Genomic DNA, 144,179 nt, shown 5'->3' with positions numbered 1-144,179 from the left:
GGACTGCATTGGGAGACAAGGCTTCACATCACTGCAAAAATGCACTGTTGCAATTCGGCAAATGGAGGTACGGCTGATTCGTAGGCCAAACACAAGTTTTCGAGAATTTCTAGGGAGCCTCGATTGCATGCACTGGACATGGAAGAATTGTCCGGTTGTGTGGCCAGGAACATACACTCGGGGTGATTAGGGAAAGCCAATGATCATCCTCGAAACCGTCGCATCCCAAGATTTGTGGATCTGGCATGCATTTTTTGGGGTACTCGGATCAAACAACAATATCAATGTGCTTAACGCATCATCGTTGTATAATGAAGTTTTTGAAAGAAGGGCTCCACCGGTGACATTCCAGGCCAACGGCTCGTACTACACAATGGGGTATTACTTAACTAACAGTATCTTACCCAAATTAGTCCACTTTTGTGAGAATCCTCCATCCCCGTCGGACGAGAAGAATAGGAGATTTAAGTTTATGCAAGAAGGGGCTCGGATGGACATAGAATGAGCTTTTGACATCCTTCAAGCTCGTTGGACTATTATGAAAGGACCAGCTCAACTTTGGAAGAAGGAGCAGTTGTGCACATCATGCTTGTGTACACCATTTTGCGAAACATGATAATCGAAGACAAATGCTACTACGCATCAGACTGGAAAGAGGAGGACAATGACGACGTGTCAAGTAGCTCGTTGCATCTCCTCCTTGCACCAGAGCTTTGTCGGAATTTTGACAGTATTTGACTCGACAATCCTCTATTTGCGACTGTCAAATTAAATTATTGAAATTTTATTTAAACAAATGTAGTTTTGTTTTAGTTATTTTATTTTAATTAAGGCAATGTGATAATTTTAGTTTTAATTAAATGTTGAATTTTAAAAGTGAAGAGATGAATAGGAATGAAATGAAAATGAAATAATTAGAGCCTCAATTATAGCCCCTTGTTGTGGAGTGTGGGCTTTTAACTGGGATCATCCGTTAGAGTCCTAAAAGGGTTCTACCATTGTGGATGCTCTAATGCTGAAATGAAATGTTTTCGTGCATACGACAATTTTATGTTAACTTTTTTATTATTTTTTTCATTGAGTTTCCTTTTCTTTGTTTGTTAAAGGTGATGAATAATAGTTGCTCATTATTTTTATGGTGATTCGAATATTTGATTTATTGATTGAAAGGAAAATGTCTTATTAATTGAATCGTGCTTTGTTATTAGTATCCATCGTGGAGAATTATAATGTGTTTATCTCTGACAATTTTAATTAGAGTAAGATAATTTTAATTAACTATTAAATGTAAAGTGAAGTACCATCTACTTTTAGGCCTTAGCTAATGTTCGTAGTACCATCAACGACAAGCAGAAAAGATGAAGCAATACCATCTAACTGCCAATCTAAATGCAAACTAATTAATTAATAGCTAACCTGTCGCATTTAAGTGATTTTACTGATTCTAAAATTGTATATTCATCAATGTATCCCAACTGCATTTTGATTTCTGTTAAAGCTCCACAATAATATACACGGCTGGAATTCATGGAAAGTTACACGCGGTGATTTAAATCGAAACTAAACTTTCAGTATAAAATCGAATAAAGAAATTTATTTTACTTTTTGTATAAATTCGTCTTTTAGTTGCGTAAGAGAGATCGCGTCGAATGAGTTTCTGTATATACATTTAAAATAATGTAAAACGCTAAAATAAACACCAAATTATATCAATACTACTGTATTTCTTTTGGATGACATATTAGAAAAGTGATCACTCGGAAATTGGAGGAATCAATCCTGATTTATTATCTATAAGCTATGTTCTGAATTTAATGCATAATGATTTCAATTCTGCTCATATATGATGATCTGGTTAATAGAGGGACGAAATTATTTACATGAATCAGCTAGTATATCATGAATTTTAATTTGGATTAAATTAACGATTGAACAATATATCTTGTATGTAGAAATTAATTCATTATGTTTACTTCGCATCCTGATGAGGGTACAAGTTCACCGTACACATAAATATCTAATCCAATTCTTAGTCGTGAATCGTGATTATAAATTTATTTATCTGGGTCAAAAAAATACAATAAATTTAATTATTTTATTATATTATCTATATTGTACTACCTATTTTGTTTCAATTTTTGCATCTTTTTAAAAATAAAAATTGCAAAAAGATTTACAACAATATGTATAATATAATAAAATAATTAAATCTTTTTACATTTTAATAAAAAAAATTAATTAATTTGTGAGGGGTCGCATTACTTCAAAAAATAACACTGGGGGGGGGGGGGGGGGGGTTTCGAGGGAATTTAAAACTCCAAAGTGCAGCAATATATTATGGTGGGAAAGGAAGAAAAATAGGGAGGGCGGGTTCGCAGTCGCACGCGCACCGCTTGAAAATATTTAATGGACAAATTAGATGAGTTGAGAAAATAATGTATGACGCGAGTTGTTATAAAGTTGTAACTGCAGCGATGCCATTTACGGCACACTGGTAAAAGGATGGCTATCATATTCCGGCCTTCGATACTCCAAATTTTACGTATTACGTGTTTGGCTGAGCTTATAAGCTCATCAAAACAGCTTATAAGCTGTTTAGGAGCTTATAAGCTCTTTCAAAGTGTTTGACAAAATAAATTCTCAAAAAGTTTATAAGTTCTAAAAATAAGTTCTAAGAGCTTATAAGCTCCCCAAAAAATAAGTTCCTCTACCCCAACTTATTTTTTTATAATCTCATGTGCAACAATCATTTTGTAAATATTTTTCAACTATAATTTATTATTTTCATTATATATTATTCAAGTTCATTTTTCTTCGATTTTCTCTCTCTAACTAAAATTTTTCTCTCTCTAACTAAAAATTCTCTCTCTAGCTTATAAGCTAAATTATCCAAATACTTTGACAACTTATAAGCTCTTAAAAATTACATCTTATAAGCTCTTTAAAATAAGCTTAGCCAAACACCCTCTAAGTACTCCTTCGGTGATTCCGTTTCATCTAACTTAATCAATTTTTTTAACATATAATTTAAAAGGTTAATATTTAATATTTTAATTATTTTAGTAATAAAGTGAATAGAGTAAATAAAGTGAAAAATTATAAAAATACTTTTAGTTTATTTTATATAAAAAAAATTAATCAAATTAGTTGGGACAAAGAGTAGTTACTAAACCCTTTCATACAATGTGCGGTCGGTCATAATGTAGTTTATAATTTTAAATTTTTAATTATCAGTTAAGTCAAAGACTTTAACTGATACACGTAAGGCTTCAGTCGAATTTGTTAAACAGAAAGATGTTATGAATCTTACTGACTATCTGAAAATAGATCAGTTAGATTAATAACACACGCAGCGGAAAACTTTTGTTTCGAAATAGCCTGTGATATTAATCACGTTGTCAGCAGTTAAGTTTCTCTTTGCAATTAATCAGTTTTCAGTTTAGGAAAGTAAGAGCACACGTAAGAAGGTAAATACTGAAAGCTGTAAATAACACAGAGATTTTTACATGGTTCGGAAAACACTTCCTACATCCACGGTCGGTTGATCAAACCAACAACTTCACTGGGTATGTGCTTGCGGGTGCACAACAAATCGATGCGTGTGCTTACGAGTGCACAGCAAACCTGAACGTGTGCTTGCGGGTGCACAACAAACCGAAACAACTGAAGAGCCTATCTTCAGTACCAACATGCTGGGTTGGATTTCTCACTCCTAATCACACTGGGCACTAAGATCTCACGGAGACAGAACACTGGTCTGAACTCCTTTTCGACACAAACTCTCAATTCGATCCGTTGAAATGAGGTTTGAAAACTTGCCAACTAAACCACAAAGAATAAGTTCTCTCAATAATCTCAATATTTGATACCATAATATCGAAAATATACTACAATGTTATATTAAGATAATATTGACTAAACAATAACATTATATATAATATTTATTAATAACATGCAATCATGCAATATATTCCTGTATAATAATATGTAACAAGAATATGTGCTATATATATATATATTATTTATAATACATAATATAGTACATAGTCTTTGTATTAAAAATGTATTTATCACAGTTTTTAGGCCAAATTTAATTTATCAAATAAAAATAAATATTATTTATTTGAAAATTCTTATTAATAATTGACCAAATTATAATTTTAAATAAAAATATAATTATTTATTTGGTCACATAATTAAATTGACGTTGCAGTTTGATTAATAATAATGTCAACTACTCCGAAAATTAATTATATAGTATGTATTTTGGATTAAAGAATAAAAGTTGAATTTCTGGTTGGAAGAATAGAAGTATTGCCATTTTGCATAAATATCGTAAAAAAAATAATTGATGTGAAATTAGAGATTTATTTGATATATTTGTAACACTATGATGAGAAGTAAAAATATGCATTCCTTAAAGACCGAAAGATCGAAGTCAAAGACAACAGAAATCAACTGTTAACAGCGTTGTCAGCTGGCCAACAACACTGTTAACTCGGAATTACAATCCTAATTTTATGATATTTGATATTATCTTGAACGGCTTGAGCATCCAACGAACACGGAGATCAAGTTAAAGTTAAAGATCAACTTAGAAGGCCAAAATGAAAAGTTACACTTTTACTTATTTACTAAAGAATAAGTATGAGCTCCATCTCCTGATCAAAAAAAAAAAGTATGAGCTCCATCTCCATGTACTCATTTTACTATATGGAAACGATACACAGAAGTGTGTATTATCAAATTTGTAAAGACATCAAGTACTATAATCGCTTTTATAATTTAGATTTGAGGTTAAGATTGTGCATATTGTTAAAACATAAAAGTTGTAATATATACATGCTAAAAGAAAATTATAACATAAAATCATATATTATTTGGACAATTGTCCTGATTATTCTTTCACAAAGTCCTAAAAGAATAGAATTCCATAAATCAAATAATGATATGTATATAAAATATTTTCAAGTGCAATAAAAACTAAATTATGTAAAATATGAGAGCTGAGAGAGAAAAATATTGTATTTTGGAACTTATAACTTGTAAAACTTTCTTATTTTAAATTTATTATTTACATATTATATATCAAATCAAAGTTCTTGTTACGATTTTTAATTTAATATATAAATTGAATATTTAATTATTACCTAAAATGCATAGTTTTTAGAAGAAAAAAAGAAAGATAAAAATGAGAATAAAAAAGGGAAAAAATAATTCTTTTTAATAATTATGGAAATTTTTTATGTTTGAGTTTGATATTTTCATGTTCAGAGATAGGTGAGACGCTCAAATAAGGAAAGTGTCTCAAAATAGGTAAGACAGAAGGAGTATTAAAATAATTAGATGTAGGACTTTTAGAAATATAAAAATAAAAATCTCACATAATTCTATGTAGGAGAGAAAATTAATGTGGGAGTAAGAATTCACAACCATATTACATAAATGATGATTACTAAGGGAGTATATATCTATAAATAAGACTATATCTAGAAGTCATGCATGCTATTCACCTACTTCTACTGTCAAACTATATTCTCCCTTCATGCCATAAAGAATATCCTTCGTCCTTTACAACATATGTCAAAATAATGTATTCAATATACACTAAAAGAGGAAAATTGACAATCAATTTTGCTATTATATCCTCATTACAATCGCTTCAAAGGAAATACATTATACATTCGATTCGATTATTAATTACTCTCTCTGTTTTTGCTTTTGCGTTTTCTGCTTTCTTTGTTCGGCAGTTCGGGTTGCATTTCTTCCAGCACCACCTGTCCTGCGGCTTCGTTTTGGGGTTATTTCTTCTCCCGGACTCGGCTTCTTGGGCTGGGTTTTTTGTTGGAAATATGGTTTTAATGCCATATCTGAAAATTATTATTTAATTAAATATTTATTATTTAATTAAAATAATAATTGTATGTTAATCTACATCTCGAGTAGATCAACGTGATATACTTGAAGTCTCAAAACCGATTTCCGATGAGTGAGATATTGTATGTCAAAGTTTGGATGTTGAAGAGGGAAAATAACATTTGTTATGTTATCCCACATTGGAAAACATAGAGATGTTTTTCATGTATAAGAATAGCAAAGCACATGGAGTTGATAAATTGACTTGTGGGCTTGCTAGTGGGCTTGATCTAAGTACTAGCCTCGCGCACACACACACGCGCGCCGCCGCCGATCGATCGGACGGACGACGACGCCGGCGGCGGCGGGCCGCGGCCAAGGACTTGGATCTTGGCAATTGGTGCTTTGGGGCCCAAACTATTTTTTGGACCAACTCCACTGGGCTTTTTATTTATTGGCCCAACTGATTGTTTTACCCAAGCCCAGCCCACAGCAACAGTTGGCAGCAGCAGCAGAAGAGGCAGTAGCAGAAACACGCCAGCTACGACTTCTGCATGGCAACTTCAATTTTGCAGCTAAGTTTCTTCAATGACTGCGCCCACCGGCCATCATCTTCAACATTTACGGCTTCCAGCCGTCGGAGTAGAATTCAAGGTCTTGAATTCATACTTACCACATGCCTATAAATAGGCCTCTGGAGAGCTTGCAGAAAGTGACGAAGAAATACTGCATTCTGCCATTTCTACACACACACTCTCTGCACAACACTTGTGCTCAGTTCTTGATCCTATTTAGTTCGCCGGAGCTCGCCGGATTGTGGTGCTACATCCGACGAGACGTAGTCGTTTTACCTTTGGGGAAGATACGCCAAACCGAAGAGCACTACCGGGGCGATAATCTTCTTGCGGGAAGAGATTCATCTCGACTCGACTTTGTTTATACGTATAATTTATTTATACAAGTGTATTTCAGTTGTATCAAATTATTTGAGTTGTAATTTCTCAAATTATTTATTTTGTAATATCTCGATCGTGTACCCGGTTCTAACAATCGCAAGAAGATTATTTCTCTGCCGTTGATACACGTTCGAGAAATGGCTCACACCGACGTCAATATGGACGGCTCCACCACCTCTGCAACCATCGGTTCAACCACGTCGTCAATATTTTCCTCGTTTGCATCAACGGGGGCTTCATCGTCAACATCTAGAACTGTTGGTCTTGCCGAGAAACCATCAACGTTCTCAGGCAAGAACTTCAAATATTGGCAATAGAAGATGCTATTCTACCTCACAACCGTGGGGTTTGCCGGATTCTTAATGGAGGATAAACCTCCAACCCCGAGTGAAGGGGAAGGGGAGACAAGCCAAGAAATTCGTGCCGGATATTTGAACTGGTGTCGCGGCCACTACTTGTGCCGTAACACCGTTCTCATGTCTCTGGACGAACGGCTCTACCGTGTTTTCAAGGTTCATGAAACCGCGAAACAATTGTGGGAGGCCCTTGATCTAAAGTATCAAGTGGACAAGGCGAATACTACCAAGTATGTCGTTGCCAAATGGTTGGAATATAAATGGTTGACTCCCGACCATTGATGGACCAAGTGGAAGAGTTCCAAAATCTTTCACATGAGGTTCAAGCCGAAGGGATGCCCTTGGCGGATGCATTGCTCGTTGCAATCATCATAGAGAAATTACCTCCTAGTTGGAGGAAATTTCAAAACCTTTTGAAGCATGAGCGCTCGGAGATGTCCGTGCCGATATTGTTATCCAAGCTTCAAATGGAGGATCACGTGAGAAGTCGTGATCAAAAGGGAAAAGCTCCGATGGAGGCAAAGGCCAATCTCGCCGAGAAAGGCGGTCCCTCCAACAAACGTGGTCGCCCTAACCCTAATAATAAGGGTAAAGGGAAGCAAAGCGGTAGTCAACCATCAAAGTTTGATGGTGTATGTTATAATTGTGACAAAAAAGGTCACATGGCTAAGGATTGCCGCAAGCCAAAGCGGAAGAAAGCAAATGGCAACGTGAACAACGTCGAGAAGGACTTCGACGATTGGAACCACGATGACTTTGCTGCCATGATCTCCGAGGTGAATCATGTGGACAACCCGAACGCTTGGTTCGTGGACACCGGCGCTACCGTCCATATATGCATAAATCATGAGTTGTTCCACAACTACAAAGAAGTGGAAAACAAAACGATAATGGAGGCTAGCGAACGGACATCCCAAGTCCTTGGCATGGGAGATGTGATTCTTCAACTCACGTCGGGCGTGGAGATCACATTAAAAGACGTATTACACGTTCCAACTGTCCGAAAGAATTTAATTTCGGGCTTTAGGCTTACGAATAAGGATTTTGAATTGTTTTTCAAATCTGACTATGTTGTAATACGCAAGTGGGGAAAGTTCCTAGGGAAAGGCTATGCCTCCGTAGGACTTTTCAAACTTGGTGTAAGAGCTTGTAAGCCTGCCAAGGCTAAAATCAATAAAGATGCATCAACTTCTTCTGCTTACTTGATTGAGTGTTCTGATTTATGGCATTGTAGATTTGGACATGTTAATCTAAATGCTATAAAGAGATTAGTAAAAATGAATTTACTAAAAGTTGATGAATACAACTCACAAGAAAAATGTGAAGTTTGTGTTGAAGCCAAAATGGCTAAGTTACCGTTTAAATCGGTAAAAGGAGCACTCAACCATTGGAACTTATTCACACCGATGTTTGTGATTTAAAGTTCGTGCAAACTAGAGGTGGCAAGAAGTACTTTATCACCTTTATAGACGATTGCACAAAGTATTGTTACCTTTACTTATTGAAAAGTAAAGATGAGGCTATTGAAGCTTTTAGAAACTTCAAAAATGAAGCCGAGAATCAACTTGGATGTCGAATTAAGATGGTTCGAAGTGATAGAGGTGGAGAATATGTAGCTCCGTTTGCTGAATTATGCAACGAAAGTGGTATAATCCATCAAACGACGGCTCCTTATTCACCACAATCTAACGGCGTTGCTGAACGCAAGAATCGAACTCTTAAGGAGATGATGAATGCCTTGTTGATTAGTTCAGGATTACCCCAGAACATGTAGGGGGAAGCTGTCTTAACGGCCAACTATATCTTGAACAAGATTCCACTCAAAGGGAAAGATGTAACTCCCTATGAGCTATGGAAAGGAAGGAAACCTTCGTATAAATACCTCAAAGTGTGGGGGTGTTTAGCCAAGGTAGAAGTGCCTTTACCAAAGCAAGTTACAATAGGACCTAAAACGGTGGATTGTATCTTCATTGGTCATGCACTTAATAGCAGTGCCTATCGTTTTATAGTGCACAGATCGGAGATACCTGATATACATGTTGGGACAACGATAGAATCAAGGAATGCTATATTCTTTGAAAATATCTATCCTAACAAGGATAAAGGTACATCGAACTCTAATGATGGAGTTGATGGTGATGCTACAGGTTCTAAACCTATGGAAGTAGCTAGTAATTCTACTCAAGTAGATGATGCCACGGGTTCTAATCATGTACCACCTAATAGGAAAAGACCAAGGTCTAAACCTATGGATGTAGAACCGAGACGTGGGGAACGAGTTAGAAAAGCTAATGTCTATGGACCGGATTATGTTGTCTTGATGCTAGATGGCGAACCGGTGACGATTAAAGAAGCTATGTCTGGCTCAGATGCAGCTCTCTGGAAAGAAGCCATCGATATTGAGATTGATTCCATTATGCAGAATCATACTTGGGTGTTAGTGGATCTACCACCTGGAAGTAAAGCTTTAGGATGCAAATGGATCCTAAAGAAGAAGTACAAATCTGATGGTACTATAGATAAGTACAAAGCCCGACTTGTCGTTCAAGGTTTCAGGCAGAAAGAAGGGTACGATTTCTTCGATACCTATTCACCTGTGACCAGACTAACATCTATTTGGATGCTTCTCGCTATTGCTGCCTTGCACAATCTCGAGATTCACCAAATGGATGTGAAAACTGCGTTCTTGTATGGCGAGTTGGAAGATGAAATATATATGAAGTAACCTAAAGGGTTTGTAGTACCTGGGCAAGAGCATAAAGTATGCAAACTTCAAAGGTCTTTATATGGGTTGAAGCAAGCACCGCTTCAATGGCATTTAAAATTTGACAGTGTAATGTTGTCAAATGGATTCAGAATCAATGAGTGCGATAAATGTGTCTACATTAAGAATTCTAATAACGGATATGTTATTATTTGTCTTTATGTAGATGACATGCTCATCATGGGAAGTAATTCCCGAGTGATTCAAGAAACCAAAGGCATGCTAAGTAAAAATTTTAGCATGAAAGATATGGGCTTAGCTGATGTTATCCTTGGAATTAAAATTCTAAGAAGACCTGATGGTATTACTATAACACAATCTCACTACGTTGAGAAAGTGTTAAAGAAATTCAACGCTTTTGACAAGCCAATAGCTAAGACACCATGGGAACCTAGTGTGCATTTGAGTGTACACAAGGGAGAACCTGTTGACGCGATAGAATATGCGAAGATTATTGGGAGCTTGTTGTATCTAACAAATTGCACTCGTCCCGATATAGCATGCTCGGTCAACAAGTTGGGCAGCTTTACAGCTAACCCTAGTAATGAACATTGGAAAGCTCTTGAAAGGGTTTTGAGATATTTGAAATATACTCAAAACTATGCGATTCATTATACTAGGGAACCCTCTGTACTTGAAGGGTACTGTGATGCAAATTGGATATCTGATGCCAAAGACTCGTTTTCAACGAGCGGTTATGTATTCACTGTGGGGGGTGGTGCTGTGTCTTGGAAATCCAAGAAGCAAACATGTATTGCTAGATCGACCATGGAATCAGAATTCATAGCTTTGGATAAAGCTGGTGAAGAAGCCGAGTGGCTTAAAAATTTCCTCGAGGATATTCCATGTTGGTCGAAACCTGTGTCGTCCGTAATAATTCATTGTGATAGTCAAGCTGCTATCGGACGAGCACAAAACCATTTGTATAACGGTAAGTCGAGACATATTCGTCGACGTCATAATACCGTGAGACATCTGATCACTAGTGGAGTTATCACAATTGATTATATAAGATCAATTGATAACATAGCGGATCCTTTGACAAAAAGTATCCATCGAGATTAGATGTATAAACTGTTAGGAGGAATGGGTTTGAAGTCCACAAATTAAGGATAATCATAGTGGAAACCCAACCATGATGACTGGAGGATCCCAAGAACTTGGTTCAATGGGACAACTAAGCTATGAAAATCCGTGTGTTGAACACTCGAATTGCCTATTCCTTGTAGAACAGTGAGTGTTCGGAAACCTGCACGTGGTGAGGTTAAGTCTTTGACTTTTAATGACTCTAGAACTCCTCGAAGAGGACAAGTATAGCAGGATACTTGAGTTAAGAGTCACCTATGTAAGTGTGAAGTGGGGCCGCTTCGATTGAAACACTTATGAATCCAAAGAGGTGTTCCAAGGCCTGTAATGGACACAAACGTGAGAACGAATAAGGATTGAAGCAATATTGTGTCAATATTGTTGACTTAGTATACACCGAGGAGGACTAGTTCAAGGAACCATATCCACTAGGCCGTCGGTATACTCGATAACATTGACTATGGCAGGTTCAAAGCCACAAGCTACCTTTCCAAATGCAATGTTGTTTCTTAAGAGAACTGAGCTAAGTGTCTGCATACTTTCGCATACTGTTTTCTCACTCATGTGGGGGATTGTTGGAAATATGGTTTTAATGCCATATCTGAAAATTATTATTTAATTAAATATTTATTATTTAATTAAAATAATAATTGTATGTTAATCTACATCTCGAGTAGATCAACGTGATATCCTTGAAGTCTCAAAACCGATTTCCGATGAGTGAGATATTGTATGTCAAAGTTTGGATGTTGAAGAGGGAAAATAACATTTGTTATGTTATCCCACATTGGAAAACATAGAGATGTTTTTCATGTATAAGAATAGCAAAGCACATGGAGTTGATAAATTGACTTGTGGGCTTGCTAGTGGGCTTGATCTAAGTACTAGCCTCGCGCGCACACACACACGCGCGCCGCCGCCGACGATCGATCGAACGGACGGACGGACGGACGACGACGTCGCCGCCGCCGCCGCCGGCGGGCCGCGGCCAAGGACTTGGACTTGGATCTTGGATCTTGGCAATTGGTGCTTTGGGGTGGTGTTTGGGGCCCAAACTATTTTTTGGACCAACTCCACTGGGCTTTTTATTTATTGGCCCAACTGATTGTTTTACCCAAGCCCAGCCCACAGCAACAGTTGGCAGCAGCAGCAGAAGAGGCAGTAGCAGAAACACGCCAGCTACGACTTCTGCATGGCAACTTCAATTTTGCAGCTAAGTTTCTTCAATGACTGCGCCCACCGGCCATTATCTTCAACATTTACGGCTTCCAGCCGTCGGAGTAGAATTCAAGGTCTTGAATTCATACTTACCACATGCCTATAAATAGGCCTCTGGAGAGCTTGCAGAAAGTGACGAAGAAATACTGCATTCTGCCATTTCTACACACACACTCTCTGCACAACACTTGTGCTCAGTTCTTGATCCTATTTAGTTCGCCGGAGCTCGCCGGATTGTGGTGCTACATCCGACGAGACGTAGTCGTTTTACCTTTGGGGAAGATACGCCAAACCGAAGAGCACTACCGGGGCGATAATCTTCTTGCGGGAAGAGATTCATCTCGACTCGACTTTGTTTATACGTATAATTTATTTATACAAGTGTATTTCAGTTGTATCAAATTATTTGAGTTGTAATTTCTCAAATTATTTATTTTGTAATATCTCGATCGTGTACCCGGTTTTTTCATTTCTTTTGTTTGTGAGACCCGGGGCTATTTGGGGGCGATAGTGAGACTGGACTTTTTGAAATAGCCTCCCTCCGCACTAGGGATGGCAATCTACCCGCGGGTAGTGGATATCCGCGAAAACCCGAACCCATTAGGGTGGGTTTGGATACCATTTGATATCCACGGATAGTTTCGTGGGTGCAATTCACTATCCATTTAGTTCGTGGGTATGGGTTTGGATACTTACTATCCATACCCACGAAACCCGTTTACCCGCGAAAAATACCCGTCAATTATCCGTCAAATATCCACAAAAAATTCTATAAAATATGGGCTTTAAATACATATTTTGAGATTATGGGCTAGTATTTTATATTTTAAAATAGGCCCAAACAATAAGGCCCAAAGTCTAATATTGAGCACCGCAGTCGTCTCAAACCAAAGCTATTAGAAGCATTAATGTGTACTCAAAATTGGCTACGAAATCAACTTGAAGGTATGTAAATTTATAATTATAATTAATCTTTTATTTCATATATCTAATGTAAATAATTGCTTATTTCATAGGTCAAGGAAAGAATGGAAGCTTTTGGACTTGTCTTGAATAGGGATGGCAACGGGCCGGATCTGGACCGGGTCTGGCCAATACCAGATCCAGATCCGTTTTCATATACTAGATCCAGATCCAAATCCAGATCCGTGGATCTAAAAATTTTGGATCCAGATCCGTCAGATCCGCGGGTCCACGGGTCCAGATCCATGGATCTACTATTTTTAAATTAAATAAAAAAAATCACAAAATCAACAACATCTAATTTCCATCATGAAAAATATAACACAAAATACTTTTATCTAATTACTTTTAGTTTTTATCCTTTTGAATATAATTTATTTATTATTTTTAATTTAGTTAATATTATTAGTAAACTAAACATAAAATATAAAATATATATATATATAATAAAACGGATCCACGGGTCGGATCCGGATCTAAAATTTCAAGATCCAAATCCAGATCCGTTTTCAAAACTGAGATCCAGATCCAGATCCAGATCCGTCGGGTCCAAAAAATTGAGATCCAGATCCGTAAAAACGGATCTGGATCCACGGATCTGGACCGGGTCCAAGATCCACTGCCATCCCTAGTCTTGAAGATGAAGAAGAAGAGTTCAATGAAGAGGGTTCTATTTCTATTGTCGAGCAATTATAGACATTGTTCTTTGTTGGATTTTATATTTTAGTTGATGAATTTAAACATTGTTCTTTGTGAATTTGAATTTAAACATTGTTCTTTGTGGATTTGAACTATGCTATTTGTGTTGATTTTTTTTTTCTATTAAATTTGTTGTAAATTTATATTTAAATTCTATTTCGTGGGTATCCGGCGGATAGTGGGTATCCGGCGGATAGCGGGTATCCGTCGGATAGTGGGTGACGGATACCCGTCGGATAGCGGGTTTCACGGATACCCGATGGGTAGCGGGTATCAGCGGATAGCGGGTTCGGATACCATTTGATATCCATGAATAGTTTCGTGGGTAGCAACCACTATCCATTTAGTTCGTGGGTATGGGTATGGATAGTCACTATCCGTACCCGTCGTACCCGATTGCCATCCCTACTCCGCACTCCTAACTTTTTTTTGTTTGACGAATATTTTTTTTCCTCTTTGAGGCTTTTCACATTGAATTTTATTTAAAGATGTTTTAATGAGACTTGACCGTTAGTGTGCTTTCTTGTGCTTTGAAAGGTTTCTTAGATCTTTATTGATTTTTTTCTTTTTTTCTTTTTAATAAAGCTGTTATTTAATTAAAAATAATAATTACTCTATGTCCATGATAAGTGTGGTGTAGATGGAAAGACACAAATTTTTATAAAATACTTGGTGATATATATATATATATATATATATATATATATATAAGGGCGCGCTCCAGTGAGATCCCATATTTTTCGTGAAACACTAGGACAATGAATAAGACATATAATACTAATGAACAAAACGTATATCTAATGAACAAGATGTATATACTGATGAAAAATAAAATTTAAAAAATTCGTAATGAATAAGACATATATACTAATGAATAGGGCCGTATATACTGATGAACAATGCAGTATATACTGATGAATAACAAAATTTAAAATATTCTGCTCCCTCCAGGATTCGAACCCTGCGAAAAAAAAATCACCCTCCAGATACAATATCAGTCATAAGATTGATAAAATAAACGCACCAGATCGTGCTCTAGATCTCACTAAAATTAGGGGGTCTCATTGGAGCGGCCCCCTATATATATATATATATATATATATATATATATATATAGAGAGAGAGAGAGAGAGAGAGAGAGAGAGAGAGAGAGAAATGATCCCACCGAATTGATTTATGAGATAAATAATAAATTATTTGTGGGATGAGTTTTTTATAAATATTGTATGTGAATGAAATAAAGTATAATATATATATATATATATATATAGAGAGAGAGAGAGAGAAATGATCCCACCAAATTGATTTATGAGATAAATAATACTCCCCCCGTCCCTGAAATAAGTTCTTCTTTTTCCTTTTTGGGACGTCCCCCAAATAAGTTCCTCTTTCTTTCTTTCAATTTTTGGACATTGACCCCACCACTAATAATACTTTATTTATTCTTACTTTTCACTTTTTCACCACTCCCAATACTAATTATAACAATTTTTCACATTTTCACCACTCTCAATACTAATTATAACATATTTTTCTCCACTATCAATACACTTTATCATTTTTCCTTAAAACCCGTGCCGTCCCCAAAGAGGAACTTATTTTGGGGACGGAGGGAGTAAATTATTTGTGGGATGAGTTTTTTATAAATATTGTATATGAATGAAGTAAAGTATAAATATATATATTCTAGAATGAAAATATCACATTTATAGTGAACGGATGTAAATAGAAAAAAGACCACAGCTATCGTGGATGGAGAAAATAATTTCGAAGTTCAATATAAAAATTTATGAGGCAAAATGAGATATACCATTTTTGAAAGATGAAACATAAAATATACCCACTTTTTTTAAAACAATAAAATCTACCCACTTAGGACATTTTTACCCTTATTTGTAATTCGCGCATTGCTCGACACTGAAGCGTCGAGCACTCAAGTGTCGAGCGTCAAGCATTGAACTATCGAGCATCGAGGTGTCGAGCAATAGTTTAAATTGAGACAGTCAAATTCAAAATTCGATTTTTTTTTAATGGCGCGTGTAAAACACGCGCCTATTTTTAACGGCCGAATGGGCTACACGTTAGAACGTGTAGCCCTCATATAAGGGAGGACTACATCGCCTTACACGATGCGAGCTTTACACGAGTAGGCTGCTATCGTGTAGGCGATGCAGATGCTCTTAGTCATTTCAATCCCAAAATGAGTACATTTTATACATTTCTTTTATAGTGGGTATATTTTTGTTTTTATCTTTCAAATAGGGTAAAAATTACCATTAACTCAAAATTTATTTACTTATTTATTTTTGTCAAAGGTAGAGTTTTAAACGAAAGAAAACACTTGCCTAATTTGAAGGGTACGGGAGAAAGTTATTAATGCGCATTGTGTTTTTTACACAAAAGATTTTGATTACAATGACTCTTCACATATTTTACGTGACCCAAAATATAACTGATTATTAAATTAGCGATTTTATATTTTTATTGCATTTTTCCTAGCTTTCAATAATTACTAAATGAAAAACAGTAAAAATAATTTACTGCCTACCTGCCCATTCTACCCCATGTATTGAAGGAAAGCGAAAAAAGGTTGATATGAGAGAGAGACTACTACAGCGACAATGTCCATTTTTATGTACTCACTGAGTTATTACATGCAAATTTTTCTTTTTCTTTTTTTAAAGGGAAGGAAAGTAAAATAGCCATGCTTAATAGTAAAAAGGAGTAACTAGTGCTAAATATAATCATTAAAGTTGATACCATAGAATTTATTAACTTTTTTCTTTAGTTACAAGTTACAACTCACACACACCTACACTCGTATAGGTTAGAAAACTCAAATATTTGACTTATTAGTTAAAAGAAATGCGTCTTATCAATTAATACATGAATCTTCTATTATGTTTTGTTTTATTAGCATTCTAGACTGCAAAGATGATGCGATATAAAATAATGACCCAAATAATTGCTAAGCAATTAATATCGATAATAAGGCGAAATTATTTAAACGCGTGTAAGTCATGAATTAAAGGCGTTGGTAGCTAAAACTATTCAATACAAAATATACTACAACTGTTAAAGGCGGTACTTGTGCAGTGATGTTTACTCATTTAGCTTCTGCTTTCATTTCTACTTTTGAAGCAAAAGTATTCACATTTTGGGATTTTTAATTTAACCGAAATGTTGAATTCCAGATCTTCCTTCTAATTTTGGTGTTTGGACAAACTCTATTATGAAATACTAAGATGCGGCAACACCAAATTATAATGAAAATAGAAAAGATCAAATGCCTTTAGTTCATTACAAAATATAGATGAATATCTAATTTCGAGAACACGTACGGTATAATTAACAAATCTTGTATAGAAGGTTATAATAGTTGTTGCGTTTAATCATATGCGTATATTAAACTGCGGACTAAATTTGTAACACATTTACACTTCAAATGTGTGTCAAAGTATTTTAAGAAAAGAATCCAAAATTATGTGGAAATTGTCTAATTATAATCCCGATAAGCTCGATATATATAATGTACAAGTAGAACCTAGCTATATATAGCTTGTCTACTTAATTAGTTTTGAAACAATGTACACGAAATCATTTATTAGAAGAGTGATGTTATTCGGCTATGATATGGCCAAACATTTTTTTATATATATCAGAAACAATATTTTATTGTGAAAGGTTTCATCTACATGTACTTTCTAAACATTTCATAACGGCTATCGATGCATTCATAAATACTAAGAGCATCTACATTGATTGAGTCAATTAGTGACTCATCTATGCAGAGAATCACTTATGACTCAATACTATGCATTGAGGAGGTTCATCCAACTGACTCATATCCATTAATTTTGATTTTTGTATTTTTCATTTAATTTAAATTGCACCAACTTAAATAACAAATTTACACAACACAATTTTTAAAATTAAAAGTTCATTAATTTAAAATCCTAAAAATTATCAATAAATAAATAAATAAATAAATATAGCAGTTTGATAAAATCGTGGGGGAAATAAATAGTAAGGATTAAAGACGTATTTATAGATGAAATAAACCAAATTTTTTTGGCATATAGCCGTTTGATACAAAAAAAGAAATTAAAAAGTTAATTAAAAACAATTATAGCCATTTGAAAACAAAAAAAAAATGTAAAAACCTTAAAAATCGGCAAAGAGCCATTACATTCAAATTTAATAATTTTTTTTAAAAAAATCAATATGTGCATTGCACGCGCCCGCTGATCACTAATTTATTAGCAACAAAATATTGCAACTAACATGGTGCAATTGTAGCATATATAACAATCGAGTATCGTATCCACAGAAACTGTTAAACGATAATGATCTAAGTAATCCTAATAATTCTATAGGCATATTCAGTCAGAAACACAAATAAGAGGTGAAAAAAAATAAAAATAATAGACTCAAATAAAATAAATAAATAAAAAGAATTAACTCAAATAAATAAAATACTAATCCTATGAATGTAAATTCATTAATCAAATTCACATAATCAACCTATTAATTACCATTTTAATCCAATTATGATGAGAGATCACACACACACGCGCGCACGCGCACACACACACACACACACACACACACATATATATATATATATATATAATTACTAATTACCAGTTTAATTCAATTATAATGAGAGATCACATATAAAATCAAGCACTCTCGCTATAGCAGCATATGACAGTAGATTAGTAAATTCTTTATCTCTGCTAGATCTCAAGAAAATCTATTAACTCCCAAATGTAAATAAGAATAGCTCAATATAATCCACCTATAGCTCTCAATGTTAAAATCATATCATACAATCCTGAATTCGTTAAACAGCTATCTCTGCTAGGTCTCAAACCGAATAACTAGATATGCAAATTATTGGTCAGATAATCGACAAGAAATAAGCAGGAGGAATTATGAATGAAAAAAAGGAAGGCAAAAAGGTATCAATAAATCAATCACATAAATCTAATCAACTATTTACACACCCTAAAATCAGATAAGAAAACTAGCTAGACATCAGGAAATAAATCAAAGACATAATAAACATGAAAGAAATAAAAATAATTGAAATTAATAAAAACTGGAACAAAGTATTGAAGTAACAGCTTGAATGTTGAAATCTTGAATCTTGCAGGAAAAATAAACCTAAGCTATGGAATTCTAAATGTAAGAGGGAGAAAAAAGGTGTAGAAATGTGTCTAATAGGTCAAGAAAAAGACCTATATATATGCACATGAGATAAATACAATGTAGAACTTGAAAATACTGATAAAATCACAAAATTTCGAAAATTCTTGAAAATTTCGAAAAAGACCAATATATAGGCACATGAGATTAATTGTTGCGCGCGACTTTCTTGTTTCGACCATATCTTCCTCGTTCGAACTCCGATTTGCGATCCGTTTGCGCGATCTCGTATCACGATGATCTACGATTTTCATGTATATTTCCAAATTCAGCTTCGAAATATCTGTAGAATTCATCAAAGTACGAGCAAAGATCATATTTCACAAGATAAAACAATTTAAGCACAAAACAATCATCAAACACTCTTTTTTTTTATAAAATTGACATCATATAAACATTAAAAACATATAAAAGTGAGTGTTACCACTCACCTTTTTCATGGATAAATTGAGCTCATCGAAATGTGCCAAACTCGAGTTATCGTCGATCTACATCGATCAATTCATCGAAAAAAACGACTCAAGTCACCCGAGTGAATAAGTCGATATGGATGCTATAATGAAAAACAATTAAAATGACTTTTCGTCTAAAACCAGTCAAACATTGCCGACCCATACAAAACTTTTCTAATTGTTTAACTTTAGAAAGTACATAATCATTTATAGCCTGAACTCGGAAAACAAGAAAAGGAGAAAGAACTTGGAAGAATCACCAAAACTATTTCTCCATTCTTGGACAAATATTTTATTTTTCTATTTTTAAAAAATAGTGTCTCTAAATAAATATTTTATTTTAAAATTCTATGCAGTTACTCCCTCTTTTTCTCAAACATAATTTTAAGAGAGCATGACATAAATTTTAATAAAAATGATTAACTGTATTATGAATGAAGATATTATCTCATTTTATATAAGGTTAACATTAAGAATGATGATTATATTTGGAGGTACACTTGGGTACAATCGAGTGTACCGTATAATCGTATTGCATTCGCACTCAGATCCTGACCCGCACCCTAATTCAAATTGTGTAAATGACACTAATTTGAGTGTGGATCAACCCGATTATATGAAATAGTGTCTACGAATGTAAAAAGATTATTTTTATAAGTGAAGAGATATCAAACTATCAACTTTATCTATTATATTTAATTTTAAAATACTATCATAATGTTGTTGCGGGCTAGCTTTTCATATTCTTTATAGTAATTAGAGGTTAAACAAAATTCAACTTCTTCGATATATACTCTCTCCCCTCGTGTTGAATTGGCCTGTTTATTTTTAATACGGTTATTTAAATGAGTAAAATTATAATATAAATAAGTATAGATTCATATTTAATAATAATATAAAATAATTATTTAATACTAAAATAAATTAAATTAAATATGAGAGAACACAAAAAAAATACAGATTAAGTGAAATAGGATGGACGTTTTTTTTAGTGTAAATATCAGTTTTTGGCCCATTGTTTGAGCATTTTTTCAAAATTATCTCATCCTAAGCATAGTTGCAAAACGATATCCGTTTCATTTTTTTCTTATTTATAGCCTGCAAAATAATCCGGCCATCGATATATGACGTGTTTCGACCAAGTGCCATATCAGTAGTACACGCGAAATTAAAAAATAAAATAAAACAACTCATAGAATCCACGTAAGCTCATCTTCAATCTTTCAAAATAAAATTTTGAAATCGTGCATCTTCTTCCACAGCCGCGCGACTCCTCCTCCGCCGCTTCCTCCCTCCACCGTCGATTTTCCTCCCACCCCAGCCATCTCCTCAGGCGATTCTTCTTGGGCGTCGTCGCCCTCTGCTCACCCATCTTGTTCGCCGCCCTCTGTCCACCCACAACCATCTCCTCCGACGCCGGTTTACAATCTGGTAAGTTTCTTTGTTTTCTAATGAATTTGTTGAGAATCGTGTTTCAGCTATTAAGGATTGATTGTAGAGCTAATTCAAGATGCCATTTAGGAGTTGGGATTATCATTGAACTTCTCGTAGTGTTGTTAATCTTGCAAATTTCTAACAGCTTTTCAATAACTTGCTTTCTGTTCGATTTGAATCACATCGGAGTTATAAATCTTGATTAGGGGATACTATACTACATCTGTTGTTATTAAGGTTTTGACTTTTTATTGAAGTTCGATTGTAGCTTTGTTATTTTTATTACGAAAAAAGATTAAAGCTGAGCTGACGTGGATTTTATGAATTATTTTCTTTTATTTTTTAATTTTGCGTGTACTACTGATATGATACTTGATCAGAATATATCGATGATCGAATTATTTTTGCAGGTCATAAAAAAAAGGTAAATATCATTAAAACTCCTGAACTAATTCATTTTATCAAAATTACCCTAAAAGTTTCAAAATGTTCTATAAACCCTCAAACTATCAGATTTTTATCAAATATATCCTGCATTTGTTTTTCGATCACCAGAAACGTGATGTGGCTCGCTGGATGCCACAATATAATTTATATTCTATTTTTTTAAAATGACACGGAAAAAATGACGTCATTTCGTACCATGTCATTTAAAAAAAATCCACTATGAAATTAAAAAATACGATATTTAAAAAAAATACACAATAGAAGTGAATTTTAAATTTTAAAATGGATTTTTTTTTAAAATGATATGGTACGAAACGACGTTGTTTTTGCCATGTCATTTAAAAAAATAGAATATAAATTAAACTTTGGTATCTGGTGAGCCACATCACGTTTCTGGTGATCGAAAAATAGATGCGGGATATATTTGATAAAAACCTGATAGTTTGAAAGTTTAGAAAATATTTTGAATTTTTTTTTAGTATTTTTGATAAAATTTGTATAGTTCAAGAATTTTCATGATATTTAGTATTTGCCTTAAAAAAAATAAAATTATTTTATAAATATATTTAAAGTAAAATATTTTTGAGAAAACGCTTGGGTGAAAAGTTTGACATTCACCCTTTTTTCACAACTAAGGACTCTTGTTGTGGAGATATGGATGTAGAGGTGGCCACGGTTCGGTTCCCGGTTCGAACCGGAACCGGAACCGCCGGTTCCCGGTTCCAAAAACTGGAACCGGAACCGAACCGAAAAATAACCCTCACGGTTTCGGTTCCGAACCGTGAACCGGCGGTTCCGGTTCCGGTTCGAACCGTTAGAACCGTCCATTTTTTTTAATGTAATTTTTATTATTTTATGTATTGTTGTGTAAAATTTAATGAAATTTGCTTTAATAAAATAAATGACACAAGAAAATATAAAGTTCATATACATTATTTTCTAAGTTGAACTTATAATTCAAAGTTATACCTTACAACTCTTGTAAATAAAATTTACAAATTACAACATTTGAATGCTAAAATAAAATTAAGGCAATTTAGTTTACAACTTTTAATTGGGGAAAACTAGGAGCACTTTTAAAGTTTTAAGTTCTTTTCAATTTTTTTGGTATATGTTTGCTGTTTCGTCTTTCAAAATTTCTCTTCTTTTTTTTTCGTTTTTGTTTTCATTTTTTGCTCGTTTCTTTTTCATTTTTTTCTATTTCATTTTTTTTATTTCTATTCTTCTGTTTTTACAATATTTATTTTATTTTATTTATTTCAAAGCAATTATTATTATGATAAAAAATAACTATCAATATGAAAAATTGTAGTAATATTTTTTATAGATTACCTTTCATCATATTAATAGTAAAGAATTTTCTTACGACAATAATTATTTGACCAAATATTTTCTTTATTTTATTTTAGTAAATGATTTTCTTTCTTTTCTTTATTTTTTATTTTCACATTTTTTTATATTTTTTTTCTTTTTTTCCAATTATTTCATCTTTTCTAAAAATATTACATTTATTCATATCAATTGTTATTTTTTTCTTACGACAATAATTATTTGACCAAATAACTAAAATTAAAAGGCAGTTCTAGGCACGGTTCCACGGTTCCCGGTTCTAACCGTGGAACCTTCGGTTCACGGTTCCAAGGCGGTTCTGGCACGGTTCCAACCCGGTTCCCGGTTCCCGGTTTCGATTCCGGTTCGGAACCGAGAACCGGCGGTTTGAGAAATCGGAACCGTAACCGTAACCGAACCGGCCGAGCACGGTTTCGGTTCCGGTTCGGAACCGTGTATCACGGTTCCGGTTCCTGAACCGTCCCGAACGGTGCGGTTTTCCGGTTCGGTTCCCGGTTCCGGTTTTTTTGGCCACCTCTATATGGATGGAGTATCTATAAAACCTACTCCTCGAAGCAATAAATTTGGTCAAACTTTATACAAAAAGTTTTACGACAGATGTCATAAAACTATTAAACTTGTAAGCTTATTTTGATTATAAAAAAATAAAAATGTGCAGATTAATGATTGGAGAAAAGAAGCAGCAATGACATTGACATGTGGGGTAGAGTGAATTGTAGCGCAAATGGTGGCGGCATTACAGCAAACTTCACTCTAAAGAAATCTGCCATAATCTACGCATTGCATCTTCGTTTTTGTGGATATTTTATTAATTTAACATGTTATTTTGTGTTGTTTGATATTCGAGCATTCACGGTGGGAATGACCTAATAATTGACAAAGGGAATTATATTGGGTTAAAGAGGCTGCAGTGAATGACATGATAGCTATTTTTTATTTTATATTTAATTTCAATTGCACAAATTTAAATAACATAATTTACTTTAAATTTAAATTTCATTAATTTTAAAATTTTAAAAATTACATAAATTTTAAAAATTATTAAATTTTAAAAATTTAAATCTTAAAAAAATAAGGGAGAGGTATTTATAGAAAAGAAAATAATAATAATAATAATAAAAGAAAAACAAAAAGTTGACCTATTAAAAATTGTAATAGAATATGCATGAAATAAAAAAAAAAGAAAAGAAAAGAAAAGGGGGAGAATGACTATTTTAGCCGAAATTTCAATTTTATCAGGGCTTGACCTGATAGACCAGGTCACACTCGAGTCAGGCGACACTGCAGTGGGCGACCGATAGGATGAGTGACTTGAGACCCTTTATCAGGGCACCCAATGCGGGTGCTCTTAATATTAGTGCCCGCCAAAATAATTTTCCGGTGCTACAAACTATAGATTACTCATTTTATATTACACATTTTTTTTTTCTTTCTAAGAATTACTATATTACGCATCTTAAATATGTAAGAGTTGATCATTGGACACGATATCTATGATATTGGGCATTTTTTTGGTGTCATATTTATTATATATTGTCGATTGTAATATGCGCAATTAGATGAATATATATTGATGTCTATTCAGATGTGTGTGTGTTTTCGAACTTTAAAAAAAAAAAATGGTACATGAATTCTCATTTAAGAATAAAGAATACCAAAAGTACTAAAAAGGGATGACAAAACTTACAATTTTGATACCACTAATATAAAAAAAAGAAAAATTAAAGATATGTCGGCATACAAGCGAAAAGATGTGAACTCAAATTATAAAAATAAAACACAAAAAAATGATGTAAAGCGTGATTCTCCATAATATTCTCAATAATCGGTATTGAATTTTTTAAAATCTTATTATTTTCCGCCTTCCAAATTCGGGCGTGCTACTTGGGAGAGAGAGAGAGAGTAATAGTGTATAATCAAAAAAATCAAATTGAATTGTCGAATTCAATTCGATCGGGATCTTTTGAGATCATTTTGATTTTTTGTTTTCTTTTTATCATATCTCATCGAAAGAAATATTTTGGGGATCGTCATTGTTGGAAAACCATATTAGGAACCACTATTGTTGGAAAACGCTGAAAGTTCGTAGTTTTTTGTCATCAAATTTTGTATAGCGGAATATTTTATGGAAAAAACTGAAAGTTCGAGATTTTTTAGGAGAAAATAAAAGTTCAGAATATTTTGTGAAAAACGCTGAAAGTTCGAGAGATAAAACATTATTAATCCTTAATTTAAGGTGCTAATAATTTTAAAGATTTTTAATTTGACTTTTGGGATGTTGTTTTAATTTATATTTAGTGCAAAAATGAATAAATGATACCGATAGCTTCCAGACATTTCGGTGTTATTCCAATAATGGGTCGACAGTGACAGGCAAAATGAGAGTGCTCAATAAATCCAAATAGATCGAGCTTCAGCATGCAAGTGTCTTCACTCAGCTCAATTTATACAACATACTTTCTTTGTCTTGAGTAAGTGTTCTATTTTATAATTTAAACATAAAATATTATACATCAAATTTTCTATTTTACTATTGTAATCAATACATTCTTGCATGTGAAATTATTTACTTCTTTGACATACACATTTTGACAGTTAGAAATACTTATTTGAGATGTGCATGAAGTATTTATGACATTTCAAATTAATCGTGTACATAAATATATCTATATATAAAGAGATTATATAAATCTCTTAATTTTAACTAATACCAAAGATAGTAAAAAGTGCATAAGTATAAATATATTAAATTGCGATTTTATTGAAAGAAGGAAAAAAAACTTAAGAACCATTGAAAGCACAAAAAAATAGACTAAAGGTCAAGCCTCATTAAAATTTCTTTAAAAAAAGCCCCATGAAAAAAATATTAAAGAGTAAAACGAGTACTCGTCTAAAGACGAAAATAAGCCAAAAGGTGAGAGAGCGGAGGTGAGGTTGCTTCCATAATTCCGGCCTAATCATAGCCCCGAAGTAGCCTCGGCTCTCACACCCAAAGAAACGAAAAAATCCAAAAAAAAACAATAACATCAAACAAAGAATAAAAGACAAACATATTCCTATCTAAGCCAAAATTCGTCCACCGCCAAGTAGTAAAACCTGAGTCAGCATGGATTCTCTGAGTAGAAATACCGAAGTAATGAATCAGTTGAACCCAAAACCTACAGTACCTCATGCCAATAACGAAGATCCTCGCCCTCAGCTGAGGCAGACGACCTGCACCTGAAGTCCAAATGCCCAACCAATCCACACCCAACTAATGAAGCAAGCAACTGTGATCCATGATAATGGTCAGCGGGCGCTCCTTGTACCAAAAATAACCAGCCCCACCATCGTCAATGAAAGAATCAGCGGTAGCAATGAAGAGGCCAGAGCCTCACCATGTCTGTCATGTCGGTCATAATAGGCACAAGAGATAAATACAGTACATAACTCGAAAATAAAGATAAAAATGTGCTTGGACCCATTTTTTAGATGTTTCCGCCTTTTTCCCGCGATCACAGGCTGCGGCCGCGTGTCGGACCGCAGTTGCTCCCGGCCTCGACGCGTAATGTTTTTGTTTTGGTCATATCTCGCTCGTTTGAACTACAATTTAAGGTCCATTTCCGCCTACGAACTCATATCGAGATGATATACAACTTTCATTCAGATCATTTTTTCAAATCTAGCTTCAATATTTTTGAAAATTTCATCAAAGTAGAACAAATATCACATTTTATAAGATAAATTATTATAAAATAATTTAAGCATAAAACAACTATCAAAACATTTAATTTCTTACAAAATTGACAACATAAAAATATTAAAATAATAGAAAACTGAGTGTGATCAACATCTTACCAACTGAGCGTGAACATGTTTGTGAACTCAACGAGCCGAGCGCTATCAAGTTCGACTCGGCTTGTTTACTATTGAATCGAGCTCTGAACAAGATTTTTTTAGTCAAGTCTCATATAACTTGCGAATATCTATGTTCATTTAAACCCTATATATCCACACGATGCAAACTACTTACACACTCTAATATAACACATACTTTAATAGACTACTTGTAAGCATTTTACTAAAGTATTTAATAAAATACTTACAAATGTCATAAAAAGTACTCAGTTCATCTTCATAAATTTTGTTCACTTTTAAACAAAACAAATTTCAATAAATTGATTAAATGTTTTCTGAGTAGAGTAAGGTTCTCACTTTATTAGAAATGCAAAATTTATTAAAAATAGATTAAATATATTTTACAAGGACACGAAAAATTATAAATTTAATACTCATTTCATCCGCGATATCGTTTCCACATCGTGGACGGCGAGGTTTTAAAAAAAGCGGTTAATAGTAGTAGATATTGTTAGGGATGACAATTGGGTACGACAGGCACAGGTAGTGGCTATCGATATCCATACACTTGATCTAAATGGATAGTGGATTTTAACTACGAAATTATCTGTAGATATCAAATGCTATCCAAACCCGCCCCCGCGGACACCCGCTATCGTTCGGGTATTCGTCAACCCGCTACCCGTTGGATACCCACCACCCACTACCCGTCAGATATCTGCCACCCGCTATCTATCGGATACCCGCGAAACAGAATTTAAATATAAATTAATAACAAATTTAACACACAAATAACATAGTTCAAATCCACATCTTGCATCGATGTTCAAATTTACAAATGACAAAATTTAAATCCAAAGTTAATATACAAATTCATCAACTAAAATTTAAAATCCAACAAAGCCCATATCTGATATGTATATTCAAAGTTCATAATTTAAGGGTATTTTGTGAGTATTTCACGGGTATTTCGCGGGTATTTTCACGAGTAAATAGGTTTCGCGGGTATGGATAGTAATTAGTAAGTATCCAAACCCATACCCACGAACTAAATGAATAGTGAATTGTAACCACGAAACTATCCATGGATATCAAATGCTTCTCAAACCCGCACCTATTCGGGTTGGGTAGTCGCGGATATCTGTTACTCGCGAGTAAATTACCATCCCTATATATTATAGTGAGTGGAATTTGGGTCCCACTATGGACCCTAATTCTATAAATTGAAGTGGAAACAATATCGCAAACGGATGGAGTATATTTTATGAGGACGAAAAGAGTAATTCGCAACATGTGAACACTGGCAATGGAAAAAATTTCCCATAATATATTAATATACATACAAAAATATATGAATGCTATAATACTCTCTCCTTCCCATTCTAACAAGCTCTTTTTTATTTTAGGATGTTCCACTATAATAGATTCGTTTTTTATTTTGAATAAAAAAATATACTTAATTAATATGGACCACAATATTTTTCTCCTAAAAGATAAATTTTTAATCTCTGTGCCCAAAAGAAATGAGGCAAATAAAATCGGACGAAAAGAATAATAGGAAAGGGATGGATTCTACACTATCATGTCCCTCTATATGTTTATTAATTTAACATAAAAATTTGAATACAACTGGGTGTATCGTACAATCGAATTAATTCGCACTTAAAATAATGTTATTTATACGATTTGAGTCAAAATACGAATTTGAATTAGATTGAGTGTCAAAATTTAAGTGAGAGTGTAATTTAATTGCATAATATAACTGATTGTATTAAAGACCATTGGTGGATTTTAACGCGAACCGTATGAATGCTGTACGGTAGTTTTAGCTGCTATGGAAAAGGTGTGCATATCTCATCGGCATTATTTGTTTGTTTGTTAATATAATAAAATCACGCGGTTTCTCCACTCTACTCTCCATTCGCATTTTCTAATTTCGAGCTTCTTTCCTTTCACCTTCACTCTAAAATTATTAAATTCCATAAATTTCGAATATATTCACTTACTTTTTTTTTGAAATTAATATATTCACCTACTTAATACTTTTACTAAATGGGACTACATTCTTTTTATTTTATTGAAGACATTAAATTTTTTACTACGTTTCAATTTTAATATGAGGAAGTCTCCCGCATTCGTACGATACAAATCATTTATAGTACTATATTTTAATAAAATATTAGATTAATAGTGTTTTATATCTATTTTTTCAATATTTTCTATAAAATATCTTGAACTTTTATTTTTTTTTTATAAAATCTCAAACTTTCAGTTTTTTTTCATAAAATGTCCCGTTTAACAAAATTCGATGATGGAAAGATGATAAAAAAAGCTCAAAATTTTTAACATTTTCCAACAATGGTGGTTCTTAATATGATTTTTCAACAATAACGATCCCCAAAATATTTCATTTTGCGATATAAGTCATATTTCCTCACCGAATTTTGTATAACGGGACATTTTACGAAAAAAATCTGAAAGTTCGGATTTTTTAAGACAAAATTTACAGTTCAAAACATTTTAATTAATTGATGAATTTTTTTGAACGTTTGTGAGTTTTCTCGCAAATAATGAAACGTCATATCACAATGAATTTACATTACATGACAAACGAGCTAAATCTTCTACCCTCCGTCCTGTAAAAATTGTCCTAATTTTTTTTAATTGTCCACCAAAAATAATTCTAATATATTTATGGACACTACCCCACAATTGATTATCCTCCATATATTAACTTATTTACCTATTCTACTATATAGTGGGATCATCTCTGCACCCACAATATAATTAATTATTATTATTAACCCTACCTTATGGTGAGACCTTTTTCCACTCATAACATATTTAACTATTTTTATTAAAACCTATGTCACTCCCTTTTAAGACTATTTTTACTGGACACATAAAGTATTACAAATTATATGTGTCTCATGCTATTGCGTTTGAGGATAATCATCGACGTATATCGAAAAATTAAAAATCTGTCAAATTTTGTTCATGAGATTTAATAGTTATTTTTCATATATGCAAATTGTTATACTCCTTTCGCTTCAATTATTTTGAGTTTTTTTTGGCACAAAATTTAGAAAACTTATATTTAGTATTTTAATTATATTTTTAATTTAATGAATTTGACTTCTTTGCCCTCTTCGAAATTTAAGAAACTTATTCTTAAATTCACCGTCGCACTTTTTTTAATAGATTATTTATCCAATAAAATCATCCATCCGGGACAAATTGATTAAATAGCATTTATGGAAATTCTCATATGTAGTAGTATTAAATTAAAGTAATTTGGCGGGTAAGTTTCATCCGTTTTTGTAGACATTCAACCCCGCCTATTTAATTTTTTCTATTTATATTTTGAGCTGTGATCACATAATTTCCTTTCGTTCTTTGTCATATATTGATCTTAAATAATATTTAAAAAGTTTTTGTGGATTTAAAAGCCATGTGATGTAGAGCTACTTAAATCACATGGACACTTATGATTCCAATAATTGCTTTTACTACATCTATTTAAGCATTTCACATGCAGCTTCCACTAAGATTTTTTCTTCTTCGAATTGTTATATGCCCCATGAAGTCTACAGTGAAAGTTTTTAAATGCGACAATCATTGACAATACAATATACTCGATTAATAAGACATTTCTTTTTATTTAATAAATTAGGGATTCGAATTCACCTTGGTATGAATATGTATATAAAAATATGAAAAATGGTTTGATAAATATTTGACTAAAGTAATTTTATGATAATTCTAAAAAACAAGTAATTTTAAGATAGCAGACACAAAGTTGTATGAATAAATAAGAGAGAACAGAGAAAATGGAAAAAATGTTAAAAACTAGGGAGAAAATGATATATACTCATTCTGAAAAATGTACTTAAAAAATTTCCACTTTTATTATAAAGTATATAAATAATATTCATTTAGAAATTTTTTATCCTTATTTTGAGCATTAGTGTATTTTACATTGATGTTTAACTCGCAATTAACAAATGTCGAACATTAGTGTATTTTCTAAGGTTGCTCAACTACTAATACTCGATTGCTTGACTCGCAATGGTTGAGCATGTTGAGCATTGATATACTTATTACTAATGCTCAACTCGCAGACAGGGGCAGATCTACAGTATGGCTGCACCGGGCTAGAGCCCGGTGCAAGCCCAATATTTTTTCTTATATATATTCTTCCTATCTACATAACCCAGCCCAAATTCTAGCCCACAACCCAGCCCAACCTAAAAAACAAGACTTCTACATAATCTCAACATATAAATAAAACTGACAGTTAGCGAACTATTAAGAAAATAGGCATTGCACGAATTCCTAAGCAAAATCAGCAATAGTAAAGCGGTAGTTCTCGTCCCCTAAAAAAAATCATAGTTCTTGTCTCTGACTCCAAAGTCTTGATCAATTTGAATTTAATAATTTTCCATCATCTCAACAAGCAAATCACGGTATGTAGTTTAAAATCCCAACTTAGAATTAATATCAAAATTAATCTCATTTTTGTTGAATTTAATTTGATAATATTGAAGATTGAAATAGAGTAGAATAAATTTTAATTATTTATTTAAAACACTTCTATTTAAATTGTAACTAGTACGTTCACCCATGCGATGTGAATTATAAATAAGAAATACAAGAAAAAATATAGTATCAAACTATTCATAGTAATTGCTTAATATTATATATTGATTTGCTACATTTATGTTATTTTTATCCTATTTTTCTTTCTTAATAATTTTTAATGTTGAATTTGAGTCAATTTTCAAGTTAAAAGTAAAATTACGAATTATTAATAATGAAAATTAGTTCATTTGTTTAGAAAATGAAACATTTTTTTAAAAAAAATGCATAAAAAGTATGTTTTTATGTGCTTTCAATCCACTATTAAAAAAATGTATGAAAAGGAAGTGTACGAAATACTCAAAAAAGAAAATTCTTCGGGGGCACCCGTCCCCGAACCGTGTGTAAATATTTTCAAATGTTGTAATTCAACAAAGTCAGCCCCCCCTAACGTTAAATCCTGGATCCGCCCCTGCTCGCAGACGTTGAGTAAAGTTCGCGATTTCAGTAAAATTTGCAATTAAAGTAAAGAGAATTTTATCATTCCAAGTTCAAAATGAATAATTTTTATATTTTTTTTATAAGAGAATATTTTTTATTTTTAGCCATTAAAAATAGATAAAATCAACCAATAACCATTAACCTTAAAAATAAGGATAAATATCATGAAAACCCCTGAAGTTTACGTGTTTTATAAAAAATACCCTGAAACTTTCAAAATGTTCTCTAAACCCTCAAACTATCAGGTTTTTATCAAATATACCCCGCATCTATTTTCTGGTCACCAAAAACATGATGTGACTCGTCGGATGCCACAATGTAATTTATATTCTTTTTTTAAATGCAATGGCAAAAACGACGTCATTTCGTACCATATCATTTAAAAAAAATCCACTATGAAATTTAAAATTCACTCCTATCGTGTTTGAAATTCACGCTAATAACCTAGAATAATGGATAGATACGATAGAATATGGTACAAAACGAAGTCGTTTTTTCCATGTCATTTAAAAAAATAGAATATAGATTACATTGTGGCATCCGGCGATGCACATCACGTTTCTGGTTACCGAAAATAGATACAAGATATGTTTGGTAAAAAAACTGATAGTTTGATGGTTTAGATAACATTTCGAAAGTTTCAGGGTATTTTTGATAAAGTGAGTATAGTTCAGGGTTTTTCATGATATTTACCCTAAAAATAACCATTAACCTTAAAAATTATTCATTTGAATATTTTTGTGATTGCAAGTATCATTAAAATTTATCTGATTGATATATGAATTTACATTCGAGTCTTGATTCATCTCACGGTACGACAATTCATATAAAATGTAGCTTGACGAAGGGAGAAAATCAATGACAGACTGACAATATTAGTGGTTAGCTCTGGATAGTGCAGTGAGCTGGGCAAATGTCAGTTATGCAATTGTGACTTTGATTAAGTAAAATTAATATTTCACTAACTAAAAGCATAACAAAAGTTCCTTCATAATTATAACAGCAGTAGTTGATAATTGCCTAAGAGTCACAGTCTAATGAATATCTAATTATAATCACTAGTATAAAACTATGCAGTTTCAAACTTATACATAGAACAACATAATTATTTCTTGGGCATGACATCGTCCTTTCTAGACATGTAGACTTTTTCTGGTAATGACTTTCACTCCATAGGAATACAACATTTACTTGAGCGTCATGTACTTTGACCTCAGAGGCAACTCTCCTTGCCTTTTCTGCATCTGAGTAATCGTCGTATTGTTCAAATGAGCAAGCTGGGCATTGATGTTTTGAATCGTCCCTTTTGTCTCCACTTTAAACTTTTTAATGTCCTGGAGGAACTTAGCATTCTCTTGATGGTACTTAGCAAGGATCCGAGTGGTTTGAGAAGATTCACGTACACAGGTTTGCACCATATCAGTCAAGGTAGGACCCTTGTTCAGCTGTTGAAATTCTTATTGCCCTACCCCTTGATAGTTGTTGCTATTCCACCTAAAATTCTCATAATTCCCCCATCCAGGGTTGTAGGTTTGGGCATTAGGATCATAATTCCTATTCCCATTATTGCCTCATCCGTTGTATCCTCCTACGACATTCACCTCCTTATCATATAAGGTGGGACATTGGTCTGTGGCATGAGTAACCGCCATGCAAATTCCACATTTCCGAACTACCACCTTATTTTTCTTTGTGCCCAAGGTGGTTGCTAATTGCTTGGTCAATGTTTTGATCTCGTCAAGCTCCCCTTGTTGCACCAAAGGTGTTTGCACTAGTTGCCTTGTGATGTCTCCCCCTTCGTCTCTTGATTCCTCCGCCATTTCAGCGAACATCTTGAATGTTTCACTTGGAATCTTGTTCAAGATAGATCCTCCACATGCGGCATTAAGTCACGTCCTTTCATGAGCTCGTAATCTTGCAATAAAATATTGGATCAAATCATGCTCTGGAATCTGGTGTTGAGGGCATTTATGTAGAAGCTTTTTGAAACGCTCCCAATAGTCATGGAATGACTCTGTCGTGCCCATTTTCATACTGCTGATTCTCTTCCTCATGTTTTGAACTTGTGCAGCTGAAAAATAATTCTCAAGAAACTTTTGTTGCAGTTGTGCCCAAGTTGTGATACTGTCAGTTGTCAATGTAATAGTGAGAAGGGAAATGATAATAACTTGACGTAGTCTCCAATAAGTCACGGGGGGTCCTCTCCAGGTAAGTCACTGAACTTGGACAAGATCTGGATGAAGGAATGCTTCAACTCCCAATTTTCTTCTATCGCGGGCAAAGTGATGCCTAGTGGTCTCAAACTGATATTTGTCACGAATACCATCTCTCGAAGTGTCTTTTCTGCTTCTTGGTCACCCATCTCGTCCTCTTCAGGATCAAGAAGTATAATCGAGATCTGAAAAAGAAGGCCTTCGTAGTAGAGGTTCCGATGAAGAGAGAGGTCAATCGGTGCTCGGGTTCTCGGATGAAGGTAGGTCTGACCGGATTCAAATGCCTGTGCGGAGAACTTTTCTGTGCCGATTATCGATACTCCGATCGACACGACTGCAGCTATGATTAGAAATCCGCCGGCCGGGAAGCCATCGCAAGGGAGAATCTGATGGTCGAAACTGCAAAAATCATCAAAATATGAGCTGTAAGCAAAGGAAATACCAATCAAATATGCCTCCCCGACCGGCCGCATAGTCAAAATTGCCATATCTTCAACATATGAAGATCGATGCGCTGGCTATGTTACAGCTCATCCGGTGAAGGAGTCGCCGGAAGAATTGGAGCGAAACGATGGGAATTTCGGCTTCTACTTTTCGTTTTTTAATTACAAAGAATTAGAAATCAAAGTTATTGTGAAAAATTATATATGCCGTCCGTTGTTGTGCCTGATGAATTTCAAATTGTGTTTGTATGCCGATTAATTCTTTGTTTCAGTTATAATCTCAAGGGAAAGATTGCAATCAAATTATTTTTGCTTGAAAAGTTGTGATTTTGGATGGAAATAAGTTTTGGCAAGTTTGAGGATAGTGAAATGTCAGGAGAAATGTGTGAATAAGGCTGGCCCATTAATAGTGCGTACAAGTTGGATCGCGACGGGATTCAAATGCAATGCGCCACAAATATAAGCATAAGGTCTTTTCGACATATATGTGTTCTAAAGAAAAAAGAGATTTTTTTTTTTAGATTGTTTTAATGGAGATATATTTTATTGAAAATAACTCGTACCATCAATGGCCAAGTAATATCTGAACAATTAATATACTCCACATGTGTAATAATTATGTAAATATATGACATTTTTTATTTGCAATAAACAATAGGGCTATGATGAAATAATCCTAACATTTTCCCTAGAAGATGCACATAGTCAAGGGGTATCCAAACCATCTTTTCACCAAAGCAAGTTTTTCCTATATAGCGTTAGGGGTGAATACTGAAAAACTTGAATTGTATACATAAAAGCAATTGAGTTTGTCCTATCTTGCCAGGAACAAATTTTATTAAGAGAAAAGTCGTTGTAACAGAAACTCACAGCCCTAAAACATTTTATTTTTATTTTTTTCGTTTTGGAGAAAAAATTGGGTCTACAACTACATCAATATGGGAATGTCCGATGAAGAACATCAACTAACACAAGTCCCTCGTGAGAGGTCTGACCAGTTTTCCACACTGTGAAACCTGAAGGGAAGTAATTAGCATCACTCCAGCGCTTCAATAAAGATAGTGGGAACGGACCTTGAGTTTGCCCTTGGGGATCTGCGTAGTGCCATACAGCATCGTTCGGGTTTTCACCATGACTTATACCTGCACTGTCTGGCACATCATCTTCTGAGTCATCGTCGCTTAATTCAATCACCGTAGTTGCACTTGGTGGTTGAGGGTTCTTTTCTCCAGAACCCATCACCTGTGTCGCTGTACTGTTTCCATTACAGATCACAGTGGGAGCTGTAATAAGTGGTTGTTCTGGCTCTCCCCGACCCGGAGGTTCATTATCTCCGACACCTATGCCCTGCGTCTCTCTACTGCTTTCACCACAGTTTGCATTAGTGACCAGCATCTCTTGTTTGATGATATCTGCTGATTGATCACATACATGAATGTGTAGATATTAATGGAGGACAAAACTGTGATTGTAGAAGCTTAGATGTCCTAATATTAACAGTGCCTGACTATTCGGATGGTGTCAACCAAATTATGTATAATAGAAATGCAGTGATTCATCAAAGTAGTGTTCCCAAGTAGAAAAAGGGGAAATGTTACAGGCACTGAGAAAAGGATTGCTCAAGTGGTACCAAGCATCATCAGAGCATCGACAGAGGTACTTGGAGATGCCCAAGAACAGTATCAGACAATCAGCAATGAAAATGAGCTTCTATTGTCCGTGTAGGCTTGACTTACGTGACAGAATAATGGAGCATGTGGTTTAGAACACTAGGAAACGGGCCCCAATTCCCTGAGGAAGTCAGGTGCCCAATGACAACTTATGTTTTACATGCAAGTCTTTTGGGTGCTGGAAGTCTCTATGCCCCTTCAGTTTGAGTGAATACTGGATGGAAGGTGTTGATCGTTTTTTAACTGGATTTTCAATTTGACCTCAACTAAAGGACACGAATATTTGTGTTATCAAGTGCTGAAATGCTTCTAATTTCTCAGTTCTTTATTGGAATATCTACAACATTATAGATTAAAGAATTAAAGTCTGGAAAGTGATAAATATTAGTTTTACCTTTTGGATCCTTGAGAGGGATGTTGGCAACCCAATCGATGCCTCCATTTTGAGCTTCAAGAGTCCGTGAATCACTTGAAATAACTTCAGGTGGAGTACCAATCTCTGCAGACCCTAGAAATTGATTAAAAACATGAAGTTGAATGAACTCATGAGACTAGAGAATTAATGGCTACTAATTTCATACGTGTTTATAGGCAAAAGAATGATTAAATATGCTGCTGTGCTGAAGAAGACTTAAAGAATTGAGCCTGGAAAGTGATAAGTAGTAGTTTTACCTTTTGGATCCTTGAGAGGGATGTCGGCAACCCAATCGATGCCTACATTCTGAACTTGAAGAGTATGTGAATCACTTAAAATAACTTTAGGTGGAGTATCGCTCTCTCCAGACCCTAGAAATTGGTTAAAACATGAAGTTGAATGAACTCATGAGACTAGAGAGTTAATGGCTACTAATTTCATACGTGTTTATAGGAAAAGAATGATTAAATATGCTGCTGTGCTAAAGAAAAGAATTGAGTCTGGAAAGTGATAAATAGTAGTTTTACCTTTTGGGAGAGGGACGTCGGCAACCCAATCAATCCATCCATTCTGAACTTGAAGAGTACTTAAAATAACTTTAGGTGGAGTACCAATATCTCCAGACCCTATAAATTGGTTAAAAACATGAAGTTGAATGAGTTCATGAGACTAGAGTTACTGGCTACTAATTTCGTACGTGTTATAGGCAACATAATGATTAAATATGCTGCTGCTGAAGAAGACTTGCATAACCTACATGTGCAATAAGAAGTGTACAAAATATAATATCACATTTCACATGTAATGAAACATGCAACTTAGAATGGCATAATCCTTGTAACAATTCATGTGACCTGTCAACTAGAATTATAGTCAAGACATGTGACCTGAAGCATCTGTGCTGGAGACGTTAGAACTTCCCCTAAGAATTGATTGTGGAGAACACACACTTATTTCTGCTTTTTCAGAAGCAACAGTTACCATAGCTTCAGGCTCTAATTCTTCAGCAACCACTTCAGGAAGTTTGAGCAATAATTTTTCTTGTTCAGATTGTTTCTGTAGCAATTTCCTTCTTTCTAGGTACTCGAACTTCGTAAATTCTAGAGGTTAAGTAAACAATGCTGCTGAACAAATGTTTAGAAGATTGATAACAAATTACAAACTCACACATAGACAAAATAAAGATAAATAAATAAACAAAATAGCAAAATGCTGTAATACAAAACAAGGGTCCAAAAAAAGCTGCATTGCCTGACTAGAAACATGAAAAGCTGGTTTTCTTTGAGGTGGATATTATAGATGTTCTGGATTATTATAGCATCTCAGATTAAGTCCCAAGGTATTGAGGTGAAAAATTGCATCGAGGGACAAACATAAACCAGCATAAAGATTACACGCAATGACGTTCTATCAGAAATAAAAGCAACAGATAAATGATCCACTGGATCAATTTAACATCACTTGCAAGATACAGATGCAACATTCTTTATAGGAAAAGCTTTAAAGGCCATTCGTGCAAATAGACATGTTACAAGAAGATAATAAATGGCATATGAGCTTTGAACACAGAACGTACTAGAAAACAGGATAAGATTACCCAATTCTTCTAAATTTGAGTTCAACACCTTTTTTATCTATTGCCTAAAACTGATGATAAGACAAATAGACCTTTGATGTTAACCATGATTCTAAGCATAAATTTGCTAAATGCAAAATTAACAACAAGAATGTAAACTTTCAAGATATTAAATGCAGAAAAGCATTTCAGGACATGAAGAAGTAGGTAGATCAAAGGATATTCTCTTTGCCATCCTTTCTCATTGGCATGTTCAGCAAGCTTTTGCAACAGAGAAATTTCTTTGGCAATCCACTGAAACCAAATAAAAAAAGATCATACAGAAGTGGAAGGATCATGCAGAGGTAATTTTCTAAAGTTACAAATTGTAAGCCAAATAGTATGATGATAGGAATGATATGCACCCTCAGTAAATTGTAATGTGACGATGCAATAATGCCCTAACCTTTCAATTTCTACTAAATTTGTAAAAAATAATAAAATATCAATCAAAGTTCCTGTACCTCAGTTCGAAATATCGGATGCTCAAATGTTTATTTCGAGTAATCTGATTAATTCATAATCTTTTACACCTCACTCAGATGTGTAGTATTATTCTCAACAAGAAATCTTATTGATTTTAACTTAGCAAATTGGATTCTGATATGAGCACTCCTCCTGCCAACCACTCAAACTGCAAAGAATGTCTTCATGCCATCAAGATGCAGCAATTACAAGGAACCATCAAAGTGAAGCATGCGAAATAAATACAATTCACTGTGAACATTCCTAAAATTGATGGTCATCGACTTCCATATGGTTAGGAAAATGGTTCCTACACGGGTGTATTTATATGTGTATACAATAGTTTAACTCCTTCGAAGCATAAAGAAAAAAAGAACAAAAACATTATTCAGATTACTCAGGCCAGCACGATCCCATCAATGAAAATAGTGGAGATAGAATATCTTTAGTGGGTGTATCTCATTGACAGTTCTAGAACAAACATAAATTACATAATGTCAATTGCAGTTATCTTCAGTTCTAAAGTTAACAATAACACAGCGTACAGAAAACACAGATATACATTCTAAGATCACATGCACAAAGAACTGATACCACTTGAGTGTGAGTTGAATAACATGGACAACGAGCAAAAAGGTAAGATACAGAAGAAAAAGAAAAGAAGCAAAACTTACATTTTTTGTGATATCAACATGAAGTACTTGGGCCTTCAATTGAACCACATTCTGCAATTATGTAATGCATAATTTATTTGATATGAGGTAAGAATGAGAGACTATTAGAACATACTCTTATTCACGAAAGCATGAAGAGAGAGAAAATCAGTGACAGACTGACAGCATAAGTGGTTAGCTCTGGATAGTGCATTGAGAAGGGTAAATGTTATGCAATTGTGACTTTAATTAAGTAAAATTAATATTTCACTAACTAAAAGCATAACAAAAGTTCCTTCATAATTATAACAGCAGTAGCTGATAATTGCCTAAGGGGCAGTCTAATGAATATCTAATTATAATCACTAGTATAAAACTATGCAGTTCCAAACTTATACATAGAGCAACAGAATTATTTACTCTCAATAATTGTAGACATCATAATAATTGCATCCAATTTCCACAATTGCATACCTTTTCCCATATCATTCTTAATTTATCTTCTGCTTTTTGGGTGTATAATAGGTAATAGAAAGATGGAAAGTATGAGATGTCAATTATTTTACGTGTCTAGTTACGAACGTAATCAGAGCAAATTATCTTTTTTTTAATCTCAGTTTCATATTTAGTGTTCAAAGTAAAAAGTTTCTTGTAATAAAAAATAAAAGAGCAACAGAACTCTCTATTAAAAATGTCATAGCTAATGAGCAAACAAAAGTTTGTTTGTAGTCAAGGTTCTTACGACGGTAAGCCTGTTAAGCGAGCCAGCTTTAATCCTGTCCCAAACATCTTCAACTTCTTCCTGAAATAATGAATCAAGGTTGAGATGGCAATGCACAAATGACAAGTATACTCAAGTGACGATTCACATCAAGTTAATATGCAAACTCACATTAGTAAACTAAGGGCAGTAATATGATATCTAAATCACTGTCAAACCAATAGGTTCCTCAATGTTCTAATGAAACTACTTTGGAGTTTGGAGGCAAAACATAACAAGAGGGTAGCAGAAATTACTACCAGTTAGCTTAAAGAATAATGAAGTAGAAAATTTTCCAGCATGGAGATACCCAAGTACTTATTGGTGGACGGAGCTTGGAGTTTAAGAACATTCAGTATATAACAGACAAGAGTAAGATGCTTTCCAGGTTAACCAATTGGGGATACCATAGCAGCATATGATATGATACATGATAGTCTCATCAGTGCTACAACACTCATCCCACCTGGCCTACATCATCTCTAAACAGTTCAGGGTTTAGATATAAAATTACCTTAGTAAAGTTATCATCTGACAACATGCAAATGTCAACACCCTTAAAGAAATTTGAAACTCTTAGGAGGTGGGTTTCAATATCAGCATCACCAGTACCAGAAATCTTCTCTATCCCTGTGAAATAACAATGTTAGATAAGGAACCGACAATAATAAACACAAAATGTGCTATATATACATGGAAGCAAATGGAGATGACATGACATATCAAGCGTGACAAGGAAATCAGTGAAAGTAGGCGAATCAAGTATTTCATAAGTGATGGCCTATCAGAGATGTTATATACCGCAAGCAGGGGAAATAGAAAGTATTAAAATTTGTTCTGAAACTCCAGTCATTTCATAAGAGATGGCCAGTCAAACAACTAGGATAGCTTGAGTATGGAAAAGGAATAGATCCTTTCAGAAATGAGATTGAACTCAACATGCGATTGCAAGAAAGGTATTGATGAAAATAGCAACTGAAATCTTGGAGCAACCAAACTAGATAAATCAGAATGCCAACTTCAAATTTTTCCGTGAAAAATAGTCTCAACATTTCCTAATCATTAATTAAAAAAAAAAACTTCGTGCTCATTTTTAAGTAGTTCAGTTAAAATTAGAACATAACTTATACAATCCCCAACAACAGAAACTCTAAAGTGGTAAAATAGCGGGTTCAGAAAGATACAATGTGTAATTCACTGGATAAGGTAGGACATGCTCCCAATTTAACTTTTGGATCTTGTACTATTTTACTTTCTTTTTCCCCACATTTTTCCTTCTGCATTGGAAGATAATGAACAAAGGAAAACACTAACAACAAAGGCTGATAGAAATATGATTTGAGTTACTATCAATATTCTTCAACCATCGCAACCATATTCAGGTATATTCAAAAGGGAATCTAGCAATCCAACTGCTCACAAGGTACCTATGGGCAAAGTAGTTAAACTGTAACAATAGGAATATTATTCTAGCCTCACTCACATGACTTAGAGAAGTGAAGTGTAAATATAAACATTCAATCACCTGTGACTTGTTGAAGCTGGAAGCGATTCTTTTGATAAATGTCATTCGGATCAGATTTCAATCTAACAAAGCTCCCCACTACTTTAAATTCAAAGCTTTCAGGAACCTTGAGGAGGTCCTGAATTACACTTCTCTTTAAATAAATAAGTTTGATATTTTCAGGAGTAACAGCAGCATAGCAGCTTTTAGGAGTCTTAAGGACCTTCTTCATCTGACCAGTAGGAATCTTTTTCACCTGTGAGGAATCTTTTTCTCCATAATCTTCATCTGAGCTGTCCAGAAAATCATCATCAGAGTCATTGTGGTTTTCAGCAAAGTGCTCTTCCAGCATGTCAAATACTTTTATTCGCGACATAGATTTCTTCCCAAAGAGAGCGAAAAGTCTCTCATCACAAAGGACTTTCTTCTTCTTTTCTGCACTAGTAAGACCTTTATCATTTATGTACTTGCTGATGAATGCTGCCACCTCCTGTCGCGGGTGCTTTTCCCTTGTATCCTTACCAATTGCTTCAAGAAATTCAATTAAAGGCCTAGAACCCCATCCAACAAACTCGATTTTTCTTTTCCCAACTCTTCTCTTCCTTTTCTTAGGAACAGGGCTAACAGGCGACTGTAAACTGGAGTCTCCCACCCAAAAGGTGTCTTTCATATTGTTGCTACAACTGAAGCAAACAAAAGCTTCTAGGCGGAGCAGGAGGGTTTAGGGCATGCAAAACTTTTTATGTGCACGAGTTGCTTCATTTACTCAGCCATAAATAAAATGACGTGATTGACATTTCTGTCAAAACAGAATAAAATTAAATGAAAATTAATTAAGAAAAAAAGATGCTGCAAGAAAGGATACAAAATTAAAAAAATTTACCTGGCGTGCCATCTGAGAGGTCTCTGGGTAAGAAGGCTCATGAAGCGTGGAAAGGAGAGAAGCATTAGTAATCCCAAGCAAGCATTAGTCTTCCCAGCCATTCATGGTCTAAACCCTAAAACGTGATTCTTTGTTACGAATAGTACAATAATCACATTCTTTAAGACTGTTCATAAATCATGTAGCAATAGGAAGAATTAAATGTCAAAGACCATATACACAAGGCATTTCAGATTCTTCGAGGATTTAATTTTTTGAGACCAACAATCTGATTCCACAAATTAAAGGCTGGATTTAATTGAACATGCAAGAGCTCAAAAAGGGATAGAATAACCTACCTGAAGGCTGCCGGAGTCGCAGGCGGCGAGAAGAGAAGAGGCTGAGCGCCGGAGCTCGGAGGTGGCGCAGGACGCCACGGGACTGAGCTGCTGGTCTGCTGCCCCGGGGAAGAGAAGTCAGAGAGACACGAGAATCACCCGCCGCTGCGGCAGCGCCCTGATCCACGGCTGAGTCGAGTCAGCGGCGGCTTCTAGGGATAACAGACAGGGGCGGCGGGGGGCGGTGGGTAGCAGGCGGTGAGTAGGGTGCGTAATTTTTGAGGGGGTTTCGGTTATAGATATTCAATTTTTTGTATATTTAATTATTAGTAATTGTTTTAAGGCGCGTTCTATTTGATTATAAATTTATTATGAAAAAATGGAGAAATAAATTTATCATGAAGAGATAATTCTTTGTAGTGAGAATAAGCGATGAGTAAGGATCAAATTTGTAGGAAATGAGGGAGAAAATGAAAGATTTAAAGGATAAAATTTTATTTATTCTTTTTTTTAATGATAAATTTACAACTAAAGAGAACTCATCCTAAGTCTTTAATGTGATTTTTTATCCATCACTTTTTTTTAGATTAATAATTTTTTAATATTCAAAATAATAATAATGTTCAATTTTAATCATTGAAATGATAATTAAAAAATATTTCAGTTTCAAGTCATTTTTAATACTTAAAATTAGTACGGCCTCCCGTGCGATGCACGGCGAGCATAAAAATTAAAAGATATGTTTAAATAAATAAATATAAATATTAAATAGAATTAAAATATAAACAAATGCAAGACATATTTTGAAAATAGAATAAAACAATCCACATGAATTACTCAATACTAACCTGAATTTGAAAACGTAAATTTTCAACATTATAAAAATGTAATACTGATAATTATAGTTGTTAAACAACTAAAAATTATTTGATAATAAAAATTAGCATTACATATTATAGAGTATTATGCATCATAATAAATAAATAAATATTTTCATACACAAGCATAAATAAAAAGTCATATTTGAAATTATATTTTTAATATATAAAACCAATTATTCATCTTTAAAGTAATATTAATATTAATATTAATACAAAAAAAATATTTTAAAAAGGAGTTATAAAATAAACTAATATATTTACATTCATCTTAAATTTAAAATTATGAAAACAATCTTTAATTAGATGTAAAAGTAAAAAAAAAAAATATATTAGAAATAACTAAATTATTAAAAAAATCATAATAAATATTTTCTCTCACTCTGCTTTCCTCTTCTTTTTTTTTTTTTCTCTCTTTCTCTCTTTCTCATCTTTCTCTCCTCTCAATAATTGCGTCTTAGGGGGTGTCTTAGATTGTGGTCCCTACCTAAGGCACACCCCTCTCCAATGCATTGGTGCTTAGATGGTGTCTTAAATCTCCATTTCCATAAAATTCATATTTCTACACTTTTATTTTTAAATTTCCAATTTCATTAAAAATAAAATCAAACATTACAATAATTAAAATAAAATTAAAAATATAATTAAATAATAAATTTCGAATTTTTTAAAATGAATTTTGAATTTTTTTGAATTTAAATAATGAATTTCGATTTTTTTTTTAATTGACGCGCCACACATTTATGCCCTTCGCCCCGGGTTGCCGCTACGACACGGCCTCGCATCAGGCCGCGTCTCCAATGCAGCCACCCTTCTTAAGCCACGGATCGACAACTTTCATTTTTTTCTCTCTCTCATCTCTTTTCTTTTAGAAATTGCTCTAAAAGATAATTATAATTATTAAAATTGTCATTAAATTGACCGAAAAAAAGAGCTGATTAGGATTTATGATGTTAAAGAATTAATTCTACTATGTATGTCAATTTTAAAAATAGATCTTTAAAATAACAAAATAATTACAAATGATTTTCTTGAAAATTAAAAAGAAGAAATAATTACAATTGGAAGAATTACGATGCAAAATTCTCAAGCATACATGTATCCTTAGTTGAATCCAAAAGTACCACAAAATCAAAAACATGTGATGTCTTTTAAAAAAAATAGTGAACAGCTCCAAAAAAAAAAATACTAAAGAAGTAATTTCTGTTTCTTTTTTCAACAACATATTAGGGCCAGCAAATAGCAGATAAGTAGATCATCTTTCAGAATATAAAACAAAAAAGAAAGTGAACCAAAAAACCAATAATTTTCTAAAGCTTCCTCTACTTTCAACAAAAACCAAACTGAAATTTGTTTTATATATTATGTTACAATCAGAGCAGTTCTACTTCTGTTGGAAAAACCATATAAGAATAAGAGTATGATCAAAACTGTAAAGAAGGTATAAATTAACTTGAGGAACTACCTCAAATGATAACCCTATATATATATATAGGGTTGGGATCTATGAAGAAGTAATTATATTTCGTTCTGAATAAGTCAATAAATTTACCGAATAAATCACGCGACCGCACGAATAGTTATTTTACTGAATAAACACGTACATTTTTCGTTCATATGCTCGCGTGATTTATTCAGTAAATGTATTGAGTTATTCAGCCTTCGTTGTTTCCTTCTACATTTATCATTCTTTATTGATTCATTCCCTATATATAAATATATATATATATATATATATATATATATCCTTACATAACAAATAAAATCAAGATATTAGCGTTTTATCGATATCTCGTTGTAAATTGTATCAGGGTCCACTGTCAAGATGACCTGCAAAAATGGGTAATAATTTTTTTAGGATAAAGGTTATTAGTACAAAGCAAAATCACATATCCCAAAAGTGAATTATGTGAAATCTTACCTCCATCAAATGACTGTAAGCATTTTCTTCCACTAAACGTCGAACTCTTTTAGTTGTTTTAACTTGTATAAACTTTTCTTCTGATGTATCTCCCATTGGCTGCAAGACGGTTATTACTTCGAATTAACAATAAGTGATTCTAAGAGTAGCAATACCTCAAACAAAACGAATAATGTCTCTATGATGAGAAAGTGGCTGTCGTCATCCTCAAGGTGTCTGGCCAAAGACTTGTTGGCCGTTTCAGCTACATGGGAACCGGACCTATCCATACAAATCTAAAAAAAATCATCCGTAGAGTTTCAAAGAAAAGCACATAGACGGTTGAAAGAGCAGCCTTCAAGAACAATTTTCATAGTGTGGCTAACAATATAATCAATTGCAAGTTCCACTCCTTTAATTTGCCTTTGGCTTCTTCCAATGTAGTACCACATTTAACGGATCGCTCTTTCAAAGTGCAATATACTTTTCCATTGAATCTTGAGTGAGATAAAGATGGGAGTCAGGTTAATGTCATTTGTTGCACTAAAAGGTTGCAACACGTATCCAAACTAAGAACAACTTCAATATGTTCAGGGGTGAGCAAAAACCGAACCGAAATGTAAAACCGAACCGTTTTGGTGCGGTTCGGTCCCGAATCTATTGGTTCGGTTTTCGGTTCGGTTCCGAAAATTAAAAACCGATAAGTTTCGGTTCGGTTTCGGTTTTCAGTTTTTGGTTCGGTTTTAAACCGAACCGAACTGATAAATATTAATATTTTATTATATATTTATATTTTATAATATATATTCAATTTTCTAATTTTTAATTGGTTTATATATTTATATTTTATAATATTTTATATATTTTATAATATATTAATTGGTTTTTTTATAAATTATATATTTATATTTTTACATTATTTTACAGGTTTTTAATTGTTTTTTTTGAAAAAAAAAAGATTTTTTTTTGCATTGGTTCGGTAAACCGAACCGAAACCGACGGTTTTATCGGTTCGGTTTCGGTTTGGTTTGGCACCTCCAATTGGTGCGGTTCGGTTCCAATTTTAACCATCGGTTCGGTTTTCGGTTTTGAATTTTTGGTTCGGTTTTGCACCGAACCGAACCGATGCTCACCCCTAAATATGTTCATGAGTTAATATAATCTGCAGATATTATAAAATTGGCCAAGTCTAACAATTTGTTCAAGATTATATATATTAGTCAATAAAAATATAACAATATCGTTAATGGACTATTTCCTAAATGAAGTAGTGAGCCAACCTCAGGATTAAGTACGTAAAAAGCAAAAGTTTGGCTCAAACTACCAAAATCCTTTCGAAACTATACCAAGTGACAGACAAATGAAAATCATTATAGATATCCATCATTTTTACAAACATTCAGGGATGCAGTAACCATCAAATCTAAACTTCTTGTTCATAAGCTCAAAAAATGAAATAATAAAAACCTTAAAATAAATGTGAGATACCTTAAAACTCCACCAAAGTTCATAAGCTTCCCTATCAACTTCAAAACTTCGCCCATAAACACACATCAAAACCCTGGATTCAACAAAATTAAGAAATTAAACAAGAATTTAAAGAAACTCAAATAGAAAATATAAAAGAAATAGGAGATGATGATGGTAGCTTCTTTATCGATTGGCTGATAAAAGAGGGGACACTGGTGGTTGTTCTTTCTGACGGTGGCGGTCAAACAACGCTGGACTGCTACAATGGGCATCGGCGAGGTCACGACTAGACAATATCATTGATGAAATTAGATGGAAAAATGGTGTTAATGGCGGTGACATTCCTAATGCAGACAACATGTAACAATGGCGAGCGGAGAGCCGGAAGATGAAGAGCAACTCCATTATTCTTTATAAACTAGTGTATTAGACTCGTATAAATTATGTATATACTTTATATCTTCTTTGTCCATATAATGAATGATTAATCAGTTAAAAAATGTAACCGCCATTACTATTTTGAAATGCATCAACGAACATTTTTTAATTTACAATGTGACACTTTTATAAATTTTTAAATAAATTAACTAAATAATCTATATATATTTATATTAGTTACATTGGGTTCTATTAAAAATAAATTAATACTATAACATAAATATAAACACATAATTTGAAATTAAAATATTATAATTACAGAAAAAATAGGAAGAAAAAGGGAATTTTTTTAGTTTTTAAAAAAATATCAATACTTTAAAATATTCTAAATTTAAATTATCATAACATGCTTATTTTATATGGTGTAACATATATCAAATTAATGATAATTTCGTGATCTTTCATTCTGAATATATATTGCATATTTTTATCTAGAACATAATTGCATGATAATGTGTTCATATATACAATTAAATATTTAATATTCAATTCATTCGGTAAAAAAATTATTCAATATTGAATTAGTTCAATTTGTTTAGGGAGATAACAATTGGATTGGGGGTGTAATAAAAATATTCAGTTATGCGTGTGTCGTTTTGAAATAAGTAATCATTTAATATTGCTAATAATTAAGTAATTTTGTTTTATCAAATAGTATTGAATTAGTTTATATTGTTTAGAGGGAGTAAAGTGCCGGCGGTTTTCAAGGCAAATAATGTGGTGATTAATTATTTACTCCAATTCCAATTATATCATTGCAATTGAATTAAATTACATTTATTTTGCTTTTTATATATATAAAGATGGATTGAGAGCAGTTGGAGAAATTGCATTGATTTTTGATAAATTGTCGTTGCTATGGAGATATTGTGAGAGAAGCGTGTGTGAGAGAGAGAGAGAGAGAGAGAATTTTTTTTTGAGAGAATCGTTGTTACTGAGAACATGCCAGAGAAGGGAGAGAATGTGTGAGAGAGAATTTAAAGGGTGTTTTCATATATAATAAATAGATATAGATATAGATACATGTTTAATTTTTATAGTTATCTATTAAATTGGTCAATGTTATGGGTTAGTGGGATATAGTTAATTATATGTGAGTTAAAACTGCCGTTAAATAATTAGTAAGATTCTGTTAAAAATTTAACGCTTAATATTTTTCCGTTAAACTGCTTCTTTATATAATATATAGATTAACTCTAATTTATCTAAGGGTTGTTACTATTTAAATACACCAACTTTCCTTCAATTTTGAATTTTAACATGAATTTTCAATTTTTTATTAAAATGCATGAACTTTAATACTTATTCGATTTTTAACACCGACCCTTATTTCCTCTAAATTAAATATGAGATGACATATTTGAAAGATGATTATGACTCATGGAAGACATGCATTTCATTACAGCGTTGTACTGAAGTGTCGCTGATAAGTTCTAATCATCTTTTCAATATGCCACCTCAGATTTAATAAAAAAGATTTTATGTTAAAATTCAAAATTTGAGGAAAGTTGGTGTATTTAAATAATAATAATCCAATAATAATTTGCATTTCTTACCTATGTTCTAAAAAAGTCCACTGTTTAAGGAAAAATTATATTGTCTTGGAAAAAGGTAACAACATCGTCGCTTTGGCCGAGTGGTTAAGGCGTGTGCCTGCTAAGTACATGGGGTTTCCCCGCGAGAGTTCGAATCTCTCAGGCGACGTTTAATTCTTTTGTTACTTCATAAGGATAGATGACTTGCTCTGTTTCTTTTTGTGTGATGGGAGTATTAAATTTTCCGACCCTCCTTTCAGTCCTAGCAATATATATTCCTATTTGTATTGTTTTAACACAAAAATTTGAGTACAATCAGGTATACCATATAATCGATTTGACCCGCACCGAAAATAGTATTATTTATAAGGTTCGGGTCAAGAGTCGAAGTCGAGTCAGAGTCTAAATGAGGGTGTAACCTAATTGTACGGTAAACCCAGTTATACCCAAGACCATCTCTTTATTTAATGCTCCATCCGTCTCACAAAAACATAAACATTTGTAAGTGAGACGAAGGGTACTTATAAAGTAAATCATTAATTATTAAAGCAGCCATTTCAAAGAGAAAATTATTAAAGCACAGCCTGCTTTTATTATATGAGAGCAGGATAAGAGTAAGGAAGTTCATATGTATACTCTAAATTTTTCAATCTAGCAATTGATAAAATCAGACTTTAAAAGCACAAGTTCTGTTTATCTCACATGTAAAGAAACAAATAATTCTATTCATCCAGTTATTTTACGAAACAATTTTTATGGTTGGCAACTTAGCTATAGAGCCTTCGAGTAGATAAGTTCGGATTTATGAAATCTGTTTGCAAACACTTCTTCAAGCTAATAAGTTCGTATATACGAAATCTGTTTCCAAATTTTATTGTTAGCAACTTAGCTTATATGAAATCTGTTTGCAATCGAATAGTGGTTGTGGATTTTCCTAGTCTCAAAATTAAAACCAAAACCCTTAAGAATCTTGAGATATTAACACTGGCATTTCCACAAACTTACTTTTTTTAGAAAAGAAAGACAGGAATTTCCACCAGACGATTCTATCAACTTCGGCCAGTACTCAAATTATGTATCAAACTTACTAGCAGATCATAAGTCACATATATGTGTAAAAATTACTAAAAAAAGAAAGAAACAAATCAATAGCCAAGAAAGAAATAGAAGTAGATAATCACTTTCCTATATCAGCAATAAGAGAGACATATCCACAAATCATTAGCATAGTATGATGATGCTGATAACTAGCCAGAGTAAAAATGTCAAATGATGTTCTAGTTAGAAAAATAAGGATGCCCAAATGATGCAGAAGGATTCTATACTTCAATGTAAATACGACAGTTCAAGGTTTCCGAATCTCGAATATTTGCCCCAAGAAGAAACTACAGGGATGTTACTTTCTTGAGCAAATGTGAAGGAAGAAGCCAGTGTTCACTCCAACAAACTCTAGTGGCCATACTTCTGAAACTCCCACTCACTGTTATCTGTAAATTATTGTTGAGCGTAAGATACCACCATGGCATAATAATGACATGATTAGGTCTAGTATGCAACATGGAAAACAACTTACCGAGGGGGCAAACTTGGCGAGTCTTAAGCCACCTGCTGATGCAATGGAAGTGGAAAGCATGGTTGCAAACCCCTAGAGAATGAGATGCAAAATAGAAAAGAAATAATTGTAAGAAACTAACACAAGGAGAGGTAGATATAGTAAATAATACCATCCGGGACAATAATTTATACTGGATGAAATATAGTGAAGGCACTGCTAATCTCATTTTTCAAGACCAAAACATAACTTCCTTCTCAAGTTGAACATAAGTTTCCAGCAAAAAAATAGAACCAAGGCTATATATGAAATTTCATTCAGCAGTCATGAAATACCCATACTTAGGCAAAGTTAGAATAAACTTAAGAAATCTTAAGAGCATTTCTATTGAGTGAGATATCAACAAAATGTGAAGATAATGGGCACCACAGACCAACTAATCGAGCAATACAAAAGGAATAGCATCCTCGAAACTTTTATAAATAATGAGAAGGGACAGCAGATATCATAGCATAATCAATAAGCAAATACAACAAAGTATGGATCAAATGTTTCCTCATACTATACTAATTTTTCAAAAACCTCAGATGACACTATCAAGTTTGCTTATCAAACTGTTGCTAGAACCACACATAGTATTAAAGTAATGGTTCCTATCTGTGGCAAGCATAAGTCCAGTCTGCATTATATGCCAAAAAGGAAATATATAAAACAGAAGCAGCATTGCATTTTATCATCTTTAGATTTAGTGGTCTATTAGGCTACACATATCTTTTGGCAATTCTCAATTTGTCAGTAAGTAATAGTAGGAGCTAATTTCAGATGAAAGGAGTATTTTCATAAAGACAAAAGGAAACAAATTCAAAGCAGAAGAGCAACAAGATGCCCATCACCAGTGGAGTTTGAGTTTTGAGTAATGTTTTCACACAGACAATTACCTATTGTGCATCGAGCTTCTTATGGCCACAGGTAGCTATTAATGGAGTTTCACTAAGTAAGTTGTTATGATCAACCTTTTGTAGGGATTGTGAAGTATACTAGTACTAGGGCAAATCTGAAACTAGTAGATGTAGGATTATGAAAAAAATAATGACTATAAAGGTTGGTGGTTCTTTAACGTTTTGGCACTTTATATGCAATCATGTGAAAAGGCAAGATTAACATCGCTCGGTTGATCTTAACAGCAAACCATTATCCAAATTCTTAATTTACTCTCATGTAGTTTTCCTTTCTCAATGACTCGTCTAAAACTCAGGACAAATTTAGCCTCCAATAGATAGTCTCTTCAGTTCATCAACAATTGATATTTATACCAATACTTGAATAATGAGTACAAGCCCCAGGTTATATATAATCCAATCTAATAATATAATGCTTCGTGTACTGTGGTGAATAAGGATGGTCCTGGATAGCCCAAACAGGATATGATTTATTCATTCCTTTCTTCTTAATGCATCAAAACACGCAGATGATATATTTATCATATCATTAACCTATTACTAAATTACAAATTCTCAAAATAAACAATAGGTTGGGGGTTTGAGTCACCAAAATGGGGAATAATATGATACTCTTTTTAAAGGAAAAAAAAAAGTAAACAAGGCCTAAAAGTAAACAAATGTAAACAAAGGGATGCAAGAGAGTAAAAGATTGTAAAGACTGAAATGTCGCAACATACCCCAAGCAACCGTGCATTCCTCGCTCGTCGCACTAGCTTGATTAGCTTGGCACTCGATGCCTAATCACAAAAATCACGAAAACTAAACAAAACGGATCGAAGCGAAGCTTTTTTGGGGAAAAAAAGACAAACAGGAAAAAGGAGACGTACATAGATCCATTATATGGTTCCTGCAAATAGCACAATTATCGACCACGATATCTGCAACAGTACGAATTAGGGTTTATCCATCCCGATTGCACAAAACAAACTCCCAGTCGCATATGCTCACAATAAATCTGTAGAAATAGGAGTAGAAATAAAATAATACCCCAAGCCCAGAGCGAGACGGCGTTCCACTTTTTAATCTCAAATTTCTTGGATTTTTTGGAGGACTGCGGCGGCTGTGGCGTGGTGTTGGAAGGGCCGGCGCCGGATGAGCCCTCTCCAGCCGGAACCATGTTGACGTCGGTGTCGAGCGTCGCCATCTCTACTTGGGTAAAGGTAGCTGTGTTTGCGTGTGCAGAATTATTTGGTTGCAGTATATATATCTGTCTCGTAATAATGGTAAAATATGAGAATGGAGTTTCATTTCCTATAAATTACCCACTTTTTTACCTCCAAAATTAAATTGCAGTGATTTTTCGAAAAAAATAAAAAATAAAAAATGAAGTGTGTAGTACAGTAGTTCACTAGTTCTTCTTATTTTGTGGACGACATGATATTTAAGAAAACGATGAATAATAGAAAGATGAATAGTAATGGGTATTATTATAAGTGAGTATTATTATGAGTGGAGTTTGAATTCCATTATTATTGTGCGTTAAGTTTATAATCTCTATTATTATAAATAAAAGTGATAAAAGATATTATGAACGGATCAAAATGACAAAAGTGACAAAGAAATTATGAATGGAGGGAGTAACAAATTGATGGCTCGTTTGTTACGTCTGATTAGGATATATAATAATTACCTAACACAAATAAGAAAAATATGATGTACTGTAGCACTACTCTCATATCTTATTTAATCTATTTATTATCTAAAGGCAGGATAGTTTTTACAAAAATACATAGTGAATTAGTGTAAAAACACCACACAGTTTCCCGCCTTTTATTTTTAGCCTCACAATTTTTTTTTGTTTTGCGTGATATATGTATTGTGTGCTGCATGTGCAGAAATACATGTAATACACTAATTAATGCTCATTTAATGTTGCTACAGCCTGCACATTGTTGGGCTCGAGAAAGGACTCTCTCTATACATCTCCATATTTTTTTGTCTTCTCCGATAAATACTCATTATCATCATTCTCCGAAAATAAGACTAAAGTAAATATTTTTACTATTCCACATGGGTGCATTTAATGTTTACACTGTTCAACATATCTTTTTTCAGCTTTTTTTTTACAATTGCTGCCATACCTTATATAATATAAATATATAATATACAAGTATACATTTAAAACTATAAATTGAAGGGCTCAAGACAAGTATTGCAGAGCACCATTGATACAAAACTTAGCCTCCAAGATATCTTCTTTATATTTTCCCTCTCACGAGCCATTTTTCTCTTCATGCTTCTCTTCCTTTTTTCTTTTGTTTTCGGCAGCTTCCATTTTTCTCTGTATGCTTCTCTTTCTTTTTTTCTTGTTTCAATGTGTGTAGCAACTCTCTTTCTTTTTCAACAGTTTCTTGCTTATATGTGTGCAGCAGCTCACTTTCTTTTTTGCTCCTCTTCTTTTCTTTGGCAACTTCTTGATTCAGTATCTGCACGTTCTATTTTTTGTCAGCAGATTCAAGAAGCTTCTTTTCTATCTTTAATGTTGGCAAATTCTTGCTTCAATGTCTATAATTTCTTTTCTCTAAGCTTCTAGCTTTCGTTTTTTCATTTCTTCATAAAAGCTTGCATCAAATTGTGCATCTTTTTGACTTTCTGTATCTATACTTTGGTTTATAATAGCATCTTACATCATTTTATTTCTTCTCTCTCTTTGTGTGTTTCTGTACCTATTTTATGTGTATCTTTTTGTTTTGTATTTCTGCATCTTTTTGCGCTGTCTTTATATAACTATTTTATGTTGTTGGGAATCTTCGCCTAGCCAGGGTTACACAAAGCAGAGAAGTGAAGGCAGAGCAGAGCAGCGAAGTCGGGTGCAGAGCAGCGAAGTTTCCCGCCGAGCAGCGAAGTCGTGTGCCGAGCAGCGAAGTCGTGTGCAGAGCAGCGAAGGCAGGTGCAGAGCAGCGAAGTCGTGTGCCGAGCAGCGAACTCGAAGATTCTCAGCAGAGCAGAGAAGTCGAAGTGACAGACATGAGAGAAACTTATACTGAATACGTTGTATACATTAGTCAGGCAATTTTTTGTACAAAATCTCATACAACAGCCATTTTTAGTAGCACAAGTTGTATACATTAGTCAGAAGTCAAATGAAAAATGAGAACTTCTATTTCTGTTTTGTATATTAGAAGTCTATTCATAACTTAGAAGGTAAATTATTACTACAAAAAAGTATACGATTCAAGCTTGCAGACCAAAGTAAAAAATACTATCAACTATACAGAACAAAGTAAATCATCACAACTTAAAATTATACAATTTTTATTTTAAAAAAACTAAAATAATTCAAAATCATATTCATTTAAGTTTATCAAAAGACATTAAGATAAGCTACCTAGCTGGTAAAACAGTAATTTTTTTCTAAAGAAATACGAAGAAAACAGAAACATATGATAAAACAATAATCAATACTTAGTGTGATTCCTTGAGAGCACAGGCGCAAACAAGGAGGGGGCCTCAAAGGAAAGCCCAAAAAAATGGAAAAACCAAGTATGATTCCTCTGGCCAGTATGATTCCTCTGGCGAGTATGATTCCTCTGACAAGTGTGATTCCTCTGACGAGTTTGATTCCTCTTGCGAGTGTGATTCCTCTGGCGAGTGTGATTCCTCTGGCGAGGGTGATTCCTCCGGCGAGTATGATTCCTCCGGCGAGTGTGATTCCTCTGACGAGTGTGATTCCTCTGGCCAGTGTAATTCCTCTGGCGAATGTTATTTATCTGGTGAGTATGATTCCTCTGGCGAGTCTGATTCCTCTGGTGACTGTTATTCCTCTGGCGAGTCTGATTCCTCTGGTGAGTGTTATTCATCTGGCGATTATGATTCCTCTGACGAAAGCTATCTCACTGCTCCCCGTGATTCCCCTGGTAAAGTCATTTCTCTGTTCCGCATATATTACTCCTCATCAACTTCTGCTGCACTGGAGGACTCGGCCTCGCTGACCTTGATTCCTCTGGCGCCCGACACCGCTGGCCACAATTCCTCTGGCTCCTTGCAGACTCGATCCCACTGGCCTCGATTCCTCTGGCGCCCGACGCCGCTGCACTGGAGGACTCGGCCTCGCTGGCCTTGATTCCTCTGGCGCCCAACTCCGCTGGTTTCAATTCCTCTGGCGCCTTGGATACTCGATCCCGCTGGCCTCGATTCCATTGGTGCCCGCTTCCGCTGCACTGGAGGACTCGGCCCCGCTGGCCTCGATTCCTCTAGTGCCCGGCACCGCTGGCCACGATTTCTCTAGCTCCTCGGAGACTCGATCCCCCTGGCGCCCGACTCCGCTGCACTGGAGGACTTGGCCCCGCTGGCCTCGATTCCTCTGATGCCCGTCTCCGCTGGTCCTCGATTCCTCTGGCACCTTGGAGACTCGATCCCACTGGCCTCGATTCCTCTGGCGAGTGTGATTCCTCTGGCGAGTGTGATTCCTCTGGTGAGTATGATTCATCTGGCGAATGTTATTTATCTGGTGAGTATGATTCCTCTAGCGAGTCTGATTCCTCTGGCGAATGTTATTCCTCTGGCGAGTATGATTCCTCTGTCGAAAGCTATGTCGCTGCTCCCCGTGATTCCCCTGGTAAACTCATTCCTCTGTTCCGCATATACTTTTTCATTCCCGGGAAACAATTTGGAAGTATATACTTTTTTTCTATTTTATTACTGCTCATTTTATTAATATATACTTTTTTTTGTATGTTATACTTTAATATAAATACAATTCGAGACACACAGTTTCCAGGCTTTTATTTTTAGCCTCACAAATTTTTTTTGTTTTGCGTGATATATGTATATGTATTTTGTGTGGGCTTGCATGTGCACTAATTAATGCTGATATTTATTATACGAATCTTAGAGAAAGATTTCCTTTTTTTTAAGTTCAATTTTTTTCTTCCAAATTTGTACTATAGCCGCCATTTCTTAGTGCCTCAATTAATAAATTCTTTTGGTCACTGACGTTGCAACAGATGAATAACTTTATAGAGCATTTCTTAGCGCCTGAATTTAAAATTAACTGTACAGAGCATTTATTATGATAGAGAAAAAAAACATGGTCAGACTGAAATGCATTTATGATGATAGAAAAAAAGCATGGTCAAATTGAAATTGTACACACAAGTTTAGCTAGGCAACCCCATAAAATCTGCATTGAAGATTTGATCTTGATATTTACATGTAATAAGAACACTATTTGAAGAACTTTGATGATGGTTTTGTGGGTCTCGAGGTAAGCTGCAGAAATACATGTAATACAAGTGTAAGAAATTTGCCTATAAATATAACCTGCATTTTGCAATAAATGCACAAGCAACAAATATGTCTTCCATGTTTTCTATGTTGAAAGATCTTCATCCTTCTGTAACAACATCAGTGATAAAAGTGAGAGTGGTTCGTGCTTATGAAGTGCCTTTCAATGGCAATGCTGCTGATATTATGAGTTTGGAGTGCATATTTCATGATGCAGAGGTGAGCATTTGTGTATATTTCATAAGATAATTCTATGATGACAGATAATGTATGTATGTGCTGATAATTTCTTTTTTTCTTTGCAGGGTTCAAAAATTCATGCATCTTTTGGAAGAGCTGTGCTAAGAACTATTGCAGTGAATATCAGTGAAGGAAACTGTTATGTCATGCAGAAATTTTACACAAGGCCAAATCATATGCGTTATAAAACGACTAATCATGCATTTCGCTTAACTATGACTCAGAAAACTCAAATTTATCAAGTGATTGATGATGAGTTTCCATTTCATATGTTTTCGTTGAAGCCATTTCCTGAAATTTCAACTATTGAGAATTTACATGATGAAGCACTGTTTGGTAATGTTTTGTAAAATTTGTGCTAGCATTGTTTTTTTTAAGAAAATTTCGTGATGGGAGTTTAATATGTTTGTTGCAGATGTTGTAGGAGTTGTTGTTGACAGTGGAGGTGTGGTTAATCAGCCTAACGCAAAGATGATGGAGTTAAAGTTGGAAGATGAAAAGTATTATTCAATCATATTGTCTATTCTTGAGCTTCTGTAAGTTATGTTATTTTCTGTGAAGAATGATATGATTTTATTTGAAAATTGCAGTCAGAATGTTATCATATGCACCCTTTGGGAAGATTTTGTTGATCAGTTTTTGGCACAAGTTGATGGATATGTTCAACAAATTTCAGTTATTGTGGTTCAGTTTTGCAGGCCACATCTGTACAAGGGTATGAGAATGTATTTATTAAATTTAATGTATGGTTTATATTTATTGAGTGTTATTTTTATTGTGTTTGAATTACATCTATATGCAGGCCAAGTGCGCATATCTACATCATTCAATGTTTCTAAAGTCACACTAAACAAGGGCCTTCCAGAGATCAATGAAATGAGGCAGAGGTTAAAGTTATTACCAGTTAATTTTCTATATTTTTTTGAAGTTTTAATGTGACAAGGTGACCAAAACTCAAGTTCAAGTGTTTTTAAATTTTTTTGTGTGTTTTAGGATTTTTGGAGTGCAAAGGTTCATTGAGACTATAAACTTAACTTTTAAGGTTGAGCCTAAGAAATTGGTGGATGAGAATGAAATCATGGATGTGAAGAGCATTGAAGATGTTTTCTGCTTGGAGGTTTGTTTATCTGCAGCATGCTCTTAGTTATCATTAGTTTTATACTATAGTATGTGTATTTAATGAGTTAAAAAACCTGTAGTTTTTATCATTCTGTGATGCACAGGATGGGTGTTACTGGATTTGTGGTAGGATTGATCATATTGAATCAAATGGTGATTGGTTTTACTTGGCCTGCAAGCGTTGTTCAAAGAAAGTTGTGAAGGTGGAGCAGAGGTTCTTTTGTGATCGTTGTAACAAATACGATGGGGTGCCTTCGAAGAAGTAAGGTTTAGATAGTTTGGTATTGAATATAAGCTATTTGTGATTATTAATTATTAATTATTATTATTTGTTGGCACAGATTCATGATTAGGGTAAATGTGGTTGATGCAACAAGCAATGCAACATTGCTACTGTGGGATAGGGAGTGTGTTCAACTCATTGGCAAAAGAGCTTGGGAAGTTGATGTTTCTACTGCTGTGGTAAATTTAAAGTGTTTTTGCTGCTTGGCAAATATATTTTTGAGATTGTTGGATAAACATCTTGGGAAGATGAAGTTTTAAAGTTCTATGAGTTCCTGTTTGTGTGTGCTTTAATTTGTTAAGTACTACTTATTATTTCAGGTGGATGGAATCCCTAAAGAAATAGAAAACAAACTGCTAGAGAAGTTTGTTTTATTCAAAGTGCAAATGAGAAATGATGCTGACTTCCGGTTGGATCAACCCTATACTATCAACAAAGTTTGTGTGACTCCTGAAATTGTGGAGAAGTTTGCTTCAAAAATCATGGAAAGTCAGACTGAGAACTCTGCAGCAAATGAGTCACTTACTGATTTAGCATTTGGATATGATGTGAAGGTATACATTATTCAATGTTTATTTCGTTTGTGCATATGAGCAATCCTGTTAGTTACATTGTTTTATAAAAATAACTAATTGGTTATAATTTCCTACTGTAGGAATCTCAAAGTCAGCGTATCAAAACATTCCCTGAAGAACTTGATGAGATTTTGGTGAAAGATGAAGAACTTGATGACAGTTTGGAGAGAGGAGCATGGATTACTGAATCTGGGAAAAGAGGGCTGGAGGAGTTGTCTGATGATGGTGTGTTTCTGAAGAACAGTTTGGAGAGAGGAGCAGGGATTATTAAATCTGGGGAAAGAGGGCTGGAGGAGTTGTCTGATGATGGTGTGTTTCTAAAAAAATTGAAGAAGGAGAAGGATGGTGTGTTTCTGAAGAAAGTTAAGAAGGAGAAGGCGGATGGTGTGTTTCTAAAGAAAGTGAAGAAGGAGAAGGAGTGATCCTTATGAGATAGCCCTTGATTTTTTGAGAACTTAATTACTTAGTGGATGCTTATCTTACAGTCTTTGTAATTATTAAGTACTAATAGTTTCTGTAGTGTTTGACTTTTGAGCTCAAAGCTTATAGTATGTGGTGTTTAACGAAACCAACACCTAAACTATAAGACATAAAGTGTAGACTATACCTAGTAACGTCGATCGGAAAGAGTAATAATCGGAGAATTGAACACGAGAGCAAAATGTAGCTGTTGTATTCAAAAGCGAGTGATAGCGTAAAAAATGTAATACACGAGCACGAGGCCTATTTATAGATTACAATTGAGGGTAAAAAGGTAAAATCGATGCTAGTGCATGCGTTTGACGTGATTGAAGGGTATATCAGGAATTTCATCTTCACGCGGGAAAATCCTCCGCGTCTTTGGCGATCCTTCTGAAAGAGGCGATCTCTCTGGCACGAATGACTTCCCTGGCGTGGAGGACTTCTCTGACGTGGATGACCTCTCTGGCGTGGAGGATTTCTCTGACGTTGATGACTTCTCTGGCGTGGAGGACTTCTCTGACGTGGATGACTTCTCTGGCGTGGAGGACTTCTCTGGCAATGGTGACTTCTCTGAGGGGGATGACTTCTCTGATGATGGTGACCTCTCTGATGGAATTGACTTCTCTGATGAGTGTATCTCTTCTATCATATTCGTCCCGCCAGTGGGGTCGATTCCTCTGATTTGTATTCTTTCCCTAATCTGCACATATTACTCCTCATCAACCACTCCCCCCTCTAGTCTGGTTGAACCGGGTATTCTTCGTGTTCAACCATTGTAGTATTGTTAAAGCTGGTGCTATGATGTTTTCCCTGATCCCTGCAAGTCATGAAGATATAAACACTCTAATATTTTACGAAAATAAAGGTAAGTCCTGTAAGTTGCCCTCTGGTGTTTTTGTCACTCCCCCCCTGGTCTGGCTAGTTCACTTCTGGAATAGTGTAACTAGTCAGAGGATTCGCCCGCATGGATGACGTCACCTGCATTAAATGCCTGCCCGATCTACAGTGCTTTTTTCCGTACCCCGAGGTTACTTTTTAGCCTTTGCGTCTTTTCGCCTTTCCGTAGGGATTTTTAGCCGTCGATTTATTTCCGTATGCCACGTGTCGTTCATCCCGCATGTTGGTAGTTGCCCGCGTATATTTTTACTTAGTCGGTTCGAACTCCCATTTTTCACTATTCTTCTTCTCCAGTTTTCTCAAATTCTTCTATCTGCAAATTTCGGCGATTCTCTCCCTGTTCCGGCGTATTTCCCGTGATATCACCGCTCCTGGTTTTTACCGTCCATTTTTCTCTGCCCTAGGTAATTTGCGTATCCTTTTTCTTCCCCATTATTTGTGATCAGTGTAAGCAGTTTTGAAGTTTGTTGGTGCTCTGATTGAGCGTGTTAGAAAACCCTAGGATTGGTATTTCTGATAATGGCCTCTACTTCCGCTCCTCAGCTCTCGCATTCGCCTTCCCCCTCCCCCCAAGCTTCTTCATCTTCCTCCCCCCAACTCCAGGATCTCGAGAGCCTCCCTTCCCCCTCTGCCTCTTATGATTCCCAAACTGTCCCCAGTTCTTCTCAGCCTAAGAAAAGGGGTAAGAAGACACCCCAACCCCCCAAGTGTATTCCTGAATCACGCCTCAGTGTCGCGGAGATGGATAAAATGCGACGCAAGTGTCGTTGCCCCCTAGGTTTACAATTTATCGCCTTTTCCAAAGACTCGACCCCTCCGGAAAAGCTCTATGACCATAAGACAGTGGCTATCTGGAAAGCCCAGATAGATGCTGGTTTAAGACTTCCTCCTCCTCCTTTCTTGGCCGAAGTTTGCAATTACTACCGTATTCCCTTTTACCAGCTTACTCCCTCTGCCATCCGGAGATTGTACGCTTTTCACATTCTTTGCCGCTTCCATGGTGTTGGAGATACTGCCAAGTTATTCTTTCAGACCCAGTCGCTTCGTATGCAGAACAGCCCTCTGTATAGTTTTGCTAGTCTTAAGAAGTATCCCACCACCTTTCTTTCCTCCCTAAACTCTCATGACAAAAATTTCTTGTTCCAATACTGTTATGTGCGTACTCTTTCGGGTTCTTGGCGCGAGTATTTCGTTTCGGAGCTGCAATGGCATAACCCTCGTACCTCCTATAAACCGGCCTCTCCCGGTGCCCCTTCCACCTTTGATTTGGGGGTTATAGCTCATCTTAATATGATGAACAAAGTTCAGCCTTTAGACTGTAAATACCTGGCTGAGAACAATTCGGCTCTGGCTCACAATGGCCTGTTTCCCCTATATCCACAGAAATCAATAGGTAAAAAATATGAGTTAGAAAAATATGTTAACTTCTGTTACCCTGATGTTAATGGTATAGCATTTTGATTTTGCAGACATGTCTTGGAGAATCAAGTGCGGGGGCAAATTGCCTGATATTACTGCTCCTACTCCCAGTGGGGAACATGGCTCGGGGAGTGTTGTTTCCAGGACGTCCCTATCAGAACAGCCGACTGGGGGCGAGCTGATCGCCGTTCCCTCTGTAGTAGAAATCTCAGAAGGAAATGTGGAGGTCTCACGCCCATTTGATGCAGAGGAGACTGATGCGGGCGCTCTTGTTCGTGGGAGCAAACGTCCCAGTACTGGTGATGCATCTGGCATGTGTGAAGAAGATATCCAGATTGTAGATATTACTGATGAAATTCCTTCACCCGACTCGGCCCCCGGTGTCACCCTTGCAGAGCTTTCGAAGAAAAGGAAAAGGGGCTCTCTGATCTCTGTGGGTGAGAAGGAAAAACAGGAGGGCTTGAGGAAGGCCGGCAAGTCCCAGGAGCCAGCAAAGAAGTCTGTTGGTGACTCGAAGGTCCTCTCCTCTGCAGTGGAGAAGGGCAAGGGACCAGCAAAGAGGTCTGCTGGTGGTTCGAAGATTCCCGCTTCTGCCGGGGGAAAGGGCAAGGGGAAAGCTGTGGTGCTCTCTGCTGATGAACCAGAGGATGTTGTCCCTGGGCCGATTTCGAGTCTGTCGGGTCAAAGGCTAATTGATGCCTTGCTAGCTCGTGTCCACTCAAAAGACCAGGAGAAAGTGGAGAAATTGCCCCGGGGGGTTTTAGCTACTCAGTTGTGCCAGTTGGCTCTTCAGGTACCTTGTCTCTTATACCTTTATCATAGAAAGAAAAACGAAGTTACTAACTTTTTTGTTGTTTTGTCGGAACCCATTTTGTTTTCTTGCAGGGGAGGCTCGGATGTGGGGGGCTGTTAAGTGTATCCACGACTATGACATGTCAGAGAAAGAGAGAGAGGAGGAGCAAGCGGACGTCGCCAAGCGCGATGATGATGTCGCTGGAGTGGTGGAACGTCTGAGTAAGGCTGAGGCAGAAATTGCTGAGTTGAAGGCTCAGCTGGCCCAATCGGAAGTGGAGAAGTCCTCCTTGGTTTCCGAATTGACCAGGACGACCAAGGAAGGTCATGAGAACCTTGCCAGGTTCAAGGCGGGATATGAAAAAGCTTACAAGGAGACCAGGCGTGGTTGGAAGGAGACACTTATAGAGGCTCAAAATCGTGCCCACGAGATCAACGCTTGGAATATTTCTTGTCTCCGCAGGGTCAGCACTTCCTAGGAGTGATGCCAGAGGGCACTCTGGAGGCTTTTAAAAAGACTCCTGAATACCTAGAGGATTTTGGGCCCCTTTTTGCTTACGTGATAGAGCGTACTGCTACCAAGGCACTAGAGATGGCGGGAGCCACCCCGGAGCAACTCGCTTCCTTGAATTTCCGAACCCTGATGGATAACCTTAAGGATGAGGAAATAAATGAATTGATGGGGATCCCTGCAAATTCTCCAGGGAAACCAGAGTGGTGGTATCCAGTGCTGGAGAAGGCCATTCCCTATTTTACTCTTGGGATTGGATTTGACTCATTGCCCTCTGCTCCCCTGTATATGCCTGCTTTCTCTGCTTCCCTGGTACGCTTTGTGAACCGGCTGCGGGATCCTACTGGCAAGGGCACCCGGTCATTTTCTCAGTTCAGCATGGAACCTCCCCTGCCCTCTGATTTAGCGCCTTTAGCTTTCTCCGATTCTGCCTCCTCCTTTGCTGCGGTGGATCAGCTGTTTGATCTGTATAGGGATGAGACTTTATATGTGCAGGAAGCTGCGAAGCTGTTGGATTTGGGAGCTCGTCTTCCCAAAGTGAAAGAGATCGGCATGCTGCCTGTGTTTACAGAGGGAACCTCTGCTAGCCAGATCCCTGCCAGTGGTGTTCCTCCTCCAGTATCCTCTGCCTCTGCTCCTGCTTCCTCTACTTCTCCTGAAGATGCCTCCATCCCTCCTACCTAATTTGATAATAATTTTTGTAACTCTTTATTTTGTACAAACTGAATACTTTACCTCCGATTTTTGGTGTACAGCTGTGCCTCCTTGGCACGTTTTTTATGAAACTTCTTTTCCGCTTATGTCGCTTTTTTCCCTTTGTTCTTTGTGTTGTTTTTGTTGCTTTCACGTTCATGTTGAATCTGTGCTTGGCTTGGTTTAGCTCATCATGCTTGTTGTCGGTGTTTCTTTGATTTTCTCCTTCGAGATTTCTCTGATTTCCGCTGTGGGGGTTCTGTTGATTCCTTCGGACAAGAGCTTTGGTTGATTCTTTTGGAAAGGATTTCACCGCCTCCTCTGACGAGGATTTGATTGATTTCTCTGGAAAGGATTTCTCCGCCTCCTCTGATGAGGATTTGGTTGATTTCTCTGGAAAAGATTTCACCGCCTCCTCTGACGAGGATTTGGTTGATTTCTCTGGAAAGGATTTCACCGCCTCCTCTGACGAGGATTTGGTTGATTTCTCTGGAGAGGATTCCACCGCCTCCTCTGGCGAGGATTTGGTTGCTTTCTCTGTCACATGATTTCGCGATTCCCATCCAAGCTGCTTCCCATCCGAGCTGCCTCCCATCCAAGCTGCTTCCCATCCAAGCTGCTTCCCATCCAGGCTTGAGCACTCTGCGCGGAGCATGGAGGACCCGGGGGGTGCAACCAACTTTCGCGGCTTACGATTAAATAGTAACCCTCTGCGCGGAGCATGGAGGACCCGGGGGGTGCAACCAACTTTCGCGGCTTACGATTAAATAGTAACCCTCTGCGTGGAGCATGGAAGGCCCGGGTGGCACGACCAACTTTCACGGCTTACGATTAAATAGTAACCCTCTGCGTGGAGCATGGAAGGCCCGGGTGGCACGACCAACTTTCACGGCTTACGATTAAATAGTAACCCTCTGCGTGGAGCATGGAAGGCCCGGGTGGCACGACCAACTTTCACGGCTTACGATTAAATAGTAACCCTCTGCGTGGAGCATGGAAGGCCCGGGTGGCACGACCAACTTTCACGGCTTACGATTAAATAGTAACCCTCTGCGTGGAGCATGGAAGGCCCGGGTGGCACGACCAACTTTCACGGCTTACGATTAAATAGTAACCCCCTGCACGGAGCATGGAAAACCCGGGGGGTGCGACCAGCTTTCGTGACTTACGGTTAAGGACAACCTCTGCGCGGAGCATGGAGGACCCGGGGGGTGTAACCAACTTTCGCGGCTAACGATTATGTGCCACCTCTGCGCAGAGCATGGAAGGCCCGGATGGCACGACCAACTTTCGCGGCTTACGATTGAAAGAACACCCTGCACGGAGCGTGGAAAACCCGGGGGGTGTGACCAGCTTTCGTGACTTACGGTTAAGGACAACCTCTGCGCGGAGCATGGAGGACCCGGGGGGTGTAACCAACTTTCGCGGCTTACGATTATGTGCCACCTCTGCGCGGAGCATGGAAGGCCCGGATGGCACGACCAACTTTCGCGGCTTACGATTGAAAGAACACCCTGCACGGAGCGTGGAAAACCCGGGGGGTGTGACCAGCTTTCGTGACTTACGGTTAAGGACAACCTCTGCGCGGAGCATGGAGGACCCGGGGGGTGTAACCAACTTTCGCGGCTTACGATAATGTGCCACCTCTGCGCGGAGCATGGAAGGCCCGGATGGCACGACCAACTTTCGCGGCTTACGATTAAATAGTATCCCTCCCTCTGCGCGGAGCATGGAAGGCCCGGATGGCACAACCAACTTTCGCGGCTTACGAGCGCTTCCCTCTGCTTTGCTGGAGCGTGATCCCTCTATTTTTCCCTTTACTTGTTGAGAAGTCATTTTTGAATTTGAAAATTGAGGACTACGGGTATACACCCTACTCCCCCCTCTGGTGACATGTGCAATACTCTGTTATGAACATGTTGGCCCGATTATTCCTTACTCCGTTTTCAGCCCATAAACTCGCGTGGGCCCATTATCTCTTAGCCCATTTCTTAAGCCCAGTATCGCCTCTATATATACTCTTCCCCCTTCGCGGTCTAGGTTATAATTCCTCATTTCTTTTCCTCCGTCCCGAACTGCTCTCCTTTCCAACCCTAGATCTGCCAACCTTTTGCCTCTCTTGTTATGTATCTTTCCCCATCTTGGTTGTAAAGCACTCAGGTAAGGGAAGTTCCCCTCTGAACACTCACATCCCTAAAGGCTCCGCCTTTTCCTCTGTATTTCTGGTGCAGATCTCTAACTTTGTGGTTGTAATGAGCGGACTTCCCGTACTTGAGAGCATTATTGCCGTGTTTCTCAGATCTGGACGTTGATTCTCCGGATCCGGGCGTTGATTCCCCAGATCTGGGCGTTGGTTTGCTCCTTTTCTGTATTCCTTCTCTGTAGCATTTTGACTTGTTATTTTTCTGGATATTCTGCAGGCGTGTGGTGGAGCTGAAGTAGATCTGAGAAATGAGCATGTCCCGGCAGCGAAAGAGAACTCGAAGTGTTGGATCGTGGAAGAAGAGACGTCAATCCCTGATGCTTGCTTTCCCTTTGACCTGCTAAGAAGCAGTTTTTGTATTTGTTTCTCCCTTGTCCTGCTAAGAAGCAGTTTGCATTTTGAATTTAAAAATTAGGGATTACGGGTATACACCCTACTCCCCCCTCTGGTGACATGTGCAGTGCTCTGCACGAACATGTTAAGTAGCATATGTAATGTAAGAAAGCAAGAATTGAAATAAATGAAACGACACAAGGGAATTCCCTAGAACCACATATCTGTTTTATTGATATTATGGCCCCGGACCTCGTTAAAACCCCTGTGGGGAAAAAGAGTATCCGGTCTACAAGTGATTATTCCTGCTAAGAAGCAGTTATACATAGAACCTTTTGAGTGTGTTTATATTCCATGGCCTGGGGAGAGCTCTGCCGTCTGAATCCGACAATATGTACGCTCCCCCACCCAAGACCTCTGTGATTACGAACGGTCCTTCCCAGTTTGCTTCAAACTTGCCCACTGCCTTTAATGCATCGGCTCTTTTCAAGACTAGATCGCCCTTGACCAGCTTTCGTGCTCTGACCCTTTTGTCGTAGCCTGCTTTGATGACACCTTTATATTTTGCTGCTCTGATTTGCGCTTCTTCCCGCTGTGCTTCCACAAGGTCTAGCTCCGTTCTTCGAAGATCGGTGTTATGCTCTGTATCATAGGTGATAATGCGATATGATTCCAATCTGGCCTCTGCTGGTATCACCGCATTGGATCCATATACTAGCGTGAAAGGAGCCTCCCCTGTTGCCGTCTTTGGACTAGTGCGATAAGCCCAGAGGACGGTATCCAATTCTTCAACCCACTTCCCTTTGCTCTGATTCAGCCTCTTCTTAATCCCTTCACAAATGGTTCTGTTAGCCAGCTCCACTTGGCCATTGGCTTGTGGGTGGGCCACCGAGACGAAACGCTGTGTGATGTCCATTCGGTCGCAGAAATCCGCGATCCTTTGCCCTGTGAACTGAGTCCCGTTATCAGATACAATGATTCTCGGTACCCCGAATCTGCAACAGATGTTTCTCCAAATAAAGCGCTCCACTGTAACTTCATCAATCTTGCCCACAGCCTCGGCCTCGACCCATTTAGAAAAATAATCTACTGCCACGATAAGAAAGCATTTTCCTCCCGGTGCTGTAGGCAACTTTCCAACTATATCAATGCCCCATTTGTCAAACGGACATGCCGCGTACATGACACCCATAGGCTCCCCTGGTACATTGATTCGCCCTGCATGTCTCTGGCAAGCTTCGCACTTGCGGACGAACTCTCTGGCCTCCTTGTTGATGTGAGGCCAATAGAACCCGGCCCGGATAATTTTGCGCACTAGATCCCGAAATCCCGTATGCCCACCACAGCAACCTGCATGAATTTCTTGCAAAGCAAAATTAGCTTCCTCTGGAGATAAACATTTGAGCAAAGGTTGAGTGAAAGATCGTTTGAAGAGTTGGTCGTTGATTAAGCAGTAATTCTCATAGCGAGCCCTCTGATTGGATTCTCTGCTCAGCCGCTCCCCTGTCTTCAGAAAGTGTATAATCGGAGCCCGCCAATCATCTCTGATCTCTACCGAGAACACCTGCGAAGTTTCCATCTCCCTGGTATCACAGAGTAAAATAATCTCGTCGCTCCAAGTTTGCTCTACTGCGCTAGCCATGCGCGCCAGTAGGTCGGCCTTCGTGTTCTCCTCCCGAGAAATCTGTTCGAGCTTAAATTCCATGAACTTTTCTTTCATTTCGCTAATTTTGGTATGGTACGCCTTCATCCTCTGATCCTTGATATTATAACTTCCCGAGAACTGTTGTGCAACCAACTGGGAGTCTGTCTTTATGATGACACACTCGGCTTTAAGCTCTGACAAGATATGAGCCCCTCTGACCACGGCCTCATATTCCGCTTCATTGTTGGATAATCGACAAGTGAATTTGATGGCAAACTGGTATGTCCCATAACCCGGCGAAGTGATATAAACCCCGATTCCGCACCCTTCTTTTGTTACCGATCCATCCACAAAAGCAACCCAGAACTCTGGCACGGGACGCCGAGTTGTTTCTTGTAGGAAATCTGCCAGCGCTTGCGCCTTGATCGCCGTTCTCGGCTCATAGTCCACATCATACTCCCCCAACTCCACAGCCCATTTAACCATTCTCCCCGACAAATCCGGGCGTCCCAAAACTTGTTTGAAAGGTAGAGCAGTGCGCACCACCACCCGATGTGACAAGAAGTAAGGCCTCAACTTTCTCGCCGTGACTAGGGCTGTAAATGAACAGAGCTACTCGCGAGCTATTCGAGATTCGGCTCGAAAAAAGCTCGTTCGGAGCTCGATTCGATAATAAACGAGCCGAGCTCGAGCCTGATTTCGAGCTCGAAATTTTTATCGAGCCGAGCTCGAGCCTGACAGTGCTCGGCTCGTTGAGCTCGCGAACATGTTCGAATTCGATTGTTCACGAACATGTTCGCGAGCCTGTTCACGAACCTTCAGTCGAGTTAGTACACGAGCCTTAAACGAGTCAAACTCGAACTCGAATAACATATTAATTAAGAAGATTTTCTTGAATTTATAAAAAATTCGAGCTTGAACATCATATATACGAACATCTAACGAGTCGAGCTCGAGCTCAAGCTCGAATTCGACATTATCGAGCATCACCCGAGTCGAACTCGAACCGAGCTCGAGCTTAGTATGTGGGTGACGAGCCGAGCTCGATCATCAAGATAAAAGCTCGAATTGAGCTCGAGCCGAGCTCGAACACCCGAATATTTAAACGAGCCGAGCTCGAGCCTGCTTGTATTCGACTCGGCTTGTTTACAGCCCTAGCCGTGACCATGACTACCAGAGCAGCCTTCTCAATCTCTGTATAATTCAATTCAGAACCTTGAATAATTCGGCTGACGAAATAGATGGGCTTTTGATGATTCCCCTCTTCCCTGATAAGCACAGAGCTGATCGCATCCTCTCCCACCGCTATATATAGATACAACGTTTCTCCCGGGACCGGTTTGGTCAGAGTCGGGAGCTTTGCCAGATATACCTTAAGATCCTCAAATGCCGCTCGGCATTCCTCTGTCCACAGAAACTTACTTCCCTTCCTCAATACTTTGAAAAACGGCATACTACGTTCTGCCGATCGTGAGATGAACCTGCTCAGAGCAGTGATGCGCCCATTCAGAGTCTGCACCTCCTTGATTCCTCTAGGCGGTGTCATTTCCATAATAGCTTTGACCTTTTCGGCGTTGACCTCAATCCCTGCAGGCGTGACTTTATATCCCAAGAACTTCCCTGTTGTGACCCCAAAGGTGCATTTTGCTGGATTCAACATAAGTCGATGGTCTCTGACCACTGTAAAGATCTCCTCCAGGTCAGAAACATGATCCTCTGCCCTCACACTCCAAACAAGCATATCATCCACGTATACTGAGATATTCTTAGCCAGCTGGTCTTTGAAAATTTTTTCCATCATTCGCTGATACGTGGCTCCCGCATTTTTTAAGCCGAAAGGCATACTTCTCCATCCATATACTCCGCAACAAACGGCAAAGGCTGTTTTGGCGATGTCTCCCCTGTTCATCTTTACCTGATGATATCCCTGGTATGCATCCATCATGGATAATAAGGCACACCCTGAAGTAGAATCCACCAATTGATCAATCCTCGGCAGAGGATAGTGGTCCTTTGGGCAAGCGGCGTTTAAATCTCTGAAATCCACACACATCCTCCAAGTGTTTGTTTTCTTGGGTACCATCACCGCGTTTGAGATCCACTCTGGATATTGCACCTCCACAATATGCCCGGCTTTCAGTAATTCATAGACCTGCTCTCTGATTGCAGCGTCCTTTTCAGCCCCAAAATTCCTTGTCCGCTGTTTCACCGGCTTAACCTTAGGGTCCACGTTGAGGCAATGCTCTGCTAGTTCTCTATCAATTCCTTTTAGATCTGCGGTGCTGAATGCGAATACATCCGCATTTCGCCGAAGACAGCTAATGAGCTCTTCTCTGACTTGATCACTCATGGTAGATCCAACCTTTGTCTGGAAACCCTCTTTCCCTGGAAACAATTCGATCATATTGCAAACATCGCTAGTGGACACCAGCGCGGTTTTCTCTGTGGAGTCTCTGTCTTTTAACAAATCCGCCAACTCTTGGCGCTCTTCTGCTGGGGCGTGCACCTCGCCCACTTTCCCCCTCTTCCGGGCGTCCGACCCCTCTGTCCGTCTTTCCCTTTTCTGTCCCGCTGACTGTGTGAGCATTTGTACGTGGCATGCTTTTGATGTTGTTTGATCGCCGCAAACTTCTCCCACTCTTCCACCCTCGATTGGAAACTTCATTTTTAGGTGAAATAAAGAGATAACCGCCCTGAACGCCGTCAAGGCAGGCCGACCGAGTATGACATTGTATGAGGGTTTTGGCATGTCCACAACTAAGAATCGTGCCATCCTTGTCTTGCTGCTAGCAGCATTAGCACCCAGAATTATTGGCAACTCCACATAACCTAACGGCATGACCATCTCTCCCCCGAACCCAAACAAAGGGGCATTTGTTGGCTCAATACGGGCTTCGATTCCCATGTTTTGAAGGCATTCCTTGTACAAGATGTTTACAGCACTACCCGAATCTACAAAAATACGGTGAATAATGCAGCCAGCAATGTCTGCCGTAATGACCAGCGCATCATCATGCGGGTACATCAATGTGCGTATATCTTCTGCTCCAAAAGTGATCGCAGGCTCTTCTGCTGCATTCGTGATTTCCATGACCCTTTTAGGATAGTACCCTGTTTTGACTGCTCTGACGACTTGTTTTTTGGCCCGATTTGATGTGGGCATCCCGTTCTCTCCGCAAATCATGTGAACTTCCCTCCTGTATGGGGGGGGAGGAGGAGCCTGCCTGACTGCCCCCTCTCTGCGATTATCCCGATTGTCATCAAGCCTGCGATCTCTGTTGTTCCCCTGCTCTTGTCGCTGATCCCGGTTATTTCTTTGATCCCTCTGATCTCGTTGATCCCTCTGATCCCTCTGATCTCGCTGATCTCTCTGATCTGTTCTCCTCTGGCCCTCATTTCCTCTATCAATGAAGTGGTCGAGATATCCCTGGCGCACCAGTAACTCCAATTGGTGTTTAAGATGTCCACAATATTTCGTGTAATGCCCGAAGGAATTGTGATATTCGCACAACTTATTATTAGGCCCCTCCTGTGGCGGCCCAGTCCGGTAGGTTCCCGGTGCCCGAAAGAACGGCTGATCCTTTATCAAATGAAAAATTTCTTCCTGTGGTTTATTCAAGGGTGTGTACTCAGTAAACCGCGTAACCTCATTCACTGTGCGCTGCTGATGGGACGACATTCCTCCTTGTGGTGGCAATACCCGCGGAGGCAACCCTCTGAACGGGGCCCTGTCCTGGTGTCTCTGTTTTTCAGGTGCTTCCTCAGCTTTCTTGACCCTATGCTTATCATTCTCCACTTTTCTTGCCATCTTGGCATCCTCCAACTGCAAATAACCTGGCAACCTTGCCATAATGTCATCAAAATCCCTTGCTGGACGAATTTGCAATTCGTAAAAAAAGATTCCTGGCCTGAGTCCTCTGACATAGGCGCAATTCTTGATTTGTGATTCTGCCTCTGGTACCTCCAGAGCAGCGAGATTAAATCTTGCTGTATATTCCCGCAACGTTTCACCCTGATCTTGCTTGATATCCATTAGCGAAAGAGCTGATTTCCCTACCCTCCGCGAACTCGCGAACTGACGTAAAAAATGAGTTTGTAGATCCTCAAAGGAATGAATAGATTTCGGAGGAAGCATCCCAAACCACAACTGAGCCGGTCCAGTAAGCGTAGTTGAAAAGATGCGGCACTTGATGCCCTCCGTGTACATATGCAACGTGACTAACCCTTCAAACCGATTGAGGTGCACCTCCGGATCGGTAGTGCCATCATAATCCAACGAGATGGGCTTGTAACTTCTGGGTAAGGTATCTGCCAGGATATCATCAGAGAAAGGACTACGGTTGCTGATGGGGTGAAATCGTGAAGTCTTAGTCCTCTTGTCCTCCTTATGCCTCCCCTGCTCCCTTCTATCCCTGGGTGCGTCACGAGCGTGGCATTTGTGAATTCTATATTCAGGTCTGCCAGAGGAATACTCCAGCTCCCGTTCCTCTGACCTCTCTGTGTAGCGCGATTTTTCTGACCGATGGGACTTCTCTACCCGGTGTGATTTTCCTGACCTTTGTTCCCTGTCCTCCCTCCGGGATTTCTCCCTCAGTGATTCCTCCAGGTCCTGGAGTTGGTGTTTCAGCTGGGACACCTGGTTTTTCAACCGTGCCTTTTCCTTTGGTCTCTCTTCCTCGAACGCAAGGGAGACGGATTGACTATCAGACTCGTCAACCCTCTCCTTTCTAACAACACTGTTGAGTCTGACCCGGCTCCCCTCTGGTCTTCTTTCCACTTCCCTGTCAGCAGGGTCCCCTCGCAGTTCCAGAGGCATCACAGCTTGCTTGTTGATTGCCAAAGTGTTTACCTCCTGAGCAGCTGGAGGTGGGGCCTCAGTGCACTGCGGGTTTGCTGCTCCAACCAGGGGAGCTACAGTAGGCATGATAGACAGCATCGGAGTTCCCATTGCCTGGCGCATGTTAGCGTAACTGAGCAAGGCCATCATCTGCTCTGCTATCCCAAAGTTAATCGATCCCCCACCAGATGTGGGGGCCAAGCTCGGCACCTCTGATCCTGGTGTCACCAGAGCAGACCTCTGGAAGTTACTATTTAATCCCATCAGCGGAGTAGCTGAGACAGCGGGGAATCCCGGCGGTGTAGCGAAGGTTGTGTTGCCCTGCAAGTTGTTGAACAAAGAGGTAGGCACCTCAGTGGTGAGCGCAGCGGAGTCGAACTCCTTTTCTAGGTTGCGGTGTGTATCAGAGGATCCCATGGTACCTACACATAAACAAAGTGAGAAACCATTCTAACGACAAAAGAATAAACCCTCTGTTGCCGATTGAAATCCCGATATAAGAAATCCAATAAGAAATCCCGGCTACCGGTACAGAGACCGTTAAAAAATTCCTCACGCAGTAACTCTATGCACTGGGAAATAAACCCAGGGCATAGATTGAGAAAACAGAGCCCGCATAACAATGGTTTCCCCCGTGAACCCTCACCAATGTCCGGCGGAGAAAACAGAGCACCCAAAGAACCAAAATAGGAAATCCAAAGACAAGCAAAAACAGGGCAACCACCAACAAACTTATTAGCGTAATGCGTTAGAAATGATAGATAAACGAGAGCTATGTAAGGAAACGAACAAGATTAACACGGCAATCAACCCAAGATTAACATGATCCTGTCCTATAATGATCACAAAGCCTATAAACAACAGGATTATTGCGACCATCACCCAAATTATTAGCGTAAAGCAGTATTCAACGCATAGAACGAAAATTAGTTTAAGCAAGCATGAAGGACATCCATAATTATTCTTTTAAACGCAAATTATCCACCCATCAGCAATACAAACCTCATGATAACAACACCAAAACACTAATCGACGTATTAATCGGTGCGAAACCCGTAAATCAGCAGTAAAGAAGTTCATGAAAAAAGAGACAAAGTGCGGAATAATCTTTCATCAGTGCAAAGCCCCTAATTAACAACAAAACCTCACATCCTCCCAAAAACAGAATAATACTCAACAGCCCACAAGCATAATTCAAAGATTATCGGAGAAAACATGAAGATCACCCACAATTGTCCCGTTTATACGTAAAACACCCGTATACTAACAACATAAACCCAAGATACCGGAGATACGAGGTCAGTCCGCAGTTCATCGACGCAAAACACTAGATCCGTAAGAAAAAAGCACCCAACATAATCAAAAGAGAGCCTCACATCACAATTTCCTCATGCAAAACATTAGATCGGTGATGAAAACGTCAATTCTACAAGGAAACCCCTCGTTCGTAAACAGTTAAACCAAACAAACGGTAAATAAACGTAGAATTCCCCGATTCCTGACTTATGCCCGTCGCCACCTTTTCCCATGCACCAAAAACATAAATCAACGCAAATCACAGCAGATTAACATCATATTAACCCGGAAGATACAATTAACTGATTAAAAACAGTTGGGTGTCCGAATTATCGGCTCGATTGGTGCCAACGCCCGCAAATCCGATTGGAATTTCAGATCTGCGTACGCCGGCGACCGTGGTCTCACATCCTAGCTCAGTAGCTTTCCCACAGACGGCGCCAGTTGGTGTTTAACGAAACCAACACCTAAACTATAAGACATAAAGTGTAGACTATACCTAGTAACGTCGATCGGAAAGAGTAATAATCGGAGAATTGAACACGAGAGCAAAATGTAGCTGTTGTATTCAAAAGCGAGTGATAGCGTAAAAAATGTAATACACGAGCACGAGGCCTATTTATAGATTACAATTGAGGGTAAAAAGGTAAAATTGATGCTAGTGCATGCGTTTGACGTGATTGAAGGGTATATCAGGAATTTCATCTTCACGCGGGAAAATCCTCCGCGTCTTTGGCGATCCTTCTGAAAGAGGCGATCTCTCTGGCACGGATGACTTCCCTGGCGTGGAGGACTTCTCTGACGTGGATGACCTCTCTGGCGTGGAGGATTTCTCTGACGTTGATGACTTCTCTGGCGTGGAGGACTTCTCTGACGTGGATGACTTCTCTGGCGTGGAGGACTTCTCTGGCAATGGTGACTTCTCTGAGGGGGATGACTTCTCTGATGATGGTGACCTCTCTGATGGAATTGACTTCTCTGATGAGTGTATCTCTTCTATCATATTCGTCCCGCCAGTGGGGTCGATTCCTCTGATTTGTATTCTTTCCCTAATCTGCACATATTACTCCTCATCAGTATGTAAGCAAGTAAGAGTTAAGTCAAGTCTGTAAGATTAGCATGTTATGATTATGAGAAGGGCTGTCTGTAGGAAATCTGAGTAGACATAGCTCAGTTATTGTATTTTTTATTTTCTAATATGCAATGAGAATGATATCTGTTGCATATTCATTATATTGCCTTATTTATTATTTATGTGCATCTAAAATGTGAGAATTAAATTAATTTAAAACATTTGTTTTTTAATGCAGACATATTTGTATTTTTTAGAAAATATATTAAAACAATCATTCACATAAAATACAAGATACTTCACTTTAGCACCAAGAGACTTCACTTAAAAGAAAATACTTTAAACCTTGCAGACTAAAGTTAAAATTTATCTGCTGAAATGAAAATTTTATTGAAAAAAGAAGATTGAAAAAACCTTGAGAGCACAGGCTCAATATATATACTATATTTTGGTACCAATTTTCTTCACTCATTTTCATGAGAATTGGGCCAACTCTCCACACGTTTTTTACGATTTTGATACCATTAATAAGTCAAGTGGCAGAGCATAGAAGTCAAGTCTGCCAGAGCAGAGAAGCCGAGTCTTCTCGAGCAGAGGAGAGGAAGAAGTGGCAGAGGAGAGAAGTCAAGTCTGCCAGAGCAGAGAAGCCGAGTCTTCTCGATCAGAGGAGAGGAAGAAGTGGCAGAGTAGAGAAGTCAAGTCTGCCACAGCAGAGAAGCCGAGTCTTCTCGAGCAGAGGAGAGGAAGAAGTGGCAGAGTAGAGAAGTCAATTCTGCCAGAGCAGAGAAGCCGAGTCTTCTCGAGCAAAGGAGAGGAAGAAGTGCCAGATCAGAGAATTCAAGTATGCCAGAGAAGAGAAGCCGAGTCTTCTCGAGCAGAGGAGAGGAAGAAGTGGCAGAGCAGAGAAGTCAAGTCTGCCAGAGCAGAGAAGTCGAGTCTTCTCGAGCAGAGGAGAGGAAGAAGTGGCAGAGCAGAGAAGTCAAGTGACAGAGAAGAAGAAGACGAATATTCAAGTACTTGAGTACGTGTGGGGAAGACAGGAGGTTCGGGAACCAAGCGGTGAACCCTGGCATACTTAAAGAACCTAAAGATACTATCAAAACAATAAAAATGAAAATGTACAAAACCAAAAACTAATAAGCGAAAAAAAAATAAAGATCTCAGTATAAAAAAATTATTCTTTATGAACCCATTAGTGTAGATATTATTAGATCTATGAAAATGAAAATTATAAGATAAACACACAAAAAAACTAAAGAATGAAAAAAATTAAAAAAAGAAAGATAAATATGCAAAAAAAATAAAGATCTTCTGTTTTAAAAATACAGAAGGATGATTAATGCTCTAATTGATTTTTCAATATGACTTCTTTAAGTTATTTATAATTTGTTCATAATTATGATTAATTGATTTTTGAATAATGAAGAAAGTTTCACCCTCCGCCCAAGATATTTTAACTGTTCTTTTTATTTATCCAAATTTAACAAGTTTGATGGGCGCTGTATTGACTACATGGTTACGATTTTATTTATTATTATTTTATGGGTTATTGGCATATAAATACACTAAATTTGGACATATTTTGATTTGTAACATGAACTTTAAAAAGTGTCAACAAATACACCAATTTATTTATTGTAGTAATTTTTAACATGAATTCTATTTACTTTCATAAATACAATTCGAGACACACAGTTTCCCGGCTTTTATTTTGAGCCTCACAATTTTTGTTTTGATTTGCGTGATATATGTATATGTATTTTGTGTGGGCTTGCATGTGCACTAATTAATGCTGATATTTATTATACGAATCTTAGAGAAAGATTTTTTTTTAAAGTTCAATTTTTTACTTCCAAATTTGTACTATAGCCGCCATTTCTTAGTGCCTCAATTAATAAATTCTTTTGCAACTATTTGTGATTCAGATGAATAGCTTTATAGAGCATTTCTTAGCAGCTGAATTAAAAAATAGTTGTACAGATCATTTATTATGATAGAGAAAAAAAGCATGGTCAGACTGAAACGCATTTATGATGATAGAAAAAAAAAATTATAGAGTAGCGCCTGAATTAAAAATTGATTTATGATTTGGTTTATGACTCGATTGTAAAAAAAACCCAATTTTTTCGTTTTAAAATTGCACTGAGATTAATATTTTTTTTGTAAAACTGAATTTGAAGGAAAATTAAGTGAAAAGCAATGTAAATTATCATAATAGTTAAAATGAAGGAATTATGATGTGTGTGTAATTCATATTGAAGGTATTGAAGGTACTGAATTTGAAGGATTTTTTTTTTTGTAAAACTGAATTTGAAGGAGAATTTCTTAACTAAAGTATCTTAGGTAAAATATCATAATAGTTAAACTGAATTTGAAGGAATTTTTTTGTACTGTTTGATGGAACTCTAGAACTGTTACAATTGTACATATATATGAAAAAAGGATACTTAGTATGTTAAAAAGCACATAAGAAGATATAAACAATGATGAATAAAAAAAAACTTGACAGTGTTTACAAAGCCATTTCAAATTAATAAAATCATTCTACGTGTTCACTAACAAGGGACTTATTTTTTTGGGTTTTGGCCAAGGTACTGTTGCTGTGGTGAAAAGGTGATATGAAGAAGTTAAGTAAATCTACGAAGATATGTGGTAAACGGAAGAAGGAAGACATCGTCGAATCATGTGAGTGTAATGGTGATTTATTTTGAATTCTTTTTGAAGATAAGTGATTACTTGCTTATATTAGGTAGTTGTAGATGTAAATGATGAACACTACTTCTTCGAAAATCTGCGATATAGAGGATTGAAATGTTTTTTAGTTACATAAATGTAGATTTAGATGATTAACATTTTTTGGAAACTCAACTTTTTTTTTTGTGGATGTAAGATGTGATTCAATGTAGTTATGTAGATCTAATATATTCGCCGATCTGAATCTGTGGAAACAAAAAATCATTAACAAAGCAATTTAGAATGAAAAAAATTTGATACAAAATTTTTTTAGTTAGCATGTAGAGCGTATACCTTTAGATCTGCAACAACCGCTTCTTCAAATGGATATCTGTATTGTATTCTTCTGTGAAAAAGTTGTTTTTTCAGATTTGTAGAATGGTAAAAAAAAAACCCAATAGAGTAGAAAGAGTGTGGGCTGCGAAGAGAGAAATTGTTGCTTATGCTTTGTAGATATGGCAGTGAAAAAAAATGGATCGGAGGTGGAGAGAGGGGGGCTGTAAAGGGCTGCGAAGAGAGAATTTGCAGAGAGGGGCGCTGTAAAGGCCGGTGCGGCGCCGTCGTGTGTTGTCATTGGTATTTATAGTAGGGTTTTGAGGAGGACAATTAATGCATTTTTTTGGTTGTTGAAGATAATTAAATGCAGAAATGGTTTGATTAAAAAAATAGTTAATGTTAATTAGAATTGAGTGGCCCATTTCTTTCTAAATCTGTATATATGTTGGCTGCCTTGAAATTTTGTTTTTCTTTCTAAATCTGTATATACGCTGGCACATTTCTTTTGTTTAAATCAAGTGTTTTTCTTTCTAAATCTGTATATACGCTGCCACATTTATTTTGTTTAAATCAAGTGGCCTTGTGTTGTAGCTGGGCCGAGGATTTGTGTTGTAGCTGGGGCGAGAATTTTTTAAAATGTTTTTTGTTGGGTTCAATTGTTAATTTTAATGGGAAAGAGGCTCTATTTTGAGTTTGTTTAATTTAGTTATAGTCTATGTTATTTGTTTTATAATTGTGCTGTTCATGTGAACTCTATATAATATATCAATTTATGAAATTGTTGGTTTAATTGTTGTTATAACAAATCAGGTATAGATGCTTCCGAATCTTTTAGTTATGAGTTTGATGCATCTACATCAAATGGTAAATCTACATTCAAGAAGGTGTTAGGTGACATAACAAATTGTAAGTGTTATAATTTTTTTATTTTTTTTGGTGAAATACTTTCATTTGTTGTTTGTAAATTATTGTGTTATTATTGGTGTAGATGGTGGAAGTGGTAAATCGAAAATTAGTCATGCTATTGATGTGAATAGTGTTAGGAAATGCAACTCGTACGATACGGTCGAAAGTAATGAAAGAAGTCATGGTATTGATATCGATATTTCCAAATGTCGTATGAAAACTATTTTGGCAGCTGAATCATCAAACAAAAAAAAATTGGAAATTCTTGGAGATCAAGCGGTGAAAGGTACAAATAATATCAATTGTAGTTTTTTGAAAGAATTAATTATTGTCGTACGATACTGTTTTGTGTTTTATTAAATTTAGTTCTATTTTTGTTATATTTTGATATTCAATATTTAATTAATAAATTTGATGCATACTCGGTTGTGTTATTCTCTATATAATAACCATATATTTTATCGGAATATTTATAAAATAAATATGTTAAGAATTTATTAGAAAAAAGTGAAAGTGTAAAGTACTGAATAGTATGTTTATTAAATAATGAAAAGCATGGTTATCATTTCTTTTGAAAAAGTTTAAATGAATGAATAATAGGTTTATTAAATAGAAGATCTATAACTTCAATTGTAATCGTGCAGACAACTTTAACTTCAGTATTTGAAGTAAATTATTTAGAAGAAATATGTAATATTAAAGGTTTTATCGTGTTGTGTACATTAAAATTCATATGAGTATTTTATATGTATTGAATTTCCGAGTTTTTAAGTGCTGAAATAGAAATTTTATTAAAGAAAAAATAAAACCCTTGAGAGTACAAGCGCTAACAAGGCAAAAGTCAAAAAAACCCCAAACCGAGGAAAAAACAACACCCACAGCGAAAAACAAACCAAAACAAGACAGAAAAGAACGGAGCCGCCGAGGGTGACAGCCGGGCCCGAGCAACGAAATCGCTAGAGCAGCGAAATCGCCAGAGCAGCGAAAGCGCCAGAGCAGCGAAATCGACAGAGCATCGAAATCGACAGAGCAGCGAAATCGCCAGAGCAGCAGAGAAGACGTTCCAGAGCAGCGAAGTCGCTCTAGAGCAGCGAAGTAGCTCCAGAGCAGAGAAGTCGCTCGAGAGCCGCGAAGTCGATCCAGAGCAACGAAGTAGTTCCAGAGCAGAGAAGTAGCTCCAGAGCAGCGCATTCGCTACAGAGCAGCGAAGTATCTCCAGAGCAGAGAAATTGCTCCAGAACAGTGTAGTCGCTCCACAGCAGCGAAATCGATCCAGAACAGCGAAGTCATTCCAGAGTAGAGAAGTCGCTCCGGAGCAGCGAAGTCGATCCAGAGCAGCGAAGTCGCTCCAGAGCAGCGAAGTCGATCCAGAGCAGAGATTCCGAGTTTTTAAGTGAAAAAAAAGCAAAAAGATAAAGAAAAACAATTAAAAGAAAGCATAACATTATTAAAAAAAGTAATAAATGAATCTTACTATTTCATATGGAAGTGTAGTTAATTAATTTTTGTTGTTCAAATAATATTATGCATTATATATATTTTTGTAAGTAATAAGATATTTATTATTTATTGATTATGGAATTATTTATAGAGTGAATGTGTATTTATTTTATTGTGTTATGAATTTGATGTGTTATGGAGTTTTTGTAACGTGAGAGAATAATACATATTTTTTTTGGGTGTTTCAGAGTATTGGGATATGGGTGATCCACTTTGTATTTGCGTTTATTGCGGTGCTTTTTTCTTGTACGAAGAAAGGTTGGATAAACATTATAAAGCGAAAGAACCAAAATATTCTTTGTGTTGTATGCATGGTAAGATTGAGTTACCTAATGTTGAAACTCATCCTGAAGTTCTTCGAAAGTTGTTGTATGGTAGTGATTTGAAGAGCAAAAATTTTTGTACGAACATCAGATCATACAACAGCATGTTTGGATTTACTTCGATGGGAGAAAAGATTGATAACAGTTTGAATAGGGGAAATGCGCCTCCAGTGTTTCGCTTGCATGGTGAAAACTATCATTTAATGGGTAGTTTAATGCCGTTAGAAGGATGTAGGCCGAAGTTTGCTCATTTGTACATATACGACACTGAAAATGAAGTTGACAATAGATTGTTGTCAGTCAGGTATGCATTTTTTTTGAACAAAAGGGAACAAGTTAAAATATTTCAAAGCTTCATATATTGGATTATATTATGATTTTTTTTTTGTAGACAAAAAAAAGATGTTGATGATTTGCATGCTGAGATTGTTTTGGATATTCAAAGTATGTTGGATGAGTGTAATATATTGGTTAAGTCTTTTCGAATGGCAAGAAACAAGATTAGTGATTCTAATTCGGCAGAAGTGAAGTTAAGGTTACTTGGTAAGCGAGGCAAAGATGGTAGAACATATAATCTTCCGTCAGTGTCGGAGGTTGCTGTGTTGATAGTAGGAGACATTGACGAAGCAATGGGTGATAGAGATATTATTATTGAATGCAAAAATGGTGTGCTAAAGCGAATTAATGAACTACATCCTTCTTATCTGGCATTGCAATATCCTCTTATTTTTCCGTTTGGGGATGATTGTTATCGAGAGGATATTGGGTTTTCAGAGAATTGGGGATCTACTTCTAGAAGTAGAGTTAGTCCAAAAGAATATTTTGCTTTTCGATTACATGAAAGACAGTTTGAGCCACCCAATATTTTGTATTGTCGCCGACTTTTTCAGCAATTTGTTGTAGATGCTTACACCATGGTTGAATCAGGAAGATTAAAGTTTGTAAGAACACAACAAAAAAAGCTACGTGCGGAGTTGTATAAAGGTTTGGCAGATGGTGTGTTGAGGGGTGACACGGATCCTGTCAAATATGGAAAGAGAGTTATTCTGCCTTCGTCTTTCACTGGTGGTGCACGATACATGATTCAAAATTATCAAGATGCTATGGCAATATGTGGTTCCGTTGGGTATCGTAATTTATTTATTACGTTTACATGTAATCCGAAATGGCCAGAGATTGTTCGATATGTTCAGAGTAGAGGTTTAAAGGCTGAAGATCGTCCGGATATAATATCTCGTGTGTTTAAAGTGAAGTTGGATAATTTCATAATTGATTTGCGGGCGAAGGCCATATTTGGGAAAGTAACAGCTGGTAAGGTATTTATGTTTGTGTATGAATATGTTTTTGTTTTTGCATGTTCATTATTTCTTTGAAACATTATTTTTTTTATTTACAGTTATATACACAGTGGAGTTTCAGAAACGAGGTTTGCCTCATGCGCACATTCTGCTTTTCCTATCTAAGGAAGATCAAAACTGCAATCCAAGTGGGATAGATAAAATTATATCAGCAGAAATTCCAAATGAAGATGATGATCCTACTTACTTTGCAGCTGTTCGTGATTTTATGTTGCACGGTCCCTGTGGTATAGATAGACCTAAATCTCCATGCATGTTCGATGGTCGATGTAGCAAATATTTTTCGAAGAAATATGTGGATGTGACGACTGTAGATGAATCTGGTTACCCTGTATATCGGAGACGTAACAATGGTAATGTTATATTGAAGAATGGTGTATCTCTAGATAATAGATATGTTGTACCTCATAATCGGTTTTTACTCATGAAATACGGTGGTCATGTGAATGTTGAATGGTGCAATCAGTCGCGTTCTGTGAAGTATTTGTTTAAGTATATTAATAAAGGTAATGATCGCGTGACGACGTCTTTCTATCAGTCTAATACAGGGGGCGAAGTACAAAAGTGTGTTGATGAGGTCAAATTGTACTATGATTGTAGATATATCTCCCCATGTGAAGCCATGTGGAGAATATTGGGGTTTGTTGTGCAGTTTAAAGATCCACCAGTTAAGCGTTTGAGTTTTCATCTACCAGATGAGCAATTTGTTGTTTTCTCTGAGTCAGATCCTGTGGATGTTGTTCTTGATCGGAAAACAGTATCACGGACTATATTTTCAGAGTGGATGAAAGCTAATAAAATTTATCCTGAAGGTAGAAGTCTGACTTATGCGCAGTATCCGACAAAGTTTAGGTGGAACGAAGAGGATAGTGTTTGGCAGCCAAGGAAAAAAGGATATTCTATAGGAAGGTTGGTTTTCATAGCTCCTGGCTCTGGGGAGTTGTATTATTTTAGGTGTCTTCTAAATATAGTACGTGGTGTTACTTGCTATGAAGAAATTCGATGTGTTGATGGAATACAATATGATAATTTTCGTGACGCTTGCTTTGCTCTTGGGTTATTAGAAGATGATAAAGAATATATTGATGGCATTATAGAGGCGAGTCATTGGGCTTCTGCAAAATCTTTGAGATCATTATTTGTTACTACATTGTTATCTTCTGAATCGATTAGTCGGCCTGAAGTTGTGTGGAATAGTTGCTGGAAACTTTTATCGGATGATGTTCTATACAATCGAAGAAAAAATTTACGACATCCAGGTATTTCATTATTTAGAATTTGTTTTTCTTAACTATATTCCTTTTTGTAAGAATTTTGATTTTTTTTTTTCATATATTTACTTATTGTATTCAATCTATATTACAGATTTATTGTTGAGTGATTTGGAAATACAAAATTTTGCTTTGGTGGAGATTGAGAAATCATTGCTTCAACTTGGAAGAACTTTGCGTGAGTTTGGATCTATGCCATTTCTCAGTAGTGATTTTTTTGAGGTGCGTCAAAATAGATTGATAAGTGATTGATCACTAAATTATTAGCAACAAATTACCGCAACTAACACGGTGCAATTGCAGCACAAAATCAGTAACCGAGTATCGTATCCACAGAGACTATTATAACGAATTACTCTAAGTAATCCTAATTAAACTATAGTAATATTCAGGCAACGAAAGGTAGAGATTGGTTGACGTAAATTAAAACGCAAATAGAAACTAATAAAAATACGTAGATAAATTCAAATATGGAAAACTCTGACCCTAGGGATGTATTTTCACCAATCAACTACATGCATTCAACCTATTGATTCAATTACCAATTTTAATCCAACCCTGATGAAAGATCACTATATTATCCACAAGCGTCTCTAACGACCACCTATGAACGTAGATTAATTAATCCCTTTTCACATTCAAGACTCCAAGGAATAAATTAACTCCCAATAGCACATAAAGAATAGCTTCCTATAGCTTCACCTATCGCATTCAAGACTCAAGGCTAACACTATATCATGCATTCCTGAATCGGCTGAACAATTATCGCATTCAAGACTCAAACTGAACAGCTAGACATGTAAATCATTGATCAGATAATTCACAATAGATTAAGCACCAGGAATCATGAATCACAAGTTGGAGGGAAAATTGATATCAATAAATCAAAAACACATAATCAATCAGCTATATACAAACCCTAGGTTCAGATTAAAAGAATTAGCCAGACATAATAAAATCAAACATAAACATAATTAAATTGAACGCAATTGTAAAAACAAATTGTATAAAAACCGAATTGAAACGATTGTAGCGGCTTGAATCTTCAATCTTGATCCAAGCCTTGAAAACTGGAAAGCTAAAAAGTTCTAAAGCTATAAAACTGAAATATGAAAGTTTTTTAAACTGAAAAACTAAAGCTGGGAACCCTGAATAGGTACAAGGAAGACCTATATATAGTGTCAGGGTAAAACTACAGAGTTTGAGCTCGAAAAGGACTTTAAAAACGAAATAAAACGTAAAAAGGCGGGCTGACGGCGATCGCACGGCGGGCACCCGGCGGTCGCCGGATTCTTCACGTTTTTCCTTCATTACGCGGCGGGCGCCCGGCGGGCACCGCCTGATCGCCAGACACGCCGATTTCTCGGCGGGCTGCGCGGCGGTCGCCGGCTGGGTCGCCGGCTGCTGCACAATTTTCCTTCTTCAGGCGGCGGTCGCCGCCCGGTCGCCGCGGGGTCGCCGCCGTTTCGCTGCTGCGCGCGACTTTCATGTTTTTGGTCATAACTTTCTCGTCCGAACTCCGATTTATGATCCGTTTACGCTCAAGAACTCGTATCGAGACAATCTACAACTTCTATTTCAGATAAGTTTTCCAAATTCGAACTCAATAAACCTGAAATTTCCTTGAAAGTTCGAATAAGAATCATGTTTCAAAAGATAAAGCAAATTAAGCATAAAACAATCATCCAACACTCAGTTTCCTATAAAATAACATCATATGAACACTAAAAACCATGGAAACATGAGTGTTATCAGTGATGAGTTGGAGTATGATAAAGAATCTTTGGCAAGAGAGCATGTTCAATTTGTTTCAAAGTTCAATGATGAGCAACGTTGTGTGTATGATGTGATAATGAAATATGTTGAATCAAAAAATAGTGGGCTGTTCTTTGTGTATGGATATGGAGGTACTGGCAAAACATTTCTTTGGAAGTCATTGTCTGCTGGAATACGTTGTAAAGGAGAAATTGTGATTAATGTTGCTTCAAGTGGTATTGCTTCGTTGTTATTACCTGGTGGAAGAACTGCTCATTCCCGTTTTAAGATTCCAATCAATGTTAGTGAAGATTCTGTGTGCAATATAAAGCAGGGTAGTGAATTGGCAGAGCTTATTATAATTGCCAAGCTAATCATATGGGATGAAGCTCCAATGATGCACAAGCATTGCTTTGAAGCTTTAGATCGAACTTTACGTGATCTAATGCGATTCACGAATGCTTCGAGCTTTGAGCTGCCTTATGGTGGGAAAACAGTTGTATTTGGTGGTGACTTTCGTCAAATATTGCCTGTTATTTGTAAAGGTAGTCGACAAGATGTGGTTAATACAACAATTAATTCTTCTTATCTGTGGGAGAAATGCAAAGTTTTGCATTTAACTCAAAATATGAGACTCATGAATATTGGTAGTGGAGATGAGGCTGCAAAAGTATCTGAGTTTGCTGATTGGATTTCACGTGTTGGAGATGGTACTATTGGAGGACCAAATGATGGAGAGATTACTATTACACTTCCAGCAGACATTTTGTTGAAGAATGTTGGGGATGCACTCGAAACGATAGTATCAAGCACATATCCAAATTATGATTACTCTGGTGTTGGGAATTCAGTTTTGGGAAATCGTGCAATATTGGCACCTACATTAGACATGGTTAATTCAGTGAATGAGTACATGACTTCCCAAAATTCAGCTGAGTCTCGAGTATATTTTAGTTATGATAGTTGTTGCAAGTCATCGTCAAATTCTAATGGTAATGAGGAGTTGCATACTCAAGAATTTTTGAATACCTTGAGGTGTTCGGGCACACCCAATCACGAAAAAGTACTGAAGGTTGGTAGTCCGGTTATGTTATTGAGAAATATCGATCCTGGTAATGGCTTGTGTAATGGCACAAGATTAGTTATCACGAGATTAGGTACTCATGTTGTTGAAGCAACGGTGTCGGTTGGTTATAATGCAGGGCATGCAGTTGTCATACCTCGATTGTCACTTATACCGTCTGATAGTAGATTACCGTTTAAGTTTATGCGTCGACAGTTCCCATTGATGGTGTCATATGCAATGACAATAAACAAAAGTCAAGGCCAATCTCTTTCACATGTTGGGTTGTATCTTAAAAAACCGGTTTTCACTCATGGCCAGCTATATGTAGCTTTTTCCAGAGTTACATGTCGAGCAGGTTTGAAGGTACTCATTTGTGGTGATGATGGTGATGACACATGCGATTCTACTTTGAATGTTGTGTATAAAGAAGTATTTAGAAATGTGTAAGTGTTTTAGCCTTCTGTAATGTTGTCATTTGTTAGACAGTGTGTCTTTTATCTTGATTACAGAGTTGAGTTTGAAAGCTCTGGGTTGTGATTTCTCTGCTCTGGCCTTTTGATTTCTCTGGCGAATGCATGACTTCGCTGCTATGGGCTTTTGATTTCTCTGCTCTGGCCTCTTGATTTCTCTGCTCTGGCGCGAGCTTGGCTCTGTTCGGGCTGCATCAGTTTCACCAGCTCAGTTATTGTATTTTTTATTTTCTAATATGCAATGAGAATGATATCTGTTGCATATTCATTATATTGCCTTATTTATTATTTATGTGCATCTAAAATGTGAGAATTAAATTAATTTAAAACATTTATTTTTTAGAAAATATATTAAAACAATCATTCACATAAAAGAGTAAATATGATTTAAATCAAAGTTGTGAAACAGCTGTAAAAAATGAAAGAGAGATGAAAAAAGAGGGATTCCATATCTTTTTTGCTGTGTATTTTTTTTCGTAGATATAAATAGATATAGATATAATAAAAAAATTATCAACCAAAGCCAGAGCTAAACAAATCAGAGCTGCTATATACAGAAATAGAAACATGATCTTCAACATACAACATTAGATAAAATTAACATACATCATCAGTTAAAACTAATATAATACTAAAACTATAAGTCAAGTGTTTCGGCTGATATACTTACAAGATACATAGAGAATGCATATCGTAATGATAACTAAATAGAGCTTCATCTTAAAACACATTGGTCTTTTCATATATACATCAAAAGTGGAGTTGCATGCTTTTGGAGGACTCGGCCTCGCTGGCCTTGATTCCTCTGGCGCCCGACACCGCTGGCCACGATTCCTCTGGCTCCTTGCATACTCGATCCCACTGGCCTCGATTTCTCTCGCGCCCGACTCCGCTGCATTGGAGGACTCGGCCTCGCTGGCCTTGATTCCTCTGGCGCCCCACCCCGCTGGTTTCGATTCCTCTGGCGCCTTGGAGACTCGATCCCGCCGGCCTCGATTCCTCTGGCGCCCGATTCCGCTGCACTGGCGGACTCGGCCCCGCTGGCCTCGATTCCTCTGGTGCCCGACACCGCTGGCCACGATTTCTCTGGCTCCTCGGAGACTCGTTCCCCCTGGCCTTGGTTCCTCTGGCGTCCGACTCCGCTGCACTGGAGGACTCGGCCCCGCTGGCCTCAATTCCTCTGGGACCCGACTCCATTGGTTTCGATTCCTCTGGCACTTTGGAGACTCGATCCCGCTGGCCTCGATTCCTCTGGCGAGTATGATTCCTCTAGCGAGTGTGATTCCTCTGGCGAATGTTATTTATCTGGTGAGTATGATTCATCTGGCGAGTCTGATTCCTCTGGCGAGTCAGATTCCTCTGTCAAAAGCAATGTCGCTGCTCCCCGTGATTCCCCTGGTAAACTCATTTCTCTGTTCCGCATATATTACTCTTCATCAACTTCTTTCTCACAATATGAAATTTTATAGATTTTTTTTGAACCAACTATACTGAATTTTTGGAAAAAAAAATAAAGTTAATGAATGTTTCTACATAGACAATAGAGAAAAAAATATAACCCTAATATTTAAGTGTGAATGTGACTGTGTTACCACGTTTTAAGGAGTACTCATAATTTCGTAATTAGATATGCTATATAGATAATTAATATATACTTTTTTGTATGTTATACTTTAATCTATTTTATTCCTCTGGCGAGTGTGATTCCTCTGGCGAGGGTGATTCCTCTGGCGCGTGTGATTCTTCTGGCGCGTGTGATTCCTCCGGCGAGTGTGATTCCTCTGGCGAGTGTGATTCCTCGGGCGAGTGTGATTCCTCTGGCGAGTGTGATTCCTCTGGCGAAAGCTATCTCGCTGCTCCCCGTGATTCCCCTGGTAATGTCATTCCTCTGTTCCGCATATATTACTCCTCATCAACTTCTGCTGCACTGGAGGACTCGGCCTCGCTGGCCTTGATTCCTCTGGCGCCCGACACCGCTGGCCACGATTCCTCTGGCTACTTGCAGACTCGATCCCCCTGGCCTCGATTCCTCTGGCGCCCGACTCCGCTGCACTGGAGTACTCGGCCTCGCTGGCTTTGATTCCTCTGGCGCCCAACTCCGTTGGTTTCGATTCTTCTGGCGCCTTGGAGACTCGATCCCGCTGGCCTCAAATCCTCTGGCGCCCGATTCCGCTGCACTGGAATACTCGATCCCGCTGGCCTCGATTCCTCTGGTGCCCGATTCCGCTGGTCTCGATTCCTCTGGTACTTTGGAGACTCGATCCCGCTGGCCTCGATTCACCTCTGCTCTGGCGCGAGCTTGGCTCTGTTCGGGCTGCATCAATTTCACCAACTCAGTTATTGTATTTTTTTATTTTCTAATATGCAATGAGAATGATATCTGTTGCATATTCATTATATTGCCTTATTTATTATTTATGTGCATCTAAAATGTGAGAATTAAATTAATTTAAAACATTTATTTTTTAGAAAATATATTAAAACAATCATTCACATAAAAGAGTAAATGTGATTTAAATCAAAGTTGTGAAACAGCTGTAAAAAGTGAAAGATAGATGAAAAAAGAGGGATTCCATATCTTTTTTGCTGTGTATTTTTTTTCGTAGATATAAATAGATATAGATATAATAAAAAAATGATCAACCAGAGCCAGAGCTAAACAAATCAGAGCTGCTATATACAGAAATAGAAACATGATCTTCAACATACAACATTAGATAAAATTAACATACATCATCAGTTAAAAGTAATATAATACTAAAACTATAAGTCAAGTGTTTCGGCTGATATACTTACAAGATACATAGAGAATGCATATCGTAATGATAACTAAATAGAGCTTCATCTTAAAACACATTGGTCTTTTCATATATACATCAAAAGTCGAGTTGCATGCTTTTGGAGAAGGTAGTGCCTGCTATCTTCCAGCTTCCAGAACCTTCAATTGCTTTTGTTCCTGCTTAAGAATAAATATAGTCAATAATAGAACTTTGATTATATATTTTGATGGTTATTATTATTTTTATTATTTATGCAATCTATTTATTTAATTTAACCTAAAAAATAAAGATAGATGAAAGATTAATTTAAATTTGATGTCTGCATTTTGAGCCTCGCAAATTGTACTGTGATCAATGATGAAATTCGAGCCATTGCAAAGATAAAGAAAAAGGAAGATATTGGTTGAGGTGAATTAAACATAAACATAAATATTTGGATACTTAATAAATAGAAAATGGTTTAGATTAAGAATAATTAGCCCAAATAAATTAGAATTATAAATTATAATTGTAAATTACAATAATAATTCTAGAAAACATAATTCTAAATAACAAATAAGTAAATGGTGAAGATTTAATAGTGATTGTTACAAATCATTTAATGTTGGAGATTTTGGAAATCCATAAAATCTGCAATTGACGTAAGGTACAGTAACGTTATATATATAGGATTACATAGGTTATGTATTTTTGCCGTCAAAATAAAACAATAGTCTTCAAATTACTGTTCAGCGACTCATGGTTTCTAGCGTAGAGGGCCCACAAATGGTACGAAGAGGAATGATGAGATTTGAAGCATTACATCAAAGAGATTGTGGATGAGCAAACTTAGATTTGAGGCGTTCTATGAAAGAGGTTTCACGGATTGCATTGGAAGCATAATCCCGAGAATTCTTCTATAAATACATGGCCATTTCATCGATTTTATACTCACCCAAATCAAGGTTTGCTCTCTTGACTTCTTTTCTGAAGCTTATGTCTCTGTGAAGTAATGCTTACTGTTTTATTTTTTGCAGCGATTGTGATCTTCAGCAATTGTTAAAGATGGCGCCTTTGCTCTGTTCAGTAAATGATCTGCATCCTTCTTTGATAACATCAGCAATCAAAATCAGGGTGGTACGTGCATACGGTCTTCTTTTTAATGGTGATTCACAGCATATGATGAGCTTTGAATGCATTCTTCAAGACGAAGAGGTTTGTACACAAATAAACTATAGACATACCTTTTTTGTAGCTAAATTGATAGCTTAATCTGATGTGTGTATACTTTTCAGGGTGTGAAGATTCATGCTTCGTTCGCACGTAACTTGGCTGGTAGTGCTGCATCGAAAATCAAGGAGGGTTGCTGTTACGATTTCTACAAATTCTACATGCGGCCCAACCACATGCGTTTCAAAACCACAGATCATGAATTTCGTATTGTAATGACACAAAAGAGCCAGATCTTTGAGATTACGGCTGATGATTTTCCTAATGAGATGTTTTCATTTAGGACATTTGCAGAAATTGCAGGAATAAAAAGTGTTGGGGATGCTGCACTATTTGGTAATTATTTGTTGTTTTGCTAAATATTTGTTCATTTGTGAAATGCATTTATTTTACTTTATATGTTGCAGATGTCATTGGGGTTATTGTAGAAAGTGGAGGTGTGATCAATCAACCTAATCGAAAGATGCTGGAGATAAAAATTGAGGATGAAAAGTAAAATTTCTGTTTTTAAAAAGTTTGTTCTGTTTTGTTGTTGCTGCTGAATTGCAAAAAGTTTCATTTATGTGTTATATACTTTATGCAGCCATGATTCTGTTGTTTGTACTTTGTGGGAAGAATATGTTGATGAATTTTTAAGTCAAATTGATCCAAATGTGAAACAAATTCCGATAGTGCTGATTCAATACTGCAGGCCAATCTCATACGAGGGTAATAGTTCATATCTTATAAGTTATTAATTTGGCTTTGCATAGTGTAAGATTGTTTTTTGTTTATGTAGGGGAGATAAGAATCTCTACTTCTTACAATGTTTCAAGGGTACTACTAAATAGAGACACTCCGATAATGAATGAGTTCAGACAGAGGTAAACAAAAGTGCTTTTTGTTTTTATGTAACAGTTTATTTAATTGTGCAGAAACATATTGTTGTTGTTGTTGTATGTGTTAGAATTTTTGGCAACATTCGATTCTTCAAAATTGCAAACCTAACATTCAACCATGAATCGAGAAGGATGGTTGATGAGACTGAAAATTTGGAGGTGAAGTCAATTGAAGATGTGTTTTGCTTGGAGGTATTCATTCTTAAAATCTAAGTATATAGCATGTGTTGAATGTGCATATGTATGAAATAAGAATTAAGCAGCCTACAGTTTCTAGATTTTTGTGATACTTTGGATAGCTCTTACTGGATATGTGGGAAAGTGGATAATGTCGAAGCGATTCATGAATGGTGGTACATGGGTTGCACGCGTTGTGGGAAAAAAGTAACACAAGTTGACAATAAGTTCTATTGTGATGCTTGCAAGAAATATGATGGGGTGGCCAACAAGAGGTAAATTTTTGAATAATTCTTATTATTATATGAGAAATGAGATATTTTATAGATTTCATTTTTTTTTATTTAATAGATTCATGGTGAAGGTCAATGTCGTTGATGCAAGTAGTGATGCTACTATGTTACTGTGGGATCGTGAATATGTTAAGCTTTTGGGTAAAAGAGCTTGGGAAATTGATGTTGAAGGTGTTGAGGTATTACAGTATTAGGAAATACATTGTTTTGTGTTTTTTGGTTTTTATGTTAATAGGATCAAAGCTGAAATGTATTTTTATTGTATTGTATGATCTAGCCAAGAGATTCATGTAACATTCCCAAAGAAATTAAGGAGAAGTTTCTTCACAGGGTGATTTTATTCAAGGTGCAATTGAGGAATGATGGAGATTTTCGGTTTGATGAACCATATACTGTGAAGAAGATTTGCATAACACCTGAAATTGTTGAGAAACATGCTGCTGAGTTTCTTTACAGTTTGAATGATGTTAAAAGTCAAAATGATTCTGCCAAATCATTCTCTGATATTTCATTTGCTGATGATGTTGTCACTGAGGTATTTATTAAGTATGATACATCTTTTTATATTTAATGTATGGTTATTATTATTATGCAGAAACACATTATGTACTGTCGAATGTTGCAGATGCAGATTCCTGTTTCTGAAACTGATGAAGCATATGGTGGTGATTTTGAAAAAATAGTGAAGGAGGGGAATGAGTTAATTGAGACAGGAAAAAGGAAGATTGAAAATTTGTTTGAGGAAAGTGTGAACGTGAAGAAGGGGAAGTTGAACGTCAAAGTAGAGAAGGAGTGATCTGGAAGTTGGAAGGCAGTCTTTGTTTTTGAAAGTAAAGTGAAGATGACCATCTTATTGTTTAATCCTATATCACTTTTGTTTAGTGTTTTGTTGTTTTGAGTACTTGACTGTTATAGTTGATGCATTATTATATTAGCATCATTAAATTGTAGTAAAGTCAGTAAGATGGTGAAAAATTAGATTCCATGAAGACTGCCAGTTTAGAATCTGAGGAGAATAAACTCAGTTTTTTGTATTGATTAGAAGTTATTATGTAATGACAGCTCAGTTTAATGATATAGTTTCTTTCGAAAGTCATATTGCAGTGTTTGTTACAACTTCTTTTTGACTGATATAGAATTTCTTTCACATCCACAACCCATTCTTTGCTGTAATGAAGTTTCACTTTCAGTTTCAATTTATAGATAGAACTATAATTCAGTAAGAGTGAAAGATATATGTAATGTTGTATTTATAGAGATGAGTTATGCAGATTTTCGAAGTAAATTCCTTTGGAAAGAAACCAGAAGGCTTCGGCAGGCAAGCATAAAAAGATTCCTCTGGCAGTGGGGAAGCGACTTCTCTGGCAGCGGGGACGCGACTTCTCTGGCAGCGGGGAATCGAATTCTCTGGCAGCGGGGAGGCGACTTCTCTGGCAGCGGGGAAACGACTTCTCTGGCAGCGGGGAAGCGACTTCTCTGATCGGGAGACTCGATCCCTCTGCTCGGCCTTCGACTCCGCTGCACTGGAACTTCGATCTCGCTGCTCGGGAGACTCGATCTGGCTGGCACTCGACTCCGCTGGCCTCCGATCCCGCTTGCCTTCGATCCCGCTGGCCTTCGATCCCGTTGGCCTCCAATTCCGCTGGCCTCCGATTTCACTGTCGCCTCGATTCCGTTGGCGCCTCAATTCCGCTGGTGTCAGAGAATCCACGACTTCGCTGCTCGGCATATTCTTCAATTCTCTGCTCTGTCGGACTCGGCTTCTCTGCTCTGTCCCTGCAGAACACCAAGAAAAGCAACAAGTAAATGGATACAAAATGAAGAAAAGAATGAAAGCAGGAAAGTTCAGAGTAGATTCGCAGTGGGAAAATGTGTTGTCGGGACACTTTGGCTCAGATTTTCCCACAGTAGGCTCGGCTCTTCCAGCAGCTCAATGCAGTCATATTTGTATTTTTTAGAAAATATATTAAAACAATCATTCACATAAAAGAGTAAATATGATTTAAATCAAAGTTGTGAAACAGCTGAAAAAAATGAAAGAGAGATGAAAAAAGAGGGATTCCATATCTTTTTTGCTGTGTATTTTTTTTCGTAGATATAAATAGATATAGATAAATTAAGTTACTAAGTTTTCTACACTTTGCATTAAGCAATTAATTTTGTTTTTAAAATGTATGTTTTATTTCTGAAACCTATAGCAAAATAATGCGTACTTTAGATATTTTAGCTTCGTACAAATATTAATGTGACATAAATATATGGGCTCGAGTTTTGGATTTAGCATTTAGAATGCAGCTGACATATTAAACAGAAAGTTATCTGTGTGAAGTGAGAATGAAATGCAATGAAAATATAACAAAATTAATGGAAGTTAAATTTCTTTTTTAATAAGAAAAAAAAAGTACTTAACAAATGGAAGTTAATTTTTTTAGAGCTTATAACTTGTGTAATTTTATACAATGTTGGTTGAGTAGCATAGAGGAGAAGACGGGGGCTAGAATTTGAGGTAAAACGACGTCGTTTTACGCCCAACTAAACGACGTCGTTTTGGTTCCCGTCCGGCGACGCCATGTCATATTTCAGGTCACTGAAAAGTGCCATGTCAGCACTCAATTTGGAGATTTTTGAAAACCATGCAAAATTGATCAGTTGGTTAAGTTCAGAAAAAAGTTGATAAAAAAAAAGTTTATGGCAAACTTCAAAATCGACCCAAAGTTCATGATTTTTTACGTAATTAACCCAAAAATATATTAAGTATTTTATCTAACAAAAAATTTCGGATTCATAACTCGTGCGTAGCACGGGTGCGGCACTAGTCATATTAAATGATAGCATAAATTAATTATTTAGTTAACGGGGATCTCTGTACAATCTATTCTCTCCGTCCTATTAAGTATGATCACTTATTTTTAGACACGGTTATTAAGAAAAAATAGTAATTAGATGATAAAAGTGATACTCCAGATAAGAGTGCAATCCACAAATTTTTTGTGTATTCAAAATTAAACTTTGTAAACTTCTGGCTTATTTGAAGAGTGAAAAAGTGTTTGGCGAACCCACTGCAAGTAATTTTTGTCTTTTTTTTCTCTATATAATTTTAACCTAAACATATACTAGAGATTCAAGAGTCATTTAGGAAAATAGCAAGGTTGAAACTAGTAATTGTGATATTTTCAAAATTGAAGTGCTCTAAATCAAGGTAGACTTTCACAAGATCATGAATGCAGATGAACCACTACAACAAGGGTTAATTGGTTAAATAAACAAAAGGATTTTTAGTATCTTGATTTTCAAGAAAATAAGAAGGTAATGATGGTTGTTGTCAAATTTAAAGGTTACACTCTTGTATTGAAAAAAAATATACATTACTTTCAATTTTTCAACATTTATGTCGATTGGGTGGAGTGATATCGTCGATGGCATGTTAATGGTGTGTTTATGTAGATGGGAAGAGCTTGATTGAGGTGAAGAGAGCATGAAATAGAAGTTTTGTGATTCGTTCACACTAGGATTCTATCATTGTTCCCGTAATTCTTAAGTGTGTGAGCGAAGCATCTGATGTGTCTGGGTGTTTTTAAAAAAATTAAGTAAAATGGCATCACCGTATCATTTTTGACAGGTCAATATTAAATTTTTTTGATACATGTCATCTGTTTGTGATGATAAACGTGATTCGGGCCATATACAAATTTGATAATTCGAATCTTTGATTGATATTATTAGTAATTTAGGATATATTTATGACTCAACTCATTGTTTAAGTCTTTAATTGATATTTACCCTCATTCTTTCATAAAAAATTGTGATGAATGTGAAACTCATATTCCACATTAAAAAGAAAAGTATGCTGCACTTTCAATCATCAACAAGCGCTTCACTAAACATTGAATCAAAATCCATTTCATTTTAATGTGCGTGTGCTGGCCAAGAGGTAAGGGGTTAGTTAATGCCTAAGATCAAAGGTCTTGGGTTCGAGTCTCCTATGTGCGGCTTTTAAATTTCTTTATTTAATATTATTAATTTATCAAAAAAAAATCCTTTTCATTTTATATATGAGCCCATAAATTAAATTAGCCCAACTTCTTTTCTTGAAAGGAAGAGTTCCAACTTTTTCCTAACCAAATGCCTTATAGGCCCATATATAAAATTAGCCCACCTCCTTTTCTGTACCGACAAACTCTTTCCTTTTTCCCTTTTAAAATAGGCTATAACTATAATTCAAATTTTAATCACAGTTATTGGGTTGTAACTTAAATATATTCAATGAATCGCATATAAAGTGCACATATATTTACGACTTCTACCGTAAACTTCCTCCGTCGACGCGAGAATTTTCTACTTTTATTTTTGAGAGCAGAAAGTTTGATTTCCGTCAAAATATCGAAAAATAGATATTACAGCAATAATTTTTGAACTTTTCGCTCAAAAATACAAACATCTTATTAAAATTAATGCAGATAAAAAATAATAAAATGATAAATATAAAATTATTCTAAATCTAACAACTAATAAACTTTCCAGTTAAGAATAAAAATATTGCTACTCACGGCAAATGAAGAGCAGAACATTGGTTTTAAATTACATTAATTGAAAAAATCAAATTCATAACTAAGTTCCAACTCATGATTATTACGAGCACGGTACGAGCGAGAAGTTCATTTTTAAGAGCGGAAAGTTGATATATTTACATATGAAAATCAATGTGACAAGTGGAATGAGAATTAAAAAAATACTACAAAATTGAAAAGTTAGATATTCAGAACATGCAAGAGAGAATGGGGGATGCAAGGCTGAATGAATGATGCACGACGGAATTAAGGCTGTCGAATGAAACAAAAAAATAATAATTAAAGTACAAATCAAAATCAACAAGTAACAAAAAATTATAAAACCTACAATAATGATCAGTCTCATTTTGAGATGGTCATTTTGAACAGTAAAATGCAATATTTGGTCACTCATTTAAAAAAAACATAAATTTTGATCATTTTTTACGTTTTAAGACTGTTTTGCCCTTAATTAAGGCGGATCAGAATCGAATTTGTGCGTGGGTTAGATACACTTGGCCCTATTAGTGCCAAAAGTACCAACAGAAATTATATAAAAAAAAAAAACCCCAAGTAAATTGGTACTTTTGGCACAAATGATAATATTAGTGTCAAAAGTATTATTTGATTATTAAACTCTAAATACGGAATCTAAACCCTAAATGGAGAATCTAAATCCTACGGCCCTACGGGGAAGTGTTCAAAATGACCATATAGCTGCACTCATCTATATAAGACAAGACAGTGTATCAACACAAGTATATGACACTATTGACACTAATATGGTCAATAGTACCATTCGTGCATGGCACTATTAGCACTAATAGAACCAAGTGTACCTAACCCGCACGCAAAATCGAATCCGGTCCGCCATAATTAAGGGCAAAACATTTCTAAAACGTAAAAAAATTGTCAAATTTTGTGTTTTTCAAATTAGTGGTCAAAATTTGTGTTTCCTTCTTTAAAATGGCCACGCGAATGTATTGTTTCCTACAATAATTGTCTGTAAGTATCATAATCAATATTAGTTTTTTCAACAAACAGATATTGAAAAATAAAATGGATATAAAGTGTAACATAATTAAAAAAGTGAATATTTTATATACCATTTTTACAAAATTGGTTAATTTTGCAAATTCGTAATAGATTTCCTCCATCATGTAATCTAGAGGGAGGTGCAAAATAATTAAGCAACATATGTTTAGGTATATCAACATATGTTTACTCTAATCATTTAATCTAAATAGTGATAAAATTACACTCGGTCAATCCATCCGAAACACATAATTTCCTCCACTTGCCAATCTTATTTAGCCATAGCCTATCTCAAGTGGTAAAAGTGAGATATTTAAAAAATTCTCTTTTATGAGAGGTTTTAAGTTCAATCTCAACTACGTGCAGATAGTATGGATATTGATCTCGTCTGCGTGTGAATAATTTTATCATATTTATGTGCAAGTAGTGTGGATTACTTATTTGATTATAACAAAAGTAATACTTCTTCATCAATCTTATTTATTACTACGTCAACAAATCCAAAGGAGCTAAACTACTTCCCAATAGCACTAGTGACGTCCACGTAAAATGATTAATAATAGGATCCATACTATGGATTGCGAGTTAAACAAGACAATTTGAATTACTGCAAAAATAAAAATAAAAAATAAAAATAGTGTAGCCATTATTTTCAGAGTAAAATATAAATCATATTATAATTTTATTATAAGATATTTTAACTATCCAACATTAGATAATATTTTATAAATAAAAAAAAAGAACATTGTCAAGCATGTTAAAATGCACCCTCACTCACGACTCACAATATTATATGAAGTGTCAACTCAACTTTTGGTTTCTCCTAAAATAAAATCACATTATTTCTTTGTAATTATTTCTAGTATATATACACACTTACAATATGTTTAATAAACACTATTTCACCAACCTCCCCAAGTAAATAATCGTTTGGTTTCTTGTCAACTCAGTCCCTACAAAAGAAAATTAAAAAGAAACGAAGAAGTTATTTCGTACACACAAAGCTTTCTATAGTCCACAATACAATGCTTTTTATAATATACATTCATTATTTTGTACCCATTCTCAAGACTAAGTTCTTCTCTTAGCAGTCCTAACATCTACACAAATTAACACTATTTCTTATTATTATCGCATTATTCTTTTTTGTTTGGTTTCGTTGATTGTGATTGTGACTCAAGAAAAAGTCAAAAATATAAAAAACAAATAGGAACATTTGAAATCGATGCCCCCGCCTTGCCTATAAAAAAGTCTTCAATTATTTCTCTGCCATACTTAAAATCTATCCCATTGAATTCTTATATTGATATTGCTAAATTTATTATTGAGTTAAAATCCAGACGGAATAATATGTAGATATACGCCAAGAACACAAAGAGTTTCATGTGGGATTTGATTATACGTGCTTAATTATATTTTTTGCATCTAATTATGCAAACTTTAACTTAATTTTGAATTAAAATTATGCTTTCAAATACACAAACTTTAGTTGCTTTGATTTTTTAAACGATTGTCAATTCTACTCAAATTACTAATTAGTTGGACGTATGAAATGTCTATATAACTTGAACGATCGATTTTACTAAACCACGTAGCTTGATGCCTAAGCTACATTAACTAGCCACGATGACATTAATCTATTACTTCAGTTTGTCATGATAACATTGATTTGTTGGAAATCAACAATCATGTAAAAGATCATAACAACTGAAAATTCGTATGTTTGAAGGTAGAATGTTTTACATTCAAAACTAGAATCGGATAAAAATTTGTGCTTTTTTTTTCTTTTTTTATGTAATATTTTTTTTATTTCAATTTTTTATATAACAATAATGTCAATTTTTTTTTTTAGAATAAATAATGTCAGTTCTTATTAACAAGCCAATATCCCCAAAATAACCAATCATTCCTTCTCATGGTAGAAAAAGAATCACAAAATTCAAATAAATGAATTTAAAAAAAAAAAAGTAAAAACAAAAAAGTGATAACAAAATGATAATGATGATTACATTTGGCCTGATTAAATGTGTAATTGTACACAAACCAGCAGCAATGGTGAAACTATATATGTACAAAAAGCCTGCATTTACAGTTTGTTTATTCGTGATTTCAGCTACGCTCTCCTCATGCGGTGGTGCAGCGGCGAATTCATCTCCGAGAAAGTAAGCGGCGATTTAGGGGACTTGGCCCTCTGTTTCTGGGTTTCGTGAAGTTTATGCTTTTGGTGATACGATCCGCTCTCCTTATGCTTCTCTCCGTTGCTCGATATTTCTCTCTGCGAATCGCTATCCGTCGACACGAACACGAACGTGCCGATTTGGGCGTCGCCGGCATCCTGCAACGGCTCCAAGACTTTGATCACTTCGCTCATTGTCGGCCGGAGTTTAGGGCGGTGGCTCAGGCACTGGTACGCCAGAGCCGCCGCCTTCTGAGCCCCGGCCTCCGAGTACTGCCCTTCCAGCCTCGGATCCATCACGCGGCTCAGCTTGCGCGGGCTCTTGAGCAAGGCCCGCGCCCATTCGGCCAGGTTCTGCTCCCTCGCGGGCCGGGTCTTATCCACTGATTTCCGGCCCGTGAGCAGCTCCAGCAGTACTACTCCGAAGCTGTACACGTCGCTCGCTGCTGTCAGATGACCTGTCATGATGTACTCCGGTGCAGCGTAGCCTTGCGTGCCCATCACTCGCGTCGAGACGTGCGTGTCGTCTCCTTCCGGACCGTCTTTGGCTAGTCCGAAATCCGAGAGCTTCGGTGTGTAGTCCTGCAAACAATGTGGCCTTGTTTAGTTTTCATGGACACATAATTAATTAATTTAACAAAATGTTACTATTTTTTTTAATACGAATCCGATCTTATTCATCAAAGTAAATAAAGAATTTAAACGCGGAACTCACTGAGTCTAGCAGAATGTTGGACGCCTTAAAATCGCGGTATATGACGGGCTTTTCGGCTTCGTGGAGGAAGGCGAGCCCTTTCGCTGCTCCAAGAGCAATCTTCATTCTTGTTGGCCATGGAAGTGAAACAGAAAATCCTGTGTGGAGCGAGTAGCATTAATCATGTTAGTCAAAAAATTAATTTCTTAATGATGCACCAACTTATCTCAAATCGTCCAATAAAAATCAAGAATGGTTATACTAAAAGATTAAAAGAGACAGTGTAACAACTAGTCTAAATCAAATTCTTTGGCAGTTGTCACCTACCAAGAAAACATTGATCCATTCAACGAGACAGTTAGATAAACAAACACATCATTTTTTGTTTAAATTAACAAGTTAATTGCATAGTCTAACAGTAACATATTATCAAATGTCAACTTAATTGCAACTCCAAAAATCCCAACTAATTGATACATTACACTCAGATCTTCTCGCACAAAGCTGGCAGATTGTATCAAAAACAAACAAGATCGCAGATTCTCGAGAATTTGTTAATAAAAAATTAATCAACTTGGTAACAAACAAATTGAACTTACTTCTAAAAAGCTGATTTTCGAGGCTGCCTCTTGGCATGTACTCATACACCAAAAGCCTATGTTCTTCCTCGCAACAGTATCCGATCAACTTCACCAAATGAGCATGTCTTAATTGACCAAGAAAAATCACTTCTGTCTGTAAATGAAAAAAAACAAAAGTCAACCATATTACTACATGAAGCACAAAATGCAAATCAACCAAAAAGAAAAGGCATACCAGCCATTCTCTATGGCCCTGTGATCCATCCAAATCGAGGAGCTTAACAGCGACGGGCTGGGCCTTTAAGCCGGGCCGCAGCTTGTCATCGATGAAGCCCTTGTGGACCGGGCCGAAGCCGCCTTCGCCGAGGAAATTACTGGACGAGAAGTTCTGCGTGATGACCTTGAGCTCCTGCAGCGTGAAGATATGCAGATTGGAGCCCGCGAGGGAGATGGAGAGATCCTCGGAGATTATGGTGGAGCTGCTGAAATCCGACATCGAGATCCTCGGAAACGAAGTTTGCTTGGCGACGGGCTTCTTCTTGCCCCGGGCCGGGGCCTCGGGCTTGAAACAGCCCGGGAAATAGTCCTGCCATTTCATCTTCCTCTTCACTGCCATTTAAAATTAGTGTTGGAAATATGGGAATGAATGTTTATACGAAGAAATATTCAACTGCAGACATGGGGACGAAGAAGTTTGCATATCTCTCCTTTTATAAAGAAGATTTTAGTAATGTTTTAATTTAATATAGTTAGTTATGTGTACATGTACAGCTATACCACATATGGTTACCTACTGTCCTAACATACGTATTCCATTTGACAATACGTGAAGTTGGTAGAATTAATCAAAAAGTTTTACTACCAATTGACTCGTTACCGGTCTAACCCAAATTTATATGCAGCCTACGTCTAGTATATTACTGATGTCATATATCCCATAATAGAAAAATTATTGCTACTAATCACTTTTAAATATATACTCAATAATTAATTAATTATCGGAGAACATTGTTTTCCTCGTCGACATGATCTTTAAATTGAGTATTTTCGCTGGACTTATATGAGATCATGGCCCTTAGTTTTACTCTAATAAAACAATTAATTTTATTTTTACTTAGAGATGTAATTTGAACTCTTTATTATTTAAATATTGAACTCCCTCCTATATGCAAACCAAATCAATTATTTTATAAGCAACAATTAAGTGGAATATGTGTGTGACTATTGTGTATTGATAGACACATTCTTATAATTTTAAGACGATTATGGATGCTACATAAATTATCATGTCATACATCATAGTGGAGGTAAAATTGTGACATTATCGGTAAATTTATTAATTAATACATATAATGAGAAGTAACTTATTATCATATTATTGCACTTGAACAAACATTAATGTTTGCACAGTGTCTATATAAGTATGTACGCGTAGAAAATAAGAAGAAAAACAAAAGCAGAAGGTATAGAATAATGAGCAAACAATACGAGTAGTCGTACAAATTTGGTTGAATAGGAAATGACGAGCGTGCCCTCGGTTTGACTTTATTGTGGTGGACGGAGTTTACCCATGACCTTGACCTGCTTATAGCCGTTTTTTATTCTTCTATTTCCAGAAATATCTATTCATTTGAATTTTATTCTAATTTGAAATATTCCTTCTTGGCCATTTCGATTACGTGGACTTTTTTGCTCGGTTCCTTCTTTTTCCCCTTACGCGGGATCGTTGATCTTTCAAAATATTTATACATCCACGGTTGAAATACTACTTGCTTTATATTGGAAAAAAGAAGAAGTTAAATTACGAATTCGTTTCGCTAAAATAATAGTAGTAAATTAATTAATTATTTATTTATTGCGACTGGGTGGGTCCTCAACACGGTAATGATTTGGTGAGGGAGGGATAGTAAGGTCAATAAGAGCAAGAACCGTTCACAAGAATTCGTAAGATGGTAGGTTTTCTTCCAAAGTCATAAAAGTTCTACAAGTTTGATCGCTAAATAATCTACTTCTCACTTCATTAATGTACTATTTTATCTTCATTGCTATTTACGATAAATAAAATACAAATTCAGACAAACACTACAAAAACTTTGTAACAATATTAACCATGGAAAAATTCAGTCGCAAAGTGTAATCGTAGAAATTTCGTGCAAAAATTGGCTCGTTTGGTTGGCGCCAAAATCTATCACCAAGTCCGATCATTTTTTTTGAAGAGATCACCAAGTCCGATCTTAAAAAGGCGTTTACTTTACATGATCCTCAAGAATAGAATTTGCAATCTCATCATTCTAATAAGATAAAAATCAAGTAAATTTAATTTAAATTATAGAATTAGTCAAAGACATTGAGATATTCAAAAGTTTCAATCCATCAAAATAAAAAAGTGATTAACTTATTATTTTTATCTAACAAAGTTAATTCTCCAAAATAAACGCCCCATAATATCGTTAATACTATCCGTCAGAGATCCATGTCTAATTGCCGACTACTTGTGGTAGTCTCGGCACTTTTTTTGTAGAAAAACAAACCTTCAAATCATCCATTTCTTTCATTGTCCTGTGATTTGTTAAGTACTTATTTACTTAAAATATATCTACGTTTAACTCAAAAATAGTTATAATTTGTGGAAAATATGTCATATGTATGTGCGATCGAATACTTAATGTGTATGTACATATGTATTTGTAGTAATCATTATGTCTACCATTGATATGTATCATGGCAACCATAATATCTGGCATGGTACATGATGGCATTAGGTAGGCTTTTTGTGCCAACATCTTGTTTGATTTCATTCCTCAAATATAATATCAAAATAATTCGAATACGGAATAACACAACTCTTCTACTAATCATAAATAAAACATAAATGATGTATGTTATGAATTGTGCCTGTTGAGATCTTATAATTTAATACTAATATATATAAAGGGAGAGGTTCTGATAAAACCTTCATTAAAATAAGGAATGAAAACTAATTTAAGCCTTTTAAATTTTAAATTTAGTGGTTAAGACTATTTCACATAAAAAATTACGCCTATTTAGGAATGAGTAATTAGATGTGCCGGTTTTTTTCCCTCACTTTTTAATACTTTAAAATTAGTTAAGTAAGAAATTTCTATTATTCTACATAGTCGATTATCGTGTCTTTTTATTATTTACCAATTTTTTTTGGAATTGCATACCATGTTTATTTGTTGCATTATTAATTATTTCATTTTATTTAATGATACGTAAATTTTAGTTGCACAGTCAATAAGAATCATTGCACAATTATGATAATGCATACGATTGCATAGATATGTGGCGAAAATGTACAGATGAATTTATAGATTTGTAGTTGCATAGATGGAGGATTCGTAGTTTATGAGTTGCACAGTTGAAATTAAGATTAGTAGTTACATAGTTGCATAGTTGAATGGTTCGAAGTTCTGAGTTGCATAGTTGAAAGATTAATAGTTTCTGAGTTGCATATATAGTTGAAGGATTTGGAGTTGTATAGATGAAGAATTTCTATGCAAATCGTATTAACTTCCTATGCGACGCCAAGTTCGCCAACAACTCTACAAGTGAAAGTGGATAGTAAATATTTGCAATAATTACGGTAGGTAGTTATTTAATTATGCTAAATTACTATGCTAATCCTTGTTATATTTCATGTCTTTAATTTAAAGAAAACACATGAAATATCTTTGGTAAGATCTCAGCCGTTAATTTTGATATTATTAATGGCTTAGATTGGTTCTTAGTTCCTATCTTAGGAGGATTTCTATATTAACCTACCCCACCCCTATATATATATAATCATAGAGAATATATTTGTTGACCCTAACTATGGGATATTTAAGTGACAAAAATAATTATTGTATTAGTATATAGATCGTCGAATTTTGATTAGAAATAATTTTATCGTTGCAATGCCAATTTTTGCACTTTTAATTATGTATTTATAACAAACAATATGAAGACGATGCCTATGAATTTGGCATTAAGTTATATATTGTCGAGTTTCGATGGACAATTAATTTATAAATAAAAAATAATAAAACAATTTTATATGAGGTGGTATTGGGTACATTCGGGTGTACCGTACACCCAGGTTGACCCGTACCCAAATCTTGACTCACATGTTGATCCAAACCCGCATCCTAACTCAAATTGTGTAAATGACACTATTCGATTGTCTGTAATTGACAACATTATTATGTTATTATACAAATGACACTGCGTATTAAATGACACTATAAAATTTTAAATGACATTCTGTATAAATGACACTATTCAGAAATATAACACTTCATGTGATTGACATTATAAGATTGTAAATGACACTATAATATTTTAAATAACACTATAAGATTGAAAATGACATTATAACATTTTAAAATGTTCCATTGTCATTTATATAATTGAATAATGTCAATTATAAGCAGTGTCATTTGTATAATTAAATAGTAGGAGTATCATTTACACGATTTGTATCAAAATACGAATTTAAATTAGTATACGGATTAGAATCTAAATACGAGTTAATTCGAATGTACGTACACACGGGTGTAAATGAGATTTTGTGATTTTATATTGGCTATAGTTCAATCACCTTATTGATTGAATTTGAGCATTAAGATGATTTAAAATTATGGGCTAGCTAAAGTTCAGCCACCTAAATCTGTTTAGAATGGTTGCAAAATATATTCTCATCATGGAGCGTAAACATTATATTATTATATACATATAATAGCCCACTGAGTCAAATGGTTTTTATCGTCTTATACTCTTATTAATCTTCGCTTCTTCCAATTCGTTGATATATATATATATATATATATATATATATATATATATATATATAATACTCCTTGTACTAATAAAGAAATTAAATACAAATATAATAACTAGTTCTCAACAAATTTATTGGATTACAGAATGTCTACTCTTAAGTTCGAATCTCATCATTAATTATCTTATATAGATCCCAGTCAAAAAATAATACTAATATAGATCACATCTCGTCATCCAAAAAACATAAACAATATATTTTGTTCGTGGAATTACATATTTCCGGCTCAAATTAGGTTACATTAAAAAGATTAGTACATTTTATTTGTGGAATCACTTCTTCATCTGTTCTTCTTTATTTATTTATTATTTTTTTTCTTCTGAGAATTAGAAGAGATATCTATTATATAATCAAATAAGCAACCTGCACACATGCAGAATATCTACACTACACAAATGTGAGAAAATAATCGCATGCAGGCGGAACCACTACTCACACATAAATGAGAAAACTACTCACACAAAGGTGGAAAAACTACCCGCACGCAGACGAGATTATTGAACGCAAGACCTCTCACAAATGAGAGTCTTTATGAAATTACTTCTTAAGACGTGCATGTTCTCTTCTATTGATAAAATTTATCATAGGAAAATGAAGCATACCAAAAAAAAATCCTTTAAATGCCTCATTTATGTTTTCTTTATTTTCTACAAAAGAAAATTTCATCATTTTTCATTTATTTTACTCCAATGAAAAATTATATTATTTTTTTATTTTTTATGATAAATTTATCAATTAAAGAAAACACACCCTTAATAGTTAATGCGTATCTCGAATAAATGAGGGCTAACCCTCAGAGTGAAGTCACTTGATAGTTTATCTGCTTCTTAACAGGCATTTAAATTGCCTATTTTGCTCCTAAGACTCCCTCTCCACTTTAATAGGATGGAGACGTATCAACAGATTAATTCATTTTTCATGCTATAAACACGATACATCATATATAAACCCAAACACTAACAACTTTTTCCCCACTTTTTTCGAAAATATCAATTTATATATGTCACAATCAATATATATTAATAGAGTGCGGTTATAGTGAGAACCACAATTATCGTGAGAACATAAGAACCAATAAAATTACTGCATCTGCTATACAAATTAATGCATCCGCTATTAAATTTAATGCATCCGAAAAAAATATTTTTTTTGCTCCCTTCAGGATTCGAACCCAGCACCTGCATCCATCCACCAAGATGATGCATCCACCGTAGATCTTGATGATCGAATGGCTTAAAATGGTTCTCCGTTCTTATTTTATTAATGGTTCTTATTTGAACCTCTCCCTATATTAATATATTAATGATGCCCAAATATTTAATAAACTACATATATATAAATATCCAATTATTCAACATCTTGAAATTACTTCGAATTACTATGTTTCAATATGAAACGTGAAACTGATCACATGCCACATCATTATTTTGGACCAACGTAAAAAAGTAAATTGTATTTTCACATCAGACATCCGACATGTCACGTTCGTATATCAATATATCAAAAAATAGCGTAACTATGAAATATTAGTAGGTATCATTTTGTGATTTATTAAACCGCAAGAGACGTTTACTTTGAAGGATTAATCTTTATAGATAAAAATAATAATACTAATTCTCTTATTTATTTTATTGGATTAAAACTTTGGGATATCCGAAAGCCCTTGATTATTTTTATCATTTAAGCTAATTTTACTTGAATTTTATCCTATTAAAAGGATGAGATTGAAATAATCTTACTCTTGAGGATAAAAATACTCAATCATCTATTTTATCAATCATGCAGGAATTGAGACATAAACTGCAATATACGATTTTGTATTCATATACTCAAAATATTTCCTGATTCTTTTATACAAACTAAGACTTTAGGGTATGGGAAGTTTCTATTTAGATTACTTGTGGAATAAACAAGAAACCCTCGTTGGGCGGCTGCCAAAGTCTCGTGAGAATGACAGTCTGATCTCAGCTTTTAGAAACTTCTCTTCACACTAAACCTTCTATTTCAAATTCGAATACTACTTTATATATGTATTAATTATGTTGAAATTAATTCGTATTTGCGTAAACTGCAGTCATTAATTTGAATGCGAATTGCATTAAGGTCAAAATAATTAGGATGAACGGATAAATCAAACACACAACTACCCTTACCTTCTCATCCTTAGTGGAGCTTAACCAAACTCCTCACAAGTTTAATTTCCTCATTTAGGAAATATTTCGAGGAAATTATTGTGATATTCTTTGACTGAAATAGTATATATACCAATGAATCACGCAAATTTCATATATTTATTTCTAGAAAATAAATTAAGTGACTCGAACGCACCTAGTATGTAAGAAAAATATAATACAAATCATATTTAGAAATTGTTTTAGCTTTTCAACTCTATCTAAAGTTCTCGTTTTTTAATTGTTTAATTAAATTTGCAATTGGAAATAACTTAATGTTCTATGACATAATGCATACATGATTAATTGAAATAATAAAAAATATTGCACATCCTTTAATCATGTGTTCACTTAATTTATAAGAAACTTTAAGACTTCTCAGTTAAGAGAAATGATCAAATATATATTTATTCTCATGTTAATTAAAATAATTTAAACCGCAAATCTTTGTATGAACCATCATAATAAGGTATTAATATAAAAAGAAACATTAGTATCTGAATATATATATATATATATATATATATATATATATATATATATATATAGGGTTGGGATCTATGAAGAAGTAACTATATTTCGTTCTGAATAAATCAATAAATTTACCGAATAAATCACGCGACCGCACGAATAGTTATTTTACTGAATAAACACGTACATTTTTCGTTCATGCGCTCGCGTGATTTATTCAGTAAATATACTGAGTTATTCAGCCTTCGTTGTTTCCTTCTACATTTAGCATTCTTCATTGATCCCTTCCCTATATATATATATATATTTTTATATATATATATAGGGTTAGGTTCAATGAAGAAGGCCTAAATGTAAGAGAGAAGAGAGAAGTAATCTCATCCGTTGATCTTAGCTATTCTAACGGACATGATTTATTTACGCCATGTTCAACAGATTTTTTTGTTGAACATTCATCAAATATATTGAACATATACAATATTTTTGGGGGTTCTGGGGTTCGACCCCCATATGTTCAACGAAAAAATCCGTTGAACATGGCGTGAATAAATCATGTCCGTTAGATTAGATAAGATCAACGGATGAGATTACTTCTCTCTTCTCTCTTACATTTAGGCCTTCTTCATTGAACCTTGGCCTATATGGGGTATATATATATAATTAAGTTAACACATGAGGAATGATTTTATTATAACCAAATCCGTCAGTCATAGATAATTCAGGGGCAAAGGTAGCTGGTATATACTTCATCCGTTCACAAAAAATAATCATAGTAAAGGACGGCACAAATTCTAATAAAAATGATTGTATTTTCACATGTTAAAAAAACTAGCTGCACTTTCACATGTCATAAACATAATACAATATGTTACTAAAATTAGTGACATATCTTTATTTTTGTGACACACATAATAGCTATTCAATTACAATATGTCATCCCCTAAAAAAAATTACAATATATCACAATATTATTCAATAGTATTTATAAGTGTCACTATTTATAAAAAAATATATTACTACTGAAACATATTACTGTAGTGATATTGATGATGATATAATATATTAATGCAGCCGGGCGAAATACCCACCTGCATAAAAATCAAAGTTCTTTTTTCTTAAGATAAAAATCAAAGTCTGAATACATACATTTATTATTTATGACTCTATAAAAATAAATATAATGCTTTCCGCTAATTTTGAATAATTATTTGAGAACAAAAGTAACATACACTGGATAGTAAATTTAGGAAATATATATATTGTCAGTTCAACAACCAAGACCACAACAAAAACCTCGTATATATCACACGGCATCCAATTTTCTTAAAGTTATACCTACACATGCCAAATATCTTATCTTTTTGGTCTTCCACAGGTAACAAAATCAAGGGTGAATTATTTCCTATATGCTACCTTGGGACACATATTACTTTCATCTTAGAAGAGTATGTTTAGTTTGTTCGATATAAATTTTAATAAATATTAAATAAATATTGTAAGTTTACTTCGAATGAAAGATCTTTTCGTAATCTTTAATTTAACATTTTTATTAAATAATTTTTTATGAATCGAAGTTAACAATTTTTTGAAAAGAATTAAAATAGAAAAAAAAAATGGAGGAAAAAAGTGAGAGGAGAGAGAATTTGAAGGTAAAAAACTTATTTCAAAATTTAATAATTATATCAAACTTTCTATACGATCTTTTTATGAAAATATACTTTAATTCAATTTGCCATATAATAATTAAAGGTATAAAAGTCCTACTTCCTCCGTCCCAATTCAATAGGGTACATTTTCTTATTTGGGCGTTCCAATTTAATAGGCCACTTCAAAAAATGGATGGAGTACATATTAATTTATGAGGCACTTTCCCGTGCAACTGGTTTCTGAATTACACTACTTCAACATACAAATTACACTTGAAGATCTTCAAGTGTCATTTGTATCTTGAAGTAGTGTCATTCGGAAATGTTCAAGTGTCATTTCCCGAATGAAATAGTGTCATTCTGGAAATCAGCTGCACGGTGCAACCGGTTGCACAGGAGTATTTGTGCTAATTTATTGTTAGATTAAACTATTATATTTATTTTTATATGTTGTAGATAATTTGATTATATAAACATAACATTAATATCTTATATGGTAAAACATATATAGTCAATGGCGGATCTAGGATTTATGTTTAGGGGGGTTGAATTTATCGAACTATGGCGTGCCAATTTTTTTTGGACATTTCGTACAGTTCATTTTTTTTAAGCATATGAAGACCTACTTTTATAATTTTTTATTAAAAAAAATTGTTTCATCCTCTAAAAAAATGAACTAATTTTCATTATTAATACTAGTTCATAATTTTACTTTGACATGAGGATTGACTCAAATTCAACATTAAAAATTAACTAACAAAAGAAAATAGAACAAATATAACAAATCAACATAAAATGTTAAGCAATTAACAATGGATACTATAATTATTAAAACTTTGTATTATAAATTTCATTATTACTATATTTATATTTATTTAAAATACATTAAATTTAATTTTAAAAAAAAATAGGAGGGGGCTTCAGCCCCCCCGATCCGCCAGTGCATATAATCCTTATTCCATTATATCAATCTGATTAATTAGGCCTACTTATAGACGTACTACCTGCACTTTGCTAGCTAGGTCCAAATATAACACATGCTTTAATTAGCTAGCTAGGTTCCACGCGAAGTTGCCTATATTAATTACTACTATATGTTAGATTATATATATCCTTAAAAAGTATATATATGGATTACTAACGATATCCCTCGGCAACTATAGTCTATATACAAACAAACAAAACCTTTTTGGCTATTTTATCTATAATCGTCATTTCAATATTCTTCACTACAAATTGATCTGTAAATGTCACTAAATGAAGATTTAAACTATAATTCTATATTGTCGACTGATATTAAAATTATAAAGAAGAAATTGGGGTTCAATCGTCATTATTCTTCTTTCAAAAAAGAAAAGAATTGAAAATGAGTTATATATATCAATTACTAGTCGATTCAGCAGTTGAAATGTATACATACATACACACATCATCATATACGCAATAATACACGTATGTCAAAATAAAGATGTCTGAACATAGTCCAAAGTGCTTTGGTCTAGTAAATACTATCTACTGTTAGACCAATCCACTAAAACCAGGTTAAATTCCTTGATCATCTACAGTTAGAATTCTCTACCTCTTTCTTTGAACACCCTAAGTGATCTAGAATAAGTTGTCTGTTCACACACACACACACACACACACACACATATATATATATATATATATATATATATAATTAGGGTTAATTGCCGCTAAATCCATATACTTTTTTAAATTTTTTTTTTCTCATGACAAAAAAAATCTGAACTAGAATCCATGAATTGGAAAATTGATTGGAAATTTTCCCCATGTCCGATTTCTGGCCATCGGCGAAATGAGTCAGATCCTATGTGGCGCAATTCAATCCAAGTGTTAAGTTTAAAGAGTGACAAGGCGCCACATAAGATAAGTTTTTTTCCACCTAAGCATTTCTCTATCCCCCCCCCCTCTCTCCCTCTCCCCCTGTTTCTCTATCCCCTTCTACTCTTTCTCTCTCTCTCTAGGTTTCCCACAGAATTCGCTCAAGACACCCACAAAATCAATTTCTTTCTCTCGACTTTTGGCCTCAGAATTCGCTGTTGCGACCCTCCTTCCTGGCGAAGGGCGACACCCGTGCACCGCTCTCGACCTTTCTCCTCTCTTTCGCTCATCACAAATCGACGACACCCATGCACCGCCTCCTCTAGATCCCCGGCGATTGCAACAGCAGTCATGGCCGCCGCCGCTCTGAGCTCTAGCCACCCCTTTGTTCACTCTCTTTTAGAAAAATTACTCCTCATATACGGAAATTCCGCCGCCTCTCTTTCCTCTCAAATCCAACCGTTGCCGCCCGAACCACCCTAAATCTCCAACCCAATCCTTCCCTCCTGCAACTTTCGGCGAGCAGTGGTGAAGACAGCCATCACTGATCCCTCATTCTTTCCCGGTTCCAGCCGACAATAGCATGGCCGTCACCGACTCTCCCCTTTTCCTTCGTCCCCATGGCCACAATGTTCATTCCATTGATTTGCTCCTGAATTTGAGCTTGTGCTGAAGTTTTCGTCCATGTAATTCGAAGAACCCTAAATCCTCTTCAAAGACGCGAAATGCAGAGAACCCTTGATTTTGGGTTAATTTGTCAACAACCACAATAAAAATGACGCCGTTTTAATTAAATGTCAAATGGCGTCGTTTCATTTAACGGACGGCGGAGACACGCTGGATCTCCGACTGCCAGCTCAGATTAAATTTGGGGAAAAAATCGGACGCGGGGGAAATTTCCAATCGATTTTTCAATTCATGGATTGTAGTTCAGATTTTTTTTGTCATGGGAAAAAGCTTAATTTTGAAAAAGTATATGGATTTAGCAGCAATTAGCACATATAATTATACCATTAGTTTCAGTATATATATATTATTATTAATTATACTTTGACCTAATATTTGGTTCGAACTTCAGAAATAGTTCACCTTCAGAAAATGTTAAAAGTAGAATTTAAGATTCTGAACACCGAGAGGATTATTTGCTATAAATTTGTTTTAAAGAGCTTATAAGATATAATGTCTTAAAAATTACTCCATTCATCTCACTAAAAGTGACCTGTATTTCATTTTGAGCCATTCCACTATATGTGGCCTGCTTTTATAAATGAAAAAGTTAATTCTTAAAAAAGTGTAGGTTCCACCACTTTTGACCAATTTACACATTCTTCTTAGTTTCCGTGCTGAAAAGTTTTGAACCACTTATAGCGGAAGGGATGGAGTATATAATTAGTTATAACTTTAGCTTTTGAAGCAATTTGGTGTGGGGTCCGAATTTTAGTGCAGTAAATTTGTATTCAAAATATATACCATTAATTAATTTTTATGACAAATTGGACTGTGAATGATTGTTTATAAAAATGGTGAGATTATCCAGCTAATACATGATCAGTCTAAGCACCCATCGAAGACCGCGGTGAAAGTCAGCACCATCCTCCCAACCCCAATGCCCAATATATGTAATTTGTTCGCTTTGATAAAATAAAAAATAAAAAAAATACTACTATATTTTCACTATTCTTCACTCTTTTCACATAGTATTTTGTAGGGTAGATAACTTTTTCCAAGCATCATAGAGAGAAGATTAGGCAGCCTTTTCCCCTATTTTTCACTTCAATTCGTGATAATATTAATATTATCAATTTATCATGGGTGTTGATTTGATAATATTATTTTATCATATTTTCCACCCTGCAAAGTAGAGAACAAGAGATTAAAAAAAATATATTTTAAAATTTCCTATCTTTTTCTAGAACGCATCCTTAATTATTCATCTTTAAAAAAATAATATTTGAGCTCGTTCATAATGTATTAAATTTTAGATTATGCTGGGCTCAATTGCATTGAACTTAGATCATATCGTTAATTAATCCCTATAGTATGTTGATGTTCATTGTATATATTTTAAGAAATCTTGATCAAGTCAATCACATTCATCTTCTTCTGTGAATATTCATTCGAGTAATTTCCCTCTTTAATGTTTATAAAAATATCCACATGCTTATGAGGTCAAGTGTAGATTTTTTCATTCAAAAGCTCCCCTTCTTTGTTTTTGTGTAATTAATGTGCTGAGTCGAAATTACGTAGTTTTAATTTCCATGTTTCAATGTTACACATTAACTTTTGACTATCCTTCCCACTATATATATTCTAAACAATTAATTATCAGGCGAAAAATTTGAGTTCCCAAAAAAAATGTAATTCGCAATGTATAATTTTCTCTAAGTGGGATGTTGATTTGGTAAAAGGTTTGTCTCAAGTAGCAACAAAAATAAATATAAATATAAATATAAATATATTCATACAATCCGGAGAGTGTAAGTATATGCCAAAAAACTGTGTAAATAATTTATGAGTTAGATGTCATACAGTAATTGAATGTCACGAAGATTACTATTACTGGGCAAGCTAATTAATTAATCCTAAAAATACAGCTTCTTAAACTAATTGAAGGAAACCTAGTTCCACTTCCACACTTGTTCCTACAGTTGTTGTAATGGCGACGCGCCGACGGCTTCGTTGCAGCATCACCTACATAAATAATTAAATAATTATGCACACCCTATATATATATATATAGCAGTGCGGTGTGGGGGGGCTAAAGCCTCCTCCCAAATCTTGAGATTTTTTTTTTAAAATATATATATATATATATATATATATATATATATATATATATACAAAAGTTGATTTGCTTGTTATATTCTCTCATATATACTTAATTTAAGAATAATTGTGTTATTTAAAACTATATAATCTATAAAAATATTGTGCGTTATTATTACTATTATACTTGTCTTTTAATAGAAAATGCATAAAACGTATGGAATGCCCCAAAAAAAATTACTATTTGTTATTATTACTATCACATGCTTGTCTTTTATTATTATTGATTCTAGCTCGTAATGTATTGAAACTATATAATCTATGAAAATATTGTTCGTTATTATTGCTATTATGCTTGTCTTTTAATAAAAAAAATGTACGAAATGTCAAAAAAAAAGTTTGTAATGTATTGAAATTAATTTGTAATATATTAAAACTATATAATCTATAAAAATGTTGTTCTTTATTCCTGCCTCCGAACCCCAGTACAAGTTTAGCCCCTCCCCCCAACTTAATTCCTGGTTATGTCACTATATATATATGATAAGGTTAGGGTATAAACACTTTTTAACATGTAAAATACGGATTAACTAAAATGTATTAATTTTTTGTAGAACACGTATGAATTTATTGGGTAAATGCATGAATTGCGAAAAATAATTTTTTTTCTATTTATGAGATTCGAACTCGGAATTATGAATTCATCTAATAAGGTTATGAATTAATCGTTGATCTTGATGATTTAAGGATTGAAATTAAATAGTTCATATTTATATTTTAAGAGGTATTTTTATTTTAGCACATGCCCGCAAGAGAGAGAGATGAGGAGCTGACCGGTCCAAATGGTAGACTTCATATATCCCAGTTTCGCATTACAATTAATCCTGATTTTCATGCATGTATGAAGCAAGGGCTACGAAAAAGTCAAATGTGATGGAGTCAAGGGTGAAGTAATTAATTTGGAAAAGAATACATGCGCAATACTGAAAATGAGAGCTTTTAAAAAAGAAATATGATACTATGTTTATCCTGGGTGTAAGATCAATTAATCCTGATTTTCATGCATATATGATACTATGCTTAAATATTATAGTTAAATGGTATGTACGAATTACTATGCATGTATAAGTCATGAATTTAAATAATATATATCTAATAAATAAATAAACTTTATCATAATTAAAAAAAAAAAAAGATGCATCTAACCAAGTATATGCCAAACATAAAGATCGGTCTTACATTAAAATCTAAGACCTACTTTATAGTATATATCTAGCATTTGCCCCATATTAAATCCCATTTCATCATATATTCTAGTATAAAAACAAATATATTTTTATATTCTTCACTATATACAGCACGAATGAGTGGTTTTCAGAGATGTGGATTAGGATTTGTACACTAATCACTCGCTCTTAGCCTCTTATAAAGGAAATACATACCATTAAACTACGATGCTTATGGTATGAATTATTGTATAAAAGAATATTAAAAGAAACAAAATTTGAAGTTGGATGTCATGAACTACTATTTAATTATAGGCTATTAATATCCTGGTCAGCCCATCTGCAAGATATTCAAACCAAAACTCTCTTTAGGCCCAATAAGTATTATCGGACCGGCCCATAAAAGTCATTTCACAACTGGACCTCCATACGGGAGATTATGTAATTGAAAAAATTGTAGATAAAATCCCTAAAAAAAGCCCCTTTTTTTATTCATTATTGTTAGTGTTAATCAAAATTTATTTTCATATCTTATTATATGGAATATTAATTAGTTTTTATATAAACATCATGCATGCTTTATTGATTAGAAGGAGGGGAAAGAATGGAAAGGATCGAGTCAAAACATGTAGTTATCTAAAGTGGTTATGAACTTGCTCTTCAACTTTGGGTTCAAGTTTAGAAAGCGATAACTTCCTCACCTGAAGGCTGAAGCAACCTTGCCACTTTAGGCTTTAATAATTTGAATTTTTAATTGATATTTTATCAGTAGCTCGGGATATATTTATGATAACTTTAAGAGCCTATTTTCTATGAAATCGATCTCATCCATAAGAGTGCATCAGATGGAAAAAGCTCGACAATGGACAGTAGGGCGTTGGTGCGGCATAGGGCATGAGCACGATTACGGTCCATGGCGCGGCCGCGCCAGACAACACGAGCAAGGCATGAGGGCAGCTTCGGCAAAGCCACAACCACGGCCCAGGGCACAACCGCGGTGTACATCTTCGGAAAATTGTGGCATAGATTGTCGTGAAAAATATAATATAAAAATATTATCTTTTTTCGTGTCAATTTCATATCAATAGTTATATTTTCTTACGACAATAATTATTTGACCAAACAAATTAAAAGTACAAATTCTTGTGAGCAAAAATGACAATTGTCGTGAAAAAAGTAACGTTTTCCAAATATTATATTTCATCATGTCGATTATTACATTTCATCGCAATAATAATTACTTTGAATTATCCGTATTTTTCAACCGGCTTGTGACCCGCGCCCAGATCTGACCCAACCCATCTCACCCATATACTCAGTCTCACCCAAGTTTTTGCCTAACTTTAATAGTTTGAATCTTTAGAAGGTGTTTACTTTCCATAATTGATAAGATGCATGATTCAATAATTTTATCTTCAAGAGTATGATTTTTCCTATCTCACTCTTTCAATGAGATATAAATCTAACAAAACTAGTTTAAATGATAGAAATAATCAAGAGTCTTGAAATATCCTCAAATTCTAATCCATCTAAGGAAACTATAGATTAGTTTTACTATTTTTATCTATCAACGTTAATCCTCAAAAGTAAACGCCCCAGAATTAATATTATTACTAATAATTAAGGATATTTCAAAAATTGAATATATTATTGAACCTTTAATTGATATTTACATATCAATTTAATACTAGCATTTGCACCACGTGCAATGCACAAAAAATATTTTTATATTCTATATTTATATAAAATTGATTACTAGGGTGTAAATTCGGGTCGGGTCGGGTCGCGTACCCTACTCGTAAATTGCGGATACCAGACTCGTAAAATCGGCCAAAAACCATACCCTCACCCTTCCGGGCCGTCCCACGTACACTGTGCGGGTACCCGAATACTCGCTGCAAGTATTCGGGTACCCGTATTGCCTGCAATTTTTTGGTGGCTTCTAATTTTGCGGGTATTTTGTCTCGCTGGAGAGTATTTTGTCCCGCAATTTGCGGGTATCTTCATTACCCTCGGGTATTTTGTCCCTCATTTTAGATTTTGTTTTTAAAAATATCCTTTCTATTTCATGGATTATCCATAAAATTAAAATGAAATTAATAATTATAAAATTAATTATTTAATTGAAAATAAATTGGGGTATGTGGGTACCCGCATTATCGGGTGAGGGTACCCGATACCCGCAATTCTTAGGAACTCCCTACCCGCACCCGACCCTCTTTGAAAAAAATGAGGGTATCGGGTCGGATGAGGGTATATCCGATACCCTCTACCCGAATTTACATCCCTAATTGAGTAATTGATACCAACTCAATTATCATATTTATAAATATAATAAAGAAATTAATTATAACTGAATATATTTGAGTTGAATATTAAAAAATAAAAAAATCACTAATAAAAAGTGATACTATAAAAAGGCAAAATAGATACTATAAGTTTAAAAAAATAAAAATAATACTCCCTCCGTCCACGAAATGAGTACCCATTTGTGGACGGCACGGGTTTTAAGAAATGTATTGAGTGTAGTGTGAATAGAATAGAGGTCCCACCTTTTTTAGTGTATTAATTAAAGTGTTGTGTGGGGTACACTTACCAAAAAGGGAAATGGGTACTCATTTCGTGGACGGACGAAAATGGAAATATGGGTACTTATTTCGTGGACGGAGGGAGTATAAAAATAATAATAAAAGAATTGAAAAATAGATTTATTCAAAAAAAGATGAGAGAATAGTGATTTTTTTTATTTAAAATCTTTAAATAGTACTCCCTCTGTCCCATAAGAGTGTGTCTTTATTTCTATTTTGGGACGTCCCACAAGAGTGTGTGCATTGCCATTTTTGGACACTACTTCACCACTAACTCCTTATTTCTTAATTTTATTTTTTAATAAAATCAATCACTTTTTCAACTCTCAATACACTCATCTAACATTTTATTAAAACATGTACCACAAAAAATGATACACAATCACGTGGGAAGGAGGGAGTATGATTTTTAAATTTTAAATCAAATATTCATATAAGGGGGTGTATTCGTTGTGGAATTTGATGGATTTCTATGGATTTTAAAAGTCTGGGTGTATTCGTTCAAGACTTTTAAAAGTCTGCAGAAATCTGGGTGTATTCGTTCAAGGCTTTTAAAAGTCCATATAAATCTGGGTGTATTCGTTTAAGACTTTTTAAAATCCATACAAATCTAGGTGTATTCGTTATTCCATTGACTTAAAATCCGGAATGACTTTCATGGATTTCATCCAAAAAATACACACGACGAAATCCGGCCAAGAACCACGAGAATTGAAATCCATGAAGTTTTAAGCGAGCGCTGAATTCCAGCGCCCGCGGCCAAGAAGCCAGCGAGCGCTGGAACTCAGCAATCGCTGGGTCCTTTGTTAGTTAATTTGTTGCCCTGCAGGCTCTACATTAAAAACATCTGACAGAAGAACCGGTGTATATAATTTCAAAAAAAATAAAAAATGGAATGAGGAATACAGTCAGACATCATATAACGTTAAGTACCTGATCGAAATTTGAGTAGAACGAAAGCACTTTTGGATAGTTCTGTACAATTCCCCATGATTTTTCAACCAGTCCCCACCATGTGTTAATTTATTCCATGCAAATGAATGGAAAATAAGTACCTACAGAGTGAAGCTCACAAGCAATATTGAATTAGATTATAAGGTAGGAAAACTCAAAGCTTAAGGTGATTAAAGTCTGTTAAGGTTACTTGAAGATCGACAGATGAGACATTACATGGCATGGATAAGTAAGTAAATGGAACTCAGCGGTCGCTGACTGCCTTCAACGTACCCAACAGCGAGCGCTCGCTGGAACTCAGCGGTCACTGGGTTTCCAGCGGGTGCTGGGACTCCGCGGGTGCTGGGTCTCTTCTAACGGGCGCTGGGTCTCCGCGGGCGCTGGTTTCATGGAATTCAATTTCAAAATTATCCCGTAAAGTCTTCGAAAATCAGTGAAAATCGGTCCAACCACGAATTCTTTGAAAGTCGTCTGGAATCTATGTGAATTCCATGGAATTTAAATTCCATGGACTTTTTAAAGTCTGTGGAAATCCACAACGAATACAAAAACATACACCATCCGTCCACCAATTTGTGTCATAATTTACCATTTTAGTCTGTCCACCAATTCGTGTCTTACTTATTTTCAGTAATTGTATTTTCTTAACAAATAAATCACTATTTTTCTTAAAAGTTGTACCCTCTTCTCCACTCAACAAATAAACAATACATTTTTTCTTAAAATTCGTGACCCCTTTCCATAGGACATAAATTGGTGGATGGAGGGAGTATCAAATTATACCTCTTATCATGATCTTTAATTTGATACGCATATTTCATAATTAGTCGAATTTCATAATTTTAGAAAGAAATAGAATAAAAATAATGAAGATAATGAAAAATAAAATCTCTCTATGTATATTGTTTATAAATAAACTTTTAATTTTATTCTAATTATAAAATTATCACTCAATTTTAAAATTAATTTGATCTTTAATTTGATACGCATATTTCATAATTTTAGAAAGAAATAGAATAAAAATAATGAAGATAATGAAAAAGAAAATCTCTTTATATATATTATTTATAAATAAACTTTTAATTTTATTCTAATTATAAAATTATCACTCAATTTTAAAATTGATTTGAAATTAATTTTTAATTGAAAATTATTTTTTAGTATATTATAGATTATAAATTATAAATCATGCATTGGAGCAAAGATATTTTATATATTTTTTTTTACTTGGGGGAGTTGGAGAGAGAGAGCAGTGGGATTTGAACCTGGGACCTCACTGTTCACATACAGGAGGTCGCACCGCTTGGTGTCTCCTTGGGGACAGATATTTTATGTTTTGAGAACGACAAATCGCATAAATATTCTACCGCTACAATTATTGCATCATCACTATCACACTTACGTTTCACATTAATTACTCTACAGAATTGATGGTGGCCTTCTGATTTAGGTGTATTAATCTCTATCATTCACTTGTAAACTTCACTTACAGGTTTGGTGGATAATTTTCTTGATTTATCTTTTAATATGTTTTGCAACTTTTAGAATTTGTATGATCCACATCTCTTTGTCCTTTACCTTTCTTTTATTATCCTACTTCTTTCATTGAAAATATAAGAAATCATTTTTTATACCCGCCTTCCCTTTTTTCCAATATCTCGTACCATCAAAATTATTAAAATGAGATTTTTATATATAAAAAAATTGAAAGAATCCTTAAAAGCACAATAACGCAAATTAAGGATCAAACCTCGTTAAAACTTTCTTAAAGAATACCCAATGAAAAAAGACTTCAAGAAGAAAAAAGAGTATCTGTCTAAAAGAAAAGACATAGAAAAAGCCAATGACATGAGAACCAAAATAGCAAAGAAGTCCAGCCACCAATAAAAAATTAAGGAAAAAAAAAACATATCCCGAGTTTCGGACTAACCATTACCCAAAATCTAGCAATCTCACCCCAACTCGACCAAAATCTGGCAATCTCACCCCAACTCGAAGAGGCTGGACCACAAGAGACATCCCAAAAGTAATAGAAAAGCATAATAAATAGGAAACAACCCAAAGAACGCACGTCTCCGAGCTCTAGCATATCAGAAATCTGTAAAGAGACATTAAAAAAACTAAGGAGTCAAGACAAAGCACCTCCATGTTCTAGCGCATTAGAGACCCGTAAAGATATTATAAGTGTCCCGTAACAACTATAAACACAAGACAAACTTTCCGAGAAAAGTGAAGGAGCAACGACCCAATCGAAAACGCAAGAAGAGCGCCGTTAAGCGATCCAAAAGATAGAGAGCTGGGAGAGCAAAGCCAAAATAATGGATAATTTTTCTCTTTTTATCCTTATTATTTAATGAAAAAAATAAAAATAAAAGTTAAAAAATTATCAGTGGTAAAAGGGCAAAATAAAAAATTATGAATCATTTTATCATTGGATAATTGAAATGAGACATTTATCTAGAAATAAAATTCATTTGGTAATAAGACATTAAAGAGGTGGAGGGAGTAAGTTTCTTCCTTTGCGTGTCTCATTGTCATATATAATAAAACTAATTAACAGATTTTGACACATGCGTGACGTGATTATCTTTTAGGTTTTCCTAAATGCTTTAGGCTAGATAATAAGACATGTTATCTTACAATAACATGATTTTAAATATCAAATTATTTATGTTCTGTTAAAAATTTAATTGACCATAGAAAATATTAAAAATATCATGAATTATAAGAAATATCTATGAAAATAAATTTTGCTTCAATTGATCAAAAAGTATCCTAAATTTCAATTTTTGTCTCTGAAATGATGATATGGTTCTATGGATGTTACAGTAAAAGTGAAACGATAGTTAAGCTTTTACAAAAAAAGTGACCATCTCCGTGACCAACATCCGCATTTGGATTAGATAATTTTGTTATACAGTCATATTATAATTTTATTGTGATATTCGGTGAATTACATTGATATTTATCATATTTTGAAATCCGAAAATAAAATTAGTGACATTTTTGATAAATTATCAATAATTCATGATTCAATTAATATTTTTAAGGGTTAAAGTACAGATTAGCCCCTAAAGTGGACACCCCTATAGCGTTGGGCTCCCCAGACTCGACCGAGGCCCAAATAACTCCCCATAGCCCGTAGAAATACTACTCTTAAGCCCACACCTTAAACGGCCCACTTAACGCCGTTTTCTTCGATTTTTATTTTTTTTTTAATTTTTGCGTGGGCCCACCTGCAACGGCTTCCAACGGTTCTTTAATTGGGAATTAGGGTTCAAATAGCATGAACCTTAAATAGCGAACTCAGGTGTGATGAATTGAGTGAACCAGAAGAAATTTGTTGAAATAATCTTAGGGTTTCTCGTGGATATCACAATTCGAGGTAAGAACATGAGTTTGAACTCCGGATTTGGGTCTACCTCGTCGCGTGGTCGACGACATCTGGAGTCTGAGCATGGGAGTAATTATGTGTCGTGTCGTTGCGTGTTTGAAGGCAAGCGGCTTAGGGCTCCAAGAATGACCTCATGGACAGACGACAACCCATGGATAAGGTTCTATGGTTGTAGAAATTGGAAGGTATGTCACTACTTAGTTTATTTTCCCATGGCCCTCATGAAAGTTTATAATTTTCACAATTTGTTATTTCTTTTGTAGACAAAAAGCTGTGGTTTTTTCCAATGGTATGACGAGCCAATGTGTGAGAGGGCTAGAGAAGTTATAAACGAGTTGAAGATTGAAAATGCGAAGCTCCTAAATATCCATCAAAGTTCGGCCCCCCTTATGGATATGGAAAATGAAATTGGTGATCTTTGGAATGTAATCGAAGGCTTGAAGGAAGAAAGCAGGAGAGTTAGAAGGAAAATTTTTATTGTTGTGATGGTTTTGATACTATCTTGGTTGATGATAGGCTATGTTGTTCAATCATGAAGAAATTTGTGTTTTTTCAATTGTTAGTCCTTCATTACTTTTGTATTTTGTTCTTGAATCAATGAATGAAAGAGATGAGTTTGATTCACATATTTTTTGTGGTTTTGGAATAGGTGTTATACTGTTATGAAATAGCAGGAGTTATACTTGTGCAAGTATAAGAGAACTACACAAAATGCAGAATTTCCAAACACCACAATCTGTGTAATGAAACCAATAGCATTAATTCCAAACCAAATCATTCATCCACAATCGAAATGTCTGTAATTCAAAAAACATAAGTTGTTGCAAGAATAAAGCAAGTTCAGATTCCAATCCAAATCATTCATCTAGAAGCCAATGTATGTAATTCAAAAAAAACAAAAGTTGTTGCAAGAAGAATGTCATTTCAACGAGTTGTTGTAGATTCAACAGTTGAAATGACATTCTTTCCTCTAGGTGCCTTAAATGGTTTAGCTGCATCTTTCTTCACTTTTGAAGGCCCTCCATCTTGGATGAGTAACATGCAGCTATTGCATGAGCACAAGGAATTCCATGTAGGTCCCATGCTCTGCATGTACACTGTCTTGTATCAACAAACACAATGTGTTTGTCATCTGCATGACTGACCTCATAAGCATTATCCCCATTCCATAAAACATTACAGTCAACAGAGGATTGTTTATTTGCTTCAAACACTTTCAAAGCATTGGGACACCAATCAGATTTCCAACCACCAACCCAACACCTCCTGTCCTTAATCCTATTCATCACTATCACCCTAATATCCTCAAGCATGGAAATGATTGGTTTGTGCCTTGCATCAGATATACTAGCATTAAAAGACTCAGAGATATTATTATCTACCATGTAAGTTGAGCACCTTGGTGTTTGGAAGGCTCTGCACCAGTTTTCAGGGGGGTATTGCAGAAGATTTTGGGCTGCCTTCTTGTTGATGGCACTGATCTTGGCCAAGTTGAGCTTGTACTCCTGGTGGAATGAACTCCATGCTGCAATCTAGAACCTCTTTTTGAGTTCCTCACCCTTCCACTTTTTGCTCCAGTTGGCATAGATATGCCTTGCATACCATCGGTGCTCAGCTTCTGGAGTAACCTCTTTTACAGCTTCCATCAATCCCTAAAGCACCAAATAAGTTAAAAACTGTATTGAAGAAACATAATTAACAGTTAAATGAACAAAGTAAAGTAATATCATACCTTTTGCATGTCTGACATGATGCTAACATCACCTCCATCATCTAGCATCATTTCTTGCTTCAACCAACCCAAAAACCATCTCCAATTGTTCTTGTTTTCTTTGTTCACTACTGCCCATGCAATAGGAACAATGCCATCGTTTCCATCTTTCCCAACAGCAGTTAAAAGACATACAAATGTAACTCCTTTAAGGTGGCAGCCATCGAGTGAAATGATGTGCCTACACCCTCCTAACCAATTCAGTTTGCATGGTTCTAGCATAACAAAGAGTCTTTTGAAGACTCTTCTTCTATTCTCTAGGTGTTCAGTGGATAGTTGTAACTCCACTCTACTTCCAGGCATACGCTTTTTGACCTTCTCAATATATCCAACAAGTCTATTAAACTCTTGTTTGTAACTACCCTCCAACTTAGTTTTAATCTCCTTCTTAGCCCTCTTACATTTAGCTAAACTGACATGTAGTTTCAGATGATCCTTCACATGCCCTCATTGCCCTCTGCCTGAACATTCTCTACGCCCTCTCCCTCTTCCCCTGCCCCAAAGTCAGTAGGAATAGCCTCTCTGTCTCCCTCTTCCCCTGCCCCAAATTCAGAAGGATTAGCCTCCCTCTCTATCCCTTCCCCTGCCCCCCAGTCAGTAGGAATACCCTCTCTCTCTACCCCTTCCCCTGCCCCAAAATCAGAAGGAATAGCCTCCCTCTCTACCCCTTCCCCTGCCTCAATTTCAGTAGCAGAACCCTTTCTCTCTAACCCTGATTCAGTAACAGTAGCATCATCCCCAATCTCAACCTGAAAACCCTCTGCTCGTACCCCATCATTAGCTTCATTCATGCGCTCAATTTCATCATCAGTAAATAACTCAAGTGGTGTAATACTAGGCATAGGATCAGACTCAGCGTCAGCAAATAATAGTATTTCTGTTTGACCAATAAGTTCAAAGTATTCTATCACTTTTGCACAATGCTTATCATTCCTAAGAAGTACTAGGCCATCTTCTATAGAACGATCCTCATAAACCGCATACACAAACCTAGATTTAGATTTTAGGCAAGATTCGAATACATTCACAATTCTATCCAAAGTCATATTTTCCAAAGTATCTTCTATATTCTCCGAATTCCAGCCATCATATAACAATTTACCAGTTTTAGCATCTTTCTTCCAAAAACCCCAGTAATTGAAAACAAAATTCACTTTCGAACCAGGCATCATTCTGCACAACCAAAACACGACAATAACACAAAGTAAACATTCAATACATGATTTGCAACGGTTTGCATGCTCTGAAAACACTGTTCACAACACTCAAGTTTAAGCAATACTTACATATTTGAAGTATTTGATTATCTTCGTCGTCGGAGCACTCCACTGATTTGAAGAAATCGAACGAACAAATTGCCAGAGCACCAAGAGGAAGTCTGAAGAATGTAGGTTTGAAAAATGGAAGAAGACTCTTCGTATTCATGTTCTTGGTAGAGTAACCCGCGTAAACATTAGGTGGGCCCACGCAAAAATAAAAAAAAATTAAAAATCGAAGAAAATGGCGTTAAGTGGGCCGTTTAAGGTGTGGGCTTAAGTGTAGTATTTCTACGGGCTATGGGGAGTTATTTGGGCCTCGGTCGAGTCTGGGGAGCCCAACGCTATAGGGGTGTCCACTTTAGGGGCTAATCTGTACTTTAACCCTATTTTTAATTAATAGCTCAAAATATTTTTGATAGCAGGAAAGGAAATTGGAATATGAAAGTGATATTTTCCATACCATATAGTATTTGATTAATTCTGTTAGAAAATTGTCTCACCTCTCACAGACATTACCCTTTCTACCAGACATATATTGCTTCAAGTTTTCAACTAGCCCAGTTGGAATTCCAATTCAAGTAGTCCAACAAATTTCTTAAAATACAAATGAAGTACCTAAAATAGGCCGAGTACAATATAGGGCCAAGTAGTTTGTCTCCAAGAAAAGTTAATAGGTTATACTGTCGCATTTTTTTTGGAGTTATTATATTCATAGCCCTTAATAACCTCCTTTGTTAAATATAGGACAAAATACATGTAAAATTTTAATTATTATTTTAAATAGTGATTATAAAGAATAAAATGGAGGCTATTAATAAAATTATCCTTTTTCTTCACTTAAAATATCTTTTTTACTTACATTCGTGTTCCCATTTTAGACCATTCCCAATCATGAGTCCCTTGGGGGCTCTTAAATAATCTTAACCATTTCTGAGCTAGTTTCTCACAATAGAATTATCTATGCTCGGGCTCTTAATTTTGTTAATATTTTTTAATTAAATTAAAATTTAATACTACATTAATTAAAAAATTAAAATTACATTAAAATTTTGGGGGTGGTTGCTCCACCAATTTTCCTAATTATCCTTCATTTTTTCTAGCACAATAAAATGAAAGGAAGATAAATTGAAACAAAATATAAAAAAATTAGTGTGAAAATTGAAGTAGAGGATTATAGTATTTAGAGAAGAAAAATACAATAAATAAAAAATAAAAGAAAAGAGAGAGTGCTGTTGAATACAACGACTATAAAAATAAAATAAAATAAATTTTCGAATTCTTTCAGCAAGATTCGTTGCCTAGATTTTTTATTTTTATTTTTTTGAAAGACACACATTTCTCTCTCTTCACGCGAGCTGGGCGTAGAAGTGCGCGTTGAGCGCGCACCAAGGAGGCTCAGGAACAACATGGTTTTAAATTAGTAGTATGATTTTTCTTGCTTTTCTTGCTCAGGAACACACATTTCCCCTAATGGGTTTCTTTTCTTTTCTTGCTTAAAGAAACTAATAATGATTTTTTATTTTTCATTATGGTTATTTGAATTTCGACTTAATGATTGAAATATAGCGTCTTATTAATTGGAGTCGCGCTGATTTCTGGGTTCACGAAATGTATTTTTGATGCCTTGAAAGGTTGCGCTAACTTTCTTAATATATATTCACTCTGTCTACGGAAAATTTCTCATATGCTGGACAACATGTACTTTAATAAAATTATTGATAATATTGTATGTAGAGTAAAAATATCATTATAATTGTAATTTAAAATTAAGTGATTATAAATTGAGTTATTGTAAAATAGAGTAATGACAAATTTGGTAAATATTGAGGACTTGAAAGTTAATAGAATTGTGACTATTATAAATGTGCATGACATATTTTTCATGACATAGATCTATACGCGCACATTTTTTCTATATATTTTTAATTATTGAAAGAGTTTCATCAAATTTTTTTGAAAGAGTTAAATTAGAAAATTAAAGGAGAAAATAGCTTTTTATTTTTATTTTTGAGGAAAAAAAGGCCGTGTTTTGAGTTGTGCGCATATCACGATGTTTGTTTAGTATAGTTATTGATTGATTTGTTTCCCTCTTATAGTTGAAGGAACCATATTTTGATATACGGTTCGTGTGCCCACGATCCATTTCGGATATCTAACAAGTACATACAAAAACCATAATCCTACAAGGTAGTAAAAGAAGTATACCTGCGAAACGAGAAGTGATCGACTCCAGAGTTGATCTTCCGAATTGTTCCCACGGCAAGATTCGACGTTGGATGGCAACGATCTTCGAATCCTATCTCAACTCCAATGAACAAACACTCTCAATCTCTTTCTTTCTCAATTTCTCTCTTTCTCAAAATTGTGTCAAAAATTGCTACGTGATTCATTCTTAAGAATGATATCACATACTTTTCTTTTCCTTTACTTTTGATTAAAAATAGCAAAAGATAAGAATAATAGCAATTATTATGTTTGCCATTTTACTTTTGATTAAAATAGCAAAAGATAATAATAATAGCAATTATTATGTTTGTCATTTTACTTTTGATTAAAATATCAAAAGATAAATTATTAATGAGAAAGAATCTAGAGATAATGAATTGTTTGTCCACTTGAGATTTAAGCCTTAATTTGGGCCAATCGGGGATCTACTAGCTCGAATAAAGTTTGGCCTCCCAGTGCTCGATTTTTCTTATTCAGCCCAGAATATAAATCGAGACACTAGTATTAATTTATTCCACTAGAAAATTAATACTGAATTACCTCTTTATTCTTTAGGTGAGTCGGGGCTAGTATTAGACTTAATTAATCTCCGTGTTTAAGATATCGAATATCCATTAATTAATTAATTCCTCTGACGATCAATTAATTAATTAATTAGTCGTTTAATTATAAACGACATCTCGAGTGCTACCACTTAAACTTATTATCGTATCGGAACTAATTCCACCTGCAGGGTTTAATACGATAAACTTATTAAGTTCCTCAAGAGGATATTATCATCCTGTTATTAGCAGGACACGGTTCCTTATTGCAATATAATCGCATGTCAAATAATAATTGCTATCACCCAAAGTATCGAGTATATTGAGCTTCAAGAGAACTCTCACCCATGATAAATCAAAGCAATAGTCAATCTATTATTCACACCGATTAATCCAACTAAGGTTAAGACTATTTAAGTCGCCGAGATCTTGATTCTTAATTAGTCAGAATATAAGAATTCATCTCACTGTGATTCTGTTCAATACACGAAGGTACTAGCATAAATAAATAGCCAAGACAAACTATTTATCCATTTATGCTACAATCTAAACCAGCAACTCGTCCATAGTTGCCTCGATTGTGAACTCAATTTATATCTCAACTTTTTCCAATTATATGATCTTCTGTGATCTACAACACACCATATAATCTATAGTATGAGATAAATTGGACTATAATAGGATTATGCAATAACAATAATTCAGATAGGAAAAAAGTAGTGAATAAGGTATCAATATATACAAGCATAAAAGTGTTGCTTTAAGTATATAACCCTTCAATTCTCCCACTTATACTAAAGCAAACTTTTAGTATACAACGTGACTAATAAACTGATAATATCTTCTAGCTATCCACTCGCTTGTAAATCTCTATTACAAATTCTCCCACTTATACTAAAGTTTAGTTTAGTATCGGGAGGTCACGAACTCCAAGGTCTTTAACATGCTTGTTGAACACCGCACCAGGAAGACTCTTCGTGAAAGGATCAGCAAGATTATCAACTCCCGCAATATGTAGTAATGCAACATCACCATGCTTGACCACTGACCGAATGTAATGATACTTGCCATCAATGTGTTTCATGGATTGATGACATCTTGAATCCTTGGTATTCATAATAGCAGCCTCATTATCACAATAAATTGTAATACATTTAGGCAAGCTAGGAATCACATCAATCTCAGCTAGAAAGTTCCTGAGCCATACAGCCTCTTTAGCAGCTTCACAAGCAGCTACATACTCGGCTTCCATGGTGGATAGTGAATTGCATTTCTGTTTTACACTTCTCCACACAATGGCTCCACCTCCAAACATAAACACATAGCCAGTAGTAGACCGCCTCTTGTCCTTATCACCTTGATAATCGGCGTCTACATACCCTACTGGTGTCAGATCATGAGACTGGTAAACTAGCGCATACTCCTTAGTCCGTTTAAGGTACTTGAGTATGTGCTTTACAGCAGTCCAATGAGCTTGACCTGGATTCGCTTGATATCTAGCCACAATGCCAACGGCAAAACAGATATCAGGCCTGGTACACTGCATCGCATACATGAGACTTCCTACAGCCGAAGCATAAGGAACTGTCTTCATGCTCGCTATTTGCTCAGGTGTTGTGGGACACAAAGCTTTAGATAGCGGAACACCATGTCTGAAAGGTAGAAAACCTTTCTTAGCATTCTGCATGCTGAACCGTGCCAAAACAGTGTCAATGTAGGATGCTTGAGACAAACTCAACATTCTCTTAGATCGGTCACGACCAATCTTTATTCCGAGAATATATGCTGCCTCTCCCAGATCCTTCATTTCAAACTGTTGGGATAACCAATCCTTAATGCCAGACAATACATTCACATTATCACTAATGAGAAGTATGTCATCCACATAGAGTATAAGGAAAACCAAACTCCCATCGATACAGACCCTATAAACGCAGCTGTCGTTGACACACTGCTCAAAACCATAAGTTTTGACCACGTCATCAAAACGTTTATTCCAGGATCGTGAAGCTTGCTTAAGTCCATAAATAGACTTCTTAAGCTTCCAAACTAGATGCTCTTCACCTTTCTTGATGAACCCTTCTGGTTGTAGCATATAGATATCTCTATCTTCTTCAAGATACCCATTCAAGAATGCGGTCTTGACATCCATTTGCCACACCTCAAGGTTCATATGGGCTGCCATGGACAAGAGAAATCGGATAGATTTAAGCATGGCTACTGGCGAAAAAGTTTCCTCAAAATCGATACCAGGTCGTTGAGTATAACCTTTCGCCACCAGTCTCGCTTTGAAGGCCGTAACCTTCCCATCCGGTCCTCTTTTACGTTTGTATACCCATTTGCTACCAATGGCCTTTCGACCCTCATGTAGCAAACATTTCTCGTATACATCCATGGCAGTTATGGATTTAAATTCTGAAACCATACATGCCTCCCACTCAAGAGCATCCGGATCTGCTAGTGCTTCGGAGTAAGTCCAGGGATCTTCTTCGATAAGCCCATCGTCAATTGAATCTTTAGATTTATTGACAAATGCATATCGACTGGGCAGTTTGCCCTTTGATTCCCTCTCACTTCGATGTGGCACTATTTCAGATTCGGTATCGACATTCTGTGCATTTTCTGATGAGACCTGCGGTACTATATCTTGCACAGTTGGCTGAATTGGCTGACTTGTCGTGCCAATTTCTTTGACCTCTCCGAATATAATTTTACTCTTACTTTTATGGTTATTTATGTAGTCCTCTTCCAAGAATCTTGCGTTAGTGCTAATAACGACTTTTTGATCCTTAGGACAATAAAAATAACCCCCTTTCGTTCCTCTAGGATATCCTATAAACAACTTTACTTCAGTTCTAGAGCTCAACTTATCGGCATCCTTGTTCAGCACGTGTGCTGGACTGCCCCAAACCCGGATGTGGTTAAGAGAAGGCTTGCGCCCTGACCACAGCTCGGACGGGGTCTTAGCAACCGACTTAGAAGGCACTAAGTTTAGAATGTAACCAGCTGTTTCTAAGGCATATCCCCAAAACGAAATGGGTAAAGTAGCAAAACTCATCATCGATCTAACCATCTCAAGAAGAGTTCTATTTCTTCTCTCTGCCACACCATTCTGTTGGGGTGTACCCGGTGTAGTCAACTGAGATGTAATCCCAGATTCTAACAAGTATGCTCTAAACTCGTTACTGAGGTATTCGCCACCGCGGTCAGATCGCAATGACTTGATACTTTTACCTTGTCGCTTTTCTACTTCCGCCTTGAATATTTGAAACTTGTCAAAGCATTCAGACTTGTAGCGCAACAAGTAAATGTACCCGTACCTTGAGTAATCGTCAATGAAAGTGACAAAATACTCGTACCCTCCACGAGCTTGAGTGGACATAGGTCCGCACAAGTCAGAATGAACCAGTTCCAACACTTCTTTGGCCCTATACCCCTTGGCCTTGAAAGGCCGAGTCGTCATCTTTCCTTCTAGGCAGGATTCGCAGACTGGGATTGGTTCTACTTGAAGAGACTCCAAGATACCATCGGAAACCAGTCTTTGGATCCTCCTTAGATTGATGTGACCCAATCGTAGGTGCCAAAGAAGAGTTTGGTTCTGTAGAGAAGAAGCGTTTCTCTTCTTTTGGTTTGTAGTCAAAGTAAAAGCAGATGAAGAATAATCAAATGGACATGTAAAAGTATAAAGAGAATCAGCCGCACTTCTAAATAAAACTTGACCATCTTTAATGAATACTGCACTGTCTTCTAAAAGAACAGAATATCCATACTTTCGTAATTGAATGGTAGAAATCAAGTTTTTCCGAAAACCCGGAACATAGAGTACATCTCTTAAAAACAAAACATGTTCATCAATTAATAAATTCACATCTCCAATTGAAACAACGGGTAAGCTTGCTTCATTTCCCATGGAGAGTGCTAGCTCGCCTATACTAAGCTCCCTTGTCCGCAGGAACCCCTGCAAGGTGTAACAAACATGATCAGTTGCACCCGAGCCAACAACCCATTGATGGGAAGATCTCGAAACTGAATATGTTTCCGTTACTAGAGCAATAGAAATACCTTGAGCTTTCTTCATCAAGGGACAGTCGGATTTCCAATGTCCAGTTTTCTGACACTTGAAGCACTTCCCTTTCCCCTTTGGCTTGCCAACGCCTCCGGTCGGGCCTAGCTTCTTCTTGCTCCCACCTTTTTCTTGGCCTTTCTTGCCAAGGGGCCCTTTCTTCTTCCTACCTTTCGGTGGAAAACTGGGTCCTGTGGCAGTGGCCAAAGCCTGTGGACTCTTTCCCATGACCCCCTCGGCCACTACCAACTCATTAAGCAGTTCATTTAGAGTGAACTTTTTCTTGCCCATTACAGCATTGAGTCGGAAGTTTTCGTAGGATTTGGGCAGAGTGTGGAGAACCATGTCTACCTTAATGGCATCCTCGATTCCTCCACCGAGCACGTCCAGCTCATTGAAATGATTAATCATTCCAAGCACGTGCTCGCGCACAGACGAACCTTCCGTCATCTTTGAAGACATGAGTTTCCTCATGAGTTCAAAACGGACTGATCGGTCTGATTCCCCAAAGAGCTCCTCGAGGTTCCTCATAATTGCAGCCGCAGTCTCCAACGACTGATGTTGCAGCTGCAACGCAGAAGACATAGTGGTCATAATATAAGCTTTCGCCATATTATTCGCCCTATGCCACCGCTTATGGGCCTCCCTTTGCTCTTCGGAAGACCGAGTAGTAAGGTTCGCGGGAGCGGGAGTAGTAAGCACAAACTTATACTCCTCCGCGTCTAGGACAAATCCCAGATTGCGCTTCCATTCCGAAAAATTCGGACCAGTAAGCGGCTTAGCAGATAAAACATTCAAAAGCGGGGTAATAGTCATATCTGAAATATTAAACAAACAAATGCAAATAAGAAAACACGTTATTGCATAAAGATTCGTAGCAATAATATTGTAACCTTTTGATAAAACAATATTATTGAAACCTCCGTTAGCCCAATCGAATTACACGCAAGCCACGTTCGTGTGGACGTTTACGCGCTCTTCGTTTGACCAGACACCCAGTCTTTGGTCTCATTCCATTTTCAACTTATCCTTATGAAAAAATGGGACCAATAAACGGACCTTGTCTAGACCACGCAATTTCAAGAAGGGACTCCGTTGGGGAGTTGTACTTGAAATAAACGCCTAAGCTATGACCACAGTTTAGTCAACTTTATGACTATCTTTTATTTTAACCCCTCCTAGAATAATCCATGAAAGACTAACCCGTGCAAGCCACGTTCGTGTGGACGTTTACACGAGAAGCTCCCACTATTCTCAAGGTTAAAATAATTAATTTTAATCATTTCTAGAATAACTCGCAGAAATTAATACATGCAAGTCACGATAGTGTGAACGTTTACATGCAAAAACTCCCACTTATTCACAAGATTAAAATATTTTTTTTAATTTAGAAGTTTAACCGACAAAAGCTGCAAATTAATAACGAGTGCAAGCCACGTTCGTGTGGACGTTTACACCAATTATCAATTTACTTTGTCTTAAACCAACTGTGGAGGTCTATATCAATTTTATTTAAAAAATTGAATTATCCGCTTAGTCTTTTACTTCAAAAGGTTTTGCAGGTTTACAGGTTAATCACGTTAACACGGAAAACCTAAGCATGCAGTTCTAGAACACATGTAAGTAAAACATGCTTGCTTGAAATTCTAAAACATGCTTAGAGAAAACGTGATAACACCTAGCATGATATACTATGCGCATTTAAAACCACATAGAGCAAAAAACATCATGCTATTAAAACACCTTAACGGTGATTAAATTCCACGACATAAAAGAAACCCGACAAAAAAAATTGTCGTCTTATCGTGGAAACCTGGAACCTGTTCTTCCCTGCCTATTTTATTACAAATGAATAAAATAAGGGAAATTAAATTCTAATCTATTACATAATAGATTTCTTCGTCTTTTGGCAAGTCTCGTCGTCCGCGAAACACTCCTTCCATTAAGTAGCCCAAATTAAATAAAAGATCCCAAATTAATTAAATCAAAGAGGCTCAAATTAATTAAATAAAAGAGCCCAAATTAATAAGCTCAAATTAATTTAATTAAATAGGCCCAACTTAATTTAATTAAATAGGTCCAATATATTTAATTTAAGAGGCCCAAAAGAGAGCCCAATGGAATTAAATCATAGAAGTCCAAAAGATAGGCCCAATTCGTCAATCTGTCGCTGAACAGGTCAGCCAACTTCAACGCTCCGTTTGACCCCTCAAACGACCTCCAATCGTATTTTATGCAGAAATACGACTTCTTCGTCTTTGAAAGAGCTTTCCGGGGCCACCTGTTTCACCTCAATCGGACTTCTGTAGAGGAAGTTATAGCTGTTCTTCGGAGACTGCCAGAACTTGATTTCCTGCGAGAGGCACGGCGGCGCCGGCTGGATTCCGGCGCCGGGCGACCAGCGGGAGCCCGGAATTTCTGTGCTTCTCCATTTTGCATTCTATCACCCTCTGTTCTTGATTTCTATTGTTCTCCAATAGATAAACCAACAAAGAAAAAAAATACAAATGGAAATCCTAATCTAATCACGCATAGCTTGTCGTGATTTTAAGATTACAGGCCAAGATCGACAAATCAAATAAATGATCCACGATAAGACGACGAACAATATACAAAACCTGCATATTGATATAGCAAAGTTCTACCAAGATCTAATGGTTTTACTACTCATTAATCCGATAGAGCCGAAATGTCCGGACCTTGGCTCTGATACCAATTGAAGGAACCATATTTTGATATACGGTTCGTGTGCCCACGATCCATTTCGGATATCTAACAAGTACATACAAAAACCATAATCCTACAAGGTAGTAAAAGAAGTATACCTGCGAAACGAGAAGTGATCGACTCCAGAGTTGATCTTCCGAATTGTTCCTACGGCAAGATTCGACGTTGGATGGCAACGATCTTCGAATCCTATCTCAACTCCAATGAACAAACACTCTCAATCTCTTTCTTTCTCAATTTCTCTCTTTCTCAAAATTGTGTCAAAAATTGCTACGTGATTCATTCTTAAGAATGATATCACATACTTTTCTTTTCCTTTACTTTTGATTAAAAATAGCAAAAGATAAGAATAATAGCAATTATTATGTTTGCCATTTTACTTTTGATTAAAATAGCAAAAGATAATAATAATAGCAATTATTATGTTTGCCATTTTACTTTTGATTAAAATATCAAAAGATAAATTATTAATGAGAAAGAATCTAGAGATAATGAATTGTTTGTCCACTTGAGATTTAAGCCTTAATTTGGGCCAATCGGGGATCTACTAGCTCGAATAAAGTTTGGCCTCCCAGTGCTCGATTTTTCTTATTCAGCCCAGAATATAAATCGAGACACTAGTATTAATTTATTCCACTAGAAAATTAATACTGAATTACCTCTTTATTCTTTAGGTGAGTCGGGGCTAGTATTAGACTTAATTAATCTCCGTGTTTAAGATATCGAATATCCATTAATTAATTAATTCCTCTGACGATCAATTAATTAATTAATTAGTCGTTTAATTATAAACGACATCTCGAGTGCTACCACTTAAACTTATTATCGTATCGGAACTAATTCCACCTGCAGGGTTTAATACGATAAACTTATTAAGTTCCTCAAGAGGATATTATCATCCTGTTATTAGCAGGACACGGTTCCTTATTGCAATATAATCGCATGTCAAATAATAATTGCTATCACCCAAAGTATCGAGTATATTGAGCTTCAAGAGAACTCTCACCCATGATAAATCAAAGCAATAGTCAATCTATTATTCACACCGATTAATCCAACTAAGGTTAAGACTATTTAAGTCGCCGAGATCTTGATTCTTAATTAGTCAGAATATAAGAATTCATCTCACTGTGATCCTGTTCAATACACGAAGGTACTAGCATAAATAAATAGCCAAGACAAACTATTTATCCATTTATGCTACAATCTAAACCAGCAACTCGTCCATAGTTGCCTCGATTGTGAACTCAATTTATATCTCAACTTTTTCCAATTATATGATCTTCTGTGATCTACAACACACCATATAATCTATAGTATGAGATAAATTGGACTATAATAGGATTATGCAATAACAATAATTCAGATAGGAAAAAAGTAGTGAATAAGGTATCAATATATACAAGCATAAAAGTGTTGCTTTAAGTATATAACCCTTCAATAGTTTATAGGTTTATTACACGAGCAGAAACAAGTTTTTATTCCGACCCATTTTTTTTCATTGGGCTGGAATGGAGACCAAAGATCTTGTGAATTTTTTCTAATCAATAATTTGTAAAATAAATCTCGTGAATCCATAAAAGAATAAAGAATAAAGAGTTTGTACGTTTGTGTAAACCTTCAAGTGCATAATATGTCATTTCGTAGGAGATAGATCAACCAATGTATCCCTCGAAATTGACGTTCTGTTTCCCTTCATAACATAATTTTTATCAATGTTTTCGTCTACGAAACCACTTTTACATAAGTATGCACTATGCACTATGCAAGTTTGTTGAGCAAAACCTACTTTTTTCACTTGAATCCAAGTAATAACAAGCAAACAATTCGATATATTCCCAATTATATAATATTTCAAATACAATTTTATAAATTTTCCACTACATAAATTTAAAATTGACAATATTTCACTATATATATGGGTGGTGTATAATTAACATGACATATAAAAACAATTAGACAACTCACATCGATTAAAGAGAGAGAGAGAGAGACAGAAACATGTATTCTTAATTTCTTATATATGTCTCAAACTATAACCATATTTTTAAAAATTGGCTCAAATAAATAAAATACCTCATAAGTTAAAAGTACCCAACCATATATTGTTTTGACAATGTGGAATGTATTATTCATTTTGTATTATTTTCACATCTAACCTTCGACAAAATTAACTAGATTTTATTTGTTAGAAAATTAAAACTTGTGTACATTTAAATGTACGGTGCATCTATCTTGTTCATCAATTTTATTTTATTTAATTATTAATTCTGAACTAAAATTTATTTACTCATAGTTAATGATTATTGGGGCACTGAATGATTAAATTTAACTATAATCAATTATTGGGGCACTATATTTAGATTTATACAATTTGGGTTATTTTTAGATAAATTTTCGTTTAAGTCATTTTATTAGTACATAATAACTGGAGATATGACGGCACGAGAATACCGTTAAAATCAGAGAGGGAGATCGCAAGCGCTCATGTCATGCCGTCCCTAGTTTGTTTCATTTCTTTTAAATATAAAATATCTCCCACGCTGAATACGGCGCCCCGCCCCCAGTCGCTGTCCTCCAACGCACAGCGCGGACCCCACTTTCAATTATATACGGCACCCGCGGGGCCCACCCCCAGCAACGCCATAGGATAAAAGAAAACCTCTCTCCAGTAATCTATCTGCTCTGCTGCTTCACTCCACACTGATTTTTTAATCATCCATCCCCTCCCTCCGCCGCAGAAATTCCTCATGGCTCGCTTTCTGCTGCTCGTCGTCGGGGTTCTGATCGCCTTCTCCACCGGCGCGCGATCCGGATCGGAGTTCCTCACCGAGGATAATCCGATCAGGCAAGTCGTCGACGGTCTTCACGAACTCGAGTCGTCTATTCTTAAAGCAGTCGGCAACTCGCGCCGCGCCGTTTCCTTCGCGCGCTTTGCTCATAGGTCTATTCTTCTGTTTTTCTGTGTTTTTTATTTCTAGAAGAACTTTATTTACTCATGTTGACATTGGTTTTTCACTTTTGCCTTGATCGTGAAAAGGTACGGGAAGATGTACGAGAGTTCGGAGGAGATACAGAGGAGGTTCCAGGTTTTCTCAGATACTTTGAGGACGATCCGATCGCATAATAAAAAAGGACTCTCCTACTCTATGGGCGTCAACGGTAACTTGAACTTTTACTATTGATTGTTCAGTAATCCAGTAGTTCTTCATTTGTTTTCTTACGTCTTCACATGTTGTGACTTGTGAGCTAAGATCATCTGCAGTTATACTAGTATAGAGTGAGTTGACCTTGCATATCAATCATGACTGCACAAACTCTTAACACTTTGCGTATTTTGGTGATATTAGTTGAATCTGCTGCTCAACTATTGATTGTTTGGTTTAATCTCCTATTTCTCCATTAAATATAAGATAGTGGTTGGGAGCGTTGACTGATTAACTTGGTTATGTTGAGTGCTGAGAACTTAAGGTAAAGAGTTTCTATCTATAAAAAAGGTTCGAAATTTAACAAATATTCCTAGAGAAAGAAGTCGAAAGATAATCTGAAATACGCAATCTTTTGGGAGCATCCGTTGTTAAGGAAGAACTGGTTGTGGTAATATGCGTCTATATGTGTTGCTTCCTTTCTTTGGACTTCTGAAACAACACAACTACATATATAGATAGTAATATGAGATTAAGCGTTGCTTGTGTTAGGAAGAAAATGTTGTGTATATGTCCGGCATAGTCGTTGTCAGTTTGCATATATAGGCATACAATAGTGACCACTGAAGTGATGCAAAAGGCAACCCGTCTTTTCTCCTATTAGGCTGTATGCATATAGTAATTTCTCGATAGATCAAAGCTATCGCATGGACATGAAATGTTTCCTTTTGATATGAACAGAGTTTTCTGATCTGACATGGGATGAGTTCAAAAAGCATAGACTGGGAGCTGCTCAAAATTGCTCTGCTACAACAAGGGGCAACCATAAGCTCACTGATGCTGCCCTTCCTCTTTTGGTACTTATATATTTGTTCTATTCTCACTTTGGAAAATGCTGAAGAGTTCGTTCTTGATTGCTTCTTTCATGCTGAAGTTTACAAATTGAATGGACCTATATTGTACAATAATCCAGATTGACTCGCTCTGCCTTTGCACTCTATTGAACTTAAGACTGCTAGAATGTTATGTTTCATTAGTATTTGACTTGGTTGCAATGGATTGCAGAAAGACTGGAGGGAAAGTGGCATTGTTAGCCCAGTGAAAAATCAAGGTGGTTGTGGATCTTGCTGGACATTCAGGTAAGATGATTTTCGTATTTTCTGGATATTGGACTTCATCAAAAACTATACATGGCTCTTAATATATGTGATGTTACAGTTCAACAGGAGCACTAGAGGCAGCTTATGCACAAGCATTTGGAAAGGGTATTTCTCTGTCTGAGCAGCAGCTCGTTGATTGTGCTGGAGCTTTCAACAACTTTGGCTGCAATGGTGGCTTGCCCTCTCAAGCCTTCGAATACATCAAATACAACGGTGGCCTTGAGACTGAGGCTGCATATCCATACACTGGTAAGGATGGAGTATGCAAGTATTCCTCTGAAAATGTTGCCGTCAAAGTACGTGACTCTGTCAATATCACCCTGGTAAGATGCTTAACAATTTTATTTCCATGGGATGTTTTCATTTCTTTCCCTTGACACTTTCACAAAACCATAGGGTGCTGAAGATGAACTTAAGCACGCGGTTGGAATTGTTCGGCCAGTAAGTGTGGCGTTTGAGGTGGTTGATGGGTTCCGATCATACAACGGTGGAGTTTACACTAGCACCACTTGCGGCAGCGATCCAATGGTGAGTTCGACCGTCCCCAGTCCCTCTTACTATACATGAACTGTGGCAAAATGGCAGTTGCAGAAACTAATCCTCTTTCAACTTCTCTTGTAACGTACGCAGGATGTTAACCACGCTGTTCTTGCTGTTGGTTACGGAGTTGAAAATGGCGTACCGTATTGGCTCATCAAGAATTCATGGGGAGCTGACTGGGGGGACAATGGCTACTTCAAGATGGAGATGGGCAAAAACATGTGTGGTAAGTTTTTGAAAATTTCTTGTATATAATCTCCGTTTCAGGTAAAAAAATTTGTTGTAACAAAAAAACTTTTCATGTTAAATGACTGATGCTGGACAATTGATCATCGTGTTGCAGGTGTTGCAACCTGTGCATCATACCCTGTAGTTGAGTGAGCAAACTCCTTCAACGATTTAAACTAAACCTCCAGTTTCAGATGCAGTACTTGTCCTTGATTACCTACAATAGTTAGTTATGTTTCGCAAAAATGGATATTACTAAATAAGATAAGATTTAGGTCCAAAAGGTGAGCAATCCATGAGAATTTCATGTATACCTAAAGACCCTCTGTGTATATAATCTTAAATTATGTGTTATGTACCATATCCTACTTTCTTGCAACATCATTCCGTTTCGCTGTTTTTGTTTCTTTTTCTTCGCTGGTATGTAGTTGTGTGTTTGTCCGGCAATCGAATCAGAAATCATATACTCCCCCCGTCCCATTCTTCTTGTTCCGTTTTATTTTTTTAGTCTTTCAAATCTTCTTGTCTCATCTCCATAAGTAATATTCCACTAGTTAACTCTTCAAAATGCGTGGATTTTATCATTTTTAATCAATTTACATTTTCTTAATTACCGTGCAAAAAAATGAGACAAGAAGCAAACTTTACACGGTTGTTTTTGAGATGTCACACAAATTCATAACAGATTTCGAATTTGGGTTTTAATATACAATATTCATAAATCAAAAAAATAGTTGGCTCTTTTCAAGTAAAATGGCATTTTATTTTATCCAGCAACATACACAGGTGGAATTCGACATCAATACAAAACTCTTATTTTTTCTGTTATAAGTAAACCACTGCTATTCGTTTTGCTATAAGCCTATAACTAACCATTCAAAATTATTCATAATGACGTGAGAGTGAAACATGATTATCATATGTAAAAACTACTCATATTAATGGTTCACGAACCAAAAATGACACTTCCATACCACTAGTATTTATAAAGAAATTATTATGCTTATTCGTGTGGAGAGGGGTGGAATCGAACAACTATAAGTGCCTTAATTTCCACTTGAAAACGAAAAATCTGGTATCAATAATTGTGAATCTGAAAATTATATGGAATTAATACATAAACAAGTCTCTACATTTTTGGTAATGACATATCCAAGTTTTGATATGCCTCAACTAAGTAATCAAATTCTATAAACTTCTATTTTTGTTTTAATTGCGCCATCAAACTTTACATCAGATAAATCGCTATATTCCAAAGGGAAAAGATTTTCTTACATAATATGTATATACATAATACCCTCTAATTTTAAATCGGACCGGACCGGTTTTATTTTTAAACCGGTTTTTTATTAATTATATAATGTGATGACTAATCTGGCCTTATTACATATTTTTGGAAGTGATAATATTGTATGATTCTATTCTATGTATACATTGTAAATTTAGGAAATACATATTCCTTAAAAATCTTTTAAACATCTATCAAATAGGTGTGAATATTTTTTAGAGAAATAGTCAAATAGACTACCGTCACTTTTTTTCAACTCATAAGAAATAAAACTTTCTTTAAAATTAAATCTTTAAAACATTTAACAAATAAGTGCGAGCCGTCACTTTTTTCCAAATTATAGGAAATTAAACATTGTTTAAAAATCTGTAAAGCATTTAACAAATTAGTATGAGGCAGTCACTTTTTCAAAATTATAAGAAATAAAATATTCTGTAAAAAATTTCACAATAGATACTAACTCAATTAAATTAGATCATTCTTTAACCAATTTTATTATTACTAACATTTGTATTCTACAACGAACGAATATATATATATATATATATATATATATATATATATATATATATATATTATTTTAAATATAAAATAGATACTAACTCAATTTTCATATAACAAATTACAATTACAATAAAAATATAAGTTTTAGTTGAATATATTTCAGTTGGACATAGGAAAAGAAATAAAAATAAAGAATAATTCGCAATAATAAAAATTGATATTATGAAAAGGTAAAAAAAAAATACAAAATAAGTTAAACAAAAAATTATAAATATAAATATATTGAGAAATGGACTAATTAAAGAAAAAAGGAGAGAGGGGAGAGAATATTTTTAAGTTTTAATCTTTAAACAAACATAATTTTTAAATCTTAAATTCATTATCTACATAAAATATATCAAATTAAATTTCTTGTCGTGAACTTTAATCTTTAATTTGATATGATATCAAATATATTAAAATTGGGCGAATTTCACAAGTTTAGAAAGAAAATAAAAAATAAAAAAATAATAAAAATATGAACAAAATTAAAATAAATATAAAAATATGCAATTCATGGATACATAAGAAAGAGGGAAAAAAATATAAAATATAATATACGATAAAACCTTCAATTCTAGTATAATATATTAAAAAGTGAAGATTTTAATTTGAAATTAATTTCAAATTTATTTCAATGTCAATTTTGAAAAGAGTAAACTTGTGAGATGGTCATATTGAGCAATGAAACTCAATATTTGGTCTCCCATCTGAAAAACAAATTTTTTTTACCATTTTTACGTTTTAGGACTGTTTTGCCCTTAGTTGGAGCGGACTGAATTCGGGTTTGCGTGTGGGTTGGGCTTCGAGTTGGGCACGCATGCTATGATGGTACAGTTGGTACAAATGGATAAATTCGGGCCAACTGTGTCATTCATTAAGTACAATAGACACAATTATGCACATTTGTGTCAAATGTGACTAAAGATTGAATGATGACACATTGGTACAAATGGGTAAATTCGTGCCAATTGTGTCATTCATTAGGTACATTTGACATAATTATACTAATCTGTGCCAAGAGCGGGGGGAGAGAGACAGAGAGAGAATCACATGTACGTGGTTGGACTGGGTAGAGTAAGATTCGCGGGGTCAAGGATATTTTGGACCAAAATTATAAAAATGGTCATAAATTATGTTTTTTAGATGGGTGACCGACAATTGAACTTCATTGCTCAATATGGCTATTTGAATGCATATTCTCTTTTGAAAAAATGTATAATGTGAAGTTTACAATATAAATCAAATCAAATACTCTCTTTCTTTTCATTTAACCATTTTTTTTCCTAAAAATCGTGCACTTTAGTTAATAAAATATTTGATATGTAATTTTCGAGTCTCCATTGAGACGCATAATCAATTATTTTGATAAATTATATTTATATATATAGATACATGTGGATAGTTAACTTGTATTGCTGTACATTTTTGTTATGAGAACAATAGTAAAATCGTTATTTATAAATTTTATTGTTTTTTCTATATTTTTATGTACTTTTATAAAATAATTAGATATTGAGTTTTGTGTTTTATATTGGTTCATTTTATAAATCTTTAGATTTTAAAAAAATTATATTTAATAGTACAATTTGTATTAATCGTCATTATCAAATAATTTTTATATTTCACAGATAATGATAAATATACGTTTACATATTCAAAATTATATTCAATTAAATTTTATAAAATTTGATTTTTTAGGAAAAAATTAAAATTATATACGTAATTAAA

General features: G+C 35.6%; 9 protein-coding genes, 2 long non-coding RNA genes and 1 other non-coding gene across 18 annotated transcripts; 7 read left to right on the top strand and 5 right to left on the bottom strand.

Moving 5' to 3' along the window:
* Positions 1-20,680: 20,680 nt before the first annotated feature.
* On the top strand, positions 20,681-23,693 carry LOC130987696 (uncharacterized). The gene is made up of 2 exons (XR_009089824.1): positions 20,681-20,992; positions 23,451-23,693. It is a non-coding gene; the product is annotated as an uncharacterized LOC130987696 (long non-coding RNA).
* Positions 23,694-35,167: 11,474 nt separating this feature from the next.
* On the bottom strand, positions 35,168-42,958 carry LOC130987672 (uncharacterized protein At5g08430-like). 4 transcript variants are annotated; one of them, XM_057911282.1, is made up of 12 exons: positions 42,668-42,958; positions 42,330-42,444; positions 41,468-42,245; positions 40,457-40,572; positions 39,925-39,984; positions 39,204-39,254; positions 38,249-38,319; positions 37,337-37,542; positions 36,977-37,075; positions 36,707-36,820; positions 36,429-36,542; positions 35,168-35,779 (listed from the first exon to the last, which is right to left on the bottom strand). In XM_057911282.1, the coding sequence occupies exons 3-12, from the start codon at positions 42,114-42,116 to the stop codon at positions 35,298-35,300; spliced, it is 1,962 nt and encodes a 653-aa protein (XP_057767265.1). In that variant the 5' UTR covers positions 42,117-42,245; positions 42,330-42,444; positions 42,668-42,958; the 3' UTR covers positions 35,168-35,297. The 4 variants fall into 4 exon arrangements, with proteins under 4 accessions (XP_057767265.1, XP_057767272.1, XP_057767280.1 ...); XM_057911289.1 differs by having other exon boundaries at positions 35,168-35,776; XM_057911297.1 differs by having other exon boundaries at positions 36,429-36,533.
* A 5,996-nt stretch (positions 42,959-48,954) lies between these two features.
* Positions 48,955-49,036, top strand: TRNAS-GCU (transfer RNA serine (anticodon GCU)). The gene has a single exon. It is a non-coding gene; the product is annotated as a tRNA-Ser (tRNA).
* Positions 49,037-50,016: 980 nt separating this feature from the next.
* LOC130987662 (RING-box protein 1a-like) lies at positions 50,017-52,660 on the bottom strand. Its single transcript, XM_057911272.1, has 5 exons — positions 52,408-52,660; positions 52,248-52,298; positions 52,098-52,157; positions 50,441-50,512; positions 50,017-50,354 (listed from the first exon to the last, which is right to left on the bottom strand). The coding sequence occupies exons 1-5, from the start codon at positions 52,562-52,564 to the stop codon at positions 50,317-50,319; spliced, it is 378 nt and encodes a 125-aa protein (XP_057767255.1). The 5' UTR covers positions 52,565-52,660; the 3' UTR covers positions 50,017-50,316.
* Positions 52,661-56,715: 4,055 nt separating this feature from the next.
* On the top strand, positions 56,716-59,285 carry LOC131009002 (uncharacterized). Its single transcript, XM_057936188.1, has 10 exons — positions 56,716-56,865; positions 56,952-57,222; positions 57,302-57,422; positions 57,477-57,601; positions 57,689-57,773; positions 57,880-58,003; positions 58,110-58,219; positions 58,347-58,467; positions 58,609-58,842; positions 58,944-59,285. Exons 1-10 carry the CDS (start codon positions 56,716-56,718, stop codon positions 59,283-59,285), a joined length of 1,683 nt encoding a protein of 560 aa, XP_057792171.1.
* Positions 59,286-74,487: 15,202 nt separating this feature from the next.
* Positions 74,488-78,561, bottom strand: LOC130987651 (uncharacterized). Of its 4 annotated transcripts, none has more exons than XR_009089814.1 (3): positions 78,051-78,561; positions 77,760-77,962; positions 74,488-75,005 (listed from the first exon to the last, which is right to left on the bottom strand). It is a non-coding gene; the product is annotated as an uncharacterized LOC130987651 (long non-coding RNA). The 4 variants fall into 4 exon arrangements; XR_009089813.1 differs by lacking the exon at positions 74,488-75,005 and adding an exon at positions 77,297-77,327 and having other exon boundaries at positions 77,415-77,962; XR_009089812.1 differs by having other exon boundaries at positions 74,488-77,962.
* Positions 78,562-80,883: 2,322 nt separating this feature from the next.
* Positions 80,884-83,642, top strand: LOC131008997 (uncharacterized). Its single transcript, XM_057936174.1, has 4 exons — positions 80,884-81,065; positions 81,153-82,072; positions 82,158-83,378; positions 83,485-83,642. Exons 1-4 carry the CDS (start codon positions 80,884-80,886, stop codon positions 83,640-83,642), a joined length of 2,481 nt encoding a protein of 826 aa, XP_057792157.1.
* Positions 83,643-85,131: 1,489 nt separating this feature from the next.
* LOC131008993 (uncharacterized) lies at positions 85,132-86,658 on the top strand. The gene is made up of 2 exons (XM_057936160.1): positions 85,132-85,752; positions 86,119-86,658. The coding sequence occupies exons 1-2, from the start codon at positions 85,132-85,134 to the stop codon at positions 86,656-86,658; spliced, it is 1,161 nt and encodes a 386-aa protein (XP_057792143.1).
* A 3,513-nt stretch (positions 86,659-90,171) lies between these two features.
* On the top strand, positions 90,172-93,007 carry LOC130987641 (replication protein A 70 kDa DNA-binding subunit B-like). The gene is made up of 11 exons (XM_057911242.1): positions 90,172-90,405; positions 90,478-90,655; positions 90,736-91,006; positions 91,078-91,162; positions 91,254-91,378; positions 91,449-91,533; positions 91,617-91,740; positions 91,819-92,000; positions 92,077-92,197; positions 92,296-92,553; positions 92,644-93,007. Exons 1-11 carry the CDS (start codon positions 90,368-90,370, stop codon positions 92,812-92,814), a joined length of 1,638 nt encoding a protein of 545 aa, XP_057767225.1. The 5' UTR covers positions 90,172-90,367; the 3' UTR covers positions 92,815-93,007.
* Positions 93,008-99,487: 6,480 nt separating this feature from the next.
* On the bottom strand, positions 99,488-101,764 carry LOC130987630 (serine/threonine-protein kinase RIPK-like). The gene is made up of 4 exons (XM_057911231.1): positions 101,287-101,764; positions 101,070-101,205; positions 100,492-100,628; positions 99,488-100,358 (listed from the first exon to the last, which is right to left on the bottom strand). The coding sequence occupies exons 1-4, from the start codon at positions 101,665-101,667 to the stop codon at positions 99,714-99,716; spliced, it is 1,299 nt and encodes a 432-aa protein (XP_057767214.1). The 5' UTR covers positions 101,668-101,764; the 3' UTR covers positions 99,488-99,713.
* Positions 101,765-123,959: 22,195 nt separating this feature from the next.
* On the bottom strand, positions 123,960-125,029 carry LOC131008983 (uncharacterized). Its single transcript, XM_057936148.1, has 3 exons — positions 124,688-125,029; positions 124,495-124,607; positions 123,960-124,302 (listed from the first exon to the last, which is right to left on the bottom strand). Exons 1-3 carry the CDS (start codon positions 125,027-125,029, stop codon positions 123,960-123,962), a joined length of 798 nt encoding a protein of 265 aa, XP_057792131.1.
* Positions 125,030-138,044: 13,015 nt separating this feature from the next.
* On the top strand, positions 138,045-140,996 carry LOC130987613 (thiol protease aleurain-like). The gene is made up of 8 exons (XM_057911210.1): positions 138,045-138,487; positions 138,584-138,705; positions 139,431-139,546; positions 139,755-139,828; positions 139,908-140,172; positions 140,246-140,377; positions 140,480-140,615; positions 140,733-140,996. Exons 1-8 carry the CDS (start codon positions 138,294-138,296, stop codon positions 140,768-140,770), a joined length of 1,077 nt encoding a protein of 358 aa, XP_057767193.1. The 5' UTR covers positions 138,045-138,293; the 3' UTR covers positions 140,771-140,996.
* Positions 140,997-144,179: the final 3,183 nt, after the last annotated feature.

The sequence above is a fragment of the Salvia miltiorrhiza genome, chromosome 1 (assembly GCF_028751815.1).
Source record: "Salvia miltiorrhiza cultivar Shanhuang (shh) chromosome 1, IMPLAD_Smil_shh, whole genome shotgun sequence".
NCBI classification, from domain to species: Eukaryota; Viridiplantae; Streptophyta; class Magnoliopsida; order Lamiales; family Lamiaceae; genus Salvia; species Salvia miltiorrhiza.
Note: the sequence above shows the minus strand (reverse complement) of the source record. Positions and strands in the feature narration are given on the sequence as shown.

Excerpts from the sequence above, each read along its gene's own strand:
- LOC130987672 (XM_057911282.1), bottom strand. The coding sequence starts at position 42,116 with ATGAAAGACACCTTTTGGGTGGGAGACTCCAGTTTACAGTCGCCTGTT. Across the intron at positions 40,573-41,467 it reads CCAGCTTCAACAAGTCACAG|GGATAGAGAAGATTTCTGGT; the intron begins GTGATTGAATGT and ends GTTATTTCACAG. Across the intron at positions 36,821-36,976 it reads CGACGTCCCTCTCCCAAAAG|GGTCTGGAGAGAGCGATACT; the intron begins GTAAAACTACTA and ends ACCAATTTCTAG.
- LOC130987662 (XM_057911272.1), bottom strand. The coding sequence starts at position 52,564 with ATGGCGACGCTCGACACCGACGTCAACATGGTTCCGGCTGGAGAGGGC. Across the intron at positions 52,299-52,407 it reads CGTCTCGCTCTGGGCTTGGG|ATATCGTGGTCGATAATTGT; the intron begins GTATTATTTTAT and ends GTACTGTTGCAG. Across the intron at positions 50,355-50,440 it reads TCGCCAAGTTTGCCCCCTCG|ATAACAGTGAGTGGGAGTTT; the intron begins GTAAGTTGTTTT and ends AATAATTTACAG.
- LOC131009002 (XM_057936188.1), top strand. The coding sequence starts at position 56,716 with ATGTCTTCCATGTTTTCTATGTTGAAAGATCTTCATCCTTCTGTAACA. Across the intron at positions 57,423-57,476 it reads TTGTCTATTCTTGAGCTTCT|TCAGAATGTTATCATATGCA; the intron begins GTAAGTTATGTT and ends TGAAAATTGCAG. Across the intron at positions 57,602-57,688 it reads CAGGCCACATCTGTACAAGG|GCCAAGTGCGCATATCTACA; the intron begins GTATGAGAATGT and ends ATCTATATGCAG.
- LOC131008997 (XM_057936174.1), top strand. The coding sequence starts at position 80,884 with ATGGGAGAAAAGATTGATAACAGTTTGAATAGGGGAAATGCGCCTCCA. Across the intron at positions 81,066-81,152 it reads AATAGATTGTTGTCAGTCAG|ACAAAAAAAAGATGTTGATG; the intron begins GTATGCATTTTT and ends TTTTTTTTGTAG. Across the intron at positions 82,073-82,157 it reads ATTTGGGAAAGTAACAGCTG|TTATATACACAGTGGAGTTT; the intron begins GTAAGGTATTTA and ends TTTTATTTACAG.
- LOC131008993 (XM_057936160.1), top strand. The coding sequence starts at position 85,132 with ATGAGTGTTATCAGTGATGAGTTGGAGTATGATAAAGAATCTTTGGCA. Across the intron at positions 85,753-86,118 it reads ATCTGTGGGAGAAATGCAAA|TCATCGTCAAATTCTAATGG; the intron begins GTTTTGCATTTA and ends AGTTGTTGCAAG.
- LOC130987641 (XM_057911242.1), top strand. The coding sequence starts at position 90,368 with ATGGCCATTTCATCGATTTTATACTCACCCAAATCAAG. Across the intron at positions 90,656-90,735 it reads GCATTCTTCAAGACGAAGAG|GGTGTGAAGATTCATGCTTC; the intron begins GTTTGTACACAA and ends TATACTTTTCAG. Across the intron at positions 91,534-91,616 it reads ATGAATGAGTTCAGACAGAG|AATTTTTGGCAACATTCGAT; the intron begins GTAAACAAAAGT and ends TGTATGTGTTAG.
- LOC130987630 (XM_057911231.1), bottom strand. The coding sequence starts at position 101,667 with ATGGCAGTGAAGAGGAAGATGAAATGGCAGGACTATTTCCCGGGCTGT. Across the intron at positions 101,206-101,286 it reads AGGGCCATAGAGAATGGCTG|ACAGAAGTGATTTTTCTTGG; the intron begins GTATGCCTTTTC and ends TTTCATTTACAG. Across the intron at positions 100,359-100,491 it reads CCAACATTCTGCTAGACTCA|GACTACACACCGAAGCTCTC; the intron begins GTGAGTTCCGCG and ends CATTGTTTGCAG.
- LOC131008983 (XM_057936148.1), bottom strand. The coding sequence starts at position 125,029 with ATGCCTGGAAGTAGAGTGGAGTTACAACTATCCACTGAACACCTAGAG. Across the intron at positions 124,608-124,687 it reads TCATGTCAGACATGCAAAAG|GGATTGATGGAAGCTGTAAA; the intron begins GTATGATATTAC and ends TTGGTGCTTTAG. Across the intron at positions 124,303-124,494 it reads GGTGAGGAACTCAAAAAGAG|TATATCTGATGCAAGGCACA; the intron begins GTTCTAGATTGC and ends TTTTAATGCTAG.
- LOC130987613 (XM_057911210.1), top strand. The coding sequence starts at position 138,294 with ATGGCTCGCTTTCTGCTGCTCGTCGTCGGGGTTCTGATCGCCTTCTCC. Across the intron at positions 138,706-139,430 it reads CTACTCTATGGGCGTCAACG|AGTTTTCTGATCTGACATGG; the intron begins GTAACTTGAACT and ends TGATATGAACAG. Across the intron at positions 140,378-140,479 it reads CTTGCGGCAGCGATCCAATG|GATGTTAACCACGCTGTTCT; the intron begins GTGAGTTCGACC and ends TAACGTACGCAG.